Genomic DNA, 124,964 nt, shown 5'->3' with positions numbered 1-124,964 from the left:
CCAGTCACACAACCAGAGTGCCGCCTGCAGGTGGAAAGGAAGGGCGCAAACAGTGGGAAGGGGGCTGACACTTTATGTACTCTGCAGTTTTTACCATGTATGTGAATATGTATTATTTATTTGAGAGGCAGAGAGGTGTCTTCACTCCCCAAATGGCCACAACAGCAGGAGCTGGGCCAATCCAAAGCCAGGAGCCTGGAGCTTCTTCCAGGTCTCCCATGTGGGTGCAGGGGCCATCTTCTACTGCTTTCCCAGACTATAGCAGAGAGCTGGAAAGGGAAGTAGAGCAACAAAGATGAAAACCGGCACCCATATGGGATGCTGGCACTGCAGGCAGTGGCTTTACCTGATACACCACAGCCCAGGCCCGGGGTGATCTTCAGAAGCCAAAATAAAAGTACAAAAACACATGTTGTTTTTGTTTGGTTATTAGACCTTTTAAAATATGTGAACCCCAAGAGAGAAAACAACGGCCTGAAGCTTTCCCGTAAGCCTGAGCTCAGCTTTGTTCCTCCTCTAGCCAGAACTCCCGGCCCTTGTGCAGAGGAGCATCCGATTACTTTAGGTTCAGGGTGGAGCAGGCTGAGCACAGGGTGCAGGGAGAGGCCACAGGAGTCCTCAGACAGAATGTACCTCATCTGCACTCAATCTTCTTGCCCTGTTTTACAAACCCTTCTTAGAATGTGCTGTAGTGCAGGAGGTTAAGCCGCCATCTATAGCACAGGCATCCTTTATGGGCACGTTTCTGTACTGACTGGTCCACTTTCAATCCAGCTCCCTGTTAATGTGCTTGGGAATGCAGCAGCAGATGGCCCAAGTGTTTGGGCCCCTGCCCCCCCATGTGGGAGACATGGATGAAGCTCCTGGCTTCAGCCTGGCCCAGCCCCAGGTGTTGTGGCAGTTTGGGGAGTGAACCAGGGGATTCAAGATGTCTCTCCCTCTCTGTAACTGTGACTTATAAATGCATAAGTATATACACAGATAAAAAGAATTAGAAAGGGATAGACACAGAATATTCAGGCAAGAGGCCTACAGCTGAGCAAATCTCTCCCTCTCCAAAGCCCAGCACTGGAAGCAGAAGAGCCAGCTGCGGAAGACAGAGGTGCCTCCAGGCAAAGCGGGAGACCCCAAGAGCCAAGCGAGTCTAGTACCATTCAAACACTTCCCACGTTAGTCCCTGCACCTTCAATTCTCACTGCACACCTACATTCCCATTTAACTAACACACGATGAAAGCTGAAATACATGTAGGTGAAGTTCTATGCCAGCCAGGGACAGACAGAACCCTAACACAGGGAAGACTTCTCAAATCTGCAGTCATCCAGTCTGCTGGACTTCCCTGTGGCAAGGTGTCTCAGCTTGGCAACCCCTCACGTTGCAGTGCAGTCCCTGAAGTCTTTTTACCCAAACTCAGCTGGTGGGCATGTAGTGAGGTAACTCTCATACTAAAGGTACCAAAATGCCCCACACACCTGACAATTTATAAGATGGCAAGCAAGTCTGGACTCAAAACTGGCTGCTTACTGACCACCTTAAGCTGGGCCCTGGCTCAGCCAAGGGTAGAATGCCAGTGGGCTCCCAGAAGACAGTTCTGGGTCTCCCAAGAATAGACAAAACTGCTTAGCAGTGGCTCGGGGATCAGGAGGTACAGCTTGCTCCCCTGTACACCTACTTTTATTCATGCAACACACCTCTCTGACCGTGACCGTGCAGTTAAGGCCCAAGATCAAGCTAAAGGGGGAATTGCAACACTGGCAGGCTGTGTACTGCTAGGGGTTGGCCAGGGAGGCGGGTGTATTAGCCTGTGAGCTGCCATAACACCACACCAGACTGTTCTCTCAGTTCAGGAAGCTCTAAACTCTAACGCTGGTTTCTAGTGAGGTCTCTCTTCTGGTCTGACAACAGCTACCCTCCGTGGTCTTTTCTGTGTGATCTCCTTCTCTTAAGGACGCACGTCCTTTCTGATCAAAGCCCCAACTTCAAAACCTTATCCACCCTTAATTTCCTCCTGAAAGGCCCTTCTTCAGCATAGAAATTTTGGGACTCAGAACTCAGTTCCTCATGGTCAGGGAAGGCTTCACAAAGGCAAACTTCAGGTTCAGTCACCAGCGAGCAGGCAGAGGCACACGGGGGAGTGGTGAGGGCTGGGAGCCGCTAGTCCTCAGTGAACAATCTTCTTTCAAGGCTGCTGCAGATGGGCTTTACCCAGGCGTGTAACGGGAAGCTTTTACAGCCAGCAGCTCTAGCTACTTACGCACATGGGCTGCGGGTTGTCTAGGATCACATGAGGCTTATCGCCTGCAGTTCACTGACAATATCTGAGTGCTCCACCTAGAGCCAGGCCCCATGAGGAAGGAATGTCCATGCATCCACCCACCTTCCTGACAACAGCTCCATTGGTGAAGCACTCAGCTTCTGCGTGACAGCTCCAGCTCCAAGAGTAAAACCATTTGGTCAGGCAACAAATACTTTAAGATATACTTTAAAGAAAAAAAAAATCACTTGCGGGAGGAGACACGAGAGGCTTTGAAGGGAGCTTGCATTTCTTAATGAGCTGCTCTCTCACCTGAGCTCTACATGTGTCCTGTGCAGTTTTCTGAAAGGATTTAGAAGAGCAAACTCCCCGATTTCTTCAGATCTGAAAGCTCTGCTTTTAGTGGTCACAGAAGTACTCACTTTGATAATTCATCAAGTTATACCACAATCACCTACATAAGTTTTTTGCACCACCAGTTTCTTCCTCCCTAAACTGCTACTGTGAGGCACATTTCCTTTGCTACAGCACCACCTGGTGGAATATTAATAACACTACTTCGTCCCATAGACAACTTTCAATTTCAAGTATACTGAAGTTTGCACCTGTGTAGGAACACAGAAGCTGCTCCTGGCTTCAGACTGGCCATTTGGGGAGTGAACCAGCAGATCGAAGTTCCATCTCTCCCTCTAACTCTGCCTTTCAAATAAATAAATCTTTAAATACATATATATATATATATTTTTAAATATATATATATGATTAAGACAGAAGTCCGTGTAGTCCTCAGCCCCAAATAACCATAGGCTCAGTATGTACATATTCACCAACCTGACTGAATATATTTGGGGAAAAAAAAAAATCATGTCACATGACTAGTACATGCATTAGGCATGGTAAACTTAAAGATTACTTAAAGCAGAGAGGACCGGTGGTGTGGCACATCGGGTTAAAGCCCCAGCAACCCATATGCTTCTCTTCCGATCCAGCTGTTATGGCATGGGAAGGCAACAGAATATGACCCAAGTCCTTGGGCCCCTGCACCTGCGTGGGAGACCCAGAAGAAGCTCTTGGCTCCTGCTGTCATGGCCAAGTGGGGAGTGAACCAGTGGATGGAAGACCTTTCTCTGCCTCTCCTTCTTTCCCTGTGTAACTCTTTCAAATAAATAAAATTTTTTAAAGATTTATTATTTTCTTGAAAGTCAGAGTTACACAAAGAGAGGTGAGGCAGAGAGAAAGAAAAGAGGTCTTCCATCTGCTGGTTCACTCCCCAGATGGCTGCAATGACCAGAGCTGAGCAGATTCGAAACCAGGAGCCAAGAGCTTCTTCCGGTTCTCCCATAGTAGAGCCGGATTGCAAGAGGAGCAGCCTGGACTAAAACCAGCGCCCATATGGGATGTCGGCAATGCAGGCAGCGGCTTTACCCGCTATGCCACAGCACTAGCCCCTAAATAAATTCTAAAAAAATAAAGCAGATGGAGGATGTGTTGTGATCATAGGCAAGCAGCACCCTTTCAGGAAGGGAGACCACCACCTGCAAGACGCTAAGTTCTGGAGACCTACCGCATATAACGTGAACATATTTATTAACACTATGCAAAGTGCACATTTAAAATGCTTAGGACGATGAATTTTCTTTTTTTAAAGATTTGCAAGTCAGAGTCACACAGAGTGGAGGGGGGCAGTGGCGGTAAGGTCTTCCGACGGTTCACTCCCCACTGGGCCACAACGGCCGGAGCTGTGCCAATCCAAAGCCAGGAGCCAGGAGCCTCCTCCCGGTCCCCAACGGGGTGCAGGGGCCCAAGGATCTGGGCCATCCTCTACTGTTTCCCCAGGCCACAGCAGAGAGCCAGATTGCAAGTGGAGCAGCCGTGTTCGAACCGGCACCCATATGGGATGCCGGTGCTTCAAGCTAGGGAATTAACCCACTGCGCCACAGCACCGGCCCAAAGATGGTGAATTATTATTTAACTGAAAGGCAGAGTGAGAGAGACAGAGGGTCCATTCCCCAGATGGCTGCAATGGCTGGAGCCATGCCCACCATGAGCCAGGAGCCTCCTTCTGGTCTCCCATGCAGGTACAAGGTCCCAAGCACTTGGGCCATCTTCTACTGCTTTCCCAGGCCATAGCAGAAAGCTGGACCAGAAGTGGAGCAGCCAGGACATGAACTGGTGCCCACATGGGATGCCAGCATTGCAGGCAGCGGCTCACTAGGATGGTGAATTTTATGCTTACAGTAGTTAACAGGGTGTAAGCACAGGTAACCCAGCGCGCCCAACATCCTAATGGTGGGAAGCCCCCTCCCCGCGAGGGGTCAGAATCTGGCTAATCATTAGTGTTACAGGAGTTTCAAACCAACCTGTTCCCTTTGAAGTTCTGCCTGAATAAACCACTCAATCTTTTGTAAAATAGACACTGGTATGAAAGAAAAAAAAAAAACTTCAAAATGCCATGACAGGTAAACTGTTCTCCACAGAACAATGGCAAACAGCAGGACTTAGGAATGTGGATCCTGAAAACGGCTTTATACCACATGGCCAGATTTACTGCAGAGCTTGAAGCTCAGTGCCAAAAGCAAATCCCCTTATGGTTAGATACTGGACTACATGAATCTGTAAAGGACCCTCGGAGCACATGACACACACATACCACTGTAGTTACTTGAAGCAGTCCTCTTCTAAACCCATCCTCCTGACCCACATGACATCCACAATGCTGCTGGCTAAGCAGCCTTCACTGTCGTGGGATTTTCCACCCCACAGGATTATCTCTGCCGAGCTCGGCTCGGGTCCTTCCATTCTGGCTCTTGCAAAAACAATGGTAAAGCTAACAGAGTAAGGCATGCCCCCACAGGCCAACGAGACCCTCACCCCTCAGGCAGAAGATGGACAGTCAGTCAGGCTTTGCGTCTTTGTACAAGATTTTATTAAAGATCTTTATAAAGTAACATCCAGACTCCATACAGCTGCCAGGGAGACCCTGTAACCAAATAAAGAACAGTAAGAGAAACTTACATCTGAGTATTAGGTTCTTTCATTTACCAAGTCGGCACACACCCCCTCCAGGGACTGCGCGAAAGTTAGTCACAAAATAAAGACCAACTGAAAACAAACAAAAGCCCCAAATGTGCTGGGCGTGGGAGGCTCAGAGCTACCACTCAGAGGGACTACAAAAGGACAGAAAACCTAATTAATACCAAGAATGCCTTCAAAACCTTGAGCAACCCAGTAGTCAAAACAGAAATTTCTGAGAGGCAAACACACAACCCAACAGAATCACGAGCTAAATGGGCCCAGCTTTCCAACCGATATTCTCCCAGATGAAGCAAATATAATCCAACCATTATTCATCCAGTAAGGGAGAAGAAAAAGGAAACAGGACCCCCTCCTGCCCTGGGTGGTCCCTGCAGACATACCTGTTACGCTGTGGGGACTGGCTGGGGCATGGCAGGCGGCTCTGGCTTCCCACCCTTCTGCTCCGAGATGGGGGTGGTGGGCAGGATCTCATCTTTGGGTTCCACAATGCTCACGTGGTCGGGCAGGGGCTTCTTGGGGCCAATCTTACCACTTGGGTCCCAGGGCAGCATGATCTTCACCTTGATGCCCAGCACACCTAGGAAACCCCAGAGTTAGAACCTAGTAGGGTTCACCAGCCCCTACCACAACAGCAAGAGTTACCCAAGAACCTCTGATCTGGTCCCTTCTCAGACAAATGCCTCTAAATCAATCAATGAACAGGACACTTCTGCCCAAGGAACCCACGCACAGCACCACAGAACGTGGTACTGGCACAGCCCGAGGGCAGGACGTGACCTTTCTGACTCGTCATCGTGTCATCACCGAAGGGTACACAACTGACCTGCCTGATCAGCTGTCAATGCCTATGCAGGAAATCAATAAATCCCAGCTACTTCCAAAATGAATTTCCTCAAACCCTGGGGCACCCATGGAATGACACCTACCCACCAACGCCCACCTACACGCATTCCCAGTGGCTCACCCTGTCTGAGCAGCACATGGCGCACAGCGGTGTCAACATAGTAGTTAACAGGGTCCCCACTGTGGATCATCAGGCCGTCCACAAACTTCATGGACTTAGCCCTCTGTCCTCGCAGCTTCCCAGACACCACAACCTCGCAGCCCTTAGCTCCGCTCTCCATGATGAACCGCAGCACACCATAGCAGGCCCTTTGGAAGAACAGGGAGACATATTTGGGTTACTACTGAAGCCGGAACCTATCAACCCACTGCACCAAGTTAAAAACCAAAGATTTAGGGCAGCGTTGTGGCGCAGTGGGTTAAAGCGCTGGCCTGAAGCACCAGCATCCCGTATGGGTGCCAGTTCTAGTCCCATCTGCTCTTCAAACAGCACTTCTCGCCTCTTTCTATCACATTTTATCCTTGGGAAATTAAAGGCAAGCTCCTATTCCGAGTGCTTTCCAACCATGACTACAAATCAGTTAACTCAGAAAACTTAACCCACAGGGGCCAGTGCTGTGGCACAGCGGGTAAAGCCTTTAACACCCACATCACATGTGGGCACCAGTCTCGGCTGCTCCACTAATGATCCAGCTCCCTGCTAATGCACCTGGGAAAGTAGCGGATGACAGCCCAAGTGCTTGGGCCCCTGTACCCACGTGGCAGACTGGGAGGAAAATCCTAGCTCCTGATTTTGGTCTGGCCCAGCCCTGAGGGGAGTGAACCAGAGGATAGAAGACCTCTCTCTCTCTGTAACTCTGCCTAATATATCTTTTAACAAACTAAAAACCTCTTGATAGCCCTCCTCCAGGCCAATTACAGCAGCAATCTCAAGTGGTGAGCCCCAGACAGATTATTCTAATATGTAACCCAGGGTGCCCAAGACGCCCACAATGATGGGATCTGGCCCTGCTAAGGCAGCTGCAGTCAATCTAGAGCAGGCTGATTTTTAAGCTGGTAATTATGTATGGCCTGTGAAATATTATCTGCTCCCCTTCTTTCCAGCTCCCTGCTAATAATGTGCCTGGGAAAGGAGCAGAAGATGGCCCAAGTGCTTGGGCCCATCACCCAACGTGGGAGACCCAGACTGAGCTCCAGGCTTCTCGCCTAGCACCAGCTGTTGAAGCCATCTGGGAAGTGAACCAAGGGAGGGAAGATCTGTCTCTCCCCGTTATTATGTCTTTCAAATGTTCAGAGAAGTTCAGTACCTTGCTTAGTTTAAGAACTTCCATTCCCCTGCCAAACAGCCCCCACCCTGACCCCAGGGCTCTGTGCTAAGTACTGACTAAATTCCAAACAGCCAGGCAAGGCCTTCCAACCACTTCACAAACTTATCTACACGGAAACCTCACCAGCAAGCCCAGCTTTGGCGGCAACCTAACTTCACGCCTCTCATACCCCGTGCCACCTGTCACCTTACTATCTACGCATAGCCCACCACATTAAGTATCTGGATTTTAAGCTCTCTCATCAGGACTGCTTTCGCGTTTATGGTGCCAATAAGAGTGAAAATCTCAACCGATCAAGTGTCTTCTATCTTGTTCTGACTTTCGGGGCACCCCACAAATTACCAGTAACAGGCTGACTTGCCCACCTCCCAGAAGACACTTAAATCTCATCCAGAGACCAAGGAGAATTGGTCCCCTCCCTGAGCACCTGTTTCTGCTCTCTTCCCAAGCACCTAGAACACCTGTCCACCTTTTCTCATTTTTCTTCTTCAGTCTTCTTAGCCTGCAGCCAGCAAAGGCATGGATTAACAGTACTGTGTTGCTGGAACCCTCAGAGGCTAGCAGAAGCTGTCACTCAACACAAGTTCATTTGTGAAACCAGCAAAGAGCACACACCACATTCTGATGCACACAGAAGGGCATGACCACCAGGCGGCACGACACTTACCTGCGTACAGCAAGCCCTCCTAGGAGTTTGTAACGCAGAGACTCTGCCTGGGCAATGGCACATAGGCCCCTCGTGGCCACCTTTTCAGCGTAAAGCTTTAAAGGAAGCAAAGCACACCCTGTTACCTTCACCCTTGTTTTCAATTCAAAGTCAGCACACTCATTTCTTTCCCCACACCATCACAGGAGGGTACCTCAAAGGGTTTGTGGAAAACGGAACTCAAAGCTAAGTTTATTTCAGTGCAATGTACGTATGACCAAGTCTTCAAAGAGCTCAGGAACAAGAATCATGAAAAAAGCCAGATTTCAAATTTTGGAGGGGCATTAAAATAAGTATCTCTTAATTCCATTCTTCCATAAACCTTTTACATTTTATCACAATAGTATCCCTCAAGTCCAAAAGCACTCCTGCCCACACCCAGGACAGACACAAGCAGACCAAGCCTCACTGCCCCACCTCTGGCTCCTCCTACAGCTACACCAGGGAGACCAATGGCACAGTGCATCCACTTTGTGTCACCTGCACATTCAGGTGGTGTGTAACATCATCATCCACCAGAAATGAGCACACAGGGCTGTAAAACCAAACCCACTGCCCACTGAGAACCTCAACCAATGCCAATCCCACCATAACACTCACTGAGCCTGAGCAGGTCTCCATGGTGAATAAGGGATTTCAGAAGCACCACTCTAAAGAGCCATTGACGTCCACTTAACCTCTGGCATGAGCCAGACCACTCACCTCTACGCTGCCCTCTGGGAAGCCAAACCTCTTCTGAACGACGGCAGTCAGTTCCCGGATTCGCCGGCCTTTCTCACCGAGCACATTCTGTGTCCTGGGCAAGAAAGAGACCACTGATGACGCGCCCAAGATCCTACATGAACTGTGAATTGTGCCTATTATGCATGGTACTAAAGCCCCACTTATCTGCCACAACACAAATACAAATTCTACATGACAGAAATTATTGTTCAATTTTTAAAATGCCGCTTTAAACAATCACATTCACTAACGCCAAATTCACTTGACCGTACCCTTAAAATTTATACAGAGTGATTTCCTTAGTGTATACAACTAGAGATCACTACCCTCCAGTCAAGTGATACTTTACCTGGTGGCTAAAATAATGATTTCTGTCCTGGTTGGTGTAACTCGGACCTCAACTCCAGAGTAGCCATCTTCAGCCAGCTCCCGGGTGAGAAACTCGTTCAGCTCAGCTTTGAAGATGCCGTCAGCAACAAACTAACCAAAAAAGCAAGTTCAGAATTAAAGGAGGGGCTGGCTCACTTCCCTCTGGACCAGTCTAGTCTATCAGACGCCAAGACATCCTTCATCAGAACTCAGTACCTGTGCCAACAGGGATGCTGCAACCCTTCTCAGACAAATGCCTCTTGGTCATCTTGGGGCTGTTGCTTCCACCAGGGCCCTTTCCAGGGTGCCACAGAACGCAGCACGGCGGAAGACCCCCGGGGAGAGCCAGCACCCCCGGTCAGACTCGTCATCACCTCTTCACCGAAGGGCCTCAGATCCTCCACTTCGCGCAGCAGGCACACTGTTCTACCTTGTCACAGGAGCAGGCGTGGGTCAGAGCGGTCTCACCTGCACCCAGCCAGGCACCCTGCCTTACCTTGTGTACCTGTGGGCTTACAGACAGCGGAGCTGCCAACCCTAGCTGCTGCGGAATTTTAACAACGATGTACACACGCAGAATGGCAAACTATGGATGCCTAAAGCTAGCGATTTTGACACGACATGACTTCGAAGTTAAACCCGAGGGAGCTTCCTGCCCCAACGGGACAAGTGAGACCTGTACTGTCGGAAGGCGGCACCCAGGCACCCGTACGGCGGGCAAGACGACGCTGCTCTCTGCCCTTCCCAAAGCCATGGGTCAAGAAGCGAGAGAAACGGCTCACGCCCCTCAAACTACTACACAGTCACTAGATTTGTTGACCAAGACAGGCTCCCCGGAACAGGTGGGGCGCCCCAGGCTCACCGCTGCACTCTTTCCAGCCGGCCACCCAGCGGCCGCCCGCCTCGGGCCTCGCATTCAATCCGCCGCCATCCGCGGCCCGCGGCCACACCACGCACTCTATGCCACTGCCCAAGGACGGGAATGGAGCTCGGCGTCTCGCGGAGGCGACCCGAGAAGTCCCCGACCCGCGCAGCACCGCAGTTCCCTAGATCCCAGCTCCAGATGCTCACCTTCCTCTTCTTAGAAATCTGCACCGCCATCTTGCCGCCGCGCGCAGCCGAAAGGAAAGGAAGTGGCTCGCGGACGGAAATGGGTATAAACGGCTCGGCGCGACGTCGAAAAGCGGCGCGACGTCGACGCCTGCGGGCGCTCATGGGAAATGTAGTTTTAATGCAAAAAGGCCGCAAAGGAGCGAGAAGAGCGAAGGAGTTACCTGTAGTAAGAAACAGGAACTGCAAGGGGACTTAGAGTCCCTTTCTCTAGTTTTGAAAAGGACGGAGAGGCTCAGAGTTTCAGCAAGAGTTTAGGCAGCGTGGAACCCTGGTTCCCACACTTTCAGGTCGATACTAACGAGTATCTACGAGAGCTCCCATTCTCCCCAGTCTCTGTCCATTTCCTCCCTTCCCAATGATAATACCTACTACGTGTTAACGTCCTAGGAACTATTCTGTGCTCTTTATGCACCACTTGCATAAAAGCTGTTACAACCTATAGCAGACTCAGGGTTCTGGCTCACGTGCGCACAATTCTACATTTAACTTCGGCACTAAAATAACTCTGATGCAAATGACTGGTCCTTTCATCATGAGATTATAATAAAGTGGAGTTCCGTGGGAGCTAAGCAGAGGGCCAGGGAAGGGAAAAGAAGTGGATGGGGGCAGGCATTTTAGCCTAGACCCTAAGTCGTACACATCCCACATGGGAGTGGCTCGATTTGATACCTGGCTCCAGGTTCCTGCTGATGAAGACTCTGGGAGGCAGCAGCCATGGTTCCAATGACTGGTTCCGTCCACCCACCTGGGAGAGCCGGATTGAGTCCCCAGCTCCTGGCTTTGGCAGGCCCAGGCATTTGGAGAATGAACTGGTGGATAGGAGCCCTCTCAGTGTCTGTCTGTCTGTCTCTCTCTCTCTCTCTGAGAGACAAACACACTCATAAAGAAAAAGAGGATGAACCAAAGACACAGCTGGGACCCCGACATGTCTTAATGATGGATTGAGGTTGAGGGGGGAAATTGAGGTGGTGCCTGGTTTCTGGCTTCCACGGTGGCCGCCTCGTGACAGCCCTCACTGAGACAAGGAGCTGGAGAGCAGGGTTCTTCCTCATCGGCTCCATGGTCTGCTGAACGCGGCCCTGGTCAGTCCCCCCGCCTGACTTCTCTAGGGACATGGGCAAGCAGCAGGGCACCCGCCCGTGAGTGCAGGGTCAGAGGAAAGTCCCCGGGGCCCACTGCAGTCAGGCTCCTGTCCTTCTAGATGACCTGCTTTGCGCCCTCATCCCCGTGGGCCTCTCCTCCTCCCAGTGTCCACTCTGATCTGCGTCAGAGCTTGAACCCCACTCGCAGGAGTCCCCCCGCCCCGCCTCACCCCTTGACCATACAAATGATACTGGCAAGAGCTGCTCCCTCCCACTCCTCCCTGTGTCCCGCATGTTCCTGGCCATCCTTCCCCACCTCCTTCCCCGCGTAGGAAGGGGCTGGCATTGTGGCATAGCGGGTAAAGCCGCCACACGGGTGCCAGTTGGTGTTCTGGCTGCTGCACTTCCAATCCAGCTCCCTGCTGATTGCCGGGAAGAAGCAGCAGAAGACGGCCTGGGTGTTTGAGCCCCTGCACCCACCTGGGAGATCTGGATAAAGCTCCTTGGCTTCAGCCTGGCCCAGCCTGGGCCATTGTGGCCATCTGGGGAGTAAACCAGTGGATGGAAACTCCTCTCTCTCTCTCTCTCTCTCTCTCTCTCTCTCTCTCTTTTTCTCCCTTCCTCCCCCACCCCCTGTAATTCTGAGTTTCAAAATAAATAAATCTTTAAAAAAAAAAAAATTGAAGAGCCCCTGTTTCTGCCCAAGGTCAGCCTCCCCTTGGTGTTCTGTCTGGCTCAAGTGTAGTCCTGTGTCTGTCTCACCGGGTTGGGATGATCTATTTATGTGTTTCTCTTGACGGGCCCAGACTCTGTAATAAGACCTTGAACCAAGGCTGGTTTGTTCATTATACCCAGAGCCTAGGACCCACCTGGGCCCAGGCTCCCAGCTTCAGTGGACGTCTGATGGCCTACACACACTCTGCGTTTCAGTTAGGCTTCTGGTGGCATATTTCACACAAACTTGCTTGCAATTTTAAATTAATAAATAATTTTATTTGAGAGACAGAAATCTCCTGTGCACTGGTTCACTCTCTGAATGCCTTCAACAGCCAGGGCTGGGCCAGACTGAACCTAGGAGCTGGAATGCCAGCCGGGTCTCCCATGTGCTCGAACCATGGTCTGCTGCCACACAGAGCGCACATTAGCAGGGAGCTGGACTTGGAAGGAGATTCGGGGCTTGCCACAGAGGGGATGCAGGCACTCCAATGTGGGATGCAACTTGGGAAGTCCATGCCGTGTCTTCCCCGGGATCTTCCCAAAACCTAATCCTAGAGACTCAGCGCTAAGGCTCAGAGCATGGCTAGTTCTACGAGGTAAATATCACCTCCTGAGGCTCTGCAGTGTCTCACCTGCTGCCCTGGAGCCTGCCTGGGCATTGTGCCCTGGCCCAGCAGAAAATCCATGGAGGACGCCTTCCTCTTTGTCATAATGCCCTTTGTCTTATCTAAAACTATCATGAAGGGGAAGCCATCTGCTCGCCCGGCTAACACCGGAAGATAATCGTCACTACCCGAGTTCTGATGGAAGAGCAGGGGCTGTGGGAGAGCCTTGATATCTCCCTGCTCTCCAAAATGTGAACCAGGGTCCGTCAGTCCAGTGTACGGGGTCCCAGAAGTGTGAAGACTTGCTGCCTGAGGACACACACAGCTTCGTGGCCACACTCAGGCCACATCTGGGCCCCCTGAGCACCACAAAGGTCCTTTCCCAAAGTGCTTTAAAAAAAATCAAAAGTCGGGCTGGCACTGTGGCACAGTGGGTTAAAGCCCTGGCCTGAAGCACTGGCATCCCATGTGTGCGCCGGTTCAAGACCCAGCTACTCCACTTCTGATCCAGCTCTCTGCTACGGTCTGGGAAAGCAGTAGAAGATGGCCCAAGTCCTTGGGCCCCTGCGCCCATGTAGGAGAGCAGGAAGTTTCTGGCTCCTGGCTTCGGATCCGTGCAGCTCCAGCCATTGCAGCCAATTGGGGAATGAACCAGTGATGGAAGACCTCTCTCTCTCTCCCTGCCTCTCCTCCCTCTGTGTAACTCCGACTTGCAAATAAATAAATAAATCTTTAAAAAAAATCACAGATCAGGAGCCAGCATCATGGCCCAGTGGGTTAATCGCCACTTGTGATGTCAGCATCCCATGTCGGAGTGCCTGCTCAAGCTCTCGCTGCTCCACTTCCACTCCAGCTCCCTAGTAATGCACCTAGGAAAGCAGTGGACGATGGCCCAAGTCCTTGGGATCCTGTCACCCATGTGGGAGACCCAGAAGAAGCTCCTGGCTCCTGGCTTTGGCCTGGCTAGACCTGGCTGTTGCAGCCATTTGGGGAGTGAACCAGTGGATGGAGGTAGATGTGTGTGTGTGTGTGTGTATGTGTGAGAGAGAGAGAGAGAGAGAGAGAGACAGAGAGACAAAGAGAGAGAGACAGAGACGGAGAGGGAGTGGGAGAGGGAGGGAGAGACAGACAGAGACAGAGAGGGAGACAGAGAGGGAGACAGAGAGAGAGAGGCTCTATAAAATAAATCTTTCCCAAAATATATAAAATATCTAAAATCAATCTTTCACAAAAATCAAAGTGAGATAAACCCTGGTTGAATGGATTCCATCCACAGTTTCTGAGAACAATTTAGCCATTTCCAAACCAGTGAAGTAGAAGGAATTTCAACTCCTTGAATGCAGCTGGAGGAGCTTAGCACAAAGCATGGAGATTTTCAGCTGGGCAGCGGATGGGCCGGGTCAGGCATGGCTGCCCCGCTGCTGCAGGCTCAGGGCAGACCAGGGCAGAGCCGTGTCCTCTGCTCTCCCAGGCCACAGCCCCGCTTCCCCCCGTGCTCCTCCTGGGGTGAGCATCGGCTGAGCTGAGAGGGCAAAGACAGGGATTTTTTCTGCAAGACCCCAAAACAACCTAATAATTTTATCTCATGTCTGGCCAAAGAACAAGGGCTGTGCCAAGCCCGAGGGAGGGCCAGGCTGGCAGGGAGGGATGTTATCACCCGGTGAGCCATGCTGCATCCTCACATTCTCGTTGATCTGATGAAAACTGACCTGCCACTCACTCCGGGCCTTGACTCAGTCTCCACGAGTGGAAGAATACTGGAGAGTAAATTTGGACAGCATTTTTATTGCTTTTTTATCCTTGCTGGATGGCTCACTTTTGAGTCGTCCTAAATGCAACAGGAAGAAGACCCAGTATATGGAAGGCACTGAGAAAGCCAATCGCCCACACCGCGTGGGTGGAGTCTAAGTTCGGAGCTCTTTTTTTTTTTTTAAGGTTTATTTATTTGTTTGAAAGGCAGAGTTGCAGAAAAAAGCAGAGACATACACACACAAGAAAGACCTTCCATCCACTAATTCACTCCCCAGATGGCTGCATAGGCCAGGAGCTTCCTCCAGGTCTCCCACATAGGTGCAGGGGCCCAAGGACTTGGGCCATCCTCTGCTGCTTTCCCAGGTGCATTAGCAGGGTGCTGGATTGGAAGCAGAGCAGCCGGGACTTGAACCAGGGCCCATATGGGATGGGATGTCACAGGCGGCAGTTTAACCTGCTGCGCTGCCCCCAGGTGGCTTTTTCTTAGCCAGCTCGACAGAGCCCCTAAAATGCAGAGTCCCCAGGACCCAGCAAATGCATGCATTTCCCACCACTCCAGAAAGCCATTTAAGTAAAGTTGAATGAAGACCATCTATGCATGTAAATGCACAGAAAGATCCAGACCCAGCTGGGAGGTGTCTTAGGCCAAGCCTGGGATTAGAGCAGTATTTGCAAGAGGGGATCAAGGAGCAACGGACTGTGCTGCTCAGTTTCCCATCATGAAAATACACAGAGACAGAAAAGGCCACATGGGGGCCGGCGCTGTGGCGCAGTGGGTTAAAGCCCTGGCCTGAAGCACCAGCATCCCATGTGTGCGCCGGTTCAAGACCCAGCTACTCCACTTCTGATCCAGCTCTCTGCTATGGCATGGGAAAGCAGTAGAAGATGGCCCAAGTCCTTGGGCCCCTGCACCCACGCGGGAGATCCAGAAGAAGCTCCTGGCTCCTGGCTCCTGGCTTCGGATCAGCGCAGCTCTGGCCATTGCAGCCAATTGGGGAGTGCACCAGCGGATGGAAGACCTTTCTCTCTCTCTGCCTCTCCTTCTCTCTCTGTGTAACTCTGACTTTTAAATTAATAAACAAATATTTAACAACAACAAAAATACTAGTCTTCTTTCCCTGTTTGCCTGGGGCGCTGGGAAACTCAGAGCTGAGTTCCTGGGACCCACCCTGGCCCAGAGCATCAGCCTGAGAAGGCTGGTGGAGGCAGGCCCAGGGAAGGCAGGTTTGTTTCCAGAGCCCTGGAGTGAGACCACCACAGTGGTTGGTGTGAGAGCAGGGCCGCGAGGCCACCATAGCCCCCCTTGTCCACACACACGCTCCTTTTCATCCACAAACTGAGGCCCAAGAGAGGTGAACCCAGCTTCTCCTGAACAAGCCGGCTGTGTGGACACTTCATCTGCAGAGTGGGCTGAGATATGGCCTTTGCCGCCATGCAAAACATCTTTCTTGTTGAATGAAACCTTAGGAAACCATTTTTTTTAAGTGCTTATTTGAGAGTAGAGAAACAGAAAGAACTGCTATCCGCTGATTTGCTTTCCAAGTGCCTACAACCACCAGGGCTGGGCCCGAGCAGGGAACTCAGTCCAGGTCCCCCATGGGTGGCCGGAACTCAGTCCCTCCAGCCAGCCCTGCTTGCCCCCATGGTCTGCGTTAGCAGGAAGCTGGGACTGGGTATCAACCCAGGCACTCCCATCTGGGACACAGGCCCCTCAACACTAGGCCAAATGCCCGGCCCTAGGATTCTCATCCAACAAGACGTTACCAAGCCCCTGCTCCACATAGCACGGTGTTCAAGGTCACAGAGCTGGGCTCACATCCCTGGTCTAGGTTTCAGTAGTTATGCGACCTCAGGGCAGTTATCTGTGCCTCAGTTTCCCCATCTGTAAAATGGGATGGAAATAGTAGTAATCCATCCTAACGGGTACTTGTGAGATTAACTGAGGCCAAGTGCTTAGCACTCAGTAATGTTCCTGGGCTGAGCCCCTTGGGAGCAAAGGAAGGGGCCCCCATCCCAAATTATAAAAAGCTTTCTGATTCAAACGATGAAATAAATTCACAAATACTGAAAATGATAAAGAAGGAATAAAGTGAACGCAGACTCAGTTCTTTGCCGAGACAGCCTCCTGCTTGTCCTCTCTTCCCTATTTCATTAAACTTTGCTATTCGCTCTCGTCTGTATCTTCTCTTGCGCGAAGACAAGTTTCCATAAGCGGGAACCCCACGACACACGCGGGCCGCGGTAGCGAGGAGCGAGGGGAGGTGTTTGGGGCCGGGAGGCGTGGCTCCGCACACACACCGCCTGCAGCGGGAAGCTGTGGGAATAAGCGGGCCCCAGGGATCCCAACCGCTCAAGCTGCCCCCAGGGGCTGGCGCGAGGGCCTGCCCTGGACCCGGGAGGGCCAGCACGGGGAGGGAAGACAGAGACAGGGCTTGGGCAGGTGCACGTGCAAGGCACCCACGCCGCGGTCCCCGAGCCGGCTCTCCTGGAGCGTGCGTGCTGCGCCCCCCGGTGGCAATGCAGGACAACTACAGAACCTGTATTGACGTTTTCCCCGCACCTTGCAGTCCTCATTGTTACGCGGGCCGCCGGCCGGCCGGATGCCCACCTTTGGCAATCAGAATCCACACGTAAGGAACAGCGTTTGCTCCGTGACTCCGCTGAGTGAGTGGACTGGGGCGAGAGGGTGCCAAGCCAGGGCTGCGAACCGCCCAGCTAGCTCCCTGCTCAGAGCAAGGCCGTAGCAACCGGGGCTGCTGCGTTCCTGGAGTAGGACAGGGGTGCGGGCAGCAGAGGGCGCTATTGCAGCCGAGAACCATGCTGGCGTCCTGCGGGGTCTGGTTCCCCAGGCTGGGAGACCTGGGGCCCGCTGCCCTGTGCTAGGCTTCCCTGGGAGCCGCTGGCTATGTCTGCTCAGTGGGCCACGGACCTCCACGCGGCCACCCTGCCAGGATTTGAAGGATGCGGTTGCTTCTCTTTTAAAAAAGAGATTTGTATTTATTTGAGAGGTAGAGTGACAGAGAAACTGATCTTCCATCTGCTAGTTCACTACCCACGTGGGTGCAGGGACCCAAGCATTCCAGCCATCCTCTGCTAGCACGTTAGCAGGATGCTGGATTAGAAGTGGAGCAGCTGGGACTCGAACTGGCACTCTGGTGTGAGATTTTGGTGTCACAAGCCAGACTTACCTTGCTGCACCACCATGCCAGCCTGGAATGTGCTGTTCTTTTGTGCCTTTTAAGTTATATAGAACTCTAACCTAGGCAGAACTTCTTACCCTAGGTTCAAATGAACTTACAAAGACCATAATTTCCAGCATTATCGTAATGTCAACACTTTATATAAATGCCACAGTGATTTGATACCTCCAATTAACCACTTGAGCACACACAGATAAGTCTTTCTTCATCGGTTCCGCTTTTTGCATTGTCTCATTTTCTCCTTGAGCTTATATTTCCAGCTCCCACAACCCTGGGAACGTCTCCATGCAGCCTGGAAAATCTGGCGTTCCCAGTGGAGTTGAGCCGTGACCTCTGCCACATCCACTCCCCTCGCCCTGGTTGGCTGAGCTGACCCCGCTCTGGCTTCACTGGGGACTTTTCCAGGCAGATCCTGACCCGACCAGCTGGGTATTTTCCAAGTCCTGTGACCCATTAAAATCTAGTTTCTTTCCATTCCCTTTGTTGGCTCTGCACCAGGGTCCTGGGATGCAAATAACACCCTCAAAACACTGCCGCTCGCCTACACAACGACTTCACACATTCAGAGCTCCATTGAGAAAGGCTGTACAGTGTAGCCGGCACTGGGCTACCTGATTCATGTAACACTGGCCCCTTCATGCCGCCTCTCCCAGGCTGGGAGCTGCTGCTCAGGGTAGAAATGAAAAGTCGGAGACGGGGTGCAAAAGCCAAAGCGAGCTTATTTGCAATAAGCGACAAAAGCTCCCCGCATGGCAGAGGGGCCCAGAGCTGGGAGTCCTCACCCCAGCCCCCGGCTGTTTCTGTGATTTCCTTTTGCCAGGTGGCTGGGCCTCCCTGTCAGCCATATTGTGGCCTGGCAATGCCTGGCTATTCTATGCTAGCTCCGCTGAGCCTGCCAGTCCCCCTTGAAGATACAGAATGTGGCCTGCAAGCCCGTGGGCTTGGGCAGGCAGCACAAACGTCCCCTTTTCCTTCTGTGTTCCTGGTTTCAGCCGCCTGTGGCCCAGGGCAGGGATGACACCACTCATGCACCTAACAGGACAGCTGCGTCGGGGGGGGGGGGGCAGGGGTGATGGGATCAGCTGAGACTGCAATCTATTTTTTGTTTAAGATGTATTGATTTATTCTAAAGGCAGAGTTAGAGACACAGAGAGAGAGGTCTTCCATCTTCTGGTTCACTCCCCAAATGGCCACCATGACCTGCGCTGGGCCAGACCCTTCTTGCAGGTCTCCCACGTGGGTGCAGGGGTCCAAGCACTTGGGCCATCCTCTGCTGCTTTCCCAGGCACATTAGCAGGGAGCTGGATTGGAAGTGGAGCAGCCAGGACTCGAACCAGCACCCCCTGTGGAATACCAGCATTGCAGATGCCGGCTTTACCGGCTACGTTACAGCACTGGCCCCCAGCTGCATCCTACTAACAGTGACTAACCCCAGCGCATAAAACCTTGGATTTTATACAAGCACAATGTAAGTTTGCTGTCATTTTATATCCTTACATTGCATTTTTTGTAACTTAAGTAACCAGCACCTCACCAAGTTGAGTGTTTCATTCGTGGCGAGTTCCAGGGATCTGACCAGAAACCACAAAGTCAGAAGACTTGGTTAATATTTCTAAATCTAAAGCATTTTCAGAGGTTCAAAGCATTTGGTCAAAATAAAAATAGGCGGATGATGTACACATCACCTGAGCACTTTAACTGAAGCCGTGAGCCAGGTCTAGGTAAGCAATCGACAAAAATAGGCTGATAATTCTTTTAAAGGTTTACTTTTTACTTATTTGAAAGGTAGAGTTACAGAGAGAGAGAGACAGAGATCTTCCATCCACTGGTTCACTCCTCAAATGGCTGCAACACCTGGGGCTGGGCCAGGAAAAAGCCAGGAGCCAGGAGCTCCTCCCAGGTCTTTCGTGTGGATGCAGGGGCCACCCATCCACTGCTTTCTCAGGTCCATCAGCAGGGAGCTGGATCAGAAATGGAGCAGCCGGGACTCAAACTGGCGCCCATATCCCATGTGGGCAGGCAGAGGCTCCACCTGCTAAGCCACAGCGCTGGCCCAAGGCAGGTAATGTTAATTCCTTTAAGACCCAGTTCTCCCGGATAATGAAGACTCAATGCAAAACCTTCCCTGGGACGCATAAAATCCTCATTATTTGGGTGAGTTGGCACAGCACAGAAAAGCCGTGATGAAAAGGATTAGCACGTGACAGCAGCACCTTGAAGTCTAGAAGACAAAACATGTAAGTGCTGAGCGAGCCACGTTTCGTTAAAAGACACGGCTACCTGAGTGGGATTGCAAACATTTCCAGAGAAGTACAACTGAAGGCCAAAACCCTTCAAACAGATGCTCGCGGTAACTCAGCAGTTTGTGGCATTCTAGAAAGCCCTGCGAGGGTCAGACTTTGATCGCCACAGCCCCAGGACCCTCCGTGGAGGGCGGTGGTGACAGGAGAGCTCCGAGGTTAACAGGTTTCAGGAGGCACATACCGGCGCCAACTGTAGAGCACCAGGATCTTATACCAGTGGGCCGAGAAACTCCCGTATGCAGCAAGCAGGAGCACGGGAAGCCTTTGGGTGAGAAGGGCCAGGAAGCCGGCGCTCTTACCGGTCTGGAAAAACTTAGGAGGGGTTCGGCATGCACACCCTGCAGGGCTCTGCGGTGGTCACCAACAGCAGTGGACAATGACCCATGTTGTCGGAGAAACAAGGCCCGGGGCCCACCTTGTGAGACTAGGGGAGGGGCAGGGAACAGACCCTGCACGGCCCAGGCCAGCCAGGGAGGGCCGCGAGGGCCCAGGCCGAGAGTATGGCCGGGGAGGTCGTGGCTGGCAGAAGCAGAGCAGGCTGTGGCCAAGGCAGCTGGGCTACAGGAGAGCAGGTGAGCGTCTGCCTCCACGAAGCATTGGTGAAGGGACTTTGGCTGCCATGAGACAAGGCCAGATGCAGCAGTCCTCAGAACTTGTCCCTGGGCCCCGCCCGTGCCCCACCTTGGGCGCCGCATATGGTACCGGGGCCAGTGGCTCGGGGTTCAGCCGTGAGCCAGAGAGGGGCGGTGGTGAGCACAGTACCAAAGCTTAGTGAAGAAGGTGCACCTGGCAGGCTGGGTGGCGGTGGGCGGCTCAGCAGAGTCAGAGAGCCCAGTCCCCATTCAGACCGGAGGTTTCAGGTGTCTGGGTATGGGCCCTCCCTTTGTCCTCTGGCCTACCTCCTGCCGCTGGGAGGGCCTCCTGGGGATAGCAGATGAGACTCCCTAGGCCGCCCCCAGGGACAGAGCTGGGCCCCAGCGGAGCAGGCCTTTGAGCTTTGCATATGTACATGCCAGTTTGCTTCTAAGGCTTGCAACCTTACTCCATTAACACAGAAATCCCCAGTACCTTAACAGAGCTCACCAGACAGCTTAACCTGCTACTAAACCATTCATTTTGCCACCTGCATTCCAAGACCAAACATCTCCCTAAACCAATTTGCAAATAAACATCCGGGAATTACAGGGTTCAGCAGAACGGCTGGAGAGGTTAAGATACCTAATACATCGGAACCACAGAGACCTGCTGAGAAGGTGGAGTGTCAGGATAGCAAATACAGGGGCGGGCGCTGTGGCTTAGGAAGAAGCTCCTGGCTCCTGGCTCCTGGCTTCGGATCCGCTCAGCCCTGGTCATTGCGGCCATTTAGGGAGTGAACTAGCAGATGGAAGACCTCTCTCTCTCTCTGCCTCTCCCTCTCTGTCTGTAACTCTACCTCTCAAATAAATAAATAAAATTAGTGGTTAGGGGCCGTTAGGACACCCGGCTCCCTAGACAGAAACAGGCGTGTCGCTGGATGGAGGGAGGAAGGCGAAAAGAGGCGCCGCTGGGGGGCGACAGAGCCCGCAGCAGGAGCGACCCCGGCCCGCCAAGGCGTGCGCGCGGAGCTGGGGATCGGAGGCGGTGGCCTGGACGGAGGGGTGGGGGTGGGGGGGGTGTCAGCGTTGCCCAATGGACATGTAACGTGAGCCCGGTGTGTAATTGCAAGTTTCCTATTAAGTTTCCACTTAATAAAGCAAATAAAAAGAGAGTCGTCTCCAGACATGAAAGCCGAGGAAGTGGACTTGCTAACTCCCTGATCTGATCCATTTGTGCTGTGCGTGTTGAAACACTGCCCAGGACACCATAAAAGCCGAGCAGTGGATGGAAGATACCTCTCCCTCGGTCACTCTACCTTTCAAAGAAATACATAAAATTTTTTTTAAAATAAGGAAAAAAGAGCAAGCGATGTGAATTTTACTGAATTTAAGCCCATAAATCCAAAATGCTATCAGTTCTACAATAACTGATATCAACGTTCTTCAGCCAGCACGTGTTCTGTCTCTGATACCTCTTTTCTTCTCAGCTCGGACGGCTGTGGCTGTCCCCAGCCAGCTCTGCCCAGGCAGCACCTGCTGCAGGTCAAGAGTCTCACTAGGACAAGGACTTCTGGCCCCACCTGCCCCTCCACCAACAGCACCGGCCACCCCGCACCTGCCCCACCCATCTGAGGGCTGCTCTCTGAAGTGCATCTCGACCCGTGGGGACCCAGATTAGGAGACAGGTTTCCCATTCTTCTTCCCTCTGGTCTGAGGCCAAAGCTACCAGGATTCAGGACGTTCGAGACTCCATGACTTAAATTAAATCAAAACCCCTCAATGCTTGGATTCTTGATCTGGTGTCCTACCCAAAGAGAGGTTGACAGCAGGGTCTGGACCCGCGACGCCTGGCGTGGACCCCGGTTGCGAGACCTTGGGGAGACGGCTGAAAGCCTCAGTTTCCTCGTCTGTAAAGTAGGGACAAGAATAATACTTGTCCAACAGGTTGTTGTGAGAATTGAGATATGAGAACATTTTATGCAAAATGAGAGTTAAAAGATATTTGTTTTGTTGCACAAACTATTTTATAATCCATGTGTACAAATGACCATCAAAAACTTTAGGAAAAAATGCATATTATGGGACTAGCATTGTGGTGTAGCAGGTTAAGCCGCCATCTACAATGCCCCATATGGGTGCTGGTTCAAGTCCCAGCTGCTCCACTTTCAATCCAGCTCCCTGCTAATGCACCTGGGAAAGCAGCAGAAGATGGCCCAAGTCCCTGGGTCCCTGCCACTCATGAGGGAGACCTGGATGAAGCTCCTGGCTCCTGGCTTCAGCCTGACCCAGCCCTGGCTGATGTGGCCATTTGAGGAGTGAACCAGCAGATGGAAGATTCTGTGTGTGTGTGTGTATGTGTTTTCTTTTCTCTCTGTAACTCTGACTTTCAAATAAATAAATAAATAAATAAATCCTTTAAAAATGCCTATTATGGGGGCTGGCACTGTGGTGTAGCAAGTAAAGCTACCTGCTCCCTACAGTACGGCATCCTATATGGGCACTGGTATAAATCCCGGCAGCTTCACTTCCACTCCAGCTCTCTGCTGTGACCTGGGAAAGCAATGGAAGATGGCCCAAGTCCTTGGGCCCCTGCACCTGCATGGGAGACCTGGAAGAAGCTCCTGATTCCTGGCTTTGGATGGGCGCAGCTCCAGCCGTTGTTGCCAACTGGGGAGTGAACCAGTGGATGGAAGAACTCTCTCTCTCTTTCTCTCTCTCTCTCTCTCTCTCTCTCTCTCCTTCTCTCGGTTGTAATTCTACCTCTCAAATAAATAAAAAATTTAAAAAAAAATTTTTTTAAATGAATTGTAGATGTTAGAGGATAGCCGATGGCGACAGGAGCTGATGTCACAACACGCAGCCCAGGCGATTCATGAATGCTGTCAAACAAGGGCACCTCAACAGCGTTGCAATGCAGCTATGAAAGTGCAGATTTTTGGATGTCGGTGCTTATTTAGCAGGGACCCAAGCACTTGGCCCATTTTCCACTGCCCTCCCAGGCCATAGCAGAGAGCTGGATCAGAAAAGGAGCAGCCAGGACTCGAACCAGCGCCCATATAGGATGCTGGCACGGCAGGTGGAGGTCCAGCCTATTATGTCCCCGTGCCACCCTTGCCATCTACAACTTTTTAACATTAAGAGAAAGCTGCTCAGCTGGAAGAACCCTTTTAAAAACAACTTGGTTCTCTGCTAGTAAAAGGCTCCTGGCAAAGTGTCGGGGTTTTTCTCGGGGATGCCTTAAAGCACCTCTGAGATGGGCTTCGGTGTTGTGCAGCCAGGTTGGGCAGCTGGGAAGGGACCAGGGTCAGCCTGAAACCCCGAGGGTCTGGCTCTGGGCTCTGAGTCCCCCCTGGGCCACTCCCTTGCCCAGCCTGCCAGGTCAGTCACTGCCCATCTGAGACCTCGCTCTCCTACACTGCCCTCCGCCCCCATCTGCACACGCAGGACCCCCCCACCCCCACTCTGTGCTCACCTCTTGCCCTGTCCCAGCTGGCGCGTGGGCCTCTGTGCTCGTGGTGATGTCATCACTGGCCTCTGAGTACCCTCTCCTGCTGACCAGCAAAATCTCTTCCTTGAGCACTCAGGCCTCCCGGGAAAGGCTCCCGCCTGTCTGCACCCCACCCTGCCCTGCCTTGTGTCCCTGGCCGGGCCACGTGACATGATGGGCTGTGCTGGAATCCAGTTCCTCATACCAGGTGTCGGCTCCCTGCCTGGTGACAAGGCGCAGGCCCAGGCCCAAGTCCGGGAGCCTGGTAAACCGGGACTTCATTCTGGTACTGTCGCCTGCTTCGTGAGTGCCTTCAACAAAAGGCTTAATTCACCATGCGTCCTCCAAGACTGTGTGAGTGCGGCTGGCAGTGTGTGTCGAGTTCCTGCCACACACTCCAAGTTCATCCGTGGTGGCTTCTTATTACCCAGCACAATGACTGCCTTGTATTTTTCTCTGAATTTTAAAAAAATACATAATTTCCTTGTGATCATAAAATAAGATAATCAGTAAATTGCCGGGAAAGGCAATTGGATAATAACCTTGCCCGCTTTCAACACACTTACCCTTTGAGCCAGAAATTCCACTTCTGGGAACTCATGTTACAAATACATTCCCGTGGGGCCAGTGCTGCGGTGTAGCGGGTAAAGCCGCCTTCTGCAGCACCGGCATCCCTACGGTGCTGATTGGTGTCTAACTGCTCCACTTCTGATGTAGCTCCCTGTTAATGCACCTGGGAGAGCAGCAGAGGATGGGCCCAGGTGCTTGGGTCCCTGCACCCACGTGGGAGATCCTAATGGAGTTCTTGGTTCCTGGCTTTGGTCTGGCTCAGCCCTGGCCATTACAGTCATTTAGGGAGTGAACCAGCAGGTGGAAGACTTATCTCTCTCTGTCTCTGCCTCTCCCTCTCAGTAAATCTGCCTTTCAAATAAGTAAATAAATATTTAAAAAAATTCCCATGCATAGAAATTGCATATGCACAAGAATGTCATTGTAGCAAAATATTGAAAGCCTCCAAAATGTCCAAGACTAGGAACTGCTGAAATGAATTGCAATGTCTGCAGCTGAGACGCTATGAACCAGGAAGACAGGAGGGGTGGGCCACCGTCCAGGGTCTTCTTCTTATTATTTTAGACTTATTTATTTACTTGAAAGGCAGTTAGAGAGAGAGAGAGAGAGAGAGAGAGAGAGAGAGAGAGAGATCTTCTATCTGCTGGTTTAATTCCCTAATGGCCACAACAGCTGGGAATCCCATCCAGGTCTCCCATGCGGGTGCAGGGGCCCAAGCACTTGGGTCATCCTCTGTGCCTTCCCAGTTTCACTCGCCAGGAGCTGGATCAGATCAGGACTCAGATCAGGGCTTACATGGGATGCTGGCATCATAGGCGGCAGGTTATCCCACTGTGCCACAATGCTGGCCCCTCTTTTTCTTTTTTTTTCTTTTAATATCAGGAAAATGTACTCATGCATGGCTTGCACAGTTAAAAGTTTAAAATTTTAAAAGTATTTTGCAAACATGGTTCTTGGGCAACATAGGGGAAAAGAAACGGAAGTGAGGGAGGCACACTTGTTTCTCTTGCCTGAGGCCACCCCCTTGCCACGTGAGCAACTTTCCCTCCCCTGGTTATTTTTATGCACATTATACTACTGGGCACGGTTGAGAAAGTGCATGCAACTTTGGATTCCAGTTTTCCCATTAACATTATGACCTGGCATTGGTTGGCAGCTGGACATCTGCCAGTCGCTGCATCTCTGAACAACTACAAGAGGTAGGCAGGCACACAGGGACCGAGGGGAGGCAGGGGAGAGCTCTGTGCGCTCTGAGCACCCATGGGCAGCTTCCGCAACCTTAGCGCTCTGGACACTGTGGTCTGGATACTTCCTGACCGTTGGGGGCTGCCCCTATGCGCTGTAGGAGGTGGAGCCTTGTCCTTGCTTTCCACCCAGGGAAGCCAGCAGCAACCCCAACCCAGCGGTGACAGCCAAAAATGTCACTGGGCTTTGCCAAACTACCCAGGGGGAAGGTTGCCAGATTGAGCTATAAACATACAAGCCGCCCAGCTAAGTGTGAACTTGGATTTCAGATAAACAACACATTTTTTTTAAAAGCTTTGTTTATTCATTTGAAAGGCCCAGTTACAGAGAGAGGGAGAGACAGAGACATCCATCTGCTGCTTCACTCCCCAAATGGCTGCAACAGCCAGGGCCAGACCAGGCTGAAGCCAGGAGCCAGGAACTCCATCCAGGTCTCCCACATGGGTGGCAGGAGCCCCAGATCTTGGGCCAGCTTCTGCTGCCTTCCCAGGTGCAATCCAGGGAGCTGGATCAGAAGCAGAGCAGCTGAGACTTGGATCAGGGCTCATATAAGATGCTGGATCTGGGCCGGCGCCACGGCTCACTAGGCTAATCCTCCACCTTGCAGCGCCAGCACACCGGGTTCTAGTCCCGGTTGGGGCGCCGGATTCTGTCCCGGTTGTCCCTCTTCCAGGCCAGCTCTCTGCTGTGGCCAGGGAGTGCAGTGGAGGATGGCCCAGGTGCTTGGGCCCTGCACCCCATGGGAGACCAGGAAAAGCACCTGACTCCTGGCTCCTGCCATCGGATCAGCGCGGTGCGCCGGCCGCGGCGGCCATTGGAGGGTGAACCAACAGCAAAGGAAGACCTTTCTCTCTGTCTCTCTCTCTCTCACTGTCCACTCTGTCTGTCAAAAAAATAAATAAATAAAAAAGATGCTGGATCTGCAGTGGCTTAACCTGCTGTACCACAACACTAGCCCCTCAACAGAGAAGCTTTTTAAAAAATTGATTCAAAGACTTACTTATGTATTTGAAAGGCAGAGTGACAAAGAGAGAGAGAGACTGAGAGAGATCTTCCATCTAGTGTTTCATTCCTTAAACGGCACAACAGCTAGGGTCAGGCCAGGCCAAAGTCAGGAGCCGGGAGCTTCTTCTGGGTCTCCCACAAGGGTAGCACCAGCAACGGATGCAGTCCAGGGGCTCAGAGCTGGATTGGATGTGGAACAGCATGGACTGGAACTGGCGCTCCCATGGGATGCTGGTGTCGTGGGCAGTGGCTTAACCTGCTGAGCCATATTGCTGGCCCCTCAATGAGTATTAGTGTAAGTATGTCCCAAGTGATAGCCTGGTGAGGGAACACACTCTGAAAATCACCTGTCTATCTGATAATAGTTGATCAAGTCATCTCCGGCATGCTTACTGCTGTCAGTGCTGGGAAGCCCTGACCACTGGGCTGACCTGAGGGCGCCCTGCTCGGGATAGCAGGCAGCAATGGGGTCGGGTCTGTGCATGAGGGGGAGGAGTGGGCTCCAGGGGATGAGCCTGGCTGGTCTGAGGGACGAGGGGTGAGCAGCGGTGGTGTGGTTGGCTCTGGACGCGTGTGAAGTCCCAGGTGCTGGAGACATTTGGGTCAGATGTCCAGGGCCCAGGGGAGAAATGTGGGCAGAAGCCGCCAGGGAGAACGGTGCAGTGAGAGTGGCAAGAACACGAGGAGGCTGAGGACAGGGCCTGGGAGCCTCTGTCTTGGGGCAGTGAGAGAGCCACAGAGAGGGAGGTGGGGCTGGATGTCCAGCACCCAAAGCGAGCGACGCAGCTGAGAAGGCAGGTGAGCTGGAGACGGGGTGGTTTCCCAGCCCCTCAGATGTGGAGCCCTTGGAGTGGTGACGCTGCTGCATCCCTGCCCCGAGCTCAGTCTCCTCGCTGTTACCTGGACATGGAAAATGTGGTTCTGCCTCAGGGCCTTTGCACTTGCAGTTCCTCCAGTCCAGAAGATGCCGCAATGTCATTTCCAGACTTTTATTCAAATGTTGTCTGGTCCGTCCCTAACGTAATTCATTTAAATAGCAACATTCCCACATCTTCTTTCCCACTTCATGGCTCCCTGGAGCCACCTAAGGAAACCCATTCAAACTTATTCTAAATGTCTGCCTTGACTTGCAGGAGAATACGATCACGTGGCTCAAGATCGGAAGTCGTGCCTTTGCCGGGACATCAGCACCGCAATGAGTCATCTTGCACCTGCATTACCTCGTACAGTGCAGATGCCGCTCTGGGCTGAAGTCCCAGATGCAGGATTGCTGGACTAATGGTTAAGTGCATTTGTAACTTTATTTGCTTCCTGACTAGAATGTGAGTTCCATGAGAACGTCATGAGAACGTGGGGATTTCAAAGCTTTTGTTCATTGCTGTGTCCCCAAGTGTTTCAGGTGAACCTCAGCACCTAGCAGGTGCTCAAGAAATACATGTTTTTTTTTGTTTGTTTGTTTGTGTTTGTTTGTTTGTTTTTGACAGACAGAGTGGACAGTGAGAGAGAGAGAGAAAGGTCTTCCTTTTTTCCGTTGGTTCACCCCCCAGTGGCCGCTGCAGCTGGCGCGCTGCGACCGGCGCACCGCGCTGATCTGAAGCCAGGAGCCAGGTGCTTCCTCCTGGTCTCCCATGGGGTGCAGGGCCCAAGGACCTGGGCCATCCTCCACTGCACTCCTGGGCCACAGCAGAGAGCTGGATCGGAAGAGGAGCAACCCGGACAGAATCCGGTGCCCCAACCGGGACTAGAACCCAGGGTGCTGGCGCTGCAGGTGGAGGATTAGCCTATTGAGCCGTGGCGCCGGCTGAAATACATGGGTTTTAACAATGTTTAAATACAATCAAGGTTTTAAAGAATGGAGTGATTTCATTTTTCTAAAAAATGTTTATTTATGCATTGTTTATTTGAAAGGCAGAGAGAGACAGACAGAGATCTTCCATCCTCTGGTTCACTCCCTGAATGCTTGCAACAGTCAGAGCTGAGCCAGCCTGAAGCTAGGAGCCAGGAACGCAATCTGAGTCTGCCAGGTGGGTGACAGGAACTCAATTACTTGGGCCATCACCTGCTGCCTCCCAGGTGTGCGAGTTAGCGAGTTAGCCGGAAGCCAGAACGGAGAGCGGAGCCAGGAGTCGGCCCCAGGCACGCTGATACGGGATGCAGGTGTCTAAGAGGCATCCTCACTGCCGCACTAAGCTCTTGCCCCAATCAACACCTGTGGAGGCAGTGAGTGAACCCATCGCTGGCAGCCATTCCAGCTCCAGCTCCCTCCCAGCCACAGGTCCTCAGAGAGCTTGGCCTCCCCTGTAGCCACCACCTCCTCTGGAAGCCGTGTGCCCTCTTCCTTCTCAGGCGCAGCAGGGCCCTTCTAAGCCCCTCTTGCTCGCTCTCCTGCGTCCCCTGCTTTCTTTACCCAGGAAGACATTCTAAACACATCTCCTAACCAGGCATCATTTCACCTCTACATTCCCTCCCTCAACTACAGTTTCCTCCTTTTTAGGAATTTACAAAACCATCCAACCCTTAAAGATTTATCAGGTGGCAGAACAGCAAGAGCGATACTTTTAAAAAACTAAATTGATTCACGGAGTGAGTGGTGGTTTGGTGCCAGGCTCTGTGCTGGCAATGGGAACAGGACAGGGACATGGGGACAGTCGTCCCTGCAGTGGAGGGGGCATCAGTCGAAGGAAGACAGTACCCAGGGGCAGTGTCCTGGAGGGTGGGAAGTGTAGTTTCTCATTTCAGAGTGCCCAGGTTTCAGCACCCAACGTGGCATAGTCACGACACCTACCTGCCCTCCCCTCTCCACATTATAAACAGGATTTGCGAGGAGTCATCTCTGTGGTGTAGTGGGTAAAGCTGCCGTCTGCAGCACCAGCATCCCATATAGGCACCAGTTCAAGTCCCAACTCTCCACTTCTGATCCAGCTCCCTGCTAATGTGCCTGGGAAAGCAACAGAGAATGGCCCAAGTCCTTGGGTCCCTGCACCCACATAGGAGACCTGGAGGAAGCTCCTGGCTCCTGACTTCAGATCGGCTCAGCTCCAGCTGTTGTGGACATTTGGAGAGTGAACCAGTGGACAGAAGATTCTCTCCCTCTCCCCCCATATCTCCCTCTCTTTATCTCTCTTTATAGTTATATATGTAACTCCAACTTTCAAATAAATAAATACATCTTAAAAAAAAAAGGATCTGAAGTTTAAGCCCCCTGCTGTGTTCAGAATAATAGTGATCAGGTTGCTCGCAAGACTTCCCTGTTTTCCCCTCACCTGCGGGAAGGACCCTTTTTGCTGGCTGGCTGGCTTTGGCCTTGGCTGCACGTTTCTGGGTGTGTCTGTTGATATTTGTCTAAGCCAACAGTTTAACTACAGGAAACTTGGCTACGCTGATTTCAGGCATGCCTGTCTGTGACCCTCAGTGAACACCCAGCCTGGGATTTGGGTTTCTCCCTGGCTTCCAGGTTTTCCATGGGAGTGGGGCAGAAGCGGCAAAGGCATTTGAAGCCTGGAGCCAGATCTGTCTGGGTTCAAATCCCGGCCCACAGGGTAGCAGCTGTGAGATCCCGGGCGGTTAAAGGGAAATGGCCCAGCCCTGATCTTGTGTCCCAGCCGTGCCTGCTCTTCCTGGCCCCCTGCCCCTTATAACCAGCCACCCCAATAAGGAAGGGGTAAAGTCCACAGCCATGACTCAGGCCCGAGACAAGGCTTCCACGAGGACAGTCTGTGTGCCTAGGGCCAGGCTCTTCCCTCACCGTCACGGTCAAGTGCACTCTCTCTCAGCCCAGCCTGGGCTCTGAGACTGTTGATTATTTCTGAGGCTCTTCTGTGGTGGCACTGCCCCACCTTTTGGCTCCTAAACTGAACTTCCCAGACATTCTGAGAGGGCCCAATACAAATGAGAATGTTCTTTGGTTGTGTTCCATCCTATCTGGCACTGTCTCCATGGCATATGCTATCAGGGGCATTCTTAAACTTCAATAAATAGAAAAGCACAGAAGATTCTAGAAGTTAGACACCTGTGTCAGTATCCATACCGGAATGGGAGAGCCCACATCTCTTTTTCTATTTTTATTTATTTGAGAGGTGGAAAGACAGACATAGAAAGAGCTTGCATCCACTGGTTCACTCCCCAAATGCCTGCAAAAGCAAGGGCTAGGCCAGGCCAAAGCTGGGAGCCAGTAACTCAATCCCAATCTCTCTGGTGGGTGACAGGGACCCAAATACTGAGCCACTGCCTGCTGCCTCCAGGGTGTGCATCAGCAGGAAGCTTGAATTGGCAGCAGAGCTGGGACTGGAACCCAGGCACCCTAATATGGGATGTGGGTGTCCCAATAGATAGGAATCTCCAAGTAATGTTAAGGAGGTGGAGAGACTCCCAGCTAGATTGGGTTGTTGTCTTCCTGTGTGCAAGAATAGAACCAGGAGCTGTAGACAGAGAGGAAGAGAAGAGCAGGACTTAGCAAATGGCAAAGGCACAGTACACACTCAGACAGGGTGCAGGCAACCCTAAGAGAGGGAACGGCCCCCACCCAGGCTGGGATCAACCTTTTATAGGGCGGGCCCTGACTGAATTCCCAAAGGAGACGGGCCTGGGTCTGGGGTTGCAGCGCCTGGGGTGGTCTCCGGGAAGGCGTCCGGAGCACAGTGCAGAGTGAGGCTCGCTGCGTGAGGAGGAGCGCGGGTGCTGCCTTCCTGTTGAAGCAGCGCGGAGGATGCTGGAATCTGGGCAGTGCACACGGCGGGCAGGGTTGGCAGTCCTTAGCTGCTTATCCCTTCCCGACTCCCCGTCTCACCCACATCAGAATGAGAGAGAGAGAGAGAGAGAGAGAGAGCGCTCTTCTATCTACTGGATCACTCCCCAAATGCCTGCAACAGTTGGGGCTGTGGCAGCCCAAAGCCAGGAGCCAGAAATTCGATCCAGGTCTCCATGTGGGTGTTTGGGTGGCAGGGACCCAAGCACCTGGGCCATCACCTACTACTCCCAGGGACATTTGCAGGAAGCTGTGTAGGAAACAAAGGCAGGACTCAATCCTGGGCACTCCAATATGGGCTTCCGGCATCCTAAGCAGAGGCCTAACCTGCTAGACCACCATATCTGCCTCCTCTTTGTTTGTTCTTGGTTTCTGGAAGCTGTTAGACATCCTGAAACCCTACAAATGCCTTGGGATGTCTCTTGTTTTCTTTGGTTTTGCTCAGCCTTCAATGAACACTTTTAACCTAAAGACTTATTTATTTATGTATTTATTTATTTATTTTTAAAGATTTATTTACTTATTTGAAAGGCAGAGATACAGAGGGGCAGAGGCAGAGAGAGAGAGAGAAAGTGGTCTTCCATCCATTGGTTCACTCCCTAGATGGCTGCAACAGCTGTAGCTTCACTGATCTGAAGCCAGGAGCCAGGAGCTTCTTCTGGGTCTCCCACACAGGTGCAGGGACCTAAGCACTTGGGCCATCTTCTACTGCTTTCCCAGGCCATAGCAGAGAGCTGGATTGGAAGAGGAGCAGCTGGGACTTGAACCGGTGCCCATATGGGATTCTGGTGCCATGGGCGGAGGCTTTAGCCCACTATGCCACAGCGCCAGCCCCTTATTTGTTTTTTGGTTGCCTTTCTATTTTTCTCTGCTGGTTTTCTTGCCTGTATTTTCTTTCTCCTGGAATGCTCATTAGATAACAGTCAGAACCTCTTGAACGGAGGCTTGCTCTATGACTGGATGTTTTCTCCCTTGTTTTAAAGCATTTTTTTGCCTTCATATTCTTGGAGAATTACACAACTTTTGCTTCTAGATTTTTTTTAAAAAAATTTAACTATTTATTTATTTGAAAGGCAGAGTGACAGAGAGAGTGGGAGAGACAGAGAGACCGGTTTTCCATCCGCTGGTTCACTCCCCCAAATGCCCGCAACAGCCGGGGCAGGGCCAGGCTGCAGCCAGGAATCTGGAACTCCATCCGAGTCTCCCACATGGATGGCAGGGGCCCAAGCACTTGGACTATCTTCCTCTGTCTTCCCAGGTACATTAGTAGGGAACTGGATTGAAAGTGGAGCAGCCAGGACCCAAACTGGTGCTGTGATATGAGATGCTGGCATCAAAAGGGGCACAGGGCTGGCTCTGCTCCTAGAATAGTCTTAAAGTAAAATCTAAATTCTGGGATAATTTTAGATTTATGAAAATGTTGCGCAGAGAATATACAAACTTCCCATACAGCAGTTACCCAGTTTCCGCTAACGTTAGCATCTTGCACAATCACAGCCAATTAGCATGTATACATTCCCAGGGACCAAATTCCAGCTCTGACTCAGATTCCGCCAGTTTTCCCACTACTGTCCTGGTTCTGTCGCAGGAGCCAGTCCACAGCTGTTTGTCCCTACAGCGTCTCAACCTCTCCTGTTGCTGTAAAATCACTCAGGCTGAAGACTGGCATTCTGTAGCGTGTTCTTCCATTTGGGTTTAAGTGCTTGGGGAGAGAAAGCCGAATAAAGCGAGAAGGGCACGGCTGGTCCCACGGCTGCGGCGGGGGACGGTAGCCTTGGTAACCTGGATCACAGGAGGAAAGCAGTGACTGGCAGGTTACAGTGCCCCTGCTGTCCCCTGCATGCTGTCCTCTGGAGGTGAGGCGCCAGGTCCAGCCCGGGGAGGAGGCAGCGGGCCAGTCAGTGCCGGCATGCACGTTATCTGCTGTCTTCTGCCCACGTGTTTATTTATTTGACCATTTATTTAGAGAGTATGGACACGTGTTTATTTATCTTATACTTGGATTGTAAGTCAATACAACCTTATTTATTTTCTTGCTCAAATTGTTTCAGTTTTGGCTACTGCAAGCCCTGTCAGCTCCCGCCTCCCTCCCACGAGCCGCAGTCTTGTAGAAACACCTTCCTTACCGTCTGGCACTGGCTTCCAGACTTTTCCATTGTATTTTCACCTGAATAATTGTTTTTCATTTCTCTGAAATTGATCATATTTCTGATCCTTTGAATGAGCAGTTTTTTTGCTTGTTTTATAGATCCAATGTAACTGCAAATTAGAATTTTTTTCTAAAGATTTTTATTTTATTCATTTGAAAGGCACAGTTATAGAGAGGGAGAGACAGAGATCTTCCATCTACTTATTCACTCCCCAAATGGGTGCAACAGTCAGGGCTAGGCTAAACTGAAGCCAGGAGCCAGGCGCGTCATCTGGATCTCCAGCTTGGTGGCAAGGGCCCGAGGACTTGGGCCAACTTCCGCTACTTTTCCAGAAGCATTAGCAGGGCGCTGGTTCAGAAGTGAAGCACCTGGGGCTGGGGCTGGGGCATAGAAGGCTAAGTCTCTACCTGCAGTGCCAGCATTCCACATGGGTGCCGATCCAGCTCTCTGCTATTGCACCTGGGAAAGCAGCAGAGGATGGGCCAAGTCCTTGGGTCCCAGAAGAAGCTCCTGGCTCCTGGCTTCAACCTGGCCCAGCCATGGCTATTGCGGCAATTTGGGGAGTGAACCAGCAGATGGAAGATCTCAGTCTCTCTCTCTCTCTCTCTCTCTCTCTCTCTCTCTCTCCTTATCTCTCTGTATCTCTACCTTTCAAATAAAAAAATATTAAAAAAAAAAAAGAAAGTGAAGCACCCCTATGAACCCTGCCCATATAGGACGCCTGCCGGTGGAGCAGGTAAGGGCTTAAACCTGCTGGGCCATAGTGCTGGCCCCAGTGTTTTCTAGTCATCATACTGAAAATGCTACTGAGTGGATTTAAGTAATCAATCAGAATTACTCTCTAAAGAAGACTTAATTATAGGTACAGGACACATGCAAGTATTATGATTCATGGCAATGTGAAAGTAATCGTATGACTGTCGGTGTGGGAAGACAGGGAGACCGGAGGATGGAACAGAGTCAGGTGCTAACTTCTTCATTCTCTACAGAAGTCAAGAGATCCTGTCTGAAATGGGTAGAACTGGAAATAAAGGTTTTAAGTGATTGTTAGCTGAGAGAAGAATGAGTCTCTACCTAACACTAACCCAGTATGGAAGGGGTTGGAAGAAAAGCATTGGTGTCAGTGAGCAAAGCCTCTGTTTCTTTCATGAAATATTAATCAATGAATGCTGACTCCTTTGATCATTCAAGAACTGAGGCATATGTAGGTTAATCAGATTTGTGGTGTAAGTCACCACAGCTAGAAGTGGAAAGGGTTAAAATTGGTTTTCTTCAGAGAGGTGATGTAGGGTGTATTAAAACTTTTTAAAAATATTTGATTTATTTATTTGAAAGGTAGCGTTACAGACAGAGAGAGGGAAAGACAGAGAGAGAGGTTTTCCGTTTGCTGGTTCACTCCCCAAAAGGTCATAATGGCCAGAGCTGAATGAATCTGAAGCCAGGAGCCAGGAGCTTCCTCCAGGTCTCCCACGCAGGTGCAGGGGCCCAACACTTGGGCCATCTTCCACTGCTTTCCCAGGACATAAGAGAGAGCCGGGCTTCAGACCTCGGTTCTGGGCTGAGGATATGGAACCATCTTCACTCTTGACACTTAGACCGATCATTACAAAGACTGCTGAGCACAGCATTCGCACCTGCTGCCTCCCCATGGCGAGGGCAGAGTCCATCTGTCCTTCCTGTCTCCACTGAGGGTGAGTAGATGATGCCCAGGAATATGGAGACCAGCCCACCTGGGAGTGCTCGTGACCGTCCCAGTTTTGAAACTCAAAGAGACTCATGGGTGGGGAAACTCCTGGATCCGGGGAAGCCTGCACAGTTGGTGCCACTTCCGTGGGAGCAATTCTGGTCCAGCCTGTTTTCTCCTCGGTCTCGGTTCTGCTAGAGGAAGCCAGGGAACTCCCAGCTAGAGCCTCTGGCACGATCTGCTTGCTGAATCTTGGAGGGACAGAGGCAGTAGTAGGGGAGGAGGCAGACCAGGGAGCTGAGGACGCTGGTTGCCAGGTGGCAACAGGGAAAGGACAGGGGGACTCCAAGGAAGGGAACCAGGGAAGGTGGGGTGGGATAGAGGGAGGCATGTGGCTTCTCAGCCTCCACAGTTGGCATGTCTGGGGCCATACAGTGTGGCCCTGAGAAGGGACCAGATTGTCATGCCCACTCCATTCCTAACATACATGTAGTTAATGAACATTTACTGAGCACCTACTGTTATATACTAGGCACTAATTTCTTAAAACAAGATTTATTTATTTATTTGAAAGGCAGAGTTACAGACAGACACGGAGACACACAGAGAGATCTTCCACCCATTGGTTCATTCCCCAAATGGCCTCAACATCCAGGGCTGGGCCAAGCCAAAACCAGGAGCCAGGAACTCCATCTGAGTTTCCCAAGTGTGTGACAGGGGCTTGAGTGCTGGGGCCATCTTCTGCTGCTTTCTCAGGTGTGTTAGCAGGGAGCTGGATTGGAAGCAGATCAGCCAGAGTTTGAATCAGTACTCTGATAAGGGATGCCAGCGTAGCAGGTGGCAGCTGGACCAACAGTGCCCAGTGCTGGGCCCCTGCGTTCATTCATTCACTCGGTCCTGACGCTCCCTGGTGGTCTAGTGGTTAGGACTCGGCGCTCTCATTCACTCAGTCCTAGGCTCTGGAGATGTGGCAGGGAATCAGGCAGATCAGATAAGACACAGAGTTTTGATTAAAATGGGAATATTGACAACCGACTATCCTCTTGTAGGTCCATTTCAATTCCATTTATCTACTTGCCTATCCCTACATTTGTCCTGTTCATCAGTCTTCACAATTATAACTTTTCTTAAGATTTTTATTTATTTATTTGAGAGGTAGAGTTACAGAGAGAGAAAGACACAGAAAGGGATTTTCCATCTGTTAGTTCACTCCCCAGATGGCTGCAACAGCCAGAGCTGAATGAATCAGAGGCCAGGAGCCAGGAGCTTGGGCTCTTGGGCCACCCTCACCCCCCACTTCCAAACCTGGGGAAGAATGCTGAGGGTGGGGTGGAGAACAATGGAACAACAGTGCGAGACTGAATTGGGATTCAGGGACAAAGGATAAATTCCGATTTTATCTCTCTTTTGGGCAATGAGCTAGAATGGCTGAGGCTTATGTCTTTGTTCCATCAATCCTGACTCTGAGCATAGATACAGAGATGGTTTCTTTCTGGCTACTTCCTGCTGATGGGGGTTGGGGTGGGTATAGATGTGGAGTGAGACAGCAGAGATGGCTTGAAATATAGCAGTCATTCATTCCTGCAAGAACCTTTGGAACAAGTTAATTATACATGGTAGGAATAGGAGCACTATGATTATGAGGATAAAAGGAGATATCAGAGACATTGCCCACGGTGGAAACAATGGCCAAAATGAGGCAGAATTATTTGGGGAATACATTTCGTTAGTTTTTTAAGGCATTTGATCCTATCTCTTACCACACCTGATTTATTCCTGTAAAAGCAACATTCTTCACCCAAAAAGAGGCAAAGTCCTCCTCTCTGGGCTGTGAGGAGGTCTAGTTCCCTGCGGTTTTGCGGAACTACTGCTGGCAGTGAATCCCCCTGATCCTGCAGGTGAGACAGTAGCTGTGCTAGGTCATTTATGTTTTCTTTGAGATGGAGCAATAAACCTTCAATTTTATTTACCTTGTCTACTGAAATGGCCGGTCCAGTGTTCCTGTTCCAGTTCCTATCATGACACCCAGCAAGATTAGCAAGAGAGTGAATCCGAAATCCCTCTTGATGCGGAGGGTTAGAGGGACAGAACATAGAGGTTGGGCCAGGGTATAGGACAAAGGAGGAAACAGGAAGGTGAGTGTACAAGTCCTTGTCCAGTTGGTGGGGAGGCAGGAGCTTCATCCAAGTCTTCCCTATGGGTAGCAGAGGCCAGGTACTAGGCCATGTTCTTCTACTTTCCCAAGCGCATTAGCAGGGAGCTGGAATGGAAGTGGAGGAGCTGGGACTTGAATTGGCACCCATATGGGAGGCTGACATTACAAGTAGCAGCTTAACCCACTGCGCCACAACAGTGGCCCCCAATCTTTGTATTCTAAGTATTAATGTTGAAAATTATATTTCTAAAATTGTTCATCCTAATGGTTTTTTTTTTAAGATTTTATTTATTTGAGAGGCAGAGTTACAGACAGAAAGAGGGAAAGACAGGGAGAAAGGTCTTCCATCTACTGGTTCATTCCCCTAAATGGCCGCAAGGGTGCCAGGAGCTTCATCTGGGTCTCCCACACTGGTGCAAGGGCTCAAGGACTTGGGGCATCTTCCACTGCTTTCCCAGGCCGTAAACAGGGAATCAGATCAGAAGAGGAGCAGCCAGGACGTGAGCCAGCGCTCATGTGGGATGCCCGTGCTGCAGGTGGAGGCTTAGCCCACTATGCCGCAGCTCCAGCTTCCTTTTGTAAAATCGGTGTCACTAGGGATTTCATGGTCTCATTATTTTGCTTTCACCATGCCAACTTTTTTTTTTTTGAATGTCTCCCTTTTTTATATTTCTTTGGTTTATATTCTTAAATTTATTATTTCTTTTCCCCCTTACTTTGGGTTTAATTTATTCTTTATTTTCTAATCAAGGTAGAAAATTATATCATTGATTATAAAATTTTCTCCTATAAACATAAAACTATACATTTCTCACAAGGCACAGATTTAATTGAATTCCATACAATTTTATATGTTGACTTAAATTTTTTTTGTTTATTTTCATCTTATTTGAGAGGCAGAGAGACAAACAGAAATCTTCTATCTGCAGGATTACTTCCCAAATGTTGGCAAGAGCCAGGGCTGGGCCAGGTAAAACAAGGAGCCAGCTCTCCATCTGGGTCTCCCGCATGGGGATCAGGAAGCAGATGCCTGAGCCATCATCTGTTGCCTCCTGGATGCGTTGGCAGGAAGCTGGAATTGAAGTGGAGGAGCTGGCACTCCAGCTGGGCGCTGTAATCCGGAATGGGGACAGCCCAAGTGGTGACTTGACTGCTGCACCAAATGCTGGCCCATGGGTTAACTTTTTTTTTTTTTGAACAGATTTTATTCATTTATTTTAGAGGCAGAGTTACAGAAAGAGAGAAAGAGTTAGAGAGAGAGGTCTTCTATCCGCTGGTTCACTACTCAGTGGCCTCAATGGCTGGAGTTGGACTGATCCGAATCCAGGAGCCAGGAGCCTCTTCCGGGTCTCCCACGAGGGTGCAGGGGCCCAAGGACTTGGGCCATCCTCCACTGCTTTCCCAGGCCATAGCAGAGAGCTGGATCAGAAGTGGAGCAACTGAGACATGAACCGGCACCCATATGGGATGCCAGCACCACAGGCGGAGGCCTTACCCTCTACACCACAGCACCAGCCCCCCTATGTTAACTTCTCTTGACTATTCCATTAAAACATTTTTTCCATATTCCTAGTGATTTCTTCTTTGACCCAGGGGCTATTTAGAAGTCTGCTATTTAATTTCTAAATATCTGAAGATGTAAATTTCTTTTTTTTAATAATTATTTTTATTTATTTGAAAGACAGAGTTACAGAGAGAGAGAGAGAGAGGTCTTCCATCTGCTGGTTCACTCCCCAGATGGCTGAAAAGGATGGAACTGTCCCAATCCAAAGCCAGGAGCCAGGAGCTTCTTCCAGGTCTCCCACCCAAAGACTTGGGCAATCTTCCACTGCTATCCCAGGCCACAGCAGAGAGCTGCATTGGAAGAGGAGCAGCCGGGACTAGAACCAGTGTCCATATGGGATGGCAGCACCTCAGAATAGGGCTTTTAACCTGCTGCGCCATAGCGCCAGGCCCAACGTACTTTTCTTTCCTTTTTTTTTTTTTTTTTTTTTTTTTTGACAGGCAGAGTTAGACAGTGAGAGAGACAGAGAAAAAGGTCTTCCTTTACCATTGGTTCACCCCCCAGATGGCCGCTGTGGCTGGCGTGCTGCGCCGATCCGAAGCCAGGAGCCAGGTGCCTCCCCCTGGTCTTCCATGCAGGTGCAGGGCCCAAGCACTTGGGCCATCCTCCGCTGCCTTCCCAGGCCACAGCAGAGAGCTGGATCGGAAGAGGAGCAACCTGGACAGAATCCGGTGCCCCAACGGGGACTAGAACCCGGTGTGCTGGCGCCGCAGGTGGAGGATTAGCCTATTGAGCTGCGGCGCTGGCCCCAAAGTACATTTCTTAATTTCACTGGTTTCTACTTTAATTCTGTTGTGTTCAGCGAATGTGGTCTATGGGAGTTTGGTCTTTTGAAATTTATTTATTTTTTACTGGGCCAGTAGACAGTTCGTCTTGATGAATATTCCACATATACTTGAAAAGAATGCGAATTCGCAATTCCTGGTTGTGGTGTTCTGCAAATGTCAGCTAGGTGTGGGAGGTCGGCAATACTGTTTTTAAGTCTTTTATAATTTTATCTATGCTTGCCTAGATGTTCTAACTTTCTGGAAGAAGGAAGGACTCCAACATAATTGTGGGGTTGTCTAACTCTCCTTTAATTCTGTCATTTTTAAAAATATTTTTCAAATCCCCTTTATTAGATGTATACTCATTTGTGGTTGTTATATCTTTCTAGTGAATTAACTCTTTTGTCATTATTAAATATGTCCCCGAAGTCTACTTTCCTTGGCATTAAAATAACTATAGGAGCTTTCTTAGGCTTCCAGTTTCTATAGACTATCTTTTCCTGCCCTTTCATTTTTCCAACCTTCTTTGTGTTTATATTTAAAGTGCATCTCCTGGGCCTGGCACTGTGGCATAGTGGATAAGGCACCCACCTGTGTTGCCAGCATCCAATATGTACACTGGTTCCTGTCCCAGCTGCTCCACTTCTAATTCAGCTCCCTGCTAATGGCCCGGGAAAGCAGTGGAAGATGGCTCAAGTCCTTGGGCCCCTGCACCCATGTAGGAGACCCAGATGAAGCTCTTGGCTCCTGGCTTTGGCCTGGCTCAGCTCAGGTCATTGCAGCCATTTAGGGAGTGAACCAGATGATAAAAGATGTCTTTCTCTGTCTCTCTCTCTTCCTCTCTCTCTCTGTAATTCTGCCTTTCAAATAAATAAATAAATTTTTACTTATTTATTTGAAAGGCAGAGTTACACAGAAAGAGAAGGAGAGGCTGAGAGAGAGAGAGAGAGAGAGAGAGAGAGACAGAGACACGTCTTTCACCCACTGGTTCACTCCCTAGATGGCTGCAAAGGCCGGAGCTGCACTAATCCAAAGCCAAGAGCCAGGAGCTTCTTCTGAGTCTCTGACGTGGGTGCAGGGGCCCAAGCACTTGGGCCATCTTCTACTGCTTTCCCAGGCCATAGCATGGAGCTGAATTGGAAGTGGAGCAGCTGAGACTCGAACAAGCACCCATATGGGATGCCGGCACTGCAGGCAGGGGCTTTACTGGCTACGCCACAGCGCTGGCCCCATAAATAAATCTTTAAAATAAATGAGTAAAGTGTGTCTCCTCAGGGAAGTACATCATTGGGTCTTACTTTTTTATTCCTTTAATCGAAATGCTTGACCTGCTCACAGTGTAAATTTTTTTTATAGGGCAATATTTAAATCTACCATTTTACTGTAAGCTTTTTTGGGAATATACTCTGTGTTTTGTCATTTCATCTCTTCCCTGTTGTTTTCTTTTGGGTTAATAAAAACTTTTAGTACTTCATTTTAATTTGCCTACTTTTTTTTTTAAACTTATTTATTTATTTGAAAGTCTGAGTTACACAGAGAGAGGGAGACAGAGAGAGAGAGAGGTCTTCCACCCACTGCTTCACTCCCCAAATGGCTGCAATGATCGGTGCTTGGCCATTTCCAAAGCCAGGAGTCAGGAGCTTCCTCTGGATCTCCCACATGGGTACAGGGGCCCAAGTACTTTGGCCATCTCCCACTGCTCTCCTAGGCACATTAGCAGGAAGCTGGATCAGAAGTGAAACAGAGGGAACTCTAACAAGCGCCCGTATGGGATGCCAGTGTCTCGGGCAGCAGCTTTACCCACTATACCACATCGGAGAGAGATCTCTCACCTCCTGATTTACTCTCCAAATGTCCACAACACCCAGGGCTGGGCCATGCCTAAACTGGAAACTAGGAACTCAACCTAGGTAGCAGTGTCCCAAGCACTTGAGCCATCACCCGCGGCCTCCCAGGGTGTGCATCGGTAGGAAGATGGAGTGTGGAGTGCAGTCGGGACTAGAAATCAGGCACTTCAATATGGGACAAGGGCATCCCTGGAAGAGTCTTAACTACTGCAGCAAATACCCACCCTATGTGGGAATGGGAGGTTTTTTTTTTTTTTTTTTTTTTTTTGATTTATTTATTTATTTGAAAGGCAGAGTTACAGAGAGGCAGTGGCAGAGAGAGAGAGAGAGAGAGAGCGAGAGAGAGGTATTCCATCTGCTGGTTCACTCCCCAATTGGCCGGAGCCATCTGCTGCTGCTTTCCCAGGTCATAGCAGGGAGCTGGATTGGAAGTGAAGCAGCCAGGACTAGAACCGGCGCCTATATGGGATGCCGGCACTGCAGGCAGCGGCTTTACCTGCTTCGTCACAGCACCAGCCAAGAGTTTTTGATGTATATAGAGATAAAATGGATGGCAACAACATCGTTACACTGTTGTAAGGCTCATATATTTAACCTGAAACAGACTGTGCTAAGTTAAGGATGCACAGAGCCTGCGTCACAGGTGGTGGCTTTCCCCGCCACGCCACAGCGCCGGCCCCATCGTCACTGCTTTTGGCTGGACTCTGGTACATTTTTCTGCTCTGTTTGCTTGTTTTCACACGCCTGGTGATTTTACTTTGTATGCTGACGTCACGGGTGACCTGCCGTGGTGACTCTGGATTTCTGTGACCTTCCTGCAGAGTTCACCTTTGTGCTACAGCCAGCGATGGTGCTGGCTGACCATCTCTCTGGTGGAGGCCTCATTCTATGCTTTGTCAGGGCAGATCTCGTTCAAATTTTATTAATCCCTTAATAATAGTAGTTTAGAAAATTCGCATCATTTAAAAATCTTTTATTGGTGATATCATAAAATCTTAAGATTGTTGTCAAATTTGGAATAAAGAATAAGCTTCTTTCATGTATGAGTTGTAGGAAGATGTAAATCTATTTTTTATTTAGTATATAATGACTAACTTCAAATTCTCTTTTATTCTTTTTTTTAAGATTTTTTTTTTTAATTTGAAAGGCAGAGTGACAGACAGAGAGGGAAAGCCACAATGGCTGGGGTTGGGCCAGGCTGAAGCCAAGAGCCTGGAACTCCATGTGGGTATTCCACGTGGGTGGGTGGGAGCGGCCCATCTTCTCCTGCTTTCCCCGGCGCATTAGCAGGGAGCTGGTTGGGAAGTAGACCAGCCGGGACTCAAACCTACACTCTTTATGAGATGCCGACGTTGGAAGCAGAGGCCTAACCTCCTGTGCCACAGTGCCGGCCCCAGGAAACATTCTACAACGAGTTCAGTTTACCAAAAGGGATCATTAAAGGTACTTCAATTAAATCATTTATTTACACTGTGATAAAATCAGTAGGAAATTTGTAAACATCATGCAGTGAATTTTACCACTTTTTTTTTTTCAGATTATTCCCAAAGGGGTAATTACTTAAGAGGAAAAGATAAATTTCAAATAGAAAAGGTAGGAAGAGCCCTTTGACAATTCAGCTAATGATTAAAAGTTGATAAAATTACACCATTAAAAACACCTTTTTACATTTTTATTTTATTTATTTGAAAGGCAGAGCTACAGAAAGAGACAGAGGTGGAGACAGAGACAGAGAGATCTTCCAATCGCTGGTTCACTTATCAAATGGCTGCGGTGGCCAGGGCTAGGCCAGGTTGAAGCTAGGAACTCCATCCAGGTCTCCTACCTGAATGGCAGGGGCCAGAGTACTTGGGCCATCCTCTGCTGCTTTCCTAGGCGCATTAGCAAGGAGCTGGATGGGAAGTGGAGCAGCCAGGACTCGAACCAGTGCTCATATGGAATACAGGCTGCACACTACAGTGCCAGCCCTTTATCTCACCTTTAATCTCGGACAAAAACCCTCGGTTTTGAGACAGCTTTTGCTGATAAGTTTTCAGTGGCAAGCCTGAGGGGTTTACTAAGTCTATAACTTGTGGAGACTTAAATTTCCAATTCTCTCTCCCTTGCAGTGGGAAATACTTGGAACCTCTGCTCAGTTCTCCCAACTCTCTGCCTACCACTGCCTGCTGGCATCCCTGGAGTCATCGCTATGCAGGCGCCGGCCAGGGTCAGCCTAGGGTCCGCCTAGGGTCCGAGCAAAGTCCACGGCATCTCACCCTCCTCTCCAGGAGCCCCCCAGATTTGGGGCTCCGGCCCTCTGTGTCCCCTTCCTCTCCAGGGCTTCCCTGGCGCTTCCCCGACATTTCCACAGCCCCAAATCCCATCCCGTAGTGCTGTAAGCAGCTCTCTGCTTCTCCCAAGACCTCTGAGCTCTCACTTCCCTGCACTGCTGAGCCTGGGCCTGCCTTCAGGAAGACAGCATGGAAGCATGATTCCCGCCGTGCAGTTCCTGTCTTCCAAGGGCAAAGTTCCCTGCCACTGTAGGCTCTGTTTGTTCTCTGGTGCCTTCAAGTCCTTGTAGGGTTGTTTTTCTCCCAAAGATTTATTTATTTATTTGAATAAGCAGAGTTATATATAGAGAGAGGAAGAGACAGAGAGATCTTCCATCCGCTGGCTTACTCTCCAAATGGCCACAATAGGTGGGGGTGGGGGTGGAGGTGGGGGCTGGGCCGGGCCAAAGCCAGGAGTGCCTTAGCAGAGAGCTAGATCCGAAGCAGATGCAGGCATTGCAGGCAGTAGCTTAACCTGCTACACCGCAACACTGGCCTCAAGTCCTTGTTTTTATGTTTTGCCCAAAATGCATACTGTTGCCTGCAGAGGGTGAGTCTGAGACAGGTTCTACCACTGTTGGCATCAGGAACATTGTCTCCTATTCTAGAAAGCTGAGAACACTGTCATGCTGGCAATGGCCTCTCTGCTAGCAGGGGCATCAGCCCACTCAGTCACGGTTCACAGTGAAGTGGACACTTGAATTTATTTGGCTGCCCAGTCTCTAGGCTCTTTTCTTCTGTTTGAGCAAGTCTTGGCCCCATGCGTCTTGGAGTAAGTTAAAGCTTGCATCCCGATATGGAAGTCACGCATGCCCACTACAGAGCTTCCTAGCTTTCTTGCCGCAAGGCCCAGGTCATGTGACCTGGGGTCAGCCAGGCATGGAGGGACTTTGACTCCCAGATGCGGGGCCAGCAAGGAACCCATTCGGTGAGAGGAGCAGCGGCGGCCACATCTGGTTTCTGTGGCAGCCTCAGGACCGGGTTGTGTGCCGGCCATCGTCAGGGTGTGAGTTTGGCATCTGTTCTCCTGCAGCAGCTACCTCAACATGTCTTCCGCAGACGTTTTACGTACTGAATTCAGCAGGAATTGCTTTTTGTTGATTGCAGTTGAGAACCTCGAACTGCCCACTTAATGATATCTGAATACCAGCAACCCCACCACAAGGGCCGGATAGGCTGTGAGACACCCCTCAGAAAGTCCCCACCAGGTTGGGGTGCTGCCCTCTCTCAGCCTGCTTCCTCAGGATACAGCCTCCGTCTTCCTCCCCAGCCCTGCCCCTCCCCTCTCTGTGCTGGGGCAGCAGATTCGCCAAGTTACCCCACAGCAGCCGGCCCTTTCCTTCCTCCCCGGCTTCACGGCTTCACGGCTGCTGGGTCGCTTCTCCAGAGTGCACGCACCATCCCTCCCTGAACTGCTGACACCACCTCCTAACTGGTCATCCCCTCTGCATCCTCTCTGGCCCATGTCCATCCATTCTTTTAAAAAGCGTACTTATTTATTTATTTGAGAGGGGGTGGGGGTGGAAGACACACACACACACACGGAGCACAGAGAGGTCAAGATCTCATCTGCTGTGGCGCAATAGGCTAAGCCTCCACCTGCGACGCCGGCATCCCATATGGCTCCTCTTCCCATCCGGCTCTCTGCTTATGGTCTGGGAAAGAGCAGAAGATAGTACAAGTGCTTGTGCCCCTGCACCCGCGTAGGAGACCTGGAGGAAGCTCCTGACTCCTGACTTTGGATCAGCCCAGCTCTGGCCCTTGGGGCCATTTGGGGAGTGAACCAGCAGATGGAAGACCTCTCTTTCTGTCTCTCCCTCTCTCTGTCTGTAACTCTACCTCTCAAATACATAAATAAAATCTTAAAAAAACATTTAAAAATAATTCTTTAATTTATCTTTTAAGATTTTATTTATGTATCTGAGAGGTAGAGTTGGAGACAGAGAGAGGGAGAGAGTCTGAATTAGTAGGAAGCTGGAGTGGGGAGCCGCAGTTGGGATTGAACCTAGGCGCTGCAGGGTGGGATGCAGGTACCCTAAGCAATGCTTAACTGCTAGGCCAAACACCCAGCCCTCCAATCCGTTCTTTCTGCAACAATGCATGTCTGAGCACATTAAAATCCTCCCAAGGCTCTTCTTTGATCTTTGGATGAAGAACAAATCCCTCTGGCCCAGCATGGTTTGTTCCTGTTTATCTCTTTGGCTCTACTGGGAGACAGAAGTACGGGGTGGGGTTGACGTGGATGGAGGTGGACAAGGCATGAGTCCGGCAGGATACTCAGCTTTCTGGTGGGGCAGCTCTTTAGTTTCCTAACCTCCAGTGTCTTCAAGGAGTGGGGCAGTCAGTGCAAATCCTCTGTTGCAGGCAGAGCTGAGTGCACACCCACCCACGCGCTGGGGGCTGCAGTCCGAGCTCTGCCCTCCTGGCCAGCGTGGCAGGAACTCTGTGGAGCCCTCGCTCTGTCCTGGGCTTGGGCACTGTCTCCCTTTCAGCTTTGTTTTCTCATTTACAAAGCAGCAGTCATACTTCCTTTCACTTTTTATGGAAACTACTATTGCGCATGGCAGATTTCAGGCCTGTGACCCGTGGACGTGGGGCGTAGCTGGAGATAACCACCACCTAGGAGCCTCATTCACAGAATCCATGTCTTGTTTAGAAGGATCACGGAGCTGGCACTGTGGGTAAAACCATTGCCTGGGATACCAGCATCCCACATGGGCTCCAGTTCATGTTCTGGCTGCTCCTCTTTTGATCCAGCTTCCTGCTCATGGCCTGGGAAAAGCAGCAGAAGATGGCCCAAGTGGTTTGGGCCCTGCACCCATGTGGCAGACCCGGATAAAGCTCCTGGCTCCTACCTGGCCCAGCACTGGCTGTTATGGCCAACTGGGAAGTGAACCACTAGATGGAAGATCTCTCTCTCTCTCTCTCTCTCTCTCTCTCTCTGTAACTCTACCTTTCAGATAAATACTCTTCTTATAAAAAAAAGAACAAGAGAAACCACTGTGGTGTTCTGGCAGAGGATGCCTTACAAATGGGTTAAAGCAGCAAGAACGGAGAACTCCCGTCCTTTCCACCATGACCGCCCCCGGAGAAATGCATGGAGAGGGGGCCTGTATAGGGTGGGACAAACACTGCCCCAAACCTGTGGGTCATTCTGGATTTTCTACTGGCTAGCTACATGTGGTGTTGCAGGTGGCAGCTCACCCAGCTGTGCCACAACGCTGGCCCCATTCTCATCTTTTAATTCCATTCTCCATGGAGTTCTAAAGAATCCTCACTTATCTGGAGCCCCTTTATTCTGTCGCCACCACCCTAGCCCATGCTGCCGTCTCAGCTACAGCAATAATGGGATACTGGGCCTCTGCTCCCATTTTATACCTAGTTGTCACCATCCCATAGCCAGTGTGACCTTTAAAAACGTAGAACGGTGTGGCACCGTTAAGACGCTGCTTGGAGTGCTGCATCCCATATCGGAGCACCTAGGTTTGAGTCCTGGCTCTGCTTCCTGTTCTAGCTTCCTGCTGATGGGCATCCCGGGAAGCAGCAAGTGATGGTCCATGTGCTTGGGTCCCTGCCATCCACGTGGGAGACCTGGATTGAGCTCCTGGCTCCCAGCTTTGGGCACCCATCTCTGGCTGCGGCTGGCATTTAGGAAGTGAACCAGCTGGCGGATCTTTCTGCCTTTCAAATAATTACAGAATAAACTTAAAAATGTAAAGCAGATATTGTTCCTCATCTCCACTTGCTCCCAGGTTCCTCACTGTTGACTATACGCCCTGTATGGCCTGGCCCCTGCCAGCCTCATCTGCACCACTTCCTCCCTGTTCACCCAGACCCGGGTGCTCTCTCCTGGCTCCTATACTTTTTTTTTTTTTTTTTAAGATTTGTTTATTTAATTTGAAAGCAGAGTTACAAAGAGAGAGAAAGAGAGAGAGGGAGAGATCTTCTATCCGCTTGTTCACTCCTCAAATGGCCACAACAGCTGGATCTGGGCCAGGTCGAAGTCAGGAGCCAGGAGCTTCTTCTGGGTCTCCCACATGGGTGCAGAGGCCCAAGCTCTTGGGCCATCCTCCGCTTCTCTCCCAGGTGCCTTAACAAGGAGCTGGATGGGAAGTGGAGCAGCGGGGACATAAACCAGTGCCCACATGGGATGCTGGTGTTGCAGGTGGCAGCCTTACCCGCTGTGCCACAGCAGTGGCTCCCGGTTCCTGTGCTTGTGTGGGTGCTGTTCCCGCTGCAGCCTGGCTCTTCCTGGACCTGCCCCTCCTGCCGCTGGTGCCTCACCTATGCGTCTCCGCTCAAAGGTCACTTCCCTGGAGAGCCTTTTCTTTTTCTTTTAAATATTCATTTGAAAGAGTTACAGAGAGGGAGAGAGAGAGAGAGAGAGAGAGAGAGAGAGAGATCTTCCATCCACTGGTTCACTCCCCAAATGACTGCAAGGGCTGGAGCTGGGCCAATCCAAAGCCAGGAGCCAGGAGTTTCTTCCAGGTCTCCTATGTGGGTGCAAAGGCCCAAGCACTTGGGCCATCTTCTGCTGCTTTCCAGGCCATAGCAGAGAGCTGGATTGGAAGTGGAGCAGCCAGGTCTTGAACTGGTGCCCATAAGGGATGCCAGCTGCAAGCGGAGGCTTAGCCCACTAGGCCCCAGCACCAGCCCCCTGGAGAGCCTTTTCTAAGTACACTTGCCCCATCACTCTTCCCATGACTGCTCTGCGTCCTTCATAACATGTATCCCTGCCTGAGATTTTATTGCTGACATACAGACTTCTCTCCCAGCATCACTGTTTTCACATTTTTGTTGATGTTAAAAAAGATTTATTTATTTATTTATTTATTACAGGCAGAGTGGACAGTGAGAGAGAGAGACAGAGAGAAAGGTCTTCCTTTGCCGTTGGTTCACCCTCCAATGGCCGCTGCAGCCAGCGCGCTGCGGCCGGTGCACCGCGCTGATCCGATGGCAGGAGCCAGGAGCCAGGTGCTTTTCCTGGTCTCCCATGGGGTGCAAGGCCCAAGCACCTGGGCCATCCTCCACTGCACTCCCTGGCCACAGCAGAGAGCTGGCCTGGAAGAGGGGCAACCGGGACAGAATCCGGTGCCCTGACCGGGACTAGAACCCGCTGTGCCGGCGCCGCAAGGCAGAGGATTAGCCTAGTGAGCCGCGGCGCCGGCCTTAAAAAAGATTTATTTATTTAAAAGTCAGAGTTACAGAGAAGGAGAGAAGGAGAGGCAGAGAGAGAGAGAAACTGAGATCCTGTGTCCTCTGGTTCACTTCCCAAATGGCTACAAGGGTCAGGGCTAGGCCAGGCAGAAGCCAGAAGCCCGGAGATTCCTCTGTGTCTGCTACGTGGGGGGCCCAAGCACTTGGGCCGTCCTCCGCTGCTCTCCTAGGTGCACTAGCAGGGAGCTGGATGAGAAGAAGAGCAGCCATGTGGGACGATGGTGCCACAAGTGGCAGCTTTACCTGCTGTGCCACAGTGCCGGCCCCCGTTTTTATTTGCTTTGATTATGCCAGGAACACACAAATATATTTCCATAGTCTAAGAGGGAAAGCAAAGTCCCCTTTAAACTCCTCTTTCCCCATTCTAGATCCCTCCCTGGAATCAAAGCTCTGTTAGTTTTGTTGTTGACTGATCCGTAAGCTCCTAGAACCACATAGGGGCAGTTTCAATCCCCAGTAAATGAATGAAGACGAAAACAAGGACACATTCTGGCTGCTCTAAATGTCAGCTTCCCTTTAGGGAGGGCTAGAGGAAGGTCAGAGCCCACGATCTACAGGTTATGGATTTGGGAAAACTATTTAGGTTCTTTGAACATCAGTGTGTTCTTTTATTAAAAGGAAAACAGCATTTCTCTCGTAGTCATGTGAGTGTGGAAACACCGTCAGGGAAGTGCCGGGGCCAGTCGGGATGAGCTGGCCATGCTGCTGGTAGACTGCACAGCGCACCAGGCTGCTCAGCACCCCCAGCGTGAGAGCCCTGCTTACCAAACTGGGCCTGGAGGAGGGGTACCCGAAACCATCTGGTGCATCTCTCTGGACTGTTTGTTTTACTCAGAAGTGATTTAAGACATTTTTATAGTAAAATAAACAGAAATATTTATTGAGTAGAACGAAGACTTTGCCTGAAGTTTTAGATTTCGGTGTTTTGTGCATCAACACGAGACGTGTTGGGGACCCTGCAGTTGGGCGCAGCCCGCTGTTCAAAGGTAGGGAGACCCCACGTGGGAGCAGTGGGATCTGGCTTCCCTGGCTCTTGTCATCAGGGAGGACTCTAATCAGCTCCTCTCAAGATCACTGACCCCAGCAGGAACCGCTTCCTCTGTTTGCCCTGAGAGGCTGAGGGTAGGGAGGATTCTGGGCTAAGCTTGGCTGGTTTTCCCCTACCTCGTCGCATTGCCCCGGAGGTGCACCACCCAACCCCCTCCCCAAATCTCGACTTAATTATAGGAATTAAACCGGGATATCATTACCAACTATATGTAAACAGCATAGGTAACTGCTTCCCAGGGTAATTATAGGAGATGTTTACAGACCCACAATCCCACGGGTCAATGACAGCTTCCTTTCCTCCCATAATCTCCAGCAGCAGGGACCTATCAATGTTAATTAGCCAAATCCCAGCAGAGAGGGGAAAGGGGAAAGACCTCACACTCTCCCACTACCTGCAAAGCAGGAAGGGACCTCGTACAAAGCACCGTTCCGGGCAGCCTTGCTCGGGAAGCCGGGAAGCCGAGCAGCAGCCTGCACACAGCTGCGCAAGCACCTTCTGGGCACCTACTGTGCGCAGGCGCTGGGGAGGTGAGCCTGCAGAGCGAGTTCTTCCAAGCTAGGAACAATACTTCAAGCTGACATTAGCATCCGCACTTCACCCATCTGCAAACAGGTTCTGAAAAGGCTGGGGTTCGGGGTCATCTCCAGCAGCCCAGGCCACCCTCCAGCAGGCCAGCTCTCTGCACCCTCGTCTTATCTCCTCCCCCCACGGCTTCCTCTTCCCGCCAGCCCTGCCGGCCTCCAGGCCCCCCTCCACACCCTCACGCGTTCCCCAGCGTCGACGCCGTCTGCCGCCCCCGCCGCCCCTTCTTCCTGTCGCCGCAGGGTTGTTGGGTGTTATCTCCCCAGGGGGCGGGGACCGGGGTGGAGGAGCGTGGGCCCAGCGTGAGGGCACCCAGCGTCTCACGCCGGCCTCAAACTGGGGCGCTACTGGGGGCTCAGCCTTGGCGTCGGGGGCCTTGAGTTTCCACCCACCCGCACACACAAAGGCTGCCCTGGCGCGCGCGGGAGAGCGCGCTCGCACCCACAGCCGTGCGCACACACGCACAACCGCACAAAGACGTGCACACCCCCATCCGCACAGACCCACTCCTCCTCCCGGCCCGCGCGCACGGCCGCGCTCACGCCCCCGCTCGGCTCACACCCGCGCGTGCACCCCCGCGCCCGCGCGCGCCCTCACGTACACACTCGTGCTGGCGCGCCCCTGGCCAGACCCCCAGCCCGCAGCCCTGCCCTCGGCTCGCGGGCCGCGCGCGCACCCGCAGACACGCACACCGACACGCGCGCTCCCCGCACGGCTCCACGCCCCTGGCCGCGGCCGGGGCGCTGTGCGGCGGGGAGGGGACCCGGGCGGGGGCGGGGGCGGGGGCGGCGGCGGCCGCGGCCGCGGCCGGGAGAGCGGAGGAGGCGGAGCGGGAGCCGGGAGCGGGCCGGCCCGCGCTCCTCCTGCCGGCCGGGGATTTTCCAGGCTAGGCGCTGACGCCGCGGACCTCCCTGCGGCCGCCGCGGACCATGGGCGACAAAGGGACACGGTGAGTGAGGACGGCCGCCGGGCCCAGCGAGCGTGGGGGCGGCCTGGGCGAGGGCACAGGCGGAGGTTCCGGGACGCGCGTCCTGGCTCTGTGTTTGCGGTCACCCGGCGGCCTGGAGCCCTGCTCTGCTCCACCCGAGGTCGTCTGTGGACCTGGGGAGGGGGTTACCGAGAGGGCGAGGACGGGCCGCCCCATGTGGCCCGCGGCTGCTGGCCGAGACACAACGCACGCACACTCGCCGACACCGGCACCAGCAGGCGCGGGCACGCACGGGCGCCGGCTGTGCATTCACGCTTGCTGGCGCACACTGTCGCCAGCCCACACGTTCCTGCTGACAGTCCTGTTGACATACACAGGTTACACGAGATGCACACCAAGCCTGGCACACACATGTGGCCGTATAGGTCACACCTTCACTGGTGCATGCTGTGGCCAGCGCTCTTGCTGGCACGCTCACGTCGTCGCCCTCTCTGCCATGACACTGGCGTGACATGATGCTGGCACATTTCACACCAACGTAGTGGAACACACGCTCTCACCCCAGGGATTCCCCCAAGCCATACCACCCCAGGTGGCACCCCACTGCTGCTGACACGCTCCCTCCAGTCGTCACGCAGCCGCTGGGGTGAGGGCACCCCCCCTGGAGCTCCTGCCATAGGTTTCCTGTCCCCCTGATTCCCGGAGCCCCCCGGGTGGCTGGCCAGGAGCTGTTCTGAGCTGAAGGGTAGGGAGGGGGGCTCTAGTCTTCCTAGAGGGGGAGCTCAGGTGTCAGACATGGGAAACTGGGGAGGAAGGGTGAGGGGGCTGGGCAGGGTTGCCCTTGGGGACAGCCCTTCCTGCTTTGCCCCAGTCACCCCCTGAGCCCCTGAAGCCGGGCTGCTCCCTGCCTGCCCCTGTACCCCCTCTTTTACTATTTTCTATGATATTCTCTCTCTTATTGAGTCCCACTTCTGCCTGCTCCCTTCCCTCTCCGCCCTCCCCCTCCCCTTCGCCTTCCAGTATTTATCCAGCTCCTGCTTTGTACCAGGCACAGTGCGGTGATCACAAGTGTGCAAGACACGCTCCTCCTCTGAGGGAGGTGACAGACCTGGGGGAGGGGAGACAGAAGAGGAGAGAGGGACCCCCTCCCCCATAGTCATCACCTTTTGGGGCCACTGACCAAGCAGCTTCTCACCCACTGCCCTCCCCGACTCCAGCAGCATGAGACGAGTGCTCCAGAGGTCCTCTCTGTCTTCGAGCAGGAGAAACTGGACTCCAGGTGACAGGCTGCCCCTAGTAGGAACTTGCTTCCCAGCCACCCTCCTGCCAGCCCTTCCAGGTTCATTTTGCTCTGCCTGTTTTCCCAAAGAGGAAGCAGGGCTGTCGAGGTTACCCTACTTGCTTAAGGTCAGGAACAGCCAGACGCTGGAGCCCACTTGGTCCCTGTCCCTCTGTCCCCGCCGGGACCCTCTTGGGCCCCCGGATTGAGGACTGGGCCCTGCTCTGTGCTAGAAGCCAGGCTCGTGGGGGAGACTGCGGAAGGGCAGGTGGCATCTGCATTCACCTTGATGGCAGTCCCCATTGCAGCCACCTGGCCGGCACTGTGACCCGGGTCTCTGTCCTCAGCAGCGGAGAGTGTGACTCCCTCCTGCGCCAGTAGCCTCCTGTGCGGACATTTCTCCCTGCTGGGTACTGCAGGGAGTCAGGAGCCAGCACCCTTCTTTGTTCCTCCCGTGCTCTTCCTGATCTAGGTGACTCAGCCCCTCTGGGCCTCTGCGACTTGGGGAGAAAAGACATCGCTCCCCCTGCTGCCAAGTGCTGTCAGCAGGACAGGGGTGCCTTGGAGGCCACGTCCCTAGGACCAGGGTTTGTTCCATGACTGCCCCTGCTGTGCCTCTAACTCACTGGTGGGCCTTGGGGGTGTAGGACAATTGCCTTCACCTTTCCGGACCCCAGTTTCCCCATCTGTGCGGTGGGGCTGTCAGTCTCCGCATTTTTCACACCTCTCCTGTGTTTACTGCAGTCACTGGAGGTGGAGGTGGAGCTGCCTGAAGCCTGGAGCCAAAGTCCAGCTAAAAACTCCACCGATGGTGGCCCTGTCCCCTTCAGGCTTCCCGCGGCCCCACGCGGGCTCCCTCTCACTGTCAGTACAGGTTCCTGAGTAACTTGGAAGAGGAAAGAAGGATCAATAATGGTCTTAGTCCAAGAGCCAAAGGGCTGTGCTTTATGAATTGGAAGAGGACACAGCGAATATCCACCAGTGGGAGGACTGGGAACCAGCACACCACTCACTGCATCTGGAAGAGACAGTGAAAGCCAGGCGGAAAGTGCCACTGGCCTCCAGCAACTCCCAGGGTCAGGGGACAGGGCGAATTACGGGGCAGGTGTATGGCCATGGCTGTAGCTCTGGGGACAGTCGTGCATTTATGCAACAAGTGTTGGCTGGGTGCCTTCCACGTGCCAGGGGCTGGGGGCTTAGTAATGAGCGGGTCTGCTTTGTCTGCTCAGAGGAGTTAGAACAGAGCAGGTGGGTATAATGTGAGGTGTTGCTGTGGCCGGTGAGGGGCCAGGCAAGGATGCTGTCCTGTGTAGGTGGTGTTTTTGGAGCCACAGACCTTGATCTGGAAGGGTGAGGAGGCTCAGGAGCTGGGGAAGTGACTGGGGACATTGTTCCTGGGCAAAGGGGCCTGGAGGCATGATGCCTGCTATGGCTGTTGGGAGAGACCCCAGGAGGCAGACATGGGGCAGTGATCAACAGCTTGGGGATGTCAGGCTAAGGGCAAAGGATTTTCTCCTCCAGTGCATGGTGAGTCAGAGACAGCGTGGGGCAGGGGCCGAGGAGGGCAGGTTCTCTTCAGAGATGCCTTTAGCAGAGGCAAGCATAATGCATGAGAGGAGCAGGCCTGGAAGCAGGTGGACTGGCGAGTGGGCTGGCAGAAGCCGGAGAACTAAGGCCACAGAGGGTGGCATTGAGGCCCAGGAAATTGATTCAGGAGGTGGCGGCCACCGGAGCCCTGCCGGGTGTCTGGTATGTGTTAGGGTTAGGTGCATACTCTTCCTGGATACTCCCAGGAAGTCTTGTTCCCGGGGATTGCTCTCTCTGTCTTACAGTCTCACTGAGATTAAGTCACTGAGCCAGCAAGTCTTGTACTGGAGCCCTCTGCTTCTCTCTGCTTTCCCCCAGGGGGACGAAAACTTGTGTGGCCTGCTGTGGGCCTCCCTGGTGGGCCCCAGCCTCAGGCCAAGCGTCCTTTCTGGCCCTTGCTGTTCCTACTGACTCTGAAGGCAGCTTGAAGCGTCGGGTTTAGACAGCAGGAGGGACTTCCTGCGAGGCAATAGATGGAATACAGTTTCCTGACTTGTACATGCTTATGAACTCATCCTCTTCTGGCGGAGGAGGCGGCTGTGATGGGGATGTGTCATCGCCAGCTCCCCGTGAACCTTGGCTGTCATTTCTCTTGGCGGTCAAGCCTCGTGTGACCCGTCATGGCTGGAACACAGGGAAGGCCCATGGCCTCATCCAGGGCTGCTCATAGGCCTGCTGGGAGAGGGAGCCTGGAGCCTGGTCACAGTCTGGCCTCTGGGCTTCAGACTTCTCCGTGGCTGTCTTCCTTCCAAGTTTGGGCCTCCTTGCCTGAGGTTGGCACGGGGTCCTGAGGCATGGACTTTGCCACTTCCAAGGCTTTTGACACTGCAGGGCCGGGGCAGGGGGAGAACAATGGCTGGGAGTCAGCAGGCATCATCGGCCACTGCCGCAGTGACCGCACTGACCATCTGGCCAGGGCCTGCAGGCAGGGAGCAGCTTGCAGGGCAGGGGGCTGTAGCAGCGTTGACAGAGAGGGATCAGCAGAAGCGTCAAGGAGATCCCTAGGGTCGCAGGGTCCTGTCGTTGACCAGGAGCGTGGATCACATTGCACGGGGAGAAGGTGGAGCCAGAAGACAGAGGCTGGTGGCCTGGTGAGGGCACAGCGGGGCTAGGGGGTGGGCAGAGGAGAGAGGGGCACACCTTGCTTTTGTGTGGCTGAGCCTCAGGTATAGTTCCGGTCTGGATGCCCTGGCTCTGTGTGTGTGGGGGCCTGGTGGATTATCCCGTCTCCTTCCTCTGCCTTGTGTCTGGAGCCAGAAGACCCCAGCTCGGCACTATCCCTTTAGGCACTGATGAGGGGTGGGAGGAGTGGTGGCTGGTCCTGGGGGAGGCGTGCACTCTTTGGCACTCTTTGGCGTCTGAAAGGAGGTGTGTTGACTTAGGCTGGGGGACATGTGGAAGGCTTCCTGGAGGAGGGCACCCCTGAGCTGGATGCTAGAGCATGAGGACTTCTTAGGAGGAGGAGAGTGTTCTAGACAGAAGGAGGTGCCTTTGCCAAGGTGCAGGCCCTGGGGGCAGGTGCAGGAGGGAGGAGGCTGCACTGGCTAGCAGGTCTTGGGTGATGGAGTAGGTGGGTTTACAGGCACTTTTTTTTTTTTTAAATATTATTTGTTTATTTGAAAAGCAGAGTGACAGAGAGAGAGAGAGAGAGAGAGAGAGATCGGTCTTCCATCCATTGGTTCACTCCCCAATGGCTGCAACCACTGGGGCTGGGTCAGGTCCAAGCCAGGAGCCAGGAACTCTGTCCAGGTCTCCTATGTGGGTGGCAGGGGCCCAAGTACCACCTTCTGCTGCCTTCCCAGGCTAATTAGCAGGGAGCTGGATGGGAAGCTGAGCTCTGATACGGGATGTCGCCATCACAGGCTGCGGCTCAGCTGGATGTGCCACACCGAAGGCGCTGCCCCTCCAGGCACCCAGGAGTCCTGCCCCCACTGGATGTGGTTCACAGGAGACGCCAATGGCACTGAACTCCTGGCTCCTCTCTTGCCCCTGCTCTCAGCCTAGTGGCTTGCTCAGTGCTCACATTAGGTCTTCCATTAGGGAAACCTGAGCACGGAAGGGAGGCTTCCACATCAGACTGGGTGCTCAGGGGCGACCTCCTCCATCAGACTGGGGAGACCTGAGGGCGGAGAGAAGAGGTTCTGTCCCTATCAGAATGGGGCTCCTAAGCAGAGGCCTCTGCCTCGCCCATCAGACACTTGGCTTCTGAAGGAAGGGATGTCTTCCCCACCAGACTTGGGTCCAGTCTCCTGTCTGAGTGCTGGGATTAGAACAGGGGTCACCTCGGGCTCCTTCCCTCCCTCCTCCCCTGCTGTGTACAGGCTGGGTCCTGTCCCAGGGGTGGCTTGCGTGCTAGCACAGGGGTGGAGGACGGAGCGGGTGGCAGGACAGGGTGGACGCTTTTGAGAGGGGAATAAAGGGCTCTGTTGTCCCAGCCCCTCTTCCCCTCCCTCCCCAGGGGCCCTGGCTGGGTCATCTCTCAGGAGACAGCCTCCTCCTCCCTGGCCAGCATCCTTAGTCCCACTTAAGGGGAACTGCTTGTTCCTTCCCAGGAGACCAGAGCCAAGGGAGGCCCCTGGGAGGCCAGGCCCCAGGGCCCCGGGGACTGGACCCGACAGGTCTCCAGGGCTCTGTGTGGCTGAGGTCACCACAGTGAGTGAGCACTCTCCTTCCGCCTCTGGCTGGGACTGGGTGGGGCCTCCGCTGAGCTGGGGGGCCTCCTGCACTGGGAGGGGTCTGCCCCTTGGTCTGAAGGCCTTCCAGCAAGCCGGGTTCCGTGACCCATGTGAGGCCAGCAGGAGAGGCCATCCCGGGCTGGGATGAGGCAGAAAGTCCCTGGCCATTAAGGGACAAGGATGGGTTTTGGCAGAGGCCAGAGGACAGGCGAGGGGGTGGAGCTGCTGGGGTGCGCATCTCAGGAGGGTTCCAGCCTGGGCAAGCTCGGGGCCCACCAGTGTCCTGGGACCCTCTCTGGGCCTGGCGTGCCAGTGCCTTTAGTGCTTGCTGGTGGCTGGAGCTGAGCTGCTTCTGGGGGCCAGCTCTGAGACTCAGGCTGGGGAGCCGCCTGCTGGGGGAGGGGCTGGGAGTGTGGGGGGTGCTGGGGACCAGGAAGGCGCCCCTCCCTCGGGGCCTGGACTGCCCCTCCCCAGGGACCTGGACTGCCCCTCCCCAGGGACAAGCGTGTGTAGCAGCCCTCAGGTCCTGGCAGATGTGGCTGTTCCCTCCTCACTGACACCTGCCCTCTCTTCCTGTCAGGCCCCAGGTCGGGATCACTTCCTCCAGGAAGCTTTCTTGGGAGTCTCCCTCCCTCAATGATCTGATTAGCATAGATTAGAAGCTTATTAGCATAGAGGTTAGGCTCCTGGAAGAACCAGATTTCCAGGTTTTAAATCCCAGCTGACTCCTACCAGCTGGGTGGCTTCAGCTGCTTCTTTAACCCTTTCTCAGCTGTAAAGTGGGGTAAGTGGGTTGTCCCCCAGACTCAGTGAGTTAAGAGTATAGAGACTCCCCGCACAAGGTCAGTGCCAGGTGAGAGCGTTTAGAGGGGCCTGCCTCCCTCACCAGGCTGTGAGCCCCGGGGAGGGACCCTGTTGGATTCATTTTTGAGGTCCCAAATCACTCAGTACAAGCCTATATTATTGTTGGCCCTCAGCTGATGAGTCTTCACAATACCTTTCCTGGCCTTCAAGGCCTGATCACATGTGCCGCCTCCTCCAGGAGGCCCTCAGGGATCTCCAGGTGCAATGGGCTGGTTACCTGTCCGTGTGTGTCGTCGTCATGTGGGGTCAGGAACTCCTCAAAGACAGCTGGCTTGGGTCTGCTTGTCCCCAGTGCCTGTACAGGCCTGGCTTAACACTGAGCTCTGGAAGTGTTTGTTCAGCTAGGGGAGCTGACTGTAGACCTTTGGTGGGTAGAAGATCTCCTTTGTGAGGGGGAGGGACAGTGTTGGTGGAGGGTGTTGAGGCATCATCTCTGATTTCTTTTTTTTTTTTTTTTTTAAGATTTATTTATTTATTTGAGAGGCAGCATTACAGAGAGAGGAGAGAGAGAGGTCTTCCATCCGCTGGTTCACTCCCCAGATGGCTGCAATGTCCGGAGCCCAGCCTATCTGAAGCCAGGAGTTTCTTCTGGTCTGCCATTCAGGGTGCCCAAGATTTTGGGCCATCTTCCACTGCTTTCCTGGGCCCGTTGGCAGGGAGCTGGATCAGAAGTGGGGCAGCTGGGACTGGAACCGGCGCCCACATGGAATGCCGGCTCCGCAGGCAGAGGCTTAGCCTACTGTGCCACTGTGCCGGCCCTGTCCCTGATTTCAAAATACGGAGCTCCAAGGAGCCTGGAAGCAGGGGCTTAGCTGATCCATTGTGATCCCAAGGGTGGCTTCCCTGGCTAGAAGAGGGTGTTTTCTGACCGGGGGACAGGGCACCCTGTAGCCCCTGGACCCACACGCCCTCCCTCTCCAGTGCCGTCCTAGCTTCTCTCTGCTTGTGCAACTCCTCCTTCCCAAACAAGCGCCCGGCCACGGAGCCATCCTTCCCCGGCCCCTGAAGGTGGGCTGCGCGTGTCACCCCCATGCTCAGCCGTTGGCGGAGCCTCTCCAGATGTAGGCTGCGGTGGGCGAGAGTGGGGCATCCCCCTCCTGAGGAGTGACACCTGGGCCTGGCCGCAGTGTGCCTGGTGCGGTTTGACCTGGCCTGAGGAGGGGGCCGAGGCCATGAAAGAGTTCTTTATGCTCTGGAGAGCCCTCCCTTGGCCAGCAGAGCCCAGAATTCCCCATCGGCTGCCCGCTGGGCAAGTGCTCAGAACCCACCTCATTACTGGGGACGGAGGTCTGGGCACTGGATGCAGCAGGCTGCGGTCATAATCAGCTAATTAAACCACCCAAGAATTGCTCCTTGGCTCAGAGAAGTGTGGCGAAGGGGGCTGGGTGGTGAGGCTCAAAGGAGCAGGGGTGGGGGGGAAGGAGCAGAGCTAGGGAGGGTGGCAGGAAGTGGGGAGAGCGGCTGGGAGCGGGGAGAGCCAGGCAGGTGCAGAGAGGGTGCTGTCTGGGAGAGGGCCCAGGAAGATGCATGGAGGTGAGGGACACAGGGCCTCCGTTTTTCAGCAGGAAGTGGGAGAGGCTGAGCTCGGAGGGGTGGGGGTGTAACCAGCAGGGTGGTTCCGTGCTGCACAGCGTGGCTTCTAGCGGTCCTGTGCTCCCGGGGTGGGCAGTGGGTGATGCCTGAGTCTGGCACCTGTGTCTGAGCTGCTGGAGGTGACCGGAGCGAGAAGGCTCAGGGTGGCAGCAGGCAAGCCCACCTGCCTTCGAGGGCGCAGCCTGTCCTCCAGCTTGCCCCGGTGGTCCCTGCCCCTTCCTCAGGACTGTCCTGTGGCCCCCAACTTGCTGTCCGCAGTGAGGGGCTCTGTAAGGTGTGGGACTCCCTTCCCAGGCCTGAGCAGTGGCTTTTCACATGTGTGCAGGCGCGGCCCTGGCAAGTGGAGGAGGCTTTGCCGTCCAGCTCCATCGCTCACGAACTCCTTGGCAGGATCTCAAGCTGCCTCCTCTGGGAAACAGGTGTAACGGTATCACGGTGCTAGGGGCAGGCGTTTGGCATCGCGGTTAAGATGCCGCTTGGGATGCCCACATCCCGTATCAGACTGCAGTGCCTGGGCCTGAGTCCTGGCTCCGCTCCCAATTCCAGCTTCCTGCTCACGTGCACCCGGGGAGGCAGCAGGTGGTGGCTCAAGTACTTGGGTCCCTGTCACTCACCTGGGAGACCTGGATTGCAATCCCAGTTCCTGGCTTTGGCTTGGTCCCATCCCAGCTGTTATGGGCATTTGGGGAATGAATCATCTGGGGATAGGACAACTCTTTCTTTGTCTCTGTCCCTGTCCCTCTGCCTTTTGAATAAAAAATAATACATGTATGTATATATGCATGTGTGTATACACACACACACCATGTCTAGCACGGGGTTGCTGGTGGCAGAGGGGTAGGGGCTTAATGAAAAGTCACTGTTGTCCAAGCCAGAGAGAGGCTCTCGCCTTGACTTTGCCACTCCTCCGGCTGTACCCTCCAGCCGTCCTGGACTGCACATAGCTGGCGTCAGATGATAGCAGGAAAGGGAAGTGAGATTGCCCAGCGCTCCATGAGCAGTGGGTGCCCGGGCAGCCGCCAGGGCCCTCTCCTGTGGCCCCTCACCCAGGGCAGCTCCTCTAGGAGGAAGTGGGGAGCGATGGGGAGCAGGAAGCCGGGGTGGCAGTAGAGGGAGGGCTCGTGGCCTCTCCCTTAGCCCTTGCTGAACCCAGTGCCTGACCGTTTGCCAGGGAAGCCAGCAGGCCACTGCTTCACACACTCCGGCGGGACAGTAGCCCTGCCTGGTTCCCGACCCCTCGCAGGAGGTGCCTGCTTGGAGCTGGTGGAGCTCAGGCACTTGGAAAGCAACTGGGTGGCGGGCAGCTGCAGGGGTTGCCAGGTCTGGAGGGGAAGGAAGCTGCCTCCCCCGCCCCCAGCCTCTCCTCCCCTGCGTGGGGCTGACACTTGCCAGGGCCTCCAAGGAAGCTGGTTACGTAACTCAGCATGACTCCCCCAAGCGAGGAGAGGAGGTGCTGCTGGCTCAGACCTCCTGGGCCCAGAGGTCACAGTGACCATCCCCCTGCCGGGTGCTGGTCGTGCTGCCCACACTGTGTTGCCATGTCAGGGCTGCCCCCTCCCACCCTCCAGGGAGCAGAGCTGCAAGGAGAGAACAGGCTGTGGCCAGAGATAATTTGCCTGCAAACTGCCCCCAGAGGGAAGCCGGCCTCCCTGCAGCTAGAAGCACAAATAGACTGCATTTTCCAGTGTGTTCCGTTCAGCTCCACAAACACCTCTGGAGCGCTAGCTGGGTGCCGGAAGCCACGCCTCCGCTCACGGCTTGACCCCCAGAGGCGAGAAGGCCATTCAGGGAGCAGCTCTGCTTGCCACCACCTCCGGCGGAACCCTTTCACCGAGGCCGGGGCCCAGCTTCTGGGGTGGCAGGGAGTGTGGTGACCCGGAACGCTGCCTTCCAGGGGCCTCCGGGCTAGGAGTGTTGGGGGGTGGTTTTATCTTTTCTGTTGGGCTACCCCTGCTCTCCTGAGAAGGTTCCAGAGAACAGAGGCTTCTCTGAGTATCTGCGCCTAGCAGCTGAGATGCGAAGAGGAGGCAGCCATGTTCCCACCTTTGTGTGCTGCTTGTGTGTTTTGGGGAGAGGGGACAGAGGTCACAGCACACTGTTAGATGAGGGGAGTGGGGATCCTGTTCTACTGGGGACAGAGCAGGGGCGAAGGGTCAGAGCGGTTGTGGAAGCTGCCAAGGACAGGAGGTGGAGGTGACGCTTGTCGCGGCTGCACCACTGTGACGCAGGTTTTCCCTGGGACTGACCTCCTCCATCACACACCTGGGAAGCCACCAGGGGGCCAGCACAGGATCAACCACTGGGCTTCATCTGCTCTCATAAGCAGTGGCTTGGGAATGCGGCTGCTTGAGGACAACACATGCAGGGTGAGAAGTAGAAGTTCTGCCGAGTGACATCGCAGAGAGGTTCCAGCCTGCTGAGAGGAAATGGGGCAGGTGCGGGTGCATCAGGGGGTGCCGGCTCAGCCCACCAGCCCTTGGCAACGGAGTGTGGCCTGGTGGAGACAGGGAGACCCAGGCTTCCGTGCAGCTGTGGAAACCTGCAGAGGGAGCCGGTAGCCGTGACATGATGGGAGAAGCAGCTGCAGGTGGGCTGTGGGTTGGCAGCCGGGGCCACAGGCCAGGTGTCCGAAGCCACCTGGCAGGGTGGAGAGAGGCAGCGGGGTGGAGAGAGGCAGCTGGGTGGCCCATCTGCCCCCTCTAGTCCCAGTAATTGCATGCCTGTGGGTGAGTGTTCCAGCTCCATTGTTTCTGTGCAGGACTCAAGGTTTCAGAAAATGGTTGGTTTTATTATGGGTCTGTACAGCCCCAGGCTTTTTTTTTTTTTTTTTTTTTTGACAGGTAGAGTTAGAGAGAAAGGGCTTCCTTCCGTTGGTTCACCCCCTAAGTGGCCGCTATGGCCGGCGCTGCGCTGATCTGAAGCCAGGAGCCAGGTACTTCCTCCTGGTCTCCCATGCGGGTGCAGGGGGCCCAAGCACTTGGGCCATCCTCCACTGCCTTCCCGGCCACAGCAGAGAGCTGGACTGGAAGAGGAGCAACCAGGACTAGAACCCGGTGCCCATGCGGGATCTGGCGCCGCAGATGGAAGATTAACCAAGTGAGCCATGGCGCCGGCCAACTTTGTATCCTTTTAAACACGGGCCCCCTAGCCCCAGGCTGTTTAAAAGTGATTTCCGCCCCCAACCCCATCAGGTGTTTAAAATATCCTCAACACGACACTGAGATCGCACATCCCAGCCGAGGGGCAGGTCTGTGCGCAGTCGCTTCTCCGTCACTTTTCCCCAGCAGTGGTTCCACACACATAGTTAAAGACAACGCAGCCGTCTCTGATGCTTCTGCTGTTTTGCCGAGTAAACTTTGCCATGGAGAGCTTTCACAGAACTATGACCCGTTTCTGAGACGGAGCTTGGGCTCAGGCCACAGGCGGACCTGGCACCCTCCAGCCTCAGAGCTGAACTGAACTGGGCCAGAGCTGAAGCGTAGAACTGGGCCGGAGGGCACCCAGCTCCCGGTCCCTGCAAGAGAAGCCTGCTTCCTCCCCCAGGCATCCAGATGGAATGGTGACAGATACACATCTCCCCAGACCAGTGTGCGGTGGCCTGGACTGTCACCATGACCTATTGCTGTCCCTTCACTCAGCCAACCCCTCCACGCCGTCCTCTTACTCTGAAGTTCACACCTGCCCATGTCCTTCCCAGCTCCGAGCTGCCCTCTGTCTCCTGCAGAGATGTCAGCATCCTGTAGGTAGCCCTGGAGGCCCTCCAGCACCCATCCCTACCTCCCCCTCCTGTCCCCATCACCCAGCCACCACGCTGGCCCCACTACTGTTTTGAGCTGTGCTCCACAGTCTTGGTATTATCCACACCTTGGTGCGTCTGTCCAAGCCGGTCTCTTTGCCCGAATTCCCTTCCTTCTCTGACTGATGAAATCTTCCTAGTAATTGAAGGTTGCACCTAAAGACCCCTGAACGCGGTTCAGCTGAACAGCTGCATGGGGTACCTGCTGTGAGCCTGAAGCCCTCCGTTGGTGCCGTGTTGCTGGGCAGAATGAACAGCCCTACACCTGCTTGGCACCTTGCAGGCTGCCCGGGAGGCTGTTTGTGTTGTAGTTGGCTGCTGACCTGGTGGTTTCTCCTGCTACAGGCAGATGTGCACTTGTTACTGATAGGGGCCGGCCTGACAAGATGGGGCTGGGGGGACAGGAACTGGGTGGGAGAGTGAATCGGGGAAGAGTCCCTGGAGGAAGTGAGCTCTGGTGTGCTGACCCAAAGGAGAAGCACTCTTTCCCCCTCCTCACTTCCTCCCTGGTCCTGGTGCTGCAAGAAGACGGTTGAAACCGACTTTGAAAAGGGAAATGTTTGTATTTTGGATTGGGGGTTGGGTGCTCCCAGCCTGGAGATGATTCAATAAGGCCTAAGCCTGCCTCCCTCTCACTCCTTCACTTTCATCCTGCACAAGTTTGCCCGCCAGACACGTCTGTATTTGCCTCCTTAATGTTCATGCTGGAACCTGCCCTCTAGCCGTCTCTGGATCTGAGTTCAGGTCTTGGCATGTCACTTGTGGCTCTGTGACTCTGGCCGTCTCTCCTTTCGGAGCTGTTGTTTTCTTCTGTGTACTGCACAGGTGGTGCCGTTCTCATGAGGCCATGGTTGACCCCGCGCGTGCAGTGCTGGGCAGGTGCCTTTGACAGCGGTAGACACTTTCAGACTCGAAGTGGTTTTTGTTAAAGATTTATTTGATTTATTTAAAAAATATTTGATTATTTATTTATTTGAAAGAGTTACAGAGAGAGAGGAGAGATACAGAGATCATCCATCTGCTGGTTCACTCCCCAAATGGCCACAATGGCTGGGGCGGGGCCAGGCTGAAGCCAGGAGCCAGGAGCCAGGAGCTTCATCTGGGTCTCCCACATGGATAGCAGGGGACCAAGTACTTGGGCTGTCTTCTGCTGCTTTCCCAGGCCATTCACAGGGAGCCAGGACTTGAACTGGCACCCATATGGGATTCTGGTGTCATGGGAGTGGCCCCTTTTTAATTTATTTGAAAGGCAGAATGACAGGGAGTGTGGGAGGAGAGAGAGAGAGAGAAACAGAGAAACGGAGAAACATTTCCCATCTGCTAGTTCACTCCCCAAATGGTTGCAGTGGCCAGGGGTGCACCAGTGGGGAGCTGGATTGGATGCAGAACAGCCATGACTCAAATCAGCACCCAGTGTTGTAGGCAGTGGCCTAACCCACTGTGCCAGAAAGCCAGGCCCCTAAGACTAGGTGTTTCTTGAAGACGGTGGCCGTGCTCTGTTCATCAGTGTGTTTTCAGGGCCTAGCCCAGAGCCAGGCACATAGGCATTTGTGTGATCCTCCACCCTGGTTTTCCTGGGCATCTTAGGACCCCCTCAACTCCATCCTGGGCAAAGCGGGATGCTTGGCCACCCACCGATAACATTCTTCGTGAGGCCAGTGGGAAAACTGTGTTGGCCTGAGGGACAACTGTGGGGCTCAAGGCTTGTGAAAGGGAGGGGGCACAAGGTCCTGGAAGGCCCACGAGGCTGTGGCCAGAGCGAGGCAGGGCACAGGGAAGGCAAGGCCCTGAGCCCGTAAAGCTCTCACTTTGGACCCACTTCCAGGCACCCGAGGCCCATGCGCTGTTCCTGGGATCCGTCTAGACAGGAGGCAGTGGTCAGTGTTCCTTTTCCTGGGAAGGCCTGTGCTGAGCTGCTCTCCTGCCTCGGTGGCCGGGGCCATCACGCCCTGGCCCGCTGCAGCCCAGCGTGTCATCCACTCCACACTGAGGCAACACTGGGTGGAGGCCTGGGCTGGGAGGTGTGAGGGTGGGGCTGCAGGCCCAGACCCAGGAGCTGAAGCCTGGTAGATGCATAGCACACGTAGTTCCTTGCCACCTTCTAGAAAGTGGAGACAATGACAATGACAAGCAGCCTGCGCGCCTCCCGGTGGGGCTGCCCTGCTGGAAGGGTCCCCTTGGGGATATGTCCCAGGGTCACAGAAGCCCGTGGTGCCTCTGCCCGTTTGAGAAGCAGAACCTGTGGGCAGCTCCTGGCCCAGTGCAGCGCTGCTTTGTCTGCAGCCACGGCAGGAGGGAGACGGAAGACTCAGGCTGACTGCAGGGAGGGTTCAGGAGCCACCGGATTCGGAGCCGCCGTCTGTTGGGCCGGGGGCAGGGCCTTTGTGAAGGCGGGTTGTGCTCGGATCGCCTCTGGGCCCTTCCTCCAGCCCCGAGACGGATTCACCGCCGGGCTGAAGCCCTCCACGCTCCATGGCCCTTCCCAAGGCCTGGCCACGTGTCCACCTGCTCAGGGGTTTTGTGAAATCTGCGAAAGGAAGATATTTTATACTTTTTTTTTTTTGAAATAAGGCTTCCAACCTGTAGACACATAAGACCCGCGCGCTTGGCTCTGCCTGTGTTCTCGTGGGGGTGCTCCTTAGTGCTGGGATGTTGGGGTCACACCTGCTGTAGGCCCTACAGCGAGGACCTGGGCAATGCTGGCGCCCTCCCTGCTGTGACTGGGGGAGCCTGCTGCTCCTGTTGACTGTGTAAATTCGAGACTGGACAGGTCTTTCTGGCCTCAGTCTTCCTCATCTGCAGAATGGAGAGAGAACACCTATGTGGCAAGGTTGGACTCCTGAGCCACAGGTGATGGTGCCGGGGGCAGCTGCGTGCTTGTCCCTGGAGTTCAGGAAATGCTGGGATTGGGAGGGTGGGTGGACTTGGCTCAGAGGGACCACCCCTCTTGAGATGGAGTTGTGCTGCTGTCTGTCAGATCCACCCTGTTCCGTGCCTGGTTCTGGGGGCTGGGATGCTGGCTGCTGTGGTAGGGAGTGGTGGAGGTCGGATGAGCTACGCGGGGAGAGCGTTTACCAACTCTGGAATATAGCACACCCGGGAAGGGGCTGTGGTCCACTGAGTGGGACTTTCTGTGGACAGCTGGGTGGCCTTTCCTGCTCCTAGGACTCGGTGAGGAGTCTGGCTGGCTTTGTGCAGGAGAGAGACAGCCCAGGCAGCCTAGGCTGGCTTTTCCTCCTCTGGCCAGCAGGGTGTGCTGCGTCCCTCTGCAGCAGGGTTGGGGAGGTTAGTGGCAGCATCAGTTTTGCCTCCTGTCCTCTCCTAACATCAGCGCCCCTTCATCCAGGGGGAGACAGGACAATGAGGACTTCAAGGAACGAGCAAGCTGGGTTCCACATCCCACCCCAGCTGCTCGCTGAGTCGTAGGCTTTGAGGCAAACCTCAGTTTTCTCATCTTTACAATGGAGACAGTAATGACCTATTTATTTGAAAGTCAGAGTGACACAGAGAGAAGGAGAGGCAGAGAGAGAGAGAGAGAGAGGTCTTCCATCTACTGGTTCACTCCCTGATTGGCTGCAACAGCCAAAACTGCGCCGATCCAAAGCCAGGAGCCAGGAGCTTCTTCTGGGTCTCCCATGCAGGTGCAGGGGCCCAAGTACTTGGGCCACCTTCTACTGCTTTCCTAGGCCATAGTGCTCAGAAGTGGAGCAACTGGGACTTGAACCAGCACCCATATGGGACGCTGGCACTGCAGGCAACAGCTTTAGCCGCTATGCCACAGCACCCCCTCCCCCAGCACCGGACCCCTGATTGCACTTTGCCTGATTGTGACCTCCTGTTGAACGTGACCCTTCCCACGGGAGGCGGCCAGGGGCTGAGTTTTGTTTGGCCATCTTGACACTACCCAGCCCTGGCACAGGGCCTTCGAGACACCTTAGTTTGAAGAAGCCGCGCTGGCCCAGAGAGAATAGTGTTGTGTTTTAGCTGGAATTCACTCAGTTGCACACCTGCTGGTTCTGGGCTGCAGGACTGCCATGTGGTGGATGCTGTACATGTGGCTGAGCCGCTCTGAACGAGCGACTTGGTCCTTCTCCCCAGCGCCCTTAGCACCTCCCCTAATCAGATCAGCCTTTGGTGAGTGCCTGAGACAGCTGCCTCTCGCTGCAGGAATGCAGGTGCTCCAGGGGCTGTGTGTCACCCACATTTTTCCTGCACAAACAGCTGACTTTTCCTCTTCTGAGTCAGGCACGGCTTCCCTTCCAGCCCAGCCACTTGCTGGCTGAGGCGGGTACCTCAGCCGCCTGCAGCTTCGCTTTCCCCATCGTTAGCCAGGAGAGAACAGGGCCGGACCAGGCAAATCCAGCGCCGCGTCAGATAGCGGCAGCTGCTGTGTTTCAGATGACCTCCCAGGGTCCTTCCAGCTGGGCCCTTCAGTGATCGCCCCGCCTGTGGCCCGGAGGAAGGAGACGGGGAGGACATTCCACCCCGGCAGCCCCCTCTCCTGGCTTCACGATGGACTTGGAGCCCTGTTTATGTTTCCTCGGCAGAGTTTATTACCCAGCCTGGCCTTCTGCAATTAATTAAAAGCAAAGCAAATAGCTTGTCCCTGGGAGGCTGGTTTTCGGCATAAACATTTACATGCAGCCAGGGGCCAGCCCCTTCCTCCAGGCTTTAAGGGATCGCAGCGTGGACGGTCTGGGTGGGATGGGGGCCTGGGGAGGGGAGAGCAGCCTGCCTTCAGCCATTCCTGGGCTTCTCTTAGCCCTTACAGGGCTGGGACCAGTAGAGTCCCTGAGGCCCAGCCACGTAAAGCCATGTACCCAAGGCCTTGCAGCTTGTAGGGCCGGCAAGATCACCAGTTGGGACGTCAGCCAGGGGTTCATTCATTCATTCATTCATTCATCTATTCATTCATTCAATACATGTGAAGCGACTTTAAAAAGTTCACAGAAAAACGGAACACAGAGACTGCCAGGCTCCTGTGAGGCCAGGGGGTCTGAGGAGGCCATGACAGCTGTGGCTCGTCTCTACTCACAGCGTCGGCAACAGGCCCGTTGCAGGCTCCTGTGTGGCCGAAGCTGTTTCCTGGAGGGTCCAGGAAGGCGGTGGCCTGTTTGGGCCTCCAGTGGTCATCACCGCATTGTGTCACACACACAGGTGGCTTGAACAGAAGCAGTCTTCACGGGAGGGACTGGGTTGGGGGCAGCTCGGGGGCACCCCCTCCTCCCGCCCTGACTGTGGAATTCTAGGCCCTTGAGGGGTCCAGAGGCCTGAATCAGGAGTCCAGGAAGTCTCGTGCGCTTAGGACTGGGGGTGACCGAGTGCCACGGGTGGGAACCCCTGGCTGGCTGCCCCACTCCCACGCCTCCCTGCCCCACCCTGGCAGCTCTGGGTTCCGTGTTTCCTGATGGAGTCCCCGCCCAGCAGCTCCTGCTGCACGCTGTGCTGTGCGGCCCTCTGGAGCCATCTGCTGGGGCTGTCGGGCCTCGTGGCCAGGAGGAGAGGAGCTGCGTAGGGGCCCCTAGCCCTGGATCCCGGAACCCCTTGGCTGGGCAGGAATCCATCCCTGGAGTGGGGGGGGGGGGGGGGCGGCGGCCTGCAGCCCTTGTGTTGTGGTCTAGGTTAGGCCTAAATTCCTATTCCAAGCTCTTGCTTTTTACTTAGGGAAGAATTCTAAGCACGGGCACAAACTCAGTGTGCAGTGCAATGAGGTTTCTTACCGAGTGAGAAGAAAGCACAGGCATTCGAGGGCCTTAGGGAGAGTGGACCAGGAAGGCGAAGGAGGGACTTCCATACCCTGCTCTCCCTGGGTCCACAAGGGGAGAGAGAAAGCCCCCTCCCCTCCACCAAGCTTCTTAGGAGCTTTGAAAAGGGGAGTGGTTACATAGCACTGCCCGCCGTCCCAGGTGAGGGGAGGTATATCCTGGGAGGGGTCATGTGATTGACAGGTGGATTGATAGGATTGCATGGGGTAGGGGAGGCATGGCCTCAGCTCATGAGCTAGCTCACTGACTTTTCCCCACATCACTTGGGCCCCTGTGGCTTTATCCCCAGCTGTCCACACCTCCACCAGCACCCTGCCTCGAGCCTGAGAAGTGTCACTGAGGCCCAGAAGAGGTGTGATCGTGGGGTAAGTGGATGCTGGTGGCAGAGCACAGGGGGAAGGGCCCTGCAGCTTGGGAGGCAGGGGGCTTTGACTCAGCCATGTTTCTCAGTGTCTTCAGTGGAGGTGGGGCCATAGCTGCGGTCCTTACTCGAAGGGTGTAGGGAGGACTAGCAGGTGTCGTCTGATTATTCCCAGTAGCCCCAGCAGGGAACAAAGGCCATGGATGCACAGACTGGTGAATCTGTCCATGGAATAGTGTGCAGCCATAAGAAGGAATGAAATATGATGCACACTGTAAAGGGGGTAGCCATGAAGACACAGGGGTGAGTGGGAGAAGCTGGACACAGAGGCCCTGTTACCTGGGCCTATTTGTACCAAATCCAGCACAGATAAACCCGCAGCAATGGACAGCAGACGTCAGTGGTTGTCGGGCACTGGGAGAGGGGAGAACGCGGGGCTACTTAATGGGTAAGGGTCTTATTTGGAGTGATGGTTGTGGTTTTGCACAGCGTTGCGAGTGTACCAAGTGCCACTGAAACTGTTTACTTGCAAATGGTAAATTTATGTTTTGCAGCTTGCACCCCAATAAATTATTTTTCAAAACCAGTAACAATAGGGGTGGGTGTTCAGTGTAGTGGGTAAGGCGTCACTTGGGACTCCTGCGTCCCGTATCCAAGTACCAGGGTTTTGGTACCAGCTCCGCTTTCGAGTCCAGCTTCCTGCTAACACAGATCCTGGAAGGAAGCAGATGCTGGCTCAGGTAGTTGGTCCCTGCCACTCAGACGGGAGGCCCAGGTTGAGTTCCTGACCCAGCCCTGACTGTTTTGGGGATCTCCCAGTAGATGGGAGATCTGTTTCTGCCTCTCAAATAAAATTATTAAAAATAACCTTGATAGTAAAAGAGGCTATGGTTGAAAAGAGACATGGGTGTTTGGGAGAGGCAGCCAGGATCAAGGTTCTAGAACAGTACTGCTGGGGTTCAAAGCTGTGTGGTTTTGGGCTGCTTATTTAACCTTTCTTTGTTTCAGTTTCCTAGTCTATAAAGTGGGAATAATAATAGATTTTTATTATGGGAACCCTCATTTTTCACTATGGGAATCTCAGATTTCTCAGGAGGACTCAGTGAGTTAAGATGTCTGAAGTGTGGCACAAAGTAAGGGTTGGGCATTAGCTGCTCATTGTCACACATTCACATTGGTGTGTACTTGGTCGTTGGGAGCGCCTGCGCCGACGGACATGCCCCTCACCTCCTGCTCCTGCAGTGCTGCCTGAGCGGGCCCCGGGGTCTCCTTCGGGGCATTGAAAGATGCCCTGCACCTGGGGTCTGATGCCCTGGGCCTTGGCTTCCCCACCCGTCTCGGAAGAGGTTAGGCTGGCTAAACCTGAGGTTCTTGGGCCTCTGAGTCACGCAGGCCTGAACTGAGGCCTTTGCTGCAGGTGCGAGTGTGTGGCGGCTGAGTCAGATCCAGGAGCCGTGGGCCATGGGGCCTAGAAGGGCTCTCAGAGGCCCTTAGAGATGCATGGGAGCGCTGGGACAGGCCCGAGAATGTAGAGGAAGGGAGCCAGGCGGGCCAGGGGAGGCGCTTTGGTGGCTGCAGCCTTGGCGTGAAGGACTCCCTGGCATGGGGCGTATTCACGTTGCCTGTGTTTGGAGGGCTCTGAGCTGTCACACGTGTTCAGATTGAATTCATCCAAAGTGGGCTGGGTCCTGGGCAGCCAGGGTAAGAATTGGGGTTGGGGGCTTCCCAGCGGATTGCCCAGCCGTCACCCTCATTGGTCTCCCCCGCTGCCAGCAGTGACCGCCACCACCATCCTGGACAGCAACAGCCCAATTCCAGCTCCTGCCCCTCCCCCTCTGCCGGCCCCGCCACTGCTGTCCTCCGCCCCGCACCCACCTCACCACGGCTTCGGGCTGCATGGCCCCTCCTCAGGACCTGCACCCCACGCCCTCCAGCCCTCCCCCCTCCAGCCACAGGCCCTCCATCCCCACCGCTGACTCTCCTGTCGCAGAGGCACCTCTGGGGCACAGGGGCTCAGAAGCTGTCCTGGGGGTCTTGCTCTCTCCCATCTTTGAGAAGCAGCTGCACGGAGTGTGGAGACCTGGCAGTGCCGTGCTCTCTGCAGGGCTCCCAGGAAGGGGCCCAAGGGGGCAGCTGCAGTCAGAGTGAGGCCGGACAGGCTCCTTGTGGTCTCGGCAGCTGGGATGCGTGCCTGCGACCCCCGCTTCAACCTCACAGACACCAGAAGCCATCCATGGCTGGCTTTTTTTTTTTTTTTTTAAGATTTATTTATTTATTTGAAAGTCAGAGTTACACAGAGAGAGGAGAGAGAGAGAGAGAGGTCTTCCTTCTGCTGGTTCACTCCCCAGTTGGCTGCAACAGCCGGAGCTGCGTAGATTCGAAGCCAGGAGCCAGGAGCTTCTTCTGGGTCTCCCACTTGGGTGCAGGGGCCCAAGTACTTGGGCCATCTTCTACTGCTTTCCCAGGCCATAGCAGAGAGCTGGATGGGAAGTGGAGCAGCCAGGTCTCAAACCAGTGCCCATGTGGGATGCTGGCTCTTCAGGCCAGGGCATTAACCCGCTGCGCCACAATGCCAGCCGGCTTTTTGTTCTTAAACTCTTATTTATTCTCATTTTGTTTGAAATGACGGCACAGAGACAGAAAGAAAAATCTTCCATCTATCTGCCGGTTCACTCCCACAACAGCTGAGGCTGGACCAGGCCAAAGCCAGGAGCTTTGAATTCAAGCCACATGTGAGTGGCGAGGACCCAAGACTTGCACCGACCATCACATGCTGCTGCCCAAGGTGCGCGGTAGCAAGAAGCTGGAATCCAGATGGAGCAGTAGGGACTTGGACCAGGCACTCCGACATGAGGGGCAGGCATCCCGAGGGGAGACTTAACCCTCCACGCCACAGGGCAGCACCCCAGCCCTTCTTCCCTGCAGTCATTACCTTCCTTCAGTCCCACACCAGAGGGCACTCCCTCGGGAAGCCCTCCCTGACTCCTTAGGCCGGTGGTTCCTCCTGGTCTCTTCTGTTTGCTGGCCATGTCCTTTGCTGTCCACTCTGGAATCCATGCCGTGGTGTCCTTGGTGTGGAGCCGTACGAGGCCCTGCTGTCTTCCTTGGGCTGTCGGGACCCATGGCACGCTTCTGCCCTCCCCACCGTATGCCTGGGGCTGGTAGTGCCTGCCACGCAGTGGGCGTCCAGATTGCTGACGATGGACTTGTATTGTGTCGCCAGGTGCACAGATGGGGACACAGGGGAGTGTGGGGACTGGCGCCCTCTAGTGAGTGGAGGTTTCAGCTGCAGGGGATGGAGCCCAGCAGGAGAGTGAGCCTAGGGTTGTCCCACATCAGAGTCCCCGCTCTAGCTACAACCTGACTGCAGCTTTCTGCTAGTGCTCGCCCTGGGAGGCAGCAGCGATGGCCCGAGTGATTGGGTTCCTGCCGCCCACCCAGGTGGGAGACCCAGGTTGAAATCCAGGCTCCTGGCTTCTGCCTGGCCCAGGAATGGGAGATGTCTCGTTCTCTGTCCGTCCATCTGTCTTTCTCTCTGTCACTCTGCTTCTCAGTAGGAAAAAAAGGCAGTGAATGAAACAAGGACCCCTCAGTTCCTGCAGTTCTGGCAACTTGGATGAGGATTGTGGGGACAAAGCTGCTCTTGGGACAGGAGAGGAGCGTGGTGCCCCCTAGAAGGGGGAGAAGAGGAGAGAAAAGGCCTGCTGGATGGGAAGTGGGCTTGACTTGGGGGGCACTGTCCCCCTTGAGTGGCCATAGCTTCTGTGCCCCAGGCACGCTCTCTCACAGTGGAGACCATGGAAAGGGTGCCCGCGAGGGTGGGAGTCTCGTCCACGTGCTGAAGTTACAGCAGAGGCCTCGGCTCCTTACCTGAATGCCTGTGCTTCACTCTGTGACTCCCCTGGAAGCCAGGCACACAGCAGAGAACCTCCAGGGGAGGGCTGGGCCCAAGTCCCAGAGCCAGGCCCAGAAGTAGGGTCCTGGAAGGCCCTCAGCACTGAGTGTAGATGTGTGTGCACGTGTGTGTGTGTGTGTGTGCACGGTGTGGGTGTGGTTGAGGGCAGCGCTCCAGTCTCATCCTGATACCTTCCTGCTTATTAATATTTTTTCAATATTAATAAACCTTGTGGGCTCTTGCTGTGTATTCAGAGAATTCTGAATCCTGGCTCAAATAGACCAGGCAACATGTAAGTTTTAAGGATTTACTCAGTGAGAGAAATGCACAGGAGAGTGAGGGCTTTATTTAGGGGAGAAAGAGAAGTCTCGAAGCTAAGTTGGGTCCACACCAAGCAGAGAGCAGGCCAGGAGCCAGTCACGTGCAGCAAGCATGCAGGCAGGAAAGCAGGGAGCGCATGGCCCTAATGCAGGCAGCAAGGGCCTTTTATCTACTTCCAAAGGGGCGTGGTTATGTAGTCTGATTGGCAGGTGGGCATACAGGTGGGATCAGGTAGGTAGATCACACAGGGAGGTGGTGAAGGCGTGATCTTCCAGCTCACAAATCAAATTGAATTTATCCTATCTGCCTGCTTACATCAATCCCAGCCGCCGTCTCCACGCAGGATGGATCTGGGGGGCCTACCAGGCCCTGTTATCTGGGGTCCAGGGTCACCCCTGTCCAGCTGCAGGCCCCCTGGGTTTTTGCATTTCCCAGCAGACTCTGGCTCCCCAGAGGCTGGCCTTGACCCCCTCTCCACGTAGATCAGGTTTGCCCAGCCTGGGGGTGGGAACGTGGGGGCCTTGGGAAGACTTGGGCACCTGAGTGAGGCCTGGAAGGAGGTTCAGGCGGCGTCACCAGGTGGAGCCCTTCTCCTTCCTCCCGGAGCTTTCGGCTGCTGGGGGTGGCACTGGGCGGGCTCCGATGACTGCTGGGCCTCCCCTCCATCCCAGCCCCCGGGGCCGCCCAGAGGCTCCTACCCCAGGGCTGCCATCCGGCCCCTGCCCGGGGCCAGCCCTGTCCTTCCCAGCAGGTCTGCTGGGGATTCTGTTTGGGTTGGAAGGAGGCGGCGGCGGAGTTTGCGTGTCTGGCTCTTTCCTGCCGGCTCTCTCCTCCTCCCTTCCTCCATCTGCTGGCCGCACTCCAGCCCCTCCCACCGCCTCCGCCTGGGGCTTCCGTGGGCGGTGGCTTTTCCACGCCTCCCTCCTGCTGCAGGCCCCCCCCCCCCCCCCGCAGGGCAGCAGCTCCTTTGGGGTGGGGGCGCCTTGCCACCTCCCTCCCTCCATTGTTTAAGACCCCAGTCTCTAGCTCAGGAGGCTGCAGGCCCTCTCCGGGGCTGCTCTGGGTGGAACTTGGGCTCATCCCTTTTCCCCTTGGGGCCTCCACTTCCTGGCACAGTTTGCCTTGTATTCATTGGCTAGTACTTTCCTGCTGCTGTCTAGCGTCTTTGCTCCGGCCTTGGTTCCCCAACCGTGGAAAGTAGGATTTGAGTACAGGCACCCAGCTGAGGCCCTGTCAGCCCTTGGGGACCTTCGCGGTCCCCCTCTGTCTGAAGTTCCCAGGATGAAGCAGGCCCACACCCTGGCTGCCGGAGTGCAGTCTTGGCCTTGTGTCCCCAGCACCTCGCGCTCTGGGGCAGGGCACAGGCGTCCTCTGGTTTTCTGGGAGAGGTGGCTCCAGAAGCAGCCAGGGAAGCAGAGGGTGACATGAGGGACTGTGGAGGACTGAGGAGGGGGCCAGGCAGCACGTGCTGGAAGAGGTGGAGTTGAGCTGGGTTTTGCAGGGTGAATGAGAGTGGAGCCCCTAGGCAGGGTGGGAGGGGCACTCTATGCAGAAGGATCAGGCTGTGCAAAGTCTGCAGCAGCAGAACAGGATCCAGACTGAGGGGCTGTTGGGGGAGGCCGGCCGGACGGAGCGGGAGGTCGGACAGAGGGGCCTGGAGGTGAGCGGAAGCTGCAGTCTGGGGGAGGCACCCTGGCCTGCTGGTTTGATGCCTGCAGTTGGCCCCCTCAGCCAAGGCCAGGTCTTTGTGCTGCACGTGTGGGCTGGGAGGGCAGGCAGGCAGTGGACTGGAGGATCTTGGGCTGGCCATTGCTTGCCACAGCTTGGGCTCTTTTCCCAGGTTTTGAGTCTGCTCCCCCGGGCCAGCAGGCTGTGGGATTAGAAGCTGTCAGGACCAGCTGAGGTTGAAGCAGAATTGTGACAGTACAAAGGAGAGAGCCAGGTTCCATTCTGGTCACCACAATTTTCTGGCTGTGACCCTGGGCAAATCATTGACTTCTGGGTGCCACGGTAGCGTCTACAGTATGGATTCTGGGAGCTGCCTGGCATGGTTGCTAGGACTCAGCAAGGGGCCTTGGGTAGAGCTTCCTGCTTCCTCTCCTACGCTCTCTGCCTTCTTTGCAGAGCTGGCCCTCTGGGTTGAGGTCCCAGCACACCCTGGAGGACGCTGGGCATGCACACCCCCGATAGCCCAGGTCTCAGGTCGCTGGGACACGATGTCCCCAGCCCCTTTAGAAATGCAGGTTTCCAGGCCCACTGCACACCCGCCGACTTGGTGCTGTGGGGGAAGGCTCCACCAGCTTGTTTTTTTTTTTTTTTTTTTTTTTTTTAATTAATTTATTTGAAAGGCAGAGTTGGCTGGTGCCGCAGCTCAATAGGCTAATCCTCCGCCTTACGGCGCTGGCACACCGGGTTCTAGTCCCAGTCGGGGTGCCGGATTCTGTCCTAGTTGCCCCTCTTCCAGGCTGTGGCCCGGGAGTGCAGTGGAGGATGGCCCAAGTGCTTGGGCCCTGCACCCCATGGGAGACCAGGAGAAGTACCTGGCTCCTGCCATTGGATCAGCGTGGTGCGCTGGCCGCGGTGGCCATTGGAGGGTGAACCAACGGCAAAAGGAAGACCTTTTTCTCTGTCTCTCTCTCTCACTATCCACTCTGCCTGTCAAAAAAAAAAAAAAAAAAAAAAAAAAGAAAGAAAAGAAACACAGAGAGGGAGACACACACACACACACACACACAATCTCATCTGCTGGGTCACTCCCCAGATGGCTGCAACAGTCAGGGCTGGTTCAGGCTCCAGGAACAGGAGCCAGGAACAACTTCTGTGTCTTCCATGTGGGTGGCAGAGGCCCAAGGACTTGGGCCATCCTCTGCTGCCTTTGCAGGCACATTAGCAGGGAGCTGGATTAGAAGTAGAGCAGCCAGGACATGAACTGTCCACGCACATGGGATTCCAGTGTTGCAGGCCCTGGCTTATCCTGCTACGCCACAGTGCCGGCCGGCTCTGCCAGCTTGGTTTTAACAAGCCTCCCAGGTGATTCTGACTTTTCCTCAGGTGAAACCCACTGCCCTTGAACAAACCAGTGGGAGGAGCCTGGCTTTGACCCCAGCGTCAGGATGCACAGGTGCCGAGAGTTTCGCGGCAAGGAGGCAGGTGCAGTGGTGAGGGGCTCATGCTCAGAAAGACCTGGCCAGTGCTCTTCTGTCTCTGTCATGTTTTAAAAGTATATTAACTTATTTGAAAGGCAGAGAGAAAGAGAGAGAGAGGAAGATCTTCTATCCTCTGGCTCATTCCCCCAGTGGCGGGGCCGGGCCAGTGTGAAGCCAGGGGCCTGGAACTCCATCTGGTCTCACATGCGTGACAGGGACTCAGTCCTTGAGCCTTCACTGCTGTCTGCTGGGTGCATTAGCCAGAAGCTGGACCGGGGCAGAGAGGGGACTTGATCCCAGCACTCCTGTATGGGATGTGAGCGCTCCAAACAGTGGCTTAACCTGCTGCGCTACAGTGCCTGCCCCTCAGGCTCCAAGTTGACACGTGAACAAAGGACCTTGTGTTTTCATTTTGCGTGGGGCCCACAGATTACACAGCCAGTCATGGCTGCTGGTCCCAGCCATGTTCCCAGCTAACGGGATAACTTCAAGGAAGTCACTGTTCCTCCCAGAGACTTCCTGTCCTCGTCTGAGTGTCAGTGAGGGTGACACATGATGCCCGGGGCAGCTCTCAGCACTGGCTCTGGCACAGGCAGGTGTGCGGTGGCTGTCTGAGGCCTGGGGCCAGCAGCTCTGGGGCTTATGGTTGGGAGCAGGGAGCCAGAGGCTCCGGGCAGGCCCAGCAGGGGGTCTGACTGGGGGTGGGGGTGGGGTGGGGTGGATCCGACCTGGTTGGGGGTCAGCAAAGGCTGGATGAGCTGGACTGAGAGAGGAAGTCCCTGTGGAGGCAGGACACACATTGTTTCACAGATGTCAGCGTTACTGATAGCAGACGGCTGGGGGAGGCTGAGCTGGGTGGGGGTAGGGAAGCAGAAAGCAAGGAAGCCTTTGCCGCTGGAGGTCAAGGGTGTTACCCAGGCAGGTTCCCCAGGGGAGTTCCAGGGGCCACACTGTGCTGAGATGAGGGATCAGTGGGGGAGAGTCCAGTAGGAGGTGGGCCCCAGGGGGTGGTGGCATAGGGCAGACACCTGGGTGGAGCACCCCAGGAGCTGGGAGAGGCAGAGACCTGGAGGCTGTGTCAGAGAGGGGAAAGTGACTTGACCACAGTGGGTGAGTGCCCTAGCCAGCAGTGTGGGGCAGGGTATGGCGTGAGCTGGGCCTTTGGCAGAACTCGTGGTAGGAGCAGCTTTCGTTTGCCTGTGGCTTCCCTGCGTGTCTGGCGCTGCTCTGCCTGCCTCGTGGTTTTCCTACGTTAGAGCTGCATGTCAGAGATTCAGTCCCTGCCCAGGTCACCCAGCTCCTGAGTGGCAGACCCCAGAGCCTTAATGGCTACCCCACACTGACTCCTGCAGTGATGCGCTGTGGGCTGGGTGCAGGTCGACCCCGTGTTCTACAAGGTCCCCTCAGCTACCGTGTCCTGGGGTCTGCATTCCAGGAGGGTCTGTCCCCCGGGAGTTGTGCCTGATGTGCTGCCCCAGCCAGTCTGCTGTTGTCTTTCCTATGCAAGAGAGGACCAGCTCTCCCGGGGTCTCAGCCATAGCTTCCCCAGCTTCCTGTGTCTACGGCTGAGCCCTGGCCCCAGGTCCATCTCCCTTCCGCCCCAAGGGGAGTGGCAGGGGCAGAATCTGTGCTTTCTCCATCCGCTGTGTGGTGTGCATGTGAGCTGGGCCGGAGCCCTGTGGGAGAGCCCAGGGTGGGGAAGGAGCTGCCCACGTCAGGGTGGGGGCAGGGGAGGCTAGAGAGGTGTGCAGGAGCGGAACTGGGAAGGGCTTGTGGGGAGAGGTTAGGAGTTCTTAGGAGAGGAAGATGCACCAGGTTTGCTTCTGGAGAGACTGAGAAAATGCTGCATTGGCCATCGGTGCCCAGCCCCATGGCCTGCTAGCCAGGAGGACTTGGGCCAGTCACGAACTCCCAGGGACTCACTTTCCTCCCCAGTAAGGCAGCAGGGTCAGGGGCTTTCCTCCTAGGGATTGTCCCAGGATCAGGGTCAGATAATGGGGGATTCCACCTAATTACAGTTAGTCCTGGGGACACGCAGCCGACACATGCCCAGGGCCCTTCCTCTTCCCCTGGCTGGGACCTGGCAGGGCCAGTCACAGGCTCGAGAAGGGCCCAGCCAGATAAGCACCCCTGCAGGTGCAAAGCCTTACCTTCTTGAGGCGCCCTGCCTCCTGCTGGCTGAGGATGCTCCCAGCCTGCAGAGCCCGTAGAGCTCCCCAGGAAGCCAGCGTGGTGTGCAGGGGGCTGTGGAGCACCGGAGGAAGTCATGTGTCTGCTCTGAGCCTCAGTCTCCTCATCCGTGAAATGGGAATGAGCATCCCCATCATGGTTGTCTCCTGTGGATCCTGTGACAAAACACCACATGCCTAGCGCCTTCGAACAGCATGGTTCCAGAGCCCCAGGGGACCTGCTTTTCTGGGCTTCTGGCCCCATTCTCTGTCTTCAAAACTAGCAGGTGCACATCTTCCAGTCTCTCTCTCTCTCTGACCCTCCTTCCAAGGGCTCTTGTGTTTATATTGGGCCCATCCAGATTGTCAAGGGTAATCTCCCATCTCAGGATTCTCTATTTCGTTAATGATTCAGTTTTTATTTATTTGAAAGGCAGAGTTACTGAGAAAAAGGGAGAGATAGAGAGCAAGAACCTCCACGGATTCACAGAACTGTCTGCTGGTTCACTCCCCAAATGGCCACAATGGCTGGGGCTGGGCCCAGGAGACTGGAACTCCATCCAGACCTCGCAAGTGGGTGCAGGGGCCCAAGCACTTGGGCCATCTTCTGCTGCCTTCCTAAATGCATTAGCAGGGAGCTGGATTAGAAGTGGAGCAGCCAGGACTCAACTAGTGTTTGTATGGGATGCTGGTGTTTGTATGGTAGCTGCTTTACCTGCTGTGCCAAAGCCCAGCCCCATGGATTTTCAGCTACAGTGCATCTGCAGAGTCCCTTATACCGCGTGAGGTAACGTAGTCACAGCCCCAGCGTTAGGGTATGGGGATTTTGCCTTGCAGGGTAGCAGTGAGGGTTCCGTGAAACATGGGAAAGGCTCACCCGGGGCCTGGGAGGTGGCAGCCAGTCTCCTCCGGGGCCTCTGTCTCCCCATCTGTAAAATGGGGCACCTGCCAGCTCCAGCAATCTGAGCCTGCTTTGTGCAGAGCCTGCAGCACAGCCTGGCAGACTGTCTACCCTGGGCTCCAGACGAGGCTGCAGAACTGCGCCCTGCCGCCAGCACGCGCCCCCTCTCCTCCTCCCTCCCCGGGGCAGGCTTCCACTCAGTTCCTGGCCCAGTGGGTGGTTCCCAGCATTCCAGTGCTGGCTGATGGGAAAGACTGAGCTCACTACTCCCAGGGGAGGGCCGGGGGGAGGAGGAGACGGGAGAGGCTGGCGGCTGTGAGAAAGGGAAGAAGAGAGGCCCGGGAACCTGGAGGTTATCAGCGCGCAGAGGAGTGGAAGAGGGTGTGGCAGGACCTCTGTTCCTCTGCTGGCTGCCTCTGCCCGCTGGCCACTGGGATGGGCTCCGGGGTCAGGAGTGTGCACGTACATGGGGGGTGATGGCGTCACGGACCTGTAGGAAGCGGGGTGCTGCCACTGGACGGGAGACGGGAATCCCTTGGTTTCCATGAGAAGAGGATTCAGCCCCAGCACCCTCCTTTCAGGCATTAGTCACCTCTTGCCTGTAGACCCAGCTGTCCTCACTGGACCGTGTGTGTGTGTGTGTGTGTAGGGTGTTGGGGCAGCTAACGCCACCATGATGGGATTTGAGAGCATCAAATGAGGGTGATTTTGAGCTGGTTTTGAAAAGTGCACTTGTGGGGAGCAACCCGGACTAGACTGAGTTACTGGAATTAAGACTTATTCTATGCATCTGCTCTCCCACAATATGGCGCTGGGAGAGGAGAAAACAGCTTCTACGCAGCTGCCTCCAGTTCAACCAATAAACTGTAGGACCTGCTCCTGATTGGAGAGCAGCGTACTCGGCGTGTGGGCAGCCGAGTTAGGATTGGCGGAGGAGGACTATAAAGGAGGAGAGAGACGGCATGCACCAGGAACATCTAAGGGGAACATCTGAAGGAACACCTGTGCAGCCCCCCAGAGAGCCGGCCGGCGGTGTGCCGCTCCCCTGCGGAAGTGGGGAATGTGGCCAGGGGGAACTGCCCTTCCACGGAGGTGGAAGGGATAGTAGCCAACCCGGGAAGAACCAGCAGCAAACCCGGGGAGGGCCGAGCAGACGAAAGAACAGCACAGGGTCCTGTGTCGTTCCTCCACGAAGAGGGGGAGCGACATAATGGTGCCGTGACTCGGATATGAAGCCTAGGCAGGGTTCAGTGTCGCTCCTCCACGAAGACGGGGAGCGACAGCACTCTGCCATGTTGGGATGTGTCGTTCCATGTGCCTGCACACCTTGATGGTCTGGTCAACCCTTTTCCACCCTGGGGACCCAGCTCTCACGTCACCTGCTCTCTGCAGGCGCCTGGAATTACAGACCCCCTTCCACTCCCCTCTCAGGAGCCTCTGGCTGGCTGGTCACTGGTTTACAGTCCCTTCTCCCTCCCAGTGTGGGCAGCGTGTCCGTGGGCACTGTCCTTGAGGCGGTGGGGGAGGGCAGGATGGCAGAGGTGTTGAGAAGCGGCCACTTGGGGGCTGCATGTGGTCCGGTCCTTGGAATTGAGCACGCCCCCATGGCTGACTCAGGATCACAGGAGAACGAGCTAACAGCAGGGGCCCGGTCCTTCACCTCCCTGTGCCAGGGTCCCTGGGGCCGAGTGCTTTGCTGAGGAGGGTGAGGTCTGAGTCGAGGGAGGGAGGGGAAGGGAAGGGTGCTAAAGGAGAGGCCGCTGGGCAGTGGGGATGCGGGTCCCGGGGGCTCTGCCGCCTGTTCGATGTAGAGAGTGCCAGATATCTGGGGAGACAGGGCGGCGTGGTGGGCAGAGGTTCCCGGCCCTGTCGTCAACACGCTTTGTCCCCCTAGACGTTAGCCTCCGCCTCCCCCTTAAAGGCAGCTGTGTTCATCTCCATGGTTCTTGTGTTCATCTCCATGGTTCTTGGACCTCTTGGTGCCAGTCGTGCTGTTGACTGGACTTGGGTTTTGTGCCAGCCATATTTTGACATCAGCTCCTTCATTGCCCTCAACTCCTGGTGGGCGGTGCCATCCCGGGATCCAGGTGAGGATGGGTGAGGCGCTGCGTGCAGGCAGGGCCATTAACTGCCAGCGTGGAGATCTTGAGCCTGTTCCCAGCTGTTCTTCCCCACATCCGTCCCCCCGGGCACGGCTCTCCCCAGGGTTGGGAGCAGATGGCCTGAGGTCTGGGTTGGGGCAGTGGAGCTGGTTCTGTGCTTGTCACTCCAGGTGGGCTGGTGGTTGAGGAGGAGCCGGCCCTGTTCCCCTAGCGGGCTTCTCACGGGCTGACCTGGGACAGTACAAGGGAGCCAGTTTGAGGGGCAGGTGGAAGGTCTGGGGTGGCTCTGGGGTGTTTATCAGCAGGTCCAGCTTGTGGTTCAGGGCAAAGCTTCTCCCCTGCCGCTCTTGACTGGTTCCGCTGTCCCCATCTCCTCTGTGAGCCTGTGTGTTCTTGGAAGGAATGGAAATGCACTTCTTAAAAGCTCTCGCTAATTCAGCTCTCCTAATATCAGACCTCGTCTCTGCCCAGCACTCTGCGTTCCCTGAGCTCTTCCTCCCATTAGCTTGTCTCGGCCGCCCAGAGAGCCAGCCGAAGCCAGGGTGCACAGGCACCTGCCCAGGGCCATCTGATGTGTCTGTTTGTGGTAGTGGTGTTGGTGTCATCTCCACTTCCCAGCCGTGACCCTGCCAGGCCTCATTTAACAGCGTCCCAGCTGAGGGACCGGGTGGAGGTACTGCAGGACTGCCTCGCCCCAGCTCGTGCCTGGCCTGGCTGCCAGGCCACATCTGGGCAGCAAACACCCTACTGGATCATGCCCACCAAGGAGGATGAGGGAGAGAGCGAGCCCTCAGCCTGGAGGCAGGGCCTGAGCCCCGCCCTACAGAGGCTTCTGCATTGGGGTTGGATCCATTAGGCAGAGCTGTCTGAGCACTTTGGTGCTGGCCACTCCCTGTGGGTGGGTGAGTGCATGGGGCTGGCCACCTGCTGAAAGCACAGGACAGTGTGAGCAGGAAGGAGCAGGGTGTTTGTGGCCCACAGGCTGGGTGACTGTGGGTGTGGCTCTCTCCCTCTCTGGGCTCCAGTTTCTTGTGTAAAATGAGAACCCTGCCTTTTCCCTCTTGAGTGGTCCTGAAATCAAATGCAAAGTACCTATCACATGACTAATAAATGGCGAGTCTTAAAATAATTGTCATTGTGGGGTTTTTGTTTTCTGAAATCAAACATAGAAGGGCAGCTGTGATGCTGAGACGCCTGGTAATGTGTGGCTGTGGTCTTGGGGAGCCTCCCGCTGTACGGCCCGTGTCCAGGAGGGAATGTGTTCGGAACATACCTAGGGTGAACTGTGTCTCTCAGAAGTGTCTAATTTGAAACATCAGAAGCAGCATCACTATGTTTTTACTTCTTGGTTTCTCAAGCAGATGGTTTGAGCGGCTTCTGATTATTTCCTGTTCTGTGACTGGGTTCCAGTGGGGACGCTAAGTACTTACTTTATAGGGTTCGTGTTTGTGTTAACTTAGTTTACAGTGTTTAGTAGAATACTTCCTGGCTTGTATCCAACACTTACACATCAGTTTTACTAATAATAATTTCTTAAGAAGAAAATATACTCTGTTGGGTGGGCATGGGGGTGTTTGGCACAGTGAATCAGTCCCAGTCCTCCACTTGCAATCCAGCTTCTTGCTAATGTGTCCCCAGGGAGGCCACCGGTGAGGGCTCCAGTGCTTGGGTGCCTGCCACGCACGTGGGAGACCCAGATTGAATTTCTGGCTCCTGGCTTGAGCCTGGCCCAGGCCTGGTTGTTGGGGGCATTTGGGGAATGAACCAGTGATGGAAGAGCTGTTTCAAACAAAATGAAAGTAAGTAGGTTAACAAGTAAAGTCAGACGGCATCATTAGCAGTCTAGATTCTATGTGCAAGGGGTTGCTGACATTGACCTCTGGCCGGCAGTGGGCTTGCTTGGATGCTGGACATGGGCCCAATTTCAGCGCTGGCTCAGAGGCTGCCTGGCTGTATCCTGTCGCCAGGCTCGTGGCCCTCGGTTTCCGCCTTGTGTCCCCAGCCCCGTCCGACACAGCACCCTGTGGATGCATGCTAACCAAGAGCAGCTCCCTGGAGCTGGTGCGTGGAGGGAGGACAGCTGTGGGGGCTGCCTGGCCAGGCTCAGGGGCAGGCACCCAGGGAGGCCAGTGTTGTCCCTAAAGCAGGACCTCGGAACGGCCCTAAATCCCATCTCCCTCGCATGCCGTGCTGCTGTGGTTTGGAGGTGGCCACAGCGGGGAGGTTTGTCCACTGAGTGGCAGAGACCCCATCCAGGCCCCAGTATGGCACCAGCGCTGGGGTACATGGCGTTCCCTGGGCATCCTCTAAGAGAGGTGCCCTGATTGCCCCATTACTGTCTCCCCAGAACTCAGTGCCTGGCTGGGAGAGATGGCTGCTGGCCCCTGCCCAGAGACGGTCTTCAGTACACAGGGCAGCTTCAGTGTAGGGGAGGCTGTGGAGGAGAGGTTGGCGTGGGAGCTGGGCAAGGGAGGATGTAGGCTGGACTCCTCTCCAGACTGTCCCAGCAGGAAGGAGGGTCTTCTCTTGGTCTTTGGCTGAGCTGAACTCTGTTCTGGAAACTGTATGGGGTCAGCAGATGGGGACTGTGCTAGTCCAACGGAGGAGGCATGGCCCTGTCCTCCAAGGAGAGACTCCTGTCTGATGGCAGGAGGTGGCTCCTATTCCCTGGAACGCCCTATATAACAAAGGGGACCTAGACCCCTGTCCTTTGGCGACTCCTTTTCTGAAGAGGGAGGCATGACCTTTATCCTGCAGGAGCCTCCAATCTGATGGAGGAGTCATGGCCACTTCCCTCAGAGAAATCTCTATTTAATAGAAGTGAACTTGGCTGGCGCCACGGCTCACTAGGCTAATCCTCCGCCTGCAGCGCCAGCACCCCGGGGTTCTAGTCCCGGTTGGGGTGCTGGATTCTGTCCCAGTTGCTTCTCTTCCCAGCTCTCTGCTGTGGCCCGGGAAGACAGTGGAGGATGGCCCAAGTGCTTGGGCCCTGCACCCCATGGGAGACCAGGAGAAAGCGCCTGGCTCCTGGCTTCGGATTGTGAAGTGCGCCGGCCGTAGCGGCCATTTAGGGGGTGAACCAACAGAAAGACCTTTCTCTCTGTCTCTTTCTCTCTCACTGTCTAACTCTGCCTGTCAAAAAAAAAAAAAAAAAAAAAAAAAAGAAGAAGAAGAAGAAGAGACCTGGCCTCTCTGCTTGGGAAGGACCCCTGTTGCTGAGGGAGGCTCATTTTGTCCTGTCACTGAAGAAGCCCTGTTTGACGTCCCCTGCCTGACTCATGGGCAGCCTAGAAGCCACAGAGCAAGTTGGGCAGGATTATGGAGGGGGCTGCTATAGGGAGGCTGGGAGGGGAAATAGGAGAGTGTAGTGGGGCCCCTGGAGCAGGCGAGGGTGCCATGGAAGGCTTCCTGGTGGAGGTGCTTGGTGTTTCCAGTGCACTCTGAAGGCAGGAAGTGCCTGGTTATGATGAGAACCCCACCACCACCTTAGCTCTGGGTGGAGGCTCCCCCAGGCTGGGAAGGGTCATTCAGTGGAGTGCAGGCCAGGCCAGACTGCAGGGGTGGAAAGGGGTGCAGGGGACCATCCTTGTTGAGACCATCCCCACCTGGCTGCCTGTGCACAGGCTGAGTGCTGCCAGCCCAGAGACACCCGCCCCAGAGCAGAGCGGAACAGGGAGGAAACAGGACGCCCATCAGGCACGCCTTTTCCTTTTCTTTGTAACTAACCCCTCGTCCCTGGGCTGCGGGCTTGCCCTGGCCGCTGCTGCCGGCAGCCCCCAGTTCCAGTCTCTGCGGCTGCCCTCCACCCACAGCCCCTGCCCCTGCCGCTGCTCCTGGCCTGGCCCGTCACATCGCTGAGGCTCAGGGCTCTCCTCTGCGAAATGGGGTAAGGCTTCCTGGCTGCCTCCCCAGGGAGCTGGGTTTTTCTCTCCTTGGGGCCTTGCACCCTTTAGTCCCCTATCCCTGAGCTGTACAGAGTGGTTCCTGCGTGCTGGGCAGGGATGGGAGCAGCATTGGGAGGAAGTCGGTTAGGGACTGTGTGCTGTCCCAGGGCTGGTGGGCGTGGGCAGAGAGGGTCTGACTGCAGGTGGGGGCGTGGCAGTGATCAAGTGGGTGGAGTCATCCCCGGAGCTGCTTGTCCTGGGCTCTGGGAAGGGCGGAGGCCCAGGGATGGGAACTGCTTAGCCAGGGCCCCCAGTGGGGCTGACAGGGGTCAGTGATTTGGTGCTCCTTGGGGGGGTGCCTTAGCAGGATCTGGGGGTACAGGGAAGGGCGGAGGCCAGCGGGTGAGGAGGCACTGAAGCCTGAGGTCATTGGGATTCTCAGGGCAGCCAGGGCAGTGCAGGTGTGTGCACACAGGGTGTGGAATATGTGTGTGTGGGGGGGTGTGATGAGTGTAGTGTCGGCGAGGAGATGCTATGTCTGTAGGTGTGTAGTGTGCATGTGTGCCTGTGTGCACACGTGTGTAGAGCTTGTGCACGTGCCCACTGGCTGATCTTTGTTGCACACTGCACACACACAGTAGGCTAGTGCTGACCTGTCTCCCTGGGCTGCCACACTGGGGAAGGCTTGTGAATTTGCCTGCTGTGCTCAGGGTTACCCCCAGTGGTGCTCTGGTGACATCTGGCCCTCTAGGGAAAAGGCAGGGAGAGCGGTGTGCGGCCTCCGCCGAGTTCTGCGGTGTCAGTTCTGCACCGTGGATCTCCCAAGGCTGCGGTGATGTCACTGGGCATGGAGTCACACTGAAGACACATCACACAGCATTCCCCAGTCTGCGGTGGAGACATTCTAAAGGGCATGATAATGGAGACATTTAGTAAAATAACGAGTAAGTGGTACACTTTAAGTATGTATTCCCTTTGTGTTTTGTTTGAATTTTTTGTTGATTTGTACTTATCTTAAGGGCAGGATGACAGAGAGACAGAAACAGAAACAGGCAGAGAGATCTTCCATCCACCGGTTCACTCCCCAAGTGCCCACAATAGCTAAGTCCAGGCCAGGCTGAAGCCAGGAGCCAAGAACTCCATCCATCTCCCATGTGGGTGACAGGGACCTGTTTGCACCATCACCTCCTGCTGCCTCCAGGGCTCACGTTAGCAGGAAACTGGATCAGAAGCGAAGAGGCCAGGATGTGAACCCAGGCACTCTGCTGTAGGATGCAGGTGTCAGGGACGGCTTAATCGCTGCACCACAATGCCAGATGTTTTGAATGTAACTTATTGAATTGTCAGTTTATACTGGGATTTCCTGATACCGGCATCAGCACTTGGGCTTACAGCCTCTTTGCGGGAGGTGGGGGACTGACCTGTGCATGTGGCCTCTGGCCACAAGGAGGCTTAAAAAGGTCATGGAAAACAAGTATTTAAAAATTTGTGCACCAAAATACACATCTTTTAATTCCATCCTTGAATTTCTGAGTTTTTTAAAGTCCCCTCTACTTGGTGCTTGTCGCCACTCTCTGCCTTGCCGTGACAACCTGCAGTGTCCCCCAGACATGGCTAGTGTCCCTGGGATGTACACAGGCCCTTGATTAGGAGCCACTGGTAATGGCTATGTTGGCTATGTTTAACATTTAGCTCGGCAACTTCCTAAAAATGCAGCAGTTGGCTCTTAGGGCAGGTGCAGGGCAGCTCGGCCCACTGGGGGCCTGGGTCTGGCTACATTGTCTCTGCAGCCTCCTGCTGAGGTTATGTCGCTCCACAGCCCTGGCCATGCTGCTGCCTCCAACTTGCTCTTCCGCCCAGGTCTTACTTTTTTCCCCAACCTGGAGCTGAGGCCATGGCTCCTGTTTGTAATTCAGAATATTTATTAACAGATTGGCATTGGGGCACAATGGATTAAGCTGCCAGCTGCAGTGCCAGCAATCCTATATGGGTTTCCTTTGAGTCCTGGCTGCTCCACTTTTGATCCAGCTCCCTGCTACTTGTGAAAAGCAGCCAAGGATGGCCCAAGTGCATGGTTCCTTGCACCAACGTGGGATACTGGGATGATGCTTCTGGCTCCTGGCTTCAGCATGGCACAGCCCTGGCCATTGTAGCCATTTGGAGAGTGAACCAATGGATAGAAGATCCACCCCCCCCCCCACACACACACACCATAACTCTGCCTTTCAAATAAAATAAATGTAAAAAAAAATGTATTAAGCACCTGTGATGTTCCTGGGAAAGTCAATGACTGGAGGAAGTTGGTCACTGTCCCAGTTGCAGGCACCTGCTATAAGGAGTGGCACCGTGCAGGCCCCATGTGGTGCCGAGTGGCGGGTGGGGCGAGGGAGGGAAGGGCGTGGCGTGTGCCCAGAGCCCAGCCAGCGGCGACACACCGACACGCGGCAGCTCCAGCTCCTCTCCTGCTGTGGTTTTGAGGGAAGGTGTCATTTGTCTGTGGAGTGTCTTCCTGCAGAGTGTGGCCACCCTGGGGACAGTGCGTGGCACCCGTAGCCTCTGCAGGCAAGAGCAGTGCCAGACCCAGAGGTCTGAACAATGAAAGAAGGGGGAAGGATGGGAAGGAGGGCAGGGGAGTCAGGGCCAGAGCAGTCAGGGAAGGCTTCTCGGGTGCAGCAACAAGGGTGGGAAGGGTGGGAGCCTTGCAGGCGGGAGAAGTGCTGCCACCAGCCGTGCAGGGAGAGGGAAGGCATGTCTCTGGAGGTCTCTGGCATGTGCTAGGAAGAGAACATCACAGGCTGTCTTCCCTGTGGAACTGTAGGGGAGACAGCAGCTCAGAGACTTCGCTGTGTGCAGGGCTAATGGAGCCGTCTCCTGCACGCCAGGGACCCTGGGCAAGAGCTCCCCGCTGAGCGTGGGGCGGGCGGGTTATGTGATGCAGCTGCCTTTTACTGATTCTCTCCGAGGCACCATATCTTTCTGGGTATCCCCACTGGTGGGCTGGCTGTCACCCCCGTTCTGATGACCGAGCGCGAGCCTCAGACAAGGTTGGGGGTCACCCAGGACTCTGTGTCTGTGCCCCTTCCTGCCCCGCCCCTCGGGCAGGCCGGCAAGTGTGCACGTGTGGACTGCAGGCTGCTGGGTAGCCAGCTGCCAGCCCACTCAGTGCAGTGTCTTTTAGCCCTTGATTTTCCTATCTCTAGTCTCTTGGCTTACTGGAAAATGGACGAGGCTCCTTTAAGAAACTTTCCCCTCTGCCTGTGGCCATCTGGGGCTCCCCTCCCCTGTGCCAGTCTTCACATGTGTGATGTGGGCAGGAGATTCTGAGTACTCTCTGCATTACAGCCCACAGGAAATCTGGGGCCCAGGAGCTCGACCTGACCACAGGGCCCCCCAACACCACCCCTGACCCCCAGGCCTGCGCCCAGAGAGCTGTGCAGGGGCCCGCAGTAGCCACAGCAGCACCTAGAGTAGGAGACGGGCACAGCACACAGCTGGGTGCTCAGCCCCGCCCGACTCTGGGCACAGCAGTACGTCTCTCTGAGTGAGGTTCTTGGCCCTGTGGGCTTTGAAGCAGCTCATACGGTGACCTCGCAGGCTCCCTCAGGCCACCTTAAGCTCCTCTGGGACACAGGACATTTCCTGTCTTCCTGGCTCTTTCCTGCTCCCGGGCTGTCCCAAGGAGCAGGTGCGCCAAAAGCGGGTAAACAGGCGGGCCAGTTAGGTTCTGGCAGAGCAGAGCAGCTGGTGCACAGATAACTCTGCTTCCAGGGGCACGTGAGCAGGGCCCTCCCTCCCAGTCTCTCTACTGCCACTGCCACCTGCTCCTCACACCTCCCCACTCCCTGTTGGCTGTTCTCGCACCCATGAAACTGGGTCAGAATGTAGGGCGGCCGCATCGCTGAGAATGACTTCCCCCTTGCATGGTCCCCATCCCCCACCTCACCCCCACCCACTGAGTCAGGACTGCTCTCAGGGGGCAAGGGTAGGAGATTGCTAGGGCTCTTGTCTTCCTCCGGGATGTGGTCCAAGACCTTAGCCTGGCATTCAAGGCTCCTCGCAGCCTCCTGCACCTTCCTAGCTTGGGATCCGCTCAGGAAGTGTTCATGAGCATCCGGGGAATGAGCAGGCCCTTCTCTTAGCCCCGCCTCCTGCCCTGGTGCACCTCCCAGGAACTCTGGACACAGCCCAGCCACACCAGGTTGCTCACCGGCTCTCTAGCACCAGTGGCTTCTTCAGGCCTCCGCCTGCAGGGCCTCTCCTGGGTGCCTCCTCCCTCGAGGCCTTTGGTGGCGCCGCAGGCAGTGTTGAGAGTGGATGAGGCATGGGCTCTGGTATCTGGCTCTGCCGCTTCCTCGCTTCCTCGCTGTGTGACCTAATCACTCGATCTCTGTGTGCCTCAGTGTTCTTGTCTGTGAAACAGGATGGCAGTAGTGCCCCAGTAGAGTTGCTGATGGACTAAATGAGTTGATGTCTGTGACATACTCAGAGCAGTGACTGCACCTGCTTTCTCTCCTGGACGAGTTTTCTGACTGAAGACTGAGTAAAATCTGAAAATCTTTGCACAATTTGCCACTTTCGTAGCATTTTTTTCCAGCATGGATTTTCTTTCTTTCTCTCCCCTTCCTTCCTTCCTTCCTTCTTGGATTGATTTATTTATTTGAAGGTCAGAATTGCACAGAGAGAGAAAGAGACAGAGAGAGACAGAGAGATATCTTCCATCTACTGGTTCATTCCCCAAGTGACCATAGAAGCCAGGGCTGGGCCGTGCTGAAGCCAGGAGCCAGAAGCTTTATCCAGGTCAATGGGCCATCTTCTGCTACTTTTATCAGGCTATTAACAGGAAGCTGAATCAGAAGAGGAGCAGCCCGGACATTAACCTGCGCCCAATAATGGAATGCTGGTGTTGCAGGCAGTGGCTCTACCCGCTACGCCACAGCACTGGCCCCAGCCGGAATTTTCTGATACAAAGGAAGGAATTGTTAGCAATGCTTTCTTGAGTCACTGGAAATGAATCCACATTTGTGGCCAGTCTTCCCAGCGTGAGTTTCCGGATGTGGAGTAAGATGTTTGGACATGTTACTTATGGGTCCTTGAGTCTCTGGTTTCTCCTCTGAAAAATGGGAATCCTTAGATGGGAAGAGAGAAGAGCGAGTGCGAAGTTGCTGGCACAGTGCCTGCCTCACAGACAGAGCTTTGCAGGAGGGCGCGTCTGAGCATTAGCGGACAAATGGAATTCGAAGGTGCATTTCCGGGGGAGCAGAATCGCTTTGGAACCTGTGCATGCTTGTTTTTCATAATCCACATTTCCACAAAGCTTTTGAAGGCCCCTCGGATTCATCAGTGTCAACGTTTTTTTTTTTTTTTTTTTTTGCACGAAAATAAACTTCCCTTTGAATTCCGTGTTCTACTAACTTTTGGCAGAGCCCTTGTGCAGGGAAGCATCGTTCACGGCGGGTTTGTCTGACGTGGCTGCGCCCAGGTCCTTTGTCAGCAGCGGGCTGTGACGTGCTTATGCCAGTGCCCTTAGGGCCTGGGGCTGGGTGGGTGGGCGGTTGGCGAGGGAGGACAGGATGGGCCTTGCTCAGAGGCCTGTTTCGGGTGTATCCACTGCAGCCTGGCCCAGCCTGATGGGGCGGTGACCCTGCCCCTGTGAAACACTGAGCCAGCGTCCTTGATGCTGACAGCCAAATAGAAGCAGAGAGAAGAAGGCAGCTGTGGAGTGCTCTCACCCAGGATGAGCCTCACCACCACCCGCATTTTACACTCCAGCTGTCCTCACCCTCGACTTGTTCACTCAACAACATTCGAATTCTAGGGACTTAGAGGTGCATAGTGAGCACCTGCTATGTGCCGCAGGTGCACTCTCTGCTCTGCTTACCTTACACGAGGAAGCAGAGTGTGCACTAACAGATCCTTTTGAAGGTGTGGGACATGCGTGGAGTTGGGGGAGCTGACTCAGACTTGTGGGGAATCAGGGAAGGCTTCCTGGAGGAGGGGGTGGCTGAGCAGAAGACGCAGCACAGTAGTAAGAGTGGACACAGCAGGCTGGGTGCTGGGAGGAGTCAGAGGGGTGTGGACTGTGGGAGGAGAAGCCTCAGATGCTGTGACTCACACCGAGGCGCTCGGAGTTTGGGATCTGGATCTTGTCCACCTCACCCACTTTTTTTTTTTTTTCCAGACTCCTTTCCTTTCTCCAAGACTTGAGACATCCTGTTAGGGAAGTCCCGGAATGTTTCTTAAAGGAATCAATACTCATTACACAGCCTGAGGAGATGAGAAATGTGAAGAACCAAGTCTTCAATCACTGTTCATTCTTAGGCACATTTTCTTTTATTCTTTTTTCTTTTATTTCTTTTTTTATTTTTATTTTTTTATTTTTTTTATTTTTTATTTTTTGACAGGCAGAGTGGACAGTGAGAGAGAGAGACAGAGAGAAAGGTCTTCCTTTGCCGTTGGTTCACCCTCCAATGGCCGCCGTGGCCGGCGCGCTGCGGCCGGCGCACCACGCTGATCCGATGGCAGGAGCCAGGAGCCAGGTGCTTTTCCTGGTCTCCCATGGGGTGCAGGGCCCAAGCACCTGGGCCATCCTCCACTGCACTCCCTGGCCACAGCAGAGAGCTGGCCTGGAAGAGGGGCAACCGGGACAGAATCTGGCGCCCCAACCGGGACTAGAACCTGGTGTGCCGGCGCCGCTAGGCGGAGGATTAGCCTAGTGAGCCGCGGCGCCGGCCTTTTTCTTTTAGTCTTTCTGAAAAGCTGAGATACGATTTCAGTATTATATTTTTATTATATCCTCAAGGTTGTATAACTGACACCACTACACAATTCTAGACTATTTTCATCACCGCAAATGAACTCTGCCCAAGCCCCCTCTCCCCAGCCCCTGACAACCACTGATCCACTTTCCAGGGAGTGCTCTAAGTGGAATCACTCTTACGTCTGCGTTCTTCCCTTACGTGTTTCCAGGATTCATCTGTGCTGCAGCATGAATCAGTACTTCCTCCTGGTTTATGGCTGGATAATATTCCATTGTAGGAGTGGACCGCATTTTCAAAGCACATTCATTAGTAACGGACGTGGGGTTTTCTTCTTATTCTTTATGGCCATTTTGAATAATACTGGAGTGAGCACTCAGGTGCACGCGTTCGCATGGATGCTGTTTTCAGTTCTTTTGGAATGCACTTGCTGCATAGAATGGTAACTTTTAGAGGGGGCAGGCATTGCAGCGCAGTGGGTTAAACCATAGCTTGGGACGCCTGCCTCATATATTGGCGTGCTGGTTCAAGTCCCCGCTACTCTGCTTCCAGGCCGGCTTCCTGCCAGTGCACCCTGGGAAGGAGCTGATGATGATGATGGTCCAAGGGCGTGGATCCCTGTCACCCACTGGGGAGACTCAGATGGAGCTCCTGGCTCCTGGCTTCAGCCGGGCTCAGCCCTGGCTGTTGTGGGCATTTGGGGAGTGAACCAGTGGATGGAAAATGCTCAAATTTCTCTCCCTCCCCCTCTCCCTCCCTCCCCCTCCCCTCCCTTCCCCCTCCCCCTCCCCCTCCCCCCTTCCTTTCTGCCTTTTAAATAGATGAAAATAAATAAACATTTAAAAAAAAACCTTTTAGAGGTTTGGGAAAACACCAAATGGTTTTCCCAATGGCTCCCCACTCTGCAGTCCCATGAGCGGCGGCTGGGGCTCCATTTTCTCCGCATGCTTGTCAGCGTTTGTTCTGTCCCTGTGTATACAGCCGTCTTGGCGTGAAGTTCATCTCTCTGGTATTTATGTGCATGTCCCTGGTGAGGGTGCTGTCGAGCATCTTTCCCTGGTTTGTACGTGTCCTCCTTGGAGAAATGCCGTTCAAACCCGTTGCTCATTTCTGTTTTTTTTTTTTTCTTTAGATTTAGCTATTCCTTTTCTTTTTAAACATTTCTTCTTTATTTGAGAGGCAGAGAGACATACACACAGAGAGACAGAGTCGGGAGAGACAGAACGAGGAGAGGGCTCCCATGCGCTGGTTCACTCTCCGAGTGCTCGCAGCCATCGGGGCTTGGCCAGGCAGAAGCCAGGAGCCAGGAGCTCGTGCAGGTCTCCCACGTGGGTCGCATGGAGTGAATTACTGAAGCCGTCACTGCTGTCACCCAGGGTCTACATTAGCAAGAAGCTGGGATCACCTTGCCATTTGTAATTGAGTTATTTGTCTGTTGGTGAGGTGAAAATCATCATTTATATACCCCAGATGTTACACCTTTATCAGAGACATGAGTTGAAAATATCTTCGGAGCTGGTGTTACAGTGCAGTGGGTTGAACTGCTGCTTGCAGTGCTGGCATCCCTCATAGGTGTGCTGGTCCAAGTTCCAGCTGCTCTGCTCCACTCCAGTTCCCTGCTAATGTGTCTGAGAAGGCAGCAGAAGGTGGTCCAAGTGCTTGGGCCTCTGCCATTCATGTAGGAGACCCAGGTGGAGTCCCAGGCTCCTGGCTTTGACTGGCCCAGCCTTGGCCTTTGTGGCCAGTTTGGGGAATGAACCAGAGGATGGAATCTCTTTTTTTCTCTCTCTCTTTCACTTTGCCTTTCAAACAAATATATCTTTAAAAAAACATTTTCTCGATTTTATGGCTTGTCTTTCAACTTTCTTGATAGTGATCTCTGAAGCAAAAAAAGTTTTAAATTTTATGTCTTTTTCTTTAGTTGCTTGTGCACTCGGTGTCATATCTAAGAACCTGTTGCCTAATCCAAGGCTGTGAATATTTATACTTAAGATTTTCTCCTAAGACTTTTATAGTTGTAGCTTTTACATTTAGGCCTTTGCTCTGGTTTGCTTTTTTATATGGTGTGAAGTTGTGGTTCTGACTGCATTTTTGATTACGGTAGCTTGGCAATAAGTTTTGAAAATGAGAAGTATGAGTTCTTCAACTTTGCTCTGTTTTTTTTCAAGATTGTTTGGCAATTTGTCAATTTTAGGATCACCTTGTCTATTTCTGCACACACCCCCCCAAAAAAAAACCCAAAAAACCCCTCAGCTGGGATTTGCTAAGGATTGAATACACAGGTCAGTTTGGAGAGTACTGCCATCTCAACAATATCGAGTCTCCTCTTTTTTTGCTTTGGGTATTGAGTATAAAATGAAGCTCATGCCAGATGTGCTGTTTTGATTCCAGACTGAGTCTACCTTACAGGCTGTTACCGGCATGATTTAGTGTAATATAATATTCCATTTTTTGTGCTGTATCAAAATGTGAACTCTGGCTGCTTGGTAATATGTATTGGAAGGTTCTTCATCTGGGCCCCTCCTGGCACGGTCCCCTCCCTGACCGGCACAAAGGGACACGGGGAGGACTGTGGCTCACCAAAGGGCAGCAGGGTATCTGTGTCAGAGCTGATCACCAGGTGTCTCCTCCTGCACGTGGGGAATGGGCTCACATTCTGGCCAATGGAAAGACAGGAGCGTGGGCAATCTCTGGAAGGTGGAAGGGGAACAGGTTTGCCCCTGTGTGCAGGTGGCAGCACCACCTGAGGGAGTAGAACTAGGAGATGGAAGACACCAATAAGACATGTTTGGTTTAGGCATGCTCTTCTAGAATACATTGAAAAACATTTGAATTTTCAACCTGAAAGCCATTTCACCATGTAACTTAGCGCACACATACTCCCTGCAACCAAAGTTTCTCTAAGCGGTGCTCACGTTTTGTATTGGCTAGGAGAGCTGGCTGCCGCCGTAACAAACACGCCCAAATCTGGGTGGCCCAGGAGCTTCCTCTCTCGCTTGTGCTACACACCTGTCATTGGCAGGAGAGCCCTGGGATTTCGGTTGATGGAGACAGCCCCATCCAGATCACTGCTGTATCTGTGACAGAAGAAGGAGGACGTGGCAGGCAAAGGAATGCTCTCTGCAAACAAGCCTGCGTGCTAATTCTTGGAGCCTGTCATTGTGTTCTGTTACAGGGCAAAGGGTAACGACAGCTGCCGATGGAGATGATCAATGTATCTTTTTTTTTTTTTTTTTTTGACAGGCAGAGTGGACAGTGATAGAGAGAAAGACAGAGAGAAAGGTCTTCCTTTGCTGTTGGTTCACCCTCCAATGGCCGCCGTAGCTGGCGCGCTGCGGCCGGCGTACCGCGCTGATCCGATAGCAGGAGCCAGGTGCTTCTCCTGGTCTCCCATGGGGTGCAGGGCCCAAGGACTTGGGCCATCCTCCACTGCACTCCCTGGCCATAGCAGAGAGCTGGCCCGGAAGAGGGGCAACCGGGACAGAATCCGGCGCCCCGACTGGGACTAGAACCTGGTGTGCCGGCGCCGCAAGGCGGAGGATTAGCCTAGTGAGCCGCAGCGCCGGCGATCAATGTATCTTAAAGAGATCACTCTCCATTCTCCAGAGGGGCCCAGTGTTAGTCTAACAGCTTTTTTTTTTTTTTTTTTTTTGTTAATTTAAAGGATTATTTAGTTGAAATCCAGCCTGGAATGGCTGGGGCTGCTGAAGCGGAGAACTGGGAACTCAGTCCCGGTCTTCTACATGGGTGGCAGGAACCTGATTCCTTGAGCCGTCACTGTTGCCTTCCAGGGTCTGCGTTAGCTGGAAGCTGAGGCCAGGTTTCACACCCAGGTGTGCTGATGTGGGACCCTGGCATTGAGCTGCTAGGCCAAATGCCCGCCTTCCGAGGGTCTTTAAAGGTGGGAGAGAATGCGAGCAGAAGAGGTCAAAGTGATGTGATGTGCAGGGAGCTCCCTTGCTGTTGCTGGCTCTGAGACAGGAGCGTGGGCAATCTCTGGAAGGTGGAAGGGGAGCAGGTTTGCCCCTGTGTGCAGCTGGAATGCAGCCCTGCCTAGACTGTGATTGTAACCCAGGGAGGTCCACTTTGAATTTGTGAGCTGCAGAACTGTGTGATAATAGCCGTGTGTTGTTTTAGGCCCCTAGGTTTGCAGTACTTTGTTAGAGCAGCTACAGAAAACTCATACAAAGGGCACGCGGTATCGGGTGTGTTGAATGCTTCACTGGCCCGGGCGAGGCACATGGGCACAGGGCTGCAAGCTCCCAGGCACCCTGCAGGGAGGGGCATGGAATACTGGGGAATCGGTGAATCTGTTAAACCCCACTACTTATAGGGCATGCTTCCATTTCCTATTCTATGCCATTCCATTAAAAACCAAGACGTCTTTAAGTCGATACATTATCAACCAGCGAGTTGTGACCCTGGTTTGGAAGCCCCTGCTCTGCAGACCCTCTCCTGCCCTCTTGTTCCGAGGCATAGCTGATTGGCCTGGGACTGGGACACCTGACCAAGCTGATCCATCCAGTTCCTCCCCTGGGCATTTGAAATCAGGCCACCCGGCCGGCTAGGTTAGGTGCGCCTCGGGAAGCTGAGCGGGAGGCAGAGAAGAGTGTAACATGCAAGCCTGGAGGCCGGAGGAAAGCCCTGAGTAAGCAGAGAGCCGGTGCATAGAGACAATGGGGCAGCCGTGCGGAGAGCCGCAGCTGGGAGCCCGCGGCCCCCGGAGAGCTGGAGGGAGCCCGCAGCTGCCCTCGGACCTGATGGCTTCCCTGCACCTGCCGCCAGCCCCCATGCGTCCTGCCTGCGCCTCCTTCCCGTGAGATTTTTGCCTCCTTACGGTACCCCCTGCCTTTGCTTGGGTTACCCTCAGCGGGTTGCTTCTTCCTCTTCCTTGTCTGCAGCGAGCCGGAACCAGCTCCACCACTACCACTGCTGTTTTCTCTTGCCCGGACCCAGCTGTGGCTCTTAGGGACAGAGGGGGCGGGGGCAGGTGGGACTGGGGGTGAACCTGGCAGGCTGGTATTGGCCCCAGTCGTGGGCATTTGGGCTTGCTCTTCTAAGCAGACAGCAATGCCATTTATTGGTGCTGTGTCTGGGGGGTGGGGGTGGGGAGGGGGCTCTTTGCTGGTGTGGGGAACAGGAAGTGGGCAGTGTTGTTTCAGCAGGGCTTGGCGGGGTGACAGCATGCAGAGGGTGTGGGCTGTGGAGACAGGCAGACCACAGGGTGCCTCTCAGAACCTCAGTGTTCTCATCTGTGAAATGGGATTGTTCCAGGCGTTGGTGGTGTGCTGGGGAAAATATCTTAGAGACTCGACTAAGGCGTGGCAGGCCCTCAGGGCACACAGCAGCTGCTGCTGCCTGGGGAAGCCATCCAGTCCCTTGTCCAGCAGGGGTTAAGTTCCAGACGGGACGTTCCAGCCCTGGCCCTGCTTCCTGCCCCCTGCTCTTCCTTGCCCTTTCCTTTCTTCCTCTTCCTCTCCCCTCCCCGCCCTCATTTCCCCTCCTCTGTTATTCCTGTTGATGAAAACACCTGCTTCGGGAAAGCAGCAGGGCTGGGTCCAATTGTGGTGCTTGGGCGAGTGGGAACTGAGGAGCACCACACATGGGTGAAATCGGACGGTCCCTTATTGCCGGCGGTGGAGAGGGTGCTCATGCCCTAAATTAGAACTCTGCACCCCTAAGCACAAAGCAACAAGGTTTATAAAAGCAAAAGCCAGGAGGAAGGGAGGGGGGATACATGGTTGCTAGGATGGGGGGAGGAATACATAGTTAGTAGGGTCAAGCTGACCTAGTGGGAAACTAACACCAATTACAGTCTTGACAATAGACAAATTACAATCTTAACATTAGTCCAGGTGCAGCCCCTCTGTTTTAAGCGTGAGCCATTGTGTTAGGGAGTTTCTGTGCTCTGCCAAGTGGGATGCAGTGGACTGTTAGATCGTGGTTTCAGACCAGAGTCTCATGGTGGGGGGGGGGGGACTTCGCAAGATGGAGTCATGGGTGCCCTAAAATGGAGTCCTTACTGTCAAGGTGTCACTTCAGAGTGCACCCCGTCTCTGTGGTGGATGGATCCCAGCCTAGCCCTCGAAGGCTGTGTGTTCCCGGGCAGATCACAGCATCTCTGAGCCGTGAGTTCCTGGCCTGGAATATGGGGCTGTGACCCGCACGCCACAGTACGAGACCTGGTCAGCTGCCCAGCAAATCACTGTCCTTTTGTGACTGTCATTCCTCCTTGGCCTGGCGCAGGTGCCCCGGCCCCTCCCAGCAGTCCCTTGCTCAGTTGTTTGGGGTCTCGGGCACTGGTGGCCTCTCCTTTCCCTCAGAGCGTGGGCTCTCGGAGGTGGGGGGGCGGGAGCTGGCACCACGGCTTACTGGAAGCAGCTGGGTCCCCATGGCATGTGCCACTTCTGCAGGTCCAGCCCCAGCCTGGCAGCTGCCGGTCCAAACCGTGTGAAGTGTATTTTTTTCTCACTCTGGCAGTTATCACACCCCAGTCAACTGTGGCTTCTTCACACTCCAAACACTGATAAATATTTATGAGGAGCAGGAAAGCCTGCGGCTCCTAGGGGAGGTAGGGGAGGGATGTGCCAGGCTCTTCTCTGCAAGCCATGCTCCGACCCATCAGTGATCCCTGGGGGCTGCAGAAGTGAGTGAGGGGTGCGGTGGGTGGGGCCAGGCCTTCCTGGAGGAGTGGCTTCCTCCCTGGTGAAAGCCCGCTGGACCTCCTGCTGCAGGGCGGGATTTGTGTCGTCCGTCCCTCCCTCCCTCCCTCTCGGCCTCGTGTGCACCTGCTCCATCTCTCTGTCTCTGTGTCTCTCCATCTCTCATGTATTTGCACATCACCAGAGCCCTTGTCCCCTCCTCCTTCCTCCCTCTCTCCCGGCCCTTCCCCTGTCTCCTCTGTCTGGGTCTGCATCTCTGTTTTTCACTTTTCTCCTCTCCCTCCCAGCAGCTACTCTGAGGAATGCTGGGGCTCGAGGGTGGTGGACAGGTAAGGGGGCTCTCAGGCTCCCAGGCCCAGCTGGAGGACGCGGAGGGCAGGGAGAGCCAGGGAGCACCAGGGAGCACTTTTCCATCCCCGCCTGATTCCGTGTGCCATGCTCTGCACATTCCCGCCTCTCCCCGTGCCTCGGTTTCTCAGTCCAGCAAGGCAGTTGATTGCTCATCAGCTCATTCATTCACCCGTCAACTAGTATTTATTGAGAGCTTGCTACCTGCCACTAACGCGCTGTTGAACATCAGCACGTAGTTACTAAACAGCGACTGGGTATGTCGTTCGGGGTGCTTGGGATAGGTCGATGGACGAGAGAAACAAAGATCTTTGGCCCGCGGAGCACGCAGGCGAGCAATGTGGACAGGACAGGCGCATTGTGAATGAGCAAATGGCCAAGCAGGTTGGACAGCAGCAAGTGCTATGGTAGAAGGGAAAAGTGGAGCCAGAGAAGGCATGGGGACTGGGTGGGGTGCACGGTGGGAGCTTGGCCTGGCAGCTGAGCCACTGGTCTCACACCAGAGGGCCTGGGGGGGGGGGTGTGTTCCCAGCTCCTGACTCCAGCTTCCTGCCAGTGCAGACCCTGGGGGCAGCAGGTGATGATTCCAGTGACTGGGTTCCTGCCGGCCATGTGGGAGTCCGGATTGAGTTCCAGTCTCCTGGCTTTGCCCCTGGCTTCAGCCCTGGCATAGCCGTGGCTGTTGCAGGCATTTGTGGTGGTGGTAGTGGTGGTGGAGGAGGTGACCCAGTGTATCCCCTGTCTGTCTTCTGTCTCTCAAATTGAACATGGAAAAAAGCAGCATGGAATACGGCAATGGGGTTCAGCAAGCAGCTCTCTGGGGAGAGCCTGGTAGGAGCCAAGGCTGCCGGAGAGCGATTGCCGGGTGCGGCTGCGGCACAGCGGGGAGTGGGAGGGCTGGAGGGGAGCAAGGGGCGGCACAGGAGGTAAGGCCCCGGACAGGAGTGGACTGACAGGCGGCTTCCTGGAGGTCGCACCCTCAGGGTGCCCCTGAGTCCCGGCCTGCGTGAGGATGTGCTGACCCTGCCCACGTCTCCTTCTCTCCACAGAGTATTCAAGAAGGCCAGCCCCAACGGAAAGGTGAGTCCCTCCCAGCCCACCCTCCATGGCCCAAGCCCTACACCTGCTGTGAGGACGGCGCAGGAAATGGCCTCTATTCTGGAAGGCACAGAGGGTCCGAGGCCGCCCCGGCTGCGGAGAGGCGCAGCTGTGCTCAGACGGTAGCTCCCGCTCTGGGGTGGGGACCACAGCTGGGTGTAAGCCGGCCCCCTTGCTGTGCCAGGCCCCTGGCATCCCCTTACCCAGGGCAGCTCTCGGCCTGGCTCCATGCCCCGTCCCACCTCCCTGTCAGCACAGCGGAGACACAGCCCGACAGCCTTCCGTGCCAGGCTTGTGGGTGTGCTGAGGTGGGTCGGGCATAGCCCGTGCTGCTGACAGCCAGATGGCAGAGGCAGGCCCAGAACTTGACTATGGCAAGAGTGGGGATGCCCGGGGGCTGCAGGACGCAGCCTCCTGTGAGCGGCTCCCTGCCAGGCTGCATGGGGCCCAAGTCCAGAAGCCCAGCGTGCCTGCCCTGGCCCTATCCAGGCCAAGGCTTGGTGGTGCTTGCATGAAGATCTCTCCAGGCCTCAGTGTCCTCATCTGTAAAATGGAACAGTAATGCCTCCTTTATGAGGCTTTGAGAACAGATGCTTTTGGGAGTTGCAAGTGTTTGCTGTTCTGAGCGTCAGGGTTGGGGTGAGGGTCCAAGTGTAGTTAGGGTCTCCATTAGGGTTAGGGACGGGTCTAGGTATTCCAGGGCCAGCTCCCAGGGTTTCTTCCAGGGCAGGGAGCTGTGCCCTCCAGGCCTGCGCTGGCCAACACCCCCTGTGCTTCCCTCTCCAGCTCACCGTCTATCTGGGAAAGCGGGACTTTGTGGACCATATTGACCTCGTGGACCCTGTGGGTGAGTCCCTGGAGGGCAGGCGGGGAGGGGCCGGGCTGGCCTAAGCCTTCCCGGAGTGGACCTCAGGCCTGCAGAGGCGCCTGGACCTGAGGATGGGGCATGAGTGGCTTCCTGCTCCAGCTGCCGGGAGGCTTGGGGGTTGGGGTGGGGCAGGATGGGGGTGAGAGACAGGGAGAGTGCCCTGAGGAGGAGGAGGACCACGACGGTGCTGACAGAGCCGCCACCTCCTGTGAGACTTCTTACGTAGGAGACAGTGGAGACCTTGCTTTACAGCTGAGAGTGAGGCACAGAAAGGCTCCAGGGCACAGAGCAGGGAGCGGGAGCCCCGGCTCCAGCCCCGCGGTCTGGCTCTGCAGAGGCACTGTGTTATGCTGCCTCCTGATGGCAAGCCTGGGGCTTGTGAAATGGGGGCCATCCTCCTCCACGGTGCGGGGGGGGGTCTGGCCTGGAAGCCAGCTGGCCTGGAAGAGGGCAACCGGGACAGAATCCGGCACCCCAACCGGGACTAGAACCCGGGGTGCCGGTGCCGCAAGGTGGAGGATTAGCCTAGTGAGCCGCGGCGCTGACCAAAGATTTATTATTTATTTATTTGAGAGGTAGAGTTACAGACAGTGAGAGGAGACAGAGAGAAAGGTCTTCCTTCTGTTGGTTCACTCCCCAAATGGCCGCAACCGCTGGAGCTGTGCCGATCCGAAGTCAGAAGCCAGGAGCTTTTTCTTGGTCTCCCATATGGGTGCAGGGGCCCACGGACTTGGGCCATCTTCCACTGCTTTCCCAGGCCATAGCAGAGAGCTGGATTGGAAGTGGAGCAGCCGGGACTAGAACTGGCGCCGATATGGGATGCTGGAGCCGCAGGCAGAGGATTAACTTACTGCACCACAGCACCAACCCCTCAACCAGCATTCTGATAAGGGGTGCAGGCATCCCATGTGGTGGCTTAACCCATTGCACCACGGCACCCACCCTGACGAGTGATTTATTAAAAGAGGGACACGAACAAACTCGAGATAGGTCAAAGGTGACAGGCTGGAGGATGGGGACTGGAGGTTGCAGGGGGCCAGCCCAGGTGAAGGCCCTGGGATGTAGCGCTTGGGGGATATGTTTCAGAGACTGTGTCTGTGTTGTCACCTCCCTGCGGGCTGTGTGGCTCAGAGGGCAGCAGGGACCTACAGGGCCTCAGAGCCAGGGGAGCAGAGCACAGTGGCAGGGTTGGGATCGCCGCAGGGTGCCCTTGGCGAAGTGGGGACAGAGACCTGGGGGAGGGGCTCCCATGCCAGAGGAATGTGGGCAGGGCCTGGAAACTGCACCCAGGCCAGCTCAACCCCAGCTGCCTCCCTGTGTGGCTTGGAGCGGGACGAGCCCACTGTTGCTCTTCAGCCCCGTGTGGGGTTGGTGACGTCTTCTGTGGCTCAGGGTCTCCTGTGCTGCCGTGTCTTCTCCCTGAGCCCAGCTCTCAGTGGCTGTGAGCAAGCGTCCGGGTGGCCACCCGTGGCCTGCTTCAAGCTGGAGTCTGTGTTGGGCTCTCTGAGGTCACCTGCCAGGGCCAGAGGCAGCCCTGAGGCCGGGAGGGGTGAGCACAGGAGGGAAGCGGCTACCCCAGCACCCACCCAAGCACCTTCCTGGCCCCTGGTGCTGTCCGGAGTGGTAGCGGGGTGCACAGTGACACTGCCCCATGGCCTGATCTGATTTACATCCTCTCTGCTTTACTAAGTCCCCGGCAAGCCTGGGCCCTGGTCCCGGTCCCCGGCCTGGCTGAGGGGGGTCAGGCCCGGCCCTTCTCTTCCACCAGCCTCCAGAATCTGTGCCCCAGGCCTCAGAGCCGTGCAGGCCTCCGGCTGCTGGCCTGGTCCCACCCTTCAGTCACCTAACTGAAGGCCCTCCCTGGTCCTGTGAGACCTGGCTGTGGCCCCCTCTCCCCCAGGGAGCCCCCTATGACACCCCTGCTGGGGTCAGTTCCCCTGGCTGGGGTTCCCTCTGCGCTGTGCCCAGTGCAGGATGTGGCACAGGGGAGGTGCCCACCATACAAGGAAGGAAGAGGGGCCGGCGCTAGGGCACAGCCGGTTGAGCTGCTGCCAGTGATGCTGGCATCCCGTGCTGGTGTTCCAGTTCGAGTCCCGGCTGCTCCGATTCCAGCTCCCTGCTGATGCGCCTGGGAAAGCAGCAGAAGATGGTCCAAGTGCGTGGACCCCTGCCGTCTGCATGAGAGACCTGAATGGAAGTTCTAGGATCCCAGCTTTGGCCTGGCCCAGTGCTGGTTGTTTTGGGCATTTGGGGAGTGAACCAGCAGATGGAAGACCTCTCTTTCTCTGTTACTCTGCCTTTGAAGTAAATAAATAAATCTTAAAAACAAAACAGAGGGAAGGTGTGTGGGCAGTGCCCTGTCACTTGGAGCTGCCAGGGTGGCACTCACTTCCAGCCAGAGCCTCTGAGATCACGAGTGGCCCTGTGGCAGCCCGGGGTGGGCGTGGGGATCAGAGAGGAGACAGACATGGGTGAGGCGGGAGGTTGCCCCTGTGCCAGTGTCTCTGGGCTCCTGGGGAGCTGGCGCCAGGTCGGCTGGAGCCTGTGCTCTGAAGGGCCAGCTTGCTCGCTCACTGGCCACAGGGCTCACGCCTGCCAAACTCTGTCCGGGTGGCTCACACGTGTGACATTTTGCACAGTGTCCCCAGTCAGTCTTCCCAGGAGCCCTGGGAGTGAGCCATGCAGATCACAGCCCCTGACCCACAAACCCCAAATGCAAGAAGCTCGAAAGTCCCGCAGCTGTCCCTCGGCATGATGCACAGTTCGTTTATCTGTGGAACTTGACCGGAACTGATGGGAGGCTGGGCCCTAGCTGGCCTGGGAGGGGTAGGGGTGAACGCAGTGGCGCGTCTGCCTTCTGATGTGTCATTGGGTGACGTCACTGCGTGCACATGCAGAAGCTGAGGCAGCTGTGTCCTGGGTGGCATTGCCTGACAGGGCCGCCCTGTTGTGCAGCCACTGCTGAGTGAATGCTGGGGCCAGGAACAGACGGCCTTGGGTTTCCTTGCGGAGGGGGGAGTGGCTTGCCCTGTGAGCACAGTGTGGGACCTATGGAACATGCGCTAGTCAGAACTGCCCCGCTCCGAAGTGTGGTCCTGGGGTCTCCCAGCCTGTGTCACTGTCCTCTCTTTATTGAAGATTTATTTATTTGAAATGCAGAATGACAGAGAGAGAGAGAGAGAGTGATAGAGATCTTCCATCCACTGGTTCACTCCCCAGAGGACTACCGCAGCCAGGGCTGGGCCAGGCCAGAACCGGGAGCCAGGAACTCCATCCAGATTTGCACTAGGGTGGCAGGGAGCCAAGCACTTGAGCCATCCTCTGCTGCCTCTCAGTGTACACGTAGCTGGCAGCTGGACCAGAAGTAGAGACGGGACTCAATTCCAGGCACTCGGATAAGGGATGCGGCATCACAAGCTGTGACTTAACCCCCTGCGCCACAGCGCCCCACTCCCTCCGCCTCATGTCATTACTCTTCCTTAGAGATGAGGAGAGGTCCCTAATCTTCCCGGAGCCACCCAGTCAGCTGGGTCTATCCCGCTGACCTGGGGGAGAGGAGGGGAGGGCTTGGTGGGGCTGGGGCTGGGGTGCCGCCCCCGGGGTTGGCCTTCCCATTTCTCTCATGGTGCGTTTGGGTGGATGGAGGATTGAGTGTAGGGTGGCATTTGGGGCTCAGGGGTTGGGAAGGTCACTCTCTCTGTGCTCTCGCAGATGGTGTGGTCCTGGTGGATCCCGAATACCTGAAAGAGAGGAGAGGTAGGCTGCAGCCCCACCCCCACCTGCCACGGGGCCCCTCTCCCACGCCTCCTCTGTCCAGGGACCTCCTGGCCTCCCAGGGGGCCTCCGGCTCATCCCACTGCCACTCCCTGCCCATCCCTAGTGGGGCCTCCTGCCCCAGCCCTTTCACACCAGTGAGGGCTGGGGATGCCGACAGAGCAGGAGTTAGGACAGGGCCCCAGGGAGGGGAAGGGATTCTGCAGGGTCAGCGGGAGGAAGGGACGAGATGCCTGGCAGACACCTCCCAGCATTAGCTCGCCCTCCCCTGCTGTCCCCTGCCCACCAGCCCCAGCCCTCACTGCCCATCAGACCACTCCCTGTGCCCCCACCCCAACCAGGCAAGAGTGGGACAGAGATAGCCACCGGCAACACACCCACAGGCACACAGCCCATGGGCTGCCCTTCCAGGCCCCCAGTCCTGGCCTCTCCAAAGGGAGATGGGTGACCGCCGGGCTGCAGCGGGAGCTCTGGGTGGGGGAGGCTCCCTGCTGCTCTCCAGGCCCCTCCTCAGTGGCCCCTGCTCCCCCACAGTCTATGTGACACTCACCTGCGCCTTCCGCTATGGCCGGGAGGACCTGGACGTCCTGGGCCTGACCTTTCGCAAGGACCTGTTTGTGGCCAACGTGCAGTCCTTCCCGCCGGCCCCTGAGGACAAGAAGCCCCTGACGCGGCTGCAGGAGCGGCTCATCAAGAAGCTGGGCGAGCACGCCTACCCATTTACCTTTGAGGTCAGGGACTGCCACCCTCGGGCCCCTTCTGGAAGGGCGGAAGGGGGCAGCTGCTCCGTGTCACCCACTTGTCCCACGTATGCTGGGCCCTGGGGCACTTACGTGACCTGGTACCTGTCTCTTCTCTGGTCACTGCTAGAGCGTCCTCCTTACTTGTGGGATCCCCGCTGAGTAGGAGGGAGGGGAACCCAGGGGCCGCAGAGAGAAGGAGCACTGTGCTGTGTGGCCCCAGATCGCTGGGCCCGCCTGCCTCCCAGCTCCAATGCCCTGCCCTGCCCCCTGCCGATTCCAAGACCCAGATTCTGGGTTCCAGAACGCCGAGCTCCTAGGCTGATTCCATGCTGTGGGCATTAGAGCCAGGCGGGCTGCGGGCGTCTCTCTGTGCGGATGTGAGTTTCCTGCACTGCCCCGCAGGCCCCGGGCGATTACCCACAGCGATTAAGGCAGCTGACGTGGGTGATCTCACAGCTCTGGCAGCTGCAAGTCTGATATGGGTCTTGCCGGGCCTGGATCTGGGTGCTGGTGTGGCCGTGTTCCTGGATTACCGCCTCCCCCCACCTGGATTACTGCCTCCCCCACCTGGATTACTGCCTCTCCCACCTGGATTACCACCTCCCCCCCTCCCACCTGGATTACCGCCTCCCCCACAATCCCAGGTCCTTGACTCAGTCGCAGCTGCAGAGTCGTGTTGCTGTGGAAGGTGACCTAGCCACAGGCTGGGGGCAGCAGGGGGCAGGCAGCCTTGGGGGCCGTCACTCTGCAGCAGACGCCAAGGAAGCCTCCTTCCCTGCTATGACCGCGACGACAGGGCTGCGGGAGGCATGGCATGGCACGGTCTGATGGGGAGGCCCAGCTTGTCCTCGGGAGCCTCTAGTCTGATGGGGGAGACGTGTCTTGTCCTCGGGGCCCTCATCTGATGGGACAGGCACAGGCTCTCAAGGGCCTGGTGTGATGATGTGTGGGAGTGGCAGGAGTGCGGGTGACAGTGGCTCGTTCTGTCTCCTGAACAGATTCCTCCAAACCTGCCATGCTCTGTGACACTGCAGCCCGGGCCCGAGGACACGGGCAAGGTAGGTCACCCCAGGGGAATCTCTCTGGTCCAGGGCCCTCTTGTCCCCAGGTCCTGGCCTTCTCCCTGGTTGGTGCTGGACCCATAGGACCACCTGCCTTGTTGGAGCTTCCTTGGGTCTGAGCTGGGCCAGTCCCGCCTCGGATAGCCACAGCACGGCTGAGCCGAATCAGCCTCCGTCCCCACTTCAGTGAGGTGTCCAGGGGCTCACCGGGTCCCTCTCCTTGGCTGCAGGACCAGAGTGTTTTGAGCACCTACCACCGCCTCCCTGTGACCCTGTGCTGTGGTGTGACCACTGTCCCCAGATGGGGACGAGGCTCGGGGGGAAGTGCCGCAGGAGCCAGTACCGCAGGAGCCCAGTTCTCTTCTGCCAAGTGGGATGAGTAGGATGTGGCCCTCCTGTGGTCAGGACCGGGGGTCACCAGCCAGCGCCTGTGCGGGCTCTGCCCACAGCAGGTGCTCCCGAGCGGTGCTGCCACCCCGGCACCTGCTGCCGCTTCCCAGCCCCTGCCTCGGTGAGGACGGCTCCCAGCCCACAGCAGGAGAAGAAGGAGCAGAGCCCAGACAGGGAGGTTTGGGCCACCCGGTGTTGGGGGGAGTTGGGGAGCAGCTCATTGGGAAGGCAGGCAGAGGAGGCAGCCGCCAAGGAGGGCCGAGGACCTGGGAGTCAGACCCGGAGCGGCAAGCTGGTAACGTGAGGGGCGGGCTGGCTGAGCTCTGGGCACCGGTGCTCAGTGCCCCCTGCCCGCAGGCCTGTGGCGTGGACTACGAAGTCAAAGCCTTCTGCGCCGAGAACCTGGAGGAGAAGATCCACAAGCGGTAAGGAGGCTGCGCCCTGCCTGCTGGGAGAGGGAGGGGCAGGCAGCAGGGGCAGAGTCTGAAGAGGAGATAAGTCACAATCCCTGGAAGTGTGTGTGTGTAGGGGGGCGCATGTGAAAGGAAGGCAGGTCCTGGAGGGCTTCCTGGGGAGGTGGCCTCAGTTGCCCCGGCCCAGGCCCCAGCATTTTCTCCTTTGCACCACTGTAGCTGCTTCCTCCTTCCCCTGCTCTGCTCTCCAGACTACATAGCCTTTAGGGAAGGCTGCAGGTTCTGTTGGACGGGGAGCAGGCTGCCCAGGCCGGCCCATTTCCCTCCTGGGAGGAGGCGGTCAGCAGGAAGGGGGTGTGTGTGTGTGGTGGGGGGTCTCAGAGGCTTCTGGGCAAAGGAGGACAGGAACGGGAGCCCCCCAGGATGAGGGGAGGGGACGTGAGCCCCTGCCTCAGAGAGGAAGCTTCCTCCTGGAGGGCACAGCCCAGTCTGGCAGCACGGACAGCTGGCCCTGCTGGCCCTGACCCCTCACCCCGGCCCTCCCAGGGCCTCCCTCCTGAGGCACCATGGGAAGCTTCAGCTCCCCCCGCCCCAGTTAGTGGGCTGTGTTTGCCACCTGGTGGCCACAGGGTGTACTGCAGGCATTTCCCTCTGGCCCCCTCAGTCCTGGTGTGGGGAGACCTTTCTCCCTGCTTCCCTGCCCCCTTTGCCTCTTGACGCCGGGTAAGGAAGGGTGCAGTGGACAGGGGGACGGGGCTCAACCGAGCAAGCAAGAGGAGGCAACACTGAGCCGCCACGCTCAGCCCACCCCCACGGGACCGCTCAAGTCCACACCAAAGGGTTACTAGGAGTAGTGATGTGCAGCCACCATTGTCCAAGGACTTACTAGGTGATGGACTAATGCAATCCTCTCGGTGACTCGACTGGGTTGGTCTGCTGCTGTCCCCACTTTGCAGATGTAGAAACTGAGGCCCAGGGAAGCAGCACAGTTAATAAGAGGGGAGGTGGGTGCTTGGCTCTGGCTCTCCAGTTCCAGGGGAGGGAGCAGTACGGGTGCTCACGTGTGTAGCATGCCACAGAGACCGCAGCATATGGAGTCTCCACGCTCTCACTAGCTCCGCAAGTCCTGGCTGGAGCCGGGTCCCCTTCACTGAGCCCATGTCACCTGTGGGCTCCGTCTCTCACCGATTGCCCCCTCGTTCCTGGCATGCTCCCCATGCCGAACCCCAGCTCCTCCTGGGCCCTCTGCATGTGTTCACTTGGCAGATACGGGGAATAAGACAGAGACCAGCGTGCCTTCCCCAAAAGCAGCTGCCCCAGGTGGTTCTGGGACGGAAAGAATTGGCGGTGGGGGATTATGTCAACTTCCTGAGGCGATGGGGCCTGGGGGTCTGCGGAGCAGAAGAGGGCTATGGGGGACACGAGGAGGGGCCCGGGGCGGGGGACTCTGGTCACCTTTCCCTCCTCCCACGTCTACCAGGAACTCCGTGCGTCTGGTCATCCGGAAGGTTCAGTATGCTCCAGAGAGGCCCGGCCCCCAGCCCACGGCTGAGACCACCAGGCAGTTCCTCATGTCAGACAAGCCCTTGCACTTGGAGGCCTCCCTGGATAAGGAGGTAGGGAACGCGGGCCTGTGGGCAGGGGGCTTGGACCTCAGACCTCAGCTCTAGGGTCACAGGTCAGGCCATCTCAGCTCTCCCCTGGGAACATGAGGAAGCCTCCCAGGGCCTGGAGGAGTGGCAGAGGGGAGCAGTGTCAGTGGGAGGGGCCGGGTCACCCCTCCCCCCAGTGAACACCTGGGCAGCAAGCTGCACGGGAGGGAGAGGGCGCCCCAAGCTCCCAGCTTCCTGATCCCTTCCTTGAGCTGTGGGCACCTGCTCTGGCTCTTGGGGGCAGCTGCAGGCGGGTGCTTGGGACAGGAGGCGGGCTGAGGCACCCTCTGCGAGCGGCACTGCCCTCCTCACCCTCCCCGGTCTGAACACCGTCCACACCCCCACACCCCCTCCCGCAGCCTGAGCCAGCAGGGACCTGAGCCGTGGCCCTCATCACACAAAGACCCTGAGGCCCACGGTCAGGCTGCTGTCATGGTCACTGTTGTTCCCAGGGTTATGAGTGGCCAGACTGGGACTGGGGCCCAGGACCACCACCTGCTCACCTGGGCGGGGTCTGGGCAGCGCCCCGCTGGGAAGCTGAAGCTTCACGGGCGTGGTGGCGTCCATGCCGCCTGCACTTAAGCGCACTGCGGCCGCAGGACCGGGGATGGCGGTCTGAACAGCCGGGTCTGGGGGGCCTCCCCGCCAACCCTCTCCTCCCGCCTTCCCAGATCTATTACCACGGGGAGCCCATCAGTGTCAACGTCCACGTCACCAACAACACCAACAAGACCGTGAAGAAGATCAAGATCTCGGGTACCCGGTCGGGGGCGGGCGAGGAGGGATGGCCCAGGGACCTACCTGCCCTTGCTAGCGGCCTCCTCCCTGCCAGCTTCGAGCCGCGGGCGTGGTGCTTGTTGGTGCCTCCGGCCTTCTATTGGCCAGGTCACCTGTCAGTCGCCTGTGTCTCCTAGGTGTCCCGGGTTTGGGGCGGAGCTGTCCCGGAAGGGAAGGGGGGGGGGTCTCAGGCCACGCCACTGGGGGGCAGGATGAAGGTGGTCTCCCCTCCGGCTGCCCCAAGGGCTCACGCACCTTGCTGTCCCCTACCGCAGTGCGCCAGTACGCAGACATCTGCCTCTTCAACACCGCGCAGTACAAGTGCCCTGTGGCCATGGAGGAGGCCGAGTAAGTGAGCGGATGCCTTGTGCTGGACACGGGAAGTGTTGGGAAAGGAGTCCTGGGCCCTGACCTTCCTGCCCCGCAGGGTGGGAGATGCAAGAGCCTTCCAGAAGGCCATGAAAAGTTCTCTAGTCGAGGGAAAGACCCGGAAAAACAGAAATGACAAAAGAAAGGCTGGTGAATGTAAGGGGACTGGAGCTGTGGGGAGGGGGAATCATACAAGGTCAGAAACCCAGGTTGAAGGGAGGACTTGGCACTGAGCTTCCTGGTAGCCAAGGCAAAGAGGGTAAGGCAGAGGGTGTACAGCTTTTCCCATGAAAGGAGTCATTTGGGAGGGTACCCCGAGAAGTTCTGGGTTTGAGGGGGGCTGCTATGGCCGCAGCAGAACTTCGTCCCCAGCTTGGTGCCAAGGCAGGAGCAGAGACTGCAGGTGAAACATCTTTAATTACCTAAACGCAGTAGGCGCTCCCGTTAGAAGTTCCTGCAAATATTTTTTTTGGCAGTGTGCCTTATGTAACCTCACACACTTGTATATGTTTACATATAATTGCAGTCCGGATTTCTTCAACTCAAAACATTTTGAAAGTATTACCACGTAGTCCTTGGCTAGTTTCTCCTGTCCCGTGGGTGAGCATGCCCTGATCAGAGCCAACACTGCTCTATCATTGGCTGTTTCTTACAGTCACCATTCATTAAGACAACAATAACAGAGCCGCAGGTGCATAGAGGTAAAGTGATGGGACCCAGAGCCCGAGCAACACACAGGGTGACTTCAAACACTTCCTGGAAAATGGAGTCAACAGATGAGTGGACGGGTTCAAGTCCTGGCTCCAGCTTCCTGCTGATGCCACACCTGGGAGGCAGCGGGGGCTCAAGGGTGTGGAGACCTGGATGAGTTCCCAGCTCCTGGCTTAGTCTCAGCCCCCGAGGGCCCCCGAGGGGAGGGACCGGCAGAGGGAAGCTGTCTCTGTCTGTCTCTGTCTGCTTCTCAAATAATAATTTTCAAAACATAATTAAAAGGCTGGCTGTGGCTCACTTGGCTAATCCTCCGCCTTGCGGTGCCGGCACCCCGGGTTCTAGTCCTGGTTGGGGCGCTGGATTCTGTCCCGGCTGCTCCTCTTCCAGGCCAGCTCTCTGCTGTGGCCCGGGAGTGCAGTGGAGGATGACCCAAGTCCTTGGGCCCTGCACCCCATGGGAGACCAGGAGAAGCACCTGGCTCCTGCCATCGGATCGTGGAGGCGCGCCGGCCGTGGCGGCCATTTGGGGGCTGAACCAATGGAAAAAGGAAGACCTTTCTCTCTGTCTCTTTGTCTCTCACTGTCTAACTCCGCCTGTCAAAAAAAAAAAAAAAATTGAAAGAGAGGTTTATTTTGGTGCAGAAAGTTTGAAATACACACGCAGTTTGCTTCGAGTGCACTTTTGCACGGACTTCCTGAAGGCCCCTCGCCTGCTCTCCCAGGCTGTGCAGGGCGTGCCAGCACCCGCACAACACACAGCGGGAGGCAGAGGTGGCGGTGGCCCAGGCCATGTGTGCATCGGAACTGGGCTCCCAGACACATGACTCACTCACTTGGCCTCGCGGAGCCGCGGTGCGCAAGCTGGGCCTGGGCCTGGCCCTGGGCAGCAGTGGGGGAGGGCGGCTGGCGCAGAAGCAGGTGAACATGGGACACTTAAGTGCCCTGTGTGTGATGGACAGACCCAGGACAGACAGAGCAGCAGACTCCGGGTTTTCTGTACTCTGTTAAGAGGCAGACAGAGCTCCTGGCTGCTGGGTCCCTCCCCAGACGCCCACCACAGGTGGCAAGGATGGAGGCAGGGGAGGGGAACAGCCAGGAACTCGGTGCAGGCGCCCATCACTGAGCCATCCCCGCTGCCTCCCAGGGCGCACGGTGCACACTGCAGGAAGCTGGGCTCAGGAGCTGGAGCCCCGTTGCGAATCCAGGCCCTGCAGTGAGGGAAACCGGCGTCCCGAGTGGTGTCTTAACCAGCAGGCCGCGTGCCCGCCCCCAGCAGGTCCTCGGTGTAGACCATAGACCGAGGTGGCGGGTGCGGGGTGTGTGCGGTGGCTTTTAGTGCAGTGTACCCGGCTGGACCGTGTATGTCGTGGGGCAGTGGTCTGCCTGCCCGGGGTGGGGCCAGGCTGGGTGTCCTGGCAGGGGGAGGGGGAACGAGTCCACACCTGCCTCTCTTCCTCCCAGCGACACTGTGGCGCCCAGCTCAACGTTCTGCAAGGTCTACACGCTCACCCCCTTCTTGGCCAACAACCGAGAGAAGCGGGGCCTCGCCCTGGATGGGAAGCTCAAGCACGAGGACACGAACCTGGCCTCCAGCACCCTGTGAGGCCCTGCCCCCCACCCCCACGCCTGCCGTGCGCCAGTGTGAGGACAGAGCTTGGGCTGCCCTTAGGAGCTCGACCTGTCAGGGAGGCTGTCCCCCAGACTGCTAGATCCACTTGCCTTGCTCTGTCAGTCACTCGGGGGGAGGCAACCTAGAAAGGCTTCCTGTAAGAGGTGGCAGCTGCTGACCCGCAAGGCTGGGAGGAAGGCAGTGGCGCCTGGAAGGGCCCTGGCGGCAGAGGGTGGACAGGAGGGGTGGGGTGGCGAGCTGGGCCACACGAGGTGTGGGCTGCCCCAGGACCACGTGGCTGCCCCTGTCCCTCTGATTCTCCAGGCCTCTCTGCTCTGGTAAGGCCCTGCGGGAGAAGCAGTCATGCCACCCTCCCTTGGGGACTTTGGTCCACTCTGAATGTGGTCCCTTGGCTCTGGCTACACTGTGTCCTCACCACCCCCGCCTGGACTGCCCGCTGACCTGCCTGCTCCCTGCCCCTGCCCCCCACCCCCCACTCCCGCCATCCTCCAGGTCTCCCAGAAGGCCTTCCCTGAGCCCTGGCCCCTGGCCCCCGTGGCCGCTGGCTCCCTGGAGGGTGGGAGGAGCAGGGCTGCGGCCAGGGGAGGGAGGCCCGTGGGACACGGTGGCCGCTGCCCCTACTGCCGCACACCCACATCGGCCTCCCAGCCAGCTTCCCCTGTCGCCCACAGGATGCGGGAAGGGGCCAACCGCGAGATCCTGGGCATCATCGTCTCCTACAAAGTGAAAGTCAAGCTGGTGGTGTCACGGGGCGGGTGAGTGCGGGAGCTGAGCCTGAGGGCACCCAGGGGCCGTCCGCGCCCACAGCCCCCGCCCCCCTCCCCTGCCTTCCGGTCCATCTTCTCGTTCGCAGCAGGATTGGGCACGAGGCTTCCTGTCCCTTCTCTTCCTCCTCCCCATCCTCACCCTCCTCTTTGTGTCTGGAGCGTGCACTGAGGGTCGGCCAGGGCCCCAGGGGAGGACATCCATGCTGGGGGTCCCGGGGGGACTGAGCCCCTCACCCACCTTGCAGTGCAGCACCCACCCCACTCCCGCTGGGGACATAGCCCAAGGGACTCAGGCAGATTGGGGGTTTGCTGGCTGGCCTGGCTTTCCCGTTTTACAGGGCAGGAAGCTGAGGCCCACAGTTTGCCACCCCCATGAAGGTCAGGGTGCGGCCTGGGTGTCGGGGTCACAGCCGGGGACCAGGTGCTTCCTTGCCCCGAGCAGAGTTCGTCAGTGGGGACTCAGAGCAGCCCTCCCCTCTCCCCACGTCCTGGACGGACGTGTTATACACCGGAACCGGGATTTCTCACGGGTCAGAGAACTTGTTCTGACTTAGTTTAGGAGTGTCTGTAGCGAGGTTGAACAGCCGTGTAGGGGCAGGTGTGCAGCGGGTTGAGGATGCCCGTGCCACAGCACCTGCGTTTGAGGCCTGGCGCTGGTTTCCTGCTGATGGGGACCCTGGGAGGCGGCGGTGTGGCTCAGAGAGCTGGCTTCCTGCCACTCACACAGGCAGCCTGGATTGGGTTCCTGGCTCCTGGCTTCGGCTGCCCTCGCTGTTGCAGTTCAGTGGGGAGCGAACCAGCGGATGGGAGTTTTCTCTGTGTCTCTGCCTCCCGGATAAATGAATAAAAGCTTAAAAGAGAAAAGAAAAGCTAAATCCATTAGACATGGCGTCTCCTGTGCAGTGCTCCTGGTGAACCACAGGCAGGGCAGGCAGCACTGGAGTGGGTTTTTTTTTTTTTTGCAGGGGGAGGGAGGAGATCTTCCACCCCCTGTTCACTCTCCAAATGGCATCAACAGCCAGCTCTGGGCCAGGCTGAAGCCAGGAGCCTGGAACTCTATCCGGTCTCCCACATTACTTGGGCCATCACCTGCTGCCTCCCAGGCGTGTTAGCACGGAGCTGGGCGGGACTCAGACCTGTGCCTCCGGTGTGGGATGTCGCATCGCAGGCAGCGGCTTGGCGCCCTGTGCCACCGTGGCGGCCCCGGAGCTCACGTGTGCACCTGCTTTCCGAAGGAAAGGGCCTGCTGAGCTTGGCAGTGCGCCCCCAGGGGAGGGGGGCGTGTATGTCCCAGGGTCTGCTCTGTCTGAGGGGCAGCAGAGGTGGTGAATGAATGTGCTTTCTGTTTTTTCCTCTCTCAACTCTCCTGACCACTCCTCCTGCCTCCTCTGACCCACCCAGCCTGCTGGGAGATCTTGCGTCCAGGTAATGTCCCTCGCTTTGGCCTGGTTGATTACCTTCCTGCAGGGCCCAGATACCCCATGGAGCAGGGGCATGGGGCGCTGGGTTGGAAGGACCCTTAGTGGCCGTTTCAGATGGCCAAGGTCAGGTGCGTGCTGATGCCAGAATGCTCTCGAGAAAGACACAGTATCTACTCAGGAAGCTGCGCCCTGCTAGTCCTCAGCTCTCGCCAGCAGCAAATCACTGAATTCCCGAGCTACTGGATTACAGGGTATTTAGAAGTGCAGGCTTTGTGACTTCCCGACTTGCCCGCTGGTGAGCCAAGGAGAGGCCCTTCGGGGAGCCACATTTGTGCATGAGATGGCCTGGGTGCCAGCCGGATAGACCCACCCTCCTAAGATGCACGCCCTGGCTTCTCCCTGGCCAAGCATCCCTGGCCAAGCATCCCAAGAATACTTAGTCCAGTGTGAGAGGAAAGTCATTCAGCTCTGTTCGGTTGAGTTCAGCAGAGGTTTCCGGACCCCAGTGCTGTGCCAGTGAGTGGCGGGGCTGGCGGGATCCACTCTCAGCTCAGCCTACGCCCCTGACTGCTCCACTCCCCAGCCGGACCCTGGAGGTGCCCATGGGTCAGGGTCGGGATGGAGATCCCAGGGTGAAGGGTGTTGCTCCAAGATGGCTTCAGGCCGCTGCTGTCACACAGTGCTGAAGGGTGTGGCCCTGGAGCCAGAATCCTCTGTCACTCCCCATGAATAGCTGTGTAGCCTTGGGCAGGATGCTTTCATCTCCTTGTGCCTCAGTTTCTCCACCCATACATTGGGGGCAATGATACAGTTGTTGTGAGGATTCAACGAGTTGCTTTATGGAAAGTGCCCAGGAGAGTCCTTGGCCGAGTCAGTGCCGTGGAAATCTCTGCCCTCCCTGTCCTGCCCCGCAGGGACCCGGCAGAGAAGGTCAAGTCCAAAGCCCTGGCCGGTGGCTGATGCCTCCCATTCACCACAAACCTGTGTGGACAGCCTTGGGCCCTGGGTCCCAGCTGACCCGACACTGGTAAAATGTACCTCTAGCCGTGCCTCCTGCAGGTGGCAGGTATCCAGGGTCAGCTGGGCACTGTTTTAGGTGCTGGGAGGGGTGGGCACACTCCCAGCCAGGAGTTGGGAAGGGCCGAGGTGGCTGTGGCCGTCTGAGATGGGCGGGGCTCAGGGCACCTGCAGGGCCCCCAGTGGCCATGGTGTGCACTGGCCTGGGCAGTCGTGCCCCCGTGTCCGGGGGCCCTGATCCAGGAAGGGGAAGTTCTGTTTCCATCAGGGACAGGGGAGGAGGTCTCCTACATTCCTCCCCTAGAAAGATCTCCATCTTGGAGAGTGCAGAGTGAGGGCCAGAGAGCCCTCCGCAGCCCTCCCGCTGAGGCCTGGGCTCAGCAGGCCTGGCTCTCTGTTTCAGTGACGTGGCCGTGGAGCTGCCCTTCACCCTGATGCACCCCAAGCCCAAAGAGGAGCCCCCACATCGGGAAGGTGAGCAGGACTGGGAGGGTCCTTGCCGTGAGGGTTTCAGGGGGCCCACTCCCTCCTCCCCTGCCTGCCGCACCTCTCCCTCCAGGTCAGCCTCAGCCTGGTGCACCCTCTCCCCAGCTCCCCAGGATCTCCCGTGGGTCCCACAACTCCCGTCTGCCGTGGGCCCCAGTGGGACACAGCTGGCCCTCACTGTCTTCTCCGTGGGGGAGCAAGGCCTGGGCTGGGTCCTGTGCGCACTAGGGGGAAGGGCTGCGTGGACGAGAGCCCCCCCACCCCCAGCATACCATTCCTGGAGGCGCCCGATTGTTCATTGATATTAACTCCATTTTGAAACACAGCTCAAGTTCAGCGAGGTCAGAGTTAGTGGGAGGTTCGCATGCTAGGCAGTGCACTGAAGTGAGCTGGAGCCAGTACCCCGAGGTTGCCCTGCTCCTGTGGCCACTCAGGGCCCTTCCATGGCCTTAGATGATTGGCAGGCCCCCTTTTCCACGTTCCCCTTCTTCCCTGACCCTCCCCTACTGAGCCTGGCAGTCCCGGGGTGGAGGGCTGTGCCCACTCACCTCCATGTCTCCCCACGCACTAACCCCTGGGCGCCCCCTGCCCTGTGTTCAGTTCCAGAGAACGAGACGCCGGTAGATACCAATCTCATAGAACTTGACACAAAGTAAGCGGAACCCTGCCTGCTGGGGTCTGGGGGGTTGCGGGGCAGGGCGGGGCCGGGGGGGGGCGGAGAGGTCATTTGCATATACGCTTATTAACCCTGAGGAGCAGGTGGTCTAACCCCATCAGCTGAGAGCCGCCTCTGCTCGCCTCCTCAGCAACCCGCTTGCCTGCATGTGACTTGAAGGACCCTCGTGCCTGTTCCTCTTCCTCCTGCCTTGGTGGGGTTTGTCTTCCTTCCTTGTCCTTGCACGTCCGTCCACCCGTCCGTCCGTCCGTCCGTCCACAGCGCCTGCGCCTGCTCGTCTCACACAGGGCTGGCTCGGGGCCCCGCCCACACCCCACCCCACCAATGGAATCAGGCTGCGGGGCGGGCCAGGGTCTGGGACTGGAGGACTGACCCATGGGGTGTGCCATGTGGTCCCGGACAGCGAGAACCACCCCCAGGTGGTTTTCTCCCTCCAGCTCCTGTCCCCCAGGAGGATTCTGGCATGTGGGGTGTCCAGTCTCCCCACCGGGATGCCCCACATGTTGGCGGCAGGATGTGGGGCAGGGAGCTTTGGTGGCTCCCGTGGGGTCCCGAGTAGACAGATTTTAGGGTAGGAGAGAGCCTGCTTTCATAGATGTGGCCTTTAGCCCTGCAGCCCCAGTCAGGCCTCCCCCTCCCACGCCCCGCGCCAGCTCTGGATGGCTCAGGATGGACTGTGAGCCTGCCGCAAGCCCTTTGAGGCTGTCTCGTGCAGTAAGCCAAGCCCACTTCTTCCGGGCCAGAGCCAGGCATGCCTCCCCTGGCCGGGTTTTTGGTGGGTGGGGTTTCTTGGGTCTTGGTGGGGTTGAGAATAGGAGTGAAACTCCTGGGGCCTGGCCTCCGACCTGGAGATCCTTTCTTCTCTGGGCACTGAGGCACGTGGCCAGGCCCCCGAGAACTGGGTCGCTTTTCTGGCTCTTAGCTTCCTGCCCCCAGCCGCTCTAGTCCACGTGTGACCACCCCCACTGCCACCGGTGGGCATCCAGATGGGCCAGCCAGGCTGGCCTTCCTGCCCAGGGTCAGCCCCGGAGGCCAGAGGTTCCAGGGACCCAGAGCAGCTGGCTCTCACGCCCCTGCAAACACGCCGCATTTTTCCCGTCTCTCCCCCAGTGATGACGACATTGTGTTTGAGGACTTTGCCCGCCAGAGACTGAAGGGCATGAAGGACGACAAGGAGGAAGAGGATGACGTTACAGGCTCCCCGCGGCTCAACCACAGATAGGCTGGGGCCGGCCCTCCCGGGGCGGCTCCAGGTCTCAGGCACTAGGATGCTTCTTCGTCTACTTCCTGTTCTGGTGTCCCCACCCCAAGCCCCGCCCCCTTGTTCTTCCACTTTCTCCCTGGGGGGGCCCAGTGGTCTTCCTGGGCCTCAGAACCGGGCCTGCGTCACCATGCCGACAGGGCCTGCGTCACCACGCCGACCGGACCCGGTGCGCCCTTCACCTCCTCTGCCCACTCAGCTCTCCGCCTGGCCCGCTCCTCATCCCAGAAAGGCCGCCTCTGGCCTCGGGGTGGCCGGAGATGGGGGAGAGGAAGGGGGCGGCGGGGGCGGGCAGGAGGACACGGGGTGGGCTTGCGGGCCCCGGATGCGGGAGACCACGAGCACAGTCCCAGGTGGTTAGCGCAGTTCTGGCAGCGAGAGGACGGCCACCTTGAAGGCCACCCTCTCCTGGCTGCAAGGCCAGACCCCCCTGATGGATTGGCCATGCCTTTGTGCGGTTTGGAGCGCCAAAGACCTCCCCTGCTCTTCCCCCTGCCCCTTTGACTTTGGTGAAGGTTCCTAGGCCCCAGGAGTGGAGAAGAGCAACTGGTCTGACTTCGCTACCAGCAGCCTCTCTAGACCAAGGCAGGCCGTGTGAGCTAGCCGAGTGGACTGTAGCCTGGCGGGGGGCGTGGCGGCGTCGCTAGCCTGTATTTGATGTGGTGCACCTGTCTGTATTTGTGCATGGAAGGGGAGGGGCTCTTTCGCAGACACCCACCCCTGGCCAAGGAGGGAGGCTTTGGGAGGTGGGGATGGGAAGACTAAAGTCTGTCCTGTGCTCCTGCCTCTGAGGATTTAAGGCGATCACACAGGAGGCAAGGCTGGAGGTCCAGGGGCGGCTGGCCCCGACCCCGCCAGCCCGCTGCCGCCGATGCTGCCAGCGTGTTCTCCTGCTTCCCCCTGCAGACCTCCCGCCTGGGCTGGGCTGGCCCTGCAGCCCGGGTGCAAGTGCCTGAGGACACCCTGCCCGAGGACCAGGGGTTCCTTCCCAGAAGGTGGCAGTGCCCACCGAGAGGCACTCACCCAAAGAGGAGGCTGCTGGGGAGCAAGGAACCCCTTCTGTCCTTGGCGAGCGTGAGGGCCCAGCAGTTGCCACCTGCTGGCTGCTGCTCCCCACGTGGTGAGGGAGAAGAAGGTGTTCCAAGACATCTTTCTCATCTGGCATTCAATGCTAATGTGCTGTGTGACCCACGGCGAGTTCCTTCCCCTCTCTGGGCCTCAGTTCCTACCTGGAAAGCCAAGCAGTTGACCAGATGATCACAAGAGGGCCCTCCTGGCTGTGGGCAGCAGTCAGAGCCCCTGGCTGGGCCTCAGAGGTGGCCAGAGCCTCCAGAGCATGTGACCACTCCCCTGGCCTCTAGGCCTGGGAAGGCCATCAGGCCCATGGGGAGCGCACGCTGTGGGGTGGGGGGCTTCTCTGATGTCCAGTGAGGCCACAGCCTGCATCAGCTGCTCTGTCCTGGGGCCCGAGGGGCCTATGGAGGGGCGGGGCTTGTGTGTGCTGGGCTTGGGTGGCAGCTTGTGATAGGGCGTCCCCTGCAGATGTGGACACCCCGAGGCCCACCGCATGACTAGGTTGCCTAGCGGGACAAGGACGCCCCTCGGCATCTGCTCTCCTTCATCTCCATCCCCTCCTGGCGTGAGAAGGGAGACCACCGTGCTTCTCCGCAGGGTGGACCCTTACCCTTTAAGGGCCGGTGCCTCCGGAGCTGGGCTTTGCAACCACTGCTGTCCCGAAATGGCTCAGTTCCCAGGCTCGGCCTCTGCCCCTGCCGAATCTTGTGCATATTCAACCCGGGTCAGAACCAAGTCATCTTGGGACAGTGGCGCCCCTCCATGGCCAGTCCTGGGGCCCAGCCCCTACCAGAGCTTGCTGGGCAGTTTGCACCTCCTCTGGGCAGCTGTACGAGGGGTCTTCAAGAAGTTCATGGAAAATGTGTATTATGAAAAAAAAACTATGCATGGATCTCAATATTTTTTTTGCACCAATAAACTTAACCTTTGAATTCCATTTTCCCATCACTTGTTGAAGGACCCTCGTAGAGTTGATGGAATACATGCTGGATGGCACACGGCAAGCGTACTCTCCAGCGTCTTCCTCTGGGGCCAATGGCAAGGCCCTGTAGCATGTGGGGTGACCAGTCCCCTGCAGCCCTCATCCCCCATCCCTGATGTAGGTATACAGAAGCTTCATCAGGCTGGCCTCGAGCTTCTTCGTCATTGCCACCCCTTCTGGTTCATCCCAGCATTTCACTGAAATGTCTCCAGCTGCCAGCCACTCTCCGAGCCCTGTCTGTCCTTGGCCCTTTGAGCCTAGACTGCACAAGGTCAATGGCCAAGTTTAACTGGACTCAGCCTCACCATGTTCTTCCGAGGACGCCCCTGCCCTGTGCCCAGCGTCGAAGCTGCAGAGACAGGGCTGTCCTGGCCCCTGCCCTCAGGAAGCTCACAGCCCAGAACATTGCTGAGGGGATGTCCTGTCTCCTGGGCTCCCTGGCTGCTGCTGCTGGCCCCCACAGTGCCTTGATGTGAATTAGACAACCGGGCCCCTTCCTGGTGGACTCAGACCCACACCGGAATGCACAGCTTGCTGTGTGGCTGGACGTCGGTGCCACTTGCCCTTGGCCAAGCGCTGTCCGTGACCGTGTGGGACACTCAGGCTGCAGCACCCCCTCTGGCGCCTCTCTGAAGAGGAGGGCCCCGTATCTCCAGGCTTCTGGTCGGGTGCCAGACCCCATCCCCTGTCCCCCTCTGTAACCCCCAAACGTGACCTTTGGGGTGCCGTATCCATTCTGTAGTCAGCCTGTCCTGTGAGGCCTTGGAGTGGAACTGAGGACTCGCCAAGCACCAGCCCACGGCAGTCTGTTCCCATGCCAACCACACAGTGCGGTGTGGGTAGTGCATCCAGACCAATCGGGGGGGAGGGGCATGCCCCGGGTACAGTGCACTGAGCACGGTGCCAGCTGCGCTGCCTTAGCACCCCAGCCAACAGAGGCATGGTCGGCTCCCTGAAGACAAGGGCCGAGTTATTTGCACCCTATGGGCGTCCTCAGCTGCAAAGCCCAGATTAGAGTGGGCTCACCTGCACAGCGGGCCCAGCTGGGAGGGTGGCAGGTCCCCACAGGGTGCTGTGGGAGGAGTACTACGCTGGAAGCCCCTGCTGCTGCCTCTGTGGGTGGCCTGGAGCATGTTAATACACCTCTTGGGCTCAGTTTTCCCAACTGTAAAATGGGACAGTGATCCCTTCCTCAAGGCATTGTGGGGCCCAGCCAAGAGGAAGTTGGTCATTGGTGCTCTGTCGGTCGGTTGCACATGGCTGCACAGCGGGGCCCTGTCACCCAGCCACGCCCCCTTCTAGCCACCTGGCTTTGGTGACCCAGGTGAGAGGGACGTTTAGACCCTGTTAAGGAATTCCATGTCCAAGGACAGCCATCTCAGCGGGCAGGACAGAAGATGTGGATATTGTCAGCAGTAGGGGAGGACAGTACGTTGGGCCATCCCAGGCCCGTGTCACCCGCATCTCTCACCTTGCAGACCCCACAGAGGGTCTGGCATGGGAGAGCCACGCCCTCAGGCCCAGGGACTCTGCCCGCCACTCCACACTCCTTCAGAGCAGTCAAGGGCGAGGGAGATAGAAGTTGCCTGCTCCTTTTTTTCAGAGTGTCAGGCCCCACCTGGGATCAGCAGGAGGCGCCATGGACACTGGGTGACACCTGGGAGAGCTTCAGGCCCAGGGACACCCTAGGCCTTGTGCCCAGCCCGTCCAGCCCCAGGAGGGCCAGGCCCTCATCGCGAGCTCTTTGTCTCATGGACACAGGACTGGGCTTGCTCTGGTGGCTTGCTTTTTAAACTCAGTGAGGACCAAACAGACACCCCTGCCCCTCCCACAGCCTGTCACGGGGCCAGCATCTGGCCCTCTGGGTTTAGGTGGCTCCATGTCCCTTCTGCCTTCCCACCTCAGGGACAGGACCCCATCCCCTGCAAGGTCACTGCCCAGTGGCCTTGTCCCCCCAAAAGGACAGTCCAAGCACAGGTCCCTGGACCCCCGGTCTGCAGCCCCTGACCCCGTGGTTTCCCAGCAGGTGCTGTGGAGTGCTTGGGAGCCCACAGAGCCTTGTCAAGGAGCTGCTCTGCTGGGAAGAGGAGGGTGGGGGCAGATGGGAGGTCTCCAGGCCTCCCCCGACCCCTGTTCCCACTTCTCTGCATTTCTCTCTCTCTCCATTACTGAGGCTTCCCTTGCAGACTGGCTTTTGAGGAAAAAAAGCCTTGGAAACCCCATTGTGAGGTTTGACGCGAGCCTGGCTTCTCTTCTCGCTCTGCCCGTTGGCATGGCTGTGGCATCACAGTCCAAAGGAGCTTTGTGCTGGAACTTGGGTCACAGGCCCAGGCCCAAGCACTTGAGGGCACCCCTACGATGGTTTCCCAGCCATCCCACCCTGAAGCCGGGCCTGGTTTTGATTTGGGCAGGGTGCTCGGTAAGGAAGGGTCTTGGCCCTGATACTGGCCCTGCAGCACAGGGGGCCAGGGAGCAAGGAGGGGCTGCACCTGCACCCCTGGGTGGCACCGGCTTCCCGGATGCAGGCCTGTGGGACGACAGGAGTGTGATGGGAGAAGCAGCCAGAGGCAAGATTCGGCTCTCCCTGCAGCCAGCTGTGAGCGATGCGGGCTCAGGAACACACATGGAGGGAGGATTTTATGACGGAGTCCCGGCTTTGAGGCAGGATCCTGCAGGGGCCTTTTCATTGGCAAGTGTCCCTAGCTTGTGGACGGCCCTGTGTTTGGGTAATAGGAGGCTCTTAGGCCCAAAGAGAGGTTGCCCCCCCCCCCCCACCGGCGCCCCTCACATCCTCTCTGCCTGAGCCTCTCACCCTAGCTCACCGCAGGTGAACATTGTGGTGAGACCCGAACCAGCCCTTGGCACAAAATCCTGCCAGGGCCCTCCCCGCCCCCAGGGCATTCCAGGTGAAAATGGGACACTCAGGACACAGCCACTTGCACGGCACAAGACAAGGAGTGCTTGTTTTGGTGTTTTGTGTGGGGTCTGAATGTGCCATTGGGACCTCACTGGCCTCAGTGTGTAAAATGGGGCTGGTGCCAGGCTCTGCCCGCCTCACAGGGACCATTGCAGAGGCCACGGGGGATGTGGGTAGGTGGCGGCAAAGCAGCGGCAGGTGCCTCACAGTCTCAGGCCTGCGGTGCAGGTCAGCAAAAGGATTAGGAATCATGTGGGCACACGCATCCCGGACTGCTCTGCTCTGTGTTCGGTCCTGGCTGCGGACACGGTGGCACCTGCCGCCTCCTACCGCTGGGGGGCCTGCATGGGGGGAATATCGGGATGAGGGGACGGGGAGGGGCTGTGTCTCCAGATTTGTGGGCCTTCTGTGAAGTGATTATTTTGTGACACTTAATTCCTGGACCACCTGCCAGGTTAACCTGTTGTACCTGTGCCATTCCTTATCACGTCTGATAAGTTATTCTAGTTTCTTCAACTCTAACAGGACTGATGAACAAAAGAAGCATATGTAGGAGGCCATTAAAAGTCTTTTGTGACAGAGGGTACTGGTTCTGGTTGCATTCTGTCTCGTGAGCCCGGAGCAGGACACCGGCCAGAGGATGCAGCCCTGGACTGGCAGGTGGGGCCCAGGGCTGTGGCCACCTTCTGCAGATGGTCAAGAGCTTGTTTCCGGCCACTTGCCAGACTTCGGCACTTTCCAAGCCCCTGACCCCTCCTGGATCCCACTGGGTCCCGTGATCCCTGGTTTGCAGGTGGGGTTAAGCCCCCACCTTCTCTCTGGCACACCAGCCCCCTCGGCTGTCCTTTGTCTGCCACACATCCCA

General features: G+C 55.8%; 2 protein-coding genes, 1 long non-coding RNA gene and 3 other non-coding genes across 15 annotated transcripts; 2 read left to right on the top strand and 4 right to left on the bottom strand.

Annotated features, from left to right (window-relative positions):
- Nucleotides 1-5,157: 5,157 nt before the first annotated feature.
- Nucleotides 5,158-10,459, bottom strand: RPS3 (ribosomal protein S3). Its single transcript, XM_002708689.5, has 7 exons — nucleotides 10,331-10,459; nucleotides 9,240-9,370; nucleotides 8,870-8,963; nucleotides 8,129-8,223; nucleotides 6,255-6,442; nucleotides 5,671-5,867; nucleotides 5,158-5,234 (listed from the first exon to the last, which is right to left on the bottom strand). The coding sequence occupies exons 1-6, from the start codon at nucleotides 10,358-10,360 to the stop codon at nucleotides 5,674-5,676; spliced, it is 732 nt and encodes a 243-aa protein (XP_002708735.1). The 5' UTR covers nucleotides 10,361-10,459; the 3' UTR covers nucleotides 5,158-5,234; nucleotides 5,671-5,673.
- On the bottom strand, nucleotides 5,954-6,099 carry LOC127485127 (small nucleolar RNA SNORD15). The gene has a single exon (XR_007912309.1). It is a non-coding gene; the product is annotated as a small nucleolar RNA SNORD15 (small nucleolar RNA).
- On the bottom strand, nucleotides 9,500-9,646 carry LOC127485129 (small nucleolar RNA SNORD15). Its single transcript, XR_007912310.1, has one exon. It is a non-coding gene; the product is annotated as a small nucleolar RNA SNORD15 (small nucleolar RNA).
- Nucleotides 10,460-51,765: 41,306 nt separating the features above from the next.
- On the top strand, nucleotides 51,766-124,681 carry ARRB1 (arrestin beta 1). Of its 10 annotated transcripts, none has more exons than XM_051850992.2 (16): nucleotides 51,766-51,932; nucleotides 101,063-101,093; nucleotides 101,898-101,958; nucleotides 105,691-105,735; nucleotides 106,288-106,484; nucleotides 107,495-107,554; nucleotides 108,305-108,372; nucleotides 109,841-109,976; nucleotides 110,684-110,768; nucleotides 111,065-111,137; nucleotides 113,330-113,467; nucleotides 114,170-114,253; nucleotides 115,667-115,690; nucleotides 117,107-117,177; nucleotides 117,790-117,841; nucleotides 118,976-124,681. In XM_051850992.2, exons 1-16 carry the CDS (start codon nucleotides 51,913-51,915, stop codon nucleotides 119,085-119,087), a joined length of 1,257 nt encoding a protein of 418 aa, XP_051706952.1. In that variant the 5' UTR covers nucleotides 51,766-51,912; the 3' UTR covers nucleotides 119,088-124,681. The 10 variants fall into 10 exon arrangements, with proteins under 10 accessions (XP_051706952.1, XP_069931536.1, XP_069931540.1 ...); XM_051850993.2 differs by lacking the exon at nucleotides 51,766-51,932 and adding an exon at nucleotides 86,099-86,250; XM_070075421.1 differs by lacking the exon at nucleotides 51,766-51,932 and adding an exon at nucleotides 95,480-95,565.
- On the top strand, nucleotides 66,075-66,134 carry MIR326 (microRNA mir-326). Its single transcript, NR_162603.1, has one exon. It is a non-coding gene; the product is annotated as a microRNA mir-326 (primary transcript).
- On the bottom strand, nucleotides 72,074-80,463 carry LOC138849972 (uncharacterized). Its single transcript, XR_011389311.1, has 3 exons — nucleotides 80,239-80,463; nucleotides 79,344-79,538; nucleotides 72,074-72,310 (listed from the first exon to the last, which is right to left on the bottom strand). It is a non-coding gene; the product is annotated as an uncharacterized lncRNA (long non-coding RNA).
- Nucleotides 124,682-124,964: the final 283 nt, after the last annotated feature.

Source organism: Oryctolagus cuniculus, chromosome 1, assembly GCF_964237555.1.
Source record: "Oryctolagus cuniculus chromosome 1, mOryCun1.1, whole genome shotgun sequence".
NCBI classification, from domain to species: Eukaryota; Metazoa; Chordata; class Mammalia; order Lagomorpha; family Leporidae; genus Oryctolagus; species Oryctolagus cuniculus.
This window is presented reverse-complemented; position numbering and strand designations above follow the sequence as displayed.

Excerpts from the sequence above, each read along its gene's own strand:
- ARRB1 (XM_051850972.2), top strand. The coding sequence starts at position 97,680 with ATGGGGCAGCCGTGCGGAGAGCCGCAGCTGGGAGCCCGCGGCCCCCGG. Across the intron at positions 108,373-109,840 it reads GAGGAGAAGATCCACAAGCG|GAACTCCGTGCGTCTGGTCA; the intron begins GTAAGGAGGCTG and ends CACGTCTACCAG. Across the intron at positions 115,691-117,106 it reads CTGGGAGATCTTGCGTCCAG|TGACGTGGCCGTGGAGCTGC; the intron begins GTAATGTCCCTC and ends TCTCTGTTTCAG.
- RPS3 (XM_002708689.5), bottom strand. The coding sequence starts at position 10,360 with ATGGCGGTGCAGATTTCTAAGAAGAGGAAG. Across the intron at positions 9,371-10,330 it reads AGATTTCTAAGAAGAGGAAG|TTTGTTGCTGACGGCATCTT; the intron begins GTGAGCATCTGG and ends TTTTTTGGTTAG. Across the intron at positions 8,964-9,239 it reads ATCATTATTTTAGCCACCAG|GACACAGAATGTGCTCGGTG; the intron begins GTAAAGTATCAC and ends TTTCTTGCCCAG.